Below are 116,575 nucleotides of genomic sequence, written 5' to 3'. Positions count from 1 at the left end.
AGTATAAAAAACAAGCTTTTTAATTATTAAAAATGCAAGTCTTAATATGGCAAGATAACAAGCTGTTTGATAGATATTTAGATTCAATAAACATGGTAAACTCATAACTTTTATACAGACATATAATGGCTAAAAAACTATAACAGATAAAGGCTATATAGTGACGCAAAATACACAAAAATAATATATCACAAGTTTTTAATTAAAACGGTAAATACTTTTAAATAGATAAAAAAAAAATAATTTAAGTTCTTCAACAAAGTTGTCAGGTAGAAAAAAAATGCAACAAAAAAGGAATGTTGAAGTGTTCAATGTAACTTATAAATTAACTGTTTTTGAAAAGGGCAATTTTTATATTTAATATCAACAAGCATAAATTTGAACTAATTTTTGAACTGAGTATAAGTAAATGATTTTGGTTAATCATAACTATGAAACAAAGAGACTGAAGAAGGAAATACTGAATTAAAAGACAGTGAGTTGAATAATAAGTTGTAATTTTTCATATTCTATATCTATATTAGGTTTGACACATTTAAGTTATACAAAATATATTTTGAACATCAAAAAAGAGAATTTATTAAATGTATTCTCTAATAAAACTAAAAATGTACAAAGAATATGGCACAACTAAAGATACTACAGAAAAGAATAGCTAGTGGGTGAAAATAAATTTTTTGTTGTTTCTATGTTTTTCATAAATGCTAAAGTATATCGACAGGGTTAGTAAATTGCAAAAAATATTTATGTGAAAAAAAACCTGAAAAATACTTCAAGATTACTTCATACAATCAAATGAAGATAAATTAATTTTGTTATTACAGATATGTGTAATTTGTTTCCATACCAGCTGTTATTTTAGTTTCATATGTAAAATATTTAAAAAGAATCATAAGTTTGTAGCTTTGGAGTAATCGATTTGATTGTAAGAGTGCTTTTAGAAAACTTGTAAATAATTGCTATACCTTTTTTGAGAGATCTAGGACAAATTATTGAAAACAAAAAGTATACCTACTTAAAAAATTTTAAGTATTTAAAAACTGGCAAAAAATATTTAGCAAGAATTCAATCATAAATTGATCCCTATGTTAGGTATTATAGTAATTTTGATATATTAACTAAGATGAAATGAATATTTTAAGTTTTGACAATTATGTTTTGTTAAAAAGTTTTTTTTAAATTAATAACATAATATAGTAAAAATATCCAATATCTTTTTACTTTAAATATTTTTAGTAATACCTCTTATTGTTAAAATTTAATTATGTATATAAATAGATTTCAAACTTAAGTACCCAATAAATCCATTTGAAGGATAAATTCTTTGATTCTATAACAAAAGATAAACTATTTTAATTGCAATCTATACTTTTTTCCTTAAATTTAATATTTTTATGTTAACTTATTTATGAATGCCTTTAATTACATTTTAAATTAATTTTAAGAATTTGTACACACATATTTCACTTAGTATTCATTTCATTTTGCTGTTTGTGGTATATCCATAAAAATATAAATTAATTGATCGTTTAACATAAACAAAACAATTTGTTTGCTGAATAAAATGACATGTAAAAAATAGTTTGTTGATCCCTTAAAACATACAAATACAGATTAACAAGTTTTCACCAAAAAAGTAAAAATCAATGTATTTTGTTTTAAATTTTGATCATTTTATGCACACATGCTGTAGCATTGCAACCAGAAATATTTATCCAACTTATGTATCAATAATAAAACAATTATTTTTATGCATTAATAAAATAAAATTTGGGTTTTATGTCCCAAGAATTGTATGTCACATAAGGGCAAAAATGGCAAAAGGGATTTATGAAGATGGACATAATTTTTTATCTTGGTAACTAGATCCTTCTGGTATCATAGCAACATCTAATAATTTATAACGATATTGTCCTTCTTTTGCTAGAGCTTCAGGTCCACGTAATGCTCGAGCCTAGAAATAAATTAATTATCATTTTTCAATCAAATAAATTTCTTCTGAACACAAAATCAACTAAGGCAAATTAATTTCACTTTATATAAAATCTGTCAATTGGCAAAACAATTAAAACAAAATTTGATTTTATTCTATACCAGCGGTTCCACTGTGCCCGAGGTTTCTTTAGAAAGATTACAGAAGTTCTGAAAGTTAGGACTTTACTTAATTAATTATGATTTTTAAAACCTGTATTATATTTGTATTTCATCAATAAACCATTATTTCTTAAAATTCATATAAATAACTAAACTATTAAAGTAAAATTCCATTAACATTTCTTTTTGGTTTTTATTTCAATGCAAACCATAATTCAGACTGCATACTCATACACCAAAAATAAAATCTGAACTAGACTAAATGCAGATTCAGACATGTGAATTAAACTGCTTGATGAATTAAACTGCCAGCATTAACAAACAATGAAAAAAAATTGATTCTTGAATGCAACTTTTTAAATCGAAAATTAAACAAAATTCAACGATAAAGGAACACATTTCTCTAATAACCATTTCCGACTTTTATAACAGTTCTTTTTAGTTTTCATTTCAATGCAAACCATAATTCAACTTGCATACTCATACACCAAAAACAAAGTCTGAACTAGACTAAATGCAGGACTGGACCTGTGAATGAAACTGCTTGATAATTATTTAACTGATTAAAGAATTAAACTACCAGCATTAACAAACAATGCAAATATTTGATATTCCTCACACTTTAAAAATAATTAGTCTTTTTTTTTGTGGTCAATATGTTCACAATAGCTAATAAACTCAATTGATAAAAATGCAGGTCGATCATTTAGGGTCCCATGACTGAAAAAAATTAGGAAAACTGCTGCTCTAGACACTAAATAAATCTAGTGAAATTAAAGACACAAATTCGGTTTCCAGAAAAATACATTACATACATCAATTATATTCTAGGCAAACAAATTTTAATTTAATAGCATCTCGATCACTCTTAATCATAAATTTAATTCATTGAAAAAAATGTGTAGAAACTAATGAAGTTAAAAGTGCCCTCTGGGTTAAAAAAAAAAAGTAACTGGATTAATTTGAGACACAGAAGAGACAGGAGATCATTGTGTATAAATTGTAAATAAAATGTTCAGTATTGTTCTATGGAATACTTATGAATTTGTGAAGAGTATTCCCTGAATTTTATTATCATGGAGGTAAGATTACAAATATACTTCTGTAGAACTTTATTTAATGAATCAAAATATTTTCAGGGTGGATATAGGTTTAAGGACATATGAATCAAACATAAACAGCATACATTACATGCTCTAGCTAAGTTGATTTCACTGTGCTCTAAACTAAGTTTGATTTTTAAAAAAACTTGATGACTAATAACAGAGGACTAGTCTTAAAAGATAAAATTTTTTAGTTTTCGAGTCTTTTTCTTTCCTACTAAGGGTATTTGTCCAATTAAAATTTATTTTTAAAAATTTAATGACAAATAATTTTTATATAAAAAAAATTTTTGAATACTTTTTAGGTTTACATTGAAACAAAAATTATCCTTTTAAAAGAATTCATAGATTTAAATACATTACTGAAGAAAAGAAAAAAAGTACTAAGATTTTTCTAAAAATCTAGAATCTTTAAGATCAGAAGAAAAAACTTGATGCTAAGTTACATTCTGTTTAATTACAGTTATGGTTATAATCAATTGAAAATTTAAAGTAAATAAAGCAATTATATTAATTTTAATGAGATTGAGATATTAAGTTAATTTTAATGAAATGCTATCTTTGATGCATTCATTACCAAAATTTTGGGAACATATAACATTTTAAAGAACTAATTTTAACTAAAAGAACTACATGATTATGCTTTAAAAATGTAGCCTAAATGTAAAAATTTATAGTATAATCAAATAAAAATAAACAAAATATTCAAATTTTAGTTTTGATAAAATAAATTTTTAAAAAGATTGAAAATTACACATTTTTAAGACAATCAAATAATTTATGTGATAACACATATCAGTCAATATTGAAAGACTAACACATTTAAATTCCACCCAAATTTATTACTTTTATCGCACAAATACAAAAAAAATGTACCCAGTTATTTAAGAATAAAACAATTAAATGTTTAAAAAATAGTTACTATCTTTTACCTTAATAAATGATTTGACAACATCTTCTTCAACATGGTTCATTAGTAGCTTACACCCCCAAGTAACAAGTGCCAAAGGCTGAAAATAAATAAAACAGTTCTTTACACTTAAAGCAAAATGTTATTTAATAAATCAGAGTTCAGCAGAGTAAACAAAATTATACAAAATTCAATTCAACTTAAGAGCTTTCTTACTTTATCAGCAGAGAGATACATGTATGGTGTAATAACGTGTCTACGCAAGCAGCCTTTCACTATTTTTCTTAACCTTTCCACCTCCAGGGGCTCAGCACAAGGATGATATAACATTACAACAGCTCCATGCTATATAAGTAAACCACAATACGTGTATATTTTGACCTTTTTTTATAATAACACTTTTTAGATTCTTAAATAATACAAATTCTAATTTTCAATAGATGTGACACATTCATGATTTGAGGCCATTTGTTGGAAGCCATTCTAATATTACGAAAGCCTGCTTTTTGGTAATTTTCTCCCAAAATCTCCATTTTTAGCGAAAATAAGTAAATCACAACACTTAAGTGAGAAATTTGTATCACTTTCCCATTGCATCGCCCATTTGTTTTTGGTTTGACTTTAGCAGCAGTAATCTATAATAATTTTGTAATTTTAAAATTAAATTAAAATAAACTATGTTATTTTGCAAAAAGCAGAATTTATGTTTCAATTAATTTCAGAAGTTTTTTTATTAGAATAATCTTTAGGAATATTTTGTGTTTTCTTTTTGTGGTTAATATTCTAGACCTTAAAAACACCTAGAAGAAGTTTTTATAAAATTTTCTTTTCCCAAATTTAGCTTTTACTTCAAATTTGAAGATTTTTCATTTCAAACCTGAAGTTTTTTAAAGTGCAACTTGATTAAATTAGATTTTAGTGTCGAATGTGAGAATCACTCTTACCTCTCCTTCCTGCCCTATTAGGCGCTTCTTTAATATTTAAACGGCCCTTTTTTATCTTGACCCCCCCATTTTTCTTGAAGGTGTAAGAAAAATTACATGATTTTTCTTTATAACATGAGCATTAATAGACACTTTTATGTATAAGAAATATAAAATTATAAGATGTTATTTAAGAAAAAAAATATATTTTAATAAAATAAGTTGAAAGAGAATTTTGCTGCCGAAAATATGAAACGTTTTTCCCAGAATTACTTATCAAAAATGAAAAAATTCTAGTTTGTCACATTTTATAATTATATAAAATACTATATACAGTCAAACCCCGCTATAGTGAACCTTCAAGGGACCGAGATTTCGGTTCACTATAACCGGGAGTTCACTATATCCGTTACGCAGGTTTAACTAATGGTTCTGTAAATCCTCCCTTTTATTACACATTATTCAAATAAATGACTGAAAAATATTATGTAGTAGCAAAAAATTTGTTATTTTTTTATTACTCCTCGTCTTGCGTACAAAAAAAATTAGTAATCTCTAGCTGATGAGCAATCCTCATCATAAGATATGGAAACACTTCCCGACTATCAGATAATTTTTCCTGAGTTTCTGTTATTCCGCTTTTTAAACCTGTCTAACCTGCCATTTTAGCGCATAAAATTAGTCTCGCTTTGCAAATTCATTGACATTTGTTTAGATATTGGGAGATTGCGGCTTCTTCTAATGCCGAACCACTTCAGTAATGCTTCTTCTACATCCATGTGATCTGCTTTTCTCAAATTTTTTTCTAGCATCTAAATTTTTTTCATGAGCAGAAATTATTAACTGCCTATTTTTTCATATGTTACAAACAGTAGATTTGAATAGTTTATATTCTCTGCAAATATCAGCTTGATTGCATCCTTTTTCAATTCATTACTGATTATGCTCATTTTATTATCAATGAAGAACGTTTCACGTTTACTGCTCACCATAGTTAAATTTAAGAAACTTGTTTGCAGGCTTTTTTGAACTGAACTGAAAAAGGAATTGAAATGAGGACCTTATCAACACATATTAGTGTCCAACCCTTTGACCAATAATGAATAAATACTCATTATCTCTGACAGAAAATGCATATGCATTTATCACCTTACAATGTACATCATCTGCCTGGGTTGGAAACATCTGCTTGGTTTGTTTAGGGATGGGAAAGTGAGATTAAAAAAACAAACAAGAAAATTCCCCTCTATAGATGGTTTTAAAAATCTGTATATGTATTTATTTTGAAGTAGAAATTTCAAAATTATTACAAAAAAATGAGGAAAAAAATCAGTCCAAGATAGAAAAAAGTTCCCTATATCCAACTTCCTCACTTTTTTGGTCCACTATATCCACAAAAAATAACATTATGCGTGTATAGCAAGGCACGGGACCGAATATTTCGTTCACTATATCCGGGAGTTCACTATAAACCGTGTTCACTATAGCGGGGTTTGACTGTATTATATCCCAAAAAAGTTATAAAAGCAATTAACTAAGTGTCGCTGTCTGGAAAATGATGTCAAGTCTGTTACCATACATATATTTACATTTTTTAATCAACACAATAGGAATTTATGAATGGTTATAGTTCTCTTTGGTAACAGACATGACAAGCTTATTAAGCGTTTAAAAAAATGACATTATTGATAAGGTTTTCTTCATAATAATTTGAAGGGAAAACATTAAAATAATATAGAAAAATTATATATGTTGAATTATTCATCAAATTAATATATTCTCAAGTAGCAATCTTTTTTTCTTCTTTCATCAATTTCCAACTGACACTAAATTATGAAAATAAACGAACTACGACATGCTCAGAGAAAGCGCGTGTCAAATGACACCTTGAAAAAAATCAGTTTCCCAGATTTTAAAATGTAGTATGATAAGGAAACATTCATTTATTACCTCAAGTTTCAAAAATAAAGAGGATTAAAATATTTTATAAACAGCTTTCTCAAGTTTCTATACATTTTTAAAATGTCTTAAAGTTAAAAAAAAAAAACCTCATTTAACACATTTTTTAAACTATCCAAGATATGGATGACCAGTGTCTCCATTCTGGCCGGCAACAATTTATTTGGCTTATGTTTTTTCAGTGTAAATCTAACACAATTAATTATTTCAGAAGAAAAATCACGACTGATATACATAATAAAATTGAAAAATTTAATAGTGTGAAATAATTTATATGAAATTCATTCTAAGAACTAATAGTAAGTGACACTTTCATGCCATAGATATCTTACTTGCTATAAATTTCTATATATTAGTATTACTTACTAAAATACAAGTCTAATAAATAATTTCTGGCATCTCTTACATCTTTTTAATGTTAGTAGAAATAAAATTATCTTTTGTCATCTAAATATTTTTGTAAAAAAACAATTAAACGAAATTTACGATAATAAATCAGACTTTAATAATTTGTGGTAGCCAGTGGAATGACTTTTAGATTTTAGAATTAAATGAAATTTTAAAAAATTTAGCGTTAAAAAAAACTGGGATAGACAGTTATTTATGAGTGCATACTTGGAGTGATCTATAAGTAGGAATATACTCAACTGCCCCATTCTGTCTAATGTCAAAAATAAAAAATAGGTCAAATGTTGAGAAGGAAAGCATCCTTTTTGCTTCAGTTGAACTAATCTATTGAACTAATCTAATGAATATCTATTCTTTAAAAATTTTATAAAAATAAACAAAAGAAAAATTTCTTTGAGTGTGTGATTTCTCTTCAGTACAATATAAATAAGTTATTACGAACAAATTACTTTGTCTAAAAATAAAATATACCTCTAAATTATGCAACCATCGCTGAAGAGGAACATATATGTATTCACCATAGACTGGCCACAGGGGTCTATGATTTCCACTATAAATCAGAACACAATTTAAAAACACTTTTAATGAGAAATTTTCAGTAACTTTAGAAAAATTAAAACGATCAAATGTACTTAAATATTCATTTTATTCAACTGCATTCGCTCATCTTCTATATTTTTATAAAAAAATTATGATTAGAATGATAAAAATATAACAGTGAATATAAAGAAGGATTAACAATTAAATAAAGGCAAAAACATCAATTAAAAAGTAAAATAATCTGAAGAGCCATAAAAATAGAACATTTCAAAATCAGCTCCATTCTGTCTGTTCTATTTTACTCATTTCTTGTGGTTTTGTTGATTAATATATTATATCATCCTGTTAAATGTGTAATTATTGTTCTGCACAATAAAGTTGCAGAGATTAAAATAGTTGTTTTGATTTTAATTTGACAAATAAGGTGTTCAGATTAAATATTTGCTTAACATAGCAAAATTATGGTGAATCTGGAAAGAAAAACAAAAGTAATTGTTTAGAATTTAGAACAAGATATTTTTTCTTAAGGTCACTAATCACATTAAAATTAATCAAATATTTTCTTAAATAATAGGAAATTAATAGTATGAGTAAAAAAAAGTGTGAAGTTAATATTTCATTTCTAACAAAAACACCTTAAAAGTTTATTACTTGGAAGCTATTACATTGATTTAGTTTTTAATAACCCTGAATCATAACTACAATCAAACAAGCATAAAAGTAAAGTTCTGTTACTTGCAATTGAACACATAAAACAATCTACCTACAAACTGTATGACAAAAACATAGTCAAAAGCTATTCCTAATGGAGAAACAGATTAATTGGGATTTTATGACTTTAACAGAGTTTTATTTGCTCAATGATCTTACTGAGCAAATATTTGCTGATGAAATTATAACCAGAAAAGAATCAGAGTAAGAAAATAGTCTATATAGGCACTGTTAAATTTTTATAAAACCTTACAACTAATAAAAAAGTTGCTTTCTTGCAAGAAAATAAAATTACTTAATCCATTTGTATTTTTTTTAATAATATTTTAATTAAAATGTTTCACTATTTTTGAATTCAACTAAACATTAAAAATTAATAAGCTTATTTCCATCATATAAATTAGATCTAATTTACTGATAAAATAGTATATAAATAAGTACATGGTCATGTTAATAAAATTTCATAATAAAGAAAATTTCCAATTTTTAATTACTTAATATTATTTAAAATTAATAAAAATTCAGAAACAACACAGTGAGTAGAATAGATTTTGAATCACTTTTGCACTATTTAGGGTTAGTCCCCCAGTTCAACAAATCAAGTTTTTGAAACTTTAGATTTCCCAAGTTCATGATAGACCACTTTTCTGTGGAAAAAAGCAAAATTTTGCAGAAAAGCGTCATACTTTGATTCTTCCTCTTCTTGGGTCATTGCTTAAGCATAATGACCTTTTCCTGTAAAAGGTAGAATATCTCAGTTTCTATCAAGGAGTGGAAAAAATTTTCTTTTGATGTAGAGCAATATGAAGAGGAAAATATTTATGCATTGATTATAAGGTCAGTTAACTTTGAAAGAAAAAAATCTTATGATCTCATAAGCTTAAATAACAAAATTAACATCCAAAATGATAACAATGGGTTTTTTTCTGTATCCCAGAGTCAAAGGGGCAAATATGTAAAATAGTGTAAATAAAAAATAAATAAATAAAAATATGTATATGAGAAAATTTATAATTACGAAGTTCTAAACTTACTAAGTAGGAATAGACACACCATATTCAATCTTTTCATTCATACAGACATGTTTTGACTGAAAAATTAAATTGATATCAATTTTGTAAAATAAAATTATAACACTGATAAAATAAATAAAAGATACAAATTCTTCAGATAAATTTTAAAACATTTAAAAACAAATGATTACATATAAATTCTAATTGAAAATATCTACGTCATACAAAATTTATTTTGTTATCATATACGTACAAAAAATTATAGTTAACTAGTAACGAGTTAACTATAGTAACTAATTATAGTAAGTAAAAATTTATAGTAACTAGTTTTATTTTATAAGTAACTGATTGATATTTAAAAGTAACAGAAAGGGATTGTTATAAATTTTGGGTTAAAATACACCACATTAAAAAACCATTTATATGTGTTTTTAAATGAATTCAAATATATTTTCCCATTTAAGCTTCATAACTAATAAAGAGGAAAAAATACAATCAAAGTTTTTAAAAGTGCTAATAAATAAGCAGTAAGACTGTGTAAAAAAGTGAAATGTAAGACTATGTATTAAAGTGAAATGAGATTCTAAATACTCAAAATAAAATACATATTTTAAATCCTAATTCAGAAGATCTGAATGTTATTGGCAGATTGAGACAGACTGTTGCAGATGCGTTTGTAGCTCTTTAGACGGAGGCTGAAAAAAAATGGGCCTAAGCATCAACGAACTGAACACAAAATTACAAAATTTATGATTGTGACTGATCAAGAGTCTGATAGTGCACCACTGGAGGTGAATTGTCACAACTTTGAGAAAGTCACCAATTTGAATTCCTTAGAACAAGTGCGACTAACAAAAATGAATAGAATGTTGAAACTGATCACAGATGGTACAAACAGATGATACTCCTGTTTAAGAAACGAACTAAAATAAGTATGTATAAACCACTAATCCCACCGGTAGTCCTTTATATGGCAGCAGAAACTAAACATTGAGTAAACATATCCAACATATATTTTAATGAAATATGTTAATTAAATTTTTTAATTAATAAATTTGATTAATTTAATTTTAATTAATTAATTAAATTTAATAAATTTAATTTTAATCAAGATTGATAAAATTCACTGTTACATGACCACCCTGAAAACACTTTTAATGCTTGTTTAACAGCATAAGAGCTAAATGCAGATATAATGTGACAAACACAAATGATATTTTATGTTGAAGAATTAAAATTAGCATTCCAGGTAACAAAATCAAATTATGTTACAATTGAAACTGAAATAAAATAGAAAAATAAAATTAGCACAATAAAAGACAAATGTTACAAGGGTGCCTTGAAGTCAAGAAACCTGAAGGAAAGTGAGCAACATTTTTTTTTTTTAATACAATACAAATAGAATTTGCCTGATTAATTTATTAACTAGACAAAAAGTAGCACATTTCAAATATAATATTCCATCATGTAAATATAAATCTGTTTTTAAACTAAATTAGGTATATCTCTTTATTTAAAATAAAACAAAAAAGAATCATATCTTTAAAGACACTATAATGGCATTAGATTACTTTATTGATTTTAGTAGTTTAGTTAATTAAAAGTTTACTAAAATCAATAAAGTAAATTTATCATGATTAATTTGTTATAAAAGGGTTAGTAAAGGCATAAAATGATTCAATTGCTTCATATCTATCTTCAAATGTCTAGAGAGTACAACATAATAATTTAATTAAGGTATAGACTTTTATTTTATAACAATGATTTAAGTACCCAAAACAAACAACCCTAACTTGATAAAAAAAAAAAATTTCTAATCGAATCGTTAAAAATATATATGAAGTTTAACTAATTTATTTATATTTATTTTTTTGGAAAAGAATTTTTGCCAATTTTCTTTTTAACTTTAAATATTATCCTAAATCTAAAAGGAGCCTAAAACATGAACTGATATTATTAAATTAAATAATCATGTAGAAAAGTAAAAAAATACTGAAAATATGTAGTTCCTCTTACTTCTAAAAATCAGAAAGTGAATAACAAATTCTATAAAAATATTTATAAAAGTTATAGAAAATAAAAACATATTTAAAAATTTTTTTTGAAACTTAACAAACATACTCTACCTTAAGAATCATTACCTAAAATTATAAATTTTTTGAACAAAGTATATAAAAACAGCAATACATTTCAATAATAACAGATTATTATTACAGATTATCATATGTCATTGCATTATTATTAATTAGAAAGTAATAACATTATCTGAATACTAGCAAACAGTTTAATACACAAATATATAATTAACATTTATGCTAGTAGTCACAGTTTTAATCAAACTATTAAATTTTTGCTTGCCTTGCAACAGATAATAAACTATCAATTAGTCATTTTTTTTAAATAAAATGCCAGTACATTCAAAGTTTTAAGATATTTGAGTTGATGTAAGTCAATTCAATTATATACTTACAATATATTTAGATGGAATGTTGCATTCTTCAATTGGTTTCATTCCCTAAAAGTAATTAAACACAATCAAAATCATAATATGAAAAGAGTTTTTGTCCAAATGATAAATAGTTTAGAATCAAAATAAAATGTATATAAAAAATCAATTTAGAATAAAACTTACAATATTTGCTATATGTACAATGGAGTAGAAATATGATAAAAATATTATGCAATGTTAAAGTCGGTGCATGTAACCAGAATTTTAAAATAACCTTGAGTAATAGAAGAATTTAGGTGTTGTAGATATTTGTGTTTCAGTATTTTGACTCCATATATTAAAATTAAAAAAATACAAGAAGAATCAGAATGTAAGCTGTAGGAATTAACTTAAATAAAACGTATAACAATCATTTATAAAAAGATTAGTTACGGCTTGCATTAAAAGTTCTAAAATACAGCTAAGATAAAATTGAAAATTATAAAAAGATTTAAAATTAGGTCCAAAGTAACAGTTATTCAATGAATTTATATAAAAATTAAAATATGAAAAGTATACACCATTATAAATTATTTTCAAACAATAAGACTCAGTTTACAAAATTATCTTCAACAAATTTAAGCGACAATTTTATTAATAATTCAACTTACCTTAACGACAGGGAGACGATTTTTAGGGTGATAGCAAGTGTAATTTAATGGGGATCCATCCCAGTCTACAGAAAGGTTATCCTACAAATAAATATAGAGAGAGATATATACGAACTACATTTATTAATTTAATATTATTTTTAAAAAAAATTGACATAAACTTATTGTTTAGCTAAGTAAATATGCAGTATTAAATGATTAAAATAATAATTAAAATGACCAACTTAGTATCAATAGAGTGAATAAAAAATAATTTTTACAATTTCCAAAGTTTTGATTAAAATGTGTTATGTTTTCAACTAAATGTGCAACAGTAGTTTTTGTAATAGGTACTACACAAAGATTAATTATAGCCAAAAAGAAATTGGCAAAGCTACAAGATTTTAATGATAAATTATAAGTGAAAGTGGTTATTATGCACAAAGTGTTCAAATTAAATAAAAATCATAAAATACCAAAAGATTTCAGAAATACCTAATAGATTTCAGAAACTTTTAAACTCATATACAGTTTTGGGTCAAATCTTTCAAAATAACAATGAACAAAAGTATTTATTTAGTTTACATTTATAATCTCAAATAAAAACTTTAGATAAATGGATAAATCTCACAAAGGTACAGCTCATACACAATTGGGAATAAAATTAATTAAAAATTAATTTAATCAGTAATTCTAAAAGTTTACATACAGGCATAACTAAATTTGGAATATATGTGCTTAAAACAAATTATGGCCTAGCATTTGCTATTTGATAATGAAACTTAAAATTTATACCCATTACATGAGAAAGAAAAATTAAGCATTTCTAGACATAAAGAAAACAATAAGATGAAAACGTACCTTAGCATTATCACAAACATCGGATGAAATGCCCATCTTAACTCCATGCATTGAATCATGTAGACGTGACATTTGTGAGGAATCTCCAAATATTGAAACAGCTCTCTTCATAAAACCTTCTCCATCACTAAAATAAATATGCATAGTTAAATAAATTTAATAAATATATTACACGATGAAATAAATACATAAATGTTAAAAAAGACCACAACAAACTAGAAAGTTACTATTCGAAATATGTTTCGAAAAATTCATTTTTCTGTAATAATGCTAGAACTAAGAAAAATCTAAACAGCTCATTTATAAGAATTAAATTTATATAAGATTATTATTAAAAGACTGTTACCTGATTTCAATAACTGGAGAATCTTCTGATATTATTCCAATGCTGTAACTTGTAATAAAGGAGAAGAAACTAGATGTAATAATTAGTAGAATAATCATTTTTGAAAGAGATGGAGCCTACCTAAAAATATGAAATTGGATTAAAGACGCCAGTTTACAAAAAGAAGAAAAAATTGAATGTATCTTTAACAGTAATAAACATTAAGAACAACAATTAACTAGAATACCCCATATGGGGAAAAAGACAGGTTATATTTCTTATCCTCCTTTTTCTTTGCTCAGATGTATGGGAATGTGTTATGATGTTTCTCCTTATCATAATATTTTTGCATTTAGATAGTCAAAATTATATTTTAATATTTCCATGATCCTTACTTTAAGCACTAAGTTTGATGCAGTTTTGAGTTCAATATTGTTTCTCAATTTAATCAGTTTGAAAATCGAGGCAGAAACTAAACATACTTCCAGCTTCTATGACTATCTACATGCTATTGGAGAAAGCATACCTAGTGTTGCTTTGCTGGAGGTAAAAAATTTTGTTACAGGGCGCGTAGCCAGATTTTTCAACAAAAGCACCTTTTAAGCACTTAAAAATATTTTTAATCACTTTCCCCCCAAAAAAATCTTAGTTAGGATCTGTGCAGTAATTTTTTTCTTTTATTCTTTAAAGTTCTTAATTTATGAACAAATAACCAATAAAATTCAAAAACATTTTCACAAACTTCACATAATCATGATAAAAATAGATAGTTTCTGATAAATATTGCAGAAAAAATTGCAAAAATCGTGCCTTTATCGTAATTTAGTAAGACAATCGACACGGCAAAGAAAAAACCTCTTTCTAAATGATAGAAAATTAAGCACTTTTTACAACCCCCCCCCCAAAAAAAAGCACTTTTAAGGGCTTTTTAAAAATGCTAGACACCCTTAGTTATGTTCCATCTGTAGCCCATTTCAATGGCCAATAATGTCGAATATAACATTTTATGCGAAAAGCAACATCTTAGTTAACAAAAACTTTCAAACTTACTGATACACCTAAATTAAAACAGTTCATTTAATAATTTCAAAAATTTAGAATTAGGGAAACTTAACAATTTCAGAAATTTAGAGGAGATTTGTAAAATTGTGATAGTAAGTAAATAAAAATATTTAAAATCAGTTGATAATTATTTTTATTTCGTTGGTACTATTAAATATTTTGATAAAAATAACTGCATATTTAATTATTGTTATGCTCAGAAATGTCATTAAAACACATAGTTAAATTTAAAAAAATAAAATTTGAATTATGATTATAAAACACATATTTTGGTTTTGAATTACTGCATATGTTTATACAATTTAGCATGACATTAAACAAGAAGAGGGGTGTAGTCTGTGTATTGAAATGAGACACTTTGTGAAAATGAGAAGCACTGCTTCAAAAATATTGAAAAAAATTTGCCATATCAAGTATGGACAGCTGCTAATGTATATTTTTAAGTGAAATTTAATTATTTAAATTTTTAAAAATTAACAAATACATTAATAATAAGTTTTAACAAAGTAAATGATACTCAGCATGCCTGTATTTTTTAAAAATTATTAATAAAATTCAGCTTAAATCGAAATATATATTACAGTAAACTTGTAGAATTACAACATAATTTAACAGCAAAATATTTCAACATATTTATATAGCTAAATATTTCAAAATTACAACATATTAAAACAGCAAATTTATAAAAAATTAGTTTGTTAATAGTTAACTTGCTATTTATCTTCTTAGTGAATTTACTTATGTAAGTATAACAAATTAAAATATTCTTGTATTAAGTATTTGGGCTCAGGATTTATTGAATATTGGGTTACTATTTGGTTATCAATAGTGAATATTTCTCAAAACACAATTAAATAAACTTGAAAAAAATTGAACAAGATGAGAGTGGTGCATTTATTGCAATGTCTTTTTCAATTAACAATGGTGACAATTAAATTAGTTGTAATCAAAGTTACAGTTCGATAATAAAATTCAATAACATAGCTATAATAAGATAATCTTAAAAATTCTTTAATTTTCTAGTTCTTATTTGCATAACTCATCTTTGAGTTATTTATATTTAATCATTATATTATTATATTAGTTATTTATTTTATAATAATATTAAAAGAATTAATTATATTTATTTATATAATTAATTCTTTTTTTTTTTAATTTTTAGCTAGCAGAATAATTGAATGTATTAACTTTAATTTGGAAATTTATTATTTTTTAAATATCCTTTTAATATTAAACAAATTTAAATATTGCAGTTTATAAATTTAGTTTTGTAAAATAAGCTGATTCTGTTATTTTAAATGTTGTTCAACAAAATTATATAATTTGTAGAAACAGAACTTGTTTTTTATCATAAATTTTTAAAACTGGACCTGGATTGACCCAGTTCTTACTCGATTTTATTGTCACAATTACATAACATACATTAAAAACATATGTTTAGTTTAAAATAACTTTCCTGTAAATTAATGTAAATAATCAACACACAGCTTTTAAGCATAAATGTGAAAAAAGTTATTTAAAACTTTTAAACACACTAATAAAATACTGACAAACGAACAACTGAAAGTACTGGCGATTTCAATGACAGCAACTTTTAAGCCCTATAGTGTAAACACAAGTGTTACCATTAAATAAATATTTTTTACCAAAATTCAACTAAGCAATACACCTAGAATAATCGCTCTATTAAATAAAAACCTCATCCAACTTGGTAGTTTGTTGCATTAGTTGAAAAGAAAACAAAATTATCTACAACATATGTCTCTAATTTTATGTAACTTTAATGAATATCAATGCATTTAAATCGTCATTTTTACAAATATCTTAGGTAAAAATTTGATAAAGATTATTTATTAATTTTAATTACATACAAAATAATAAAAAATGTACAAATAAATTAAAGATAGATACTACGGACAAATCTAATGGTCATACCTTTTCAGATCTTTAATGTAAAGGAATGATCATAATTCACGTGAACAATTATCGTGCCTTAAAAATAAATTCAGCTGAGCATTACACAATAGAAATATAATTCAAATTTCACAAAGGTGTAACGATAACAATTTATCTAAAGAAGTGACAGTTCTTTAGCCTAACAACACACCGACTTCGAGTTGACAACGATTTGTTTTGATGCAGAAAAATTAGAAATGTATAAGCCTTGGTTATTGTTTACCAAGGTATGAGCAGTATCACCTACACTAGCGCCAAAGCAAGGTGTATATTTTCAATCTTATTTGTAGCTAAAACATATCAAATCTTTCCACCGATTTCTATCCATTAATCTCAGACAATTTATATATTTTCATAACTTTACGAATTACAACTGGTTGAGAATTTTGAGTACTTTTCATATATCTTCCGAGAAAATGTTCTCCAATATTGGCGACTTTTATTTTTCCTGATAGGTAAAACCTGCCAAGCTCAGTAACAGCCAATCCTAGTCATTTATGTTGGTGCAGATCGGTCAGGAACATTTGATTGGCTAATATTCAGAGATAATTGCTCGTTTGTAGTTGCAAATTTAGTAGTTTCATTTTCTTTATCCCGTTTCTTTCGTTTTTCAATTTTTATTCAAAATACATTTGTACTTACAGAAAACAATAAAGGTAACAGAAATATTTGTAGGAGTGAGACCTTAAATCAATTAATCAACTAATTCCAATGTATATATAAAATTGATATTTCTCATTCATTTTATTTCAAATTTAACATTTTATTTTTTTAAATTATGTATTTTAAGAGGAGCTAATGTTTTTTTTTATTTTTATAATATTTTAAAATGATAAATTAATAAACGAAAAAAAAAACTCTTGATTTTTTTTAATTTTTTATTAAACTTTCCATTTTTTTATTATTTTTTTTTTTTTGTTATGGCACTTTTCATATATTATTGCAAGCAAGGGAGCAGCGAGACCGGAATCGATCAGAGGTCACACTTTATTTTGAAGCTGGAACGCCGTTCCGGGACTTTCAATTCGAATATTACATGCTTTTATTTTATATATTTTGTTTTCTAAACTGTAAGTTGCGTAATATGTAAAAAAAAAAAAAAATATTGTCGCATATTTTTTCCTTCCTTTTTTTCATTCATATTTCTTTCTTTTTTCTTCCTTTCTTTTTTTTCTTTCTTTTTCGCAAACATCAGCATTTTTTTAAATCCCATTCACAAAGTATTTTAATTTTTTGCTTTCCATGCATAGTTCGAACTACACTAATGGTTGTAATAGCTTGACATTCTATCGTATGATTAGAAAAGCAATAACAGGAATAACTAAAAATTACATATGAATAGAAATATTTCTCAAAAACTTTATTTAAGCGAAGAATAATATTAAAATATAGATACACAGGATGTTCCGTAACTTGCCATTACTATATACTTTTTGAATCCTTCCCCAAAATGAAGAAAAGAAATCGTATACACATTAAGGGATACAATTAATATTTAAAAACGCTAAAGAAAAACTACGAACGCTATTGAAATTTATTGAATCAACAGTTCAGAAGGCAGTACTGAAAATATCAGAATCCGTTTGATTGTTTGAGAAACATGGAGGAGTTTATAATAAAGACAGTTCAGCTCCTCTCAGTTTACCAGGTCAATCAAACAGGTTTTGATGTTTTCTGTCCCTTTTCGTCTGTTGCGATTCGTTAAGATTCCGATACCGTTAATGTTCTTTTCATTGCTTGAATATTGATTTAGCATCTAATGTTGTAGGGTAAAAGGAGGAAATTTTGCTACTGGTCAATGGCCAGTTATAGTTTTATTCTTTTAACAGTGTCAAATTTTCAATAAATTGGAAATTTTTAACGATTAAAAAATCTGTTGATATTGATAATGTTGATATTTCTTTAAAAGCATTTCTCAATATATATTTGATAATCATTATAATTTTCATTTCTAAAATGAAGAAATCTTGTTAAAAACTTTCGCGAAATTAAATAATTTGCAGAAGATTACAAAATATTCATTATAACTTCATAACTGAAAAAAAAGTAATAATAAAATGCGCATGGAGTACATTTTCCATGAAAATAGTGGAAATCAGGTGGCGATTGACAAATAATGTTTTCATCAACATTTGTTTTATTAAGTCTCTCTTGGCCGGTGTTAACCGTTAACTTTGCCCTATAATTAACAGATATACTTTTTCGAATTTTTTTAGAAGGATTCTAAAAGTATATTTTAAGGTTGGTCAGCATGGTACACCCTGTATGTTTAATTACGTGAAAGAATTATATTACATCTATAGAATTTAATTTATCTCTAATGTTCTTCCTACTACTATACAGATGGGAGAGAACAGAATATAAACGTTTATTTCTCCTTCCTTTCCCACTGAAGGAAAAATGCGGTCTGGGTAAAAATATTTTAGCCCTACAACACTTATTGCAATATAAAAGAAGAAAAATCTATTACGCATAAAATGAAAATAATTTCTGAAAATTAATTATTTTTGTTGATATTAAATATCAGTTTTGTAATGCAGTATTGCTTAGCTTTAATTATTTCATAATGTCATGCCTCTTTTCAAAATCAAATAGTGTGTAATTTTTTTCTTTCACTGCTTAGTGAATTTTCTTTTTTTAAACCATCCATCAATAACATATCATTCGTTAAAATCCACAATCCAGGGTCACCAAAAGAAAAAAAAAAGTTTAAAATAGGTACAAAAAATAGGCGTATGGCTATTACTGGTTGTACTCTAAAGATCACCTTAAATGCTTTTTTTTTTAGATTATTTGTCAAAAATAAAGGCAAATATACAAACACATTTAAAAGCCGCTAATTATTATTTAAGAAAAGGGGAAAAAACAGCTATCAAAATCTGGCAAAATACATGAATGGAATGTGGGGATGAAAACCCTGAAATCTGTCTGATTGCGGAAGAATATAGAGAGAAGTGAAAGAGGAATATCAGAAAAATCGTCAAGCTTCAGTCAGCAATCAAGCAAGTTTTCGTGTTCTGTGTCACCTGTCCATAACAATATTTTGTATCATTCAGTAGCATTTTTGTGGCTTTCATTTTCTTATTTATTTTTCGATTAAATATTAATTTGTGATCTTAAGTGTGTATATTTTTTACTAGGATCCCTTAAATACAAGAATAAATACCACCCTTAAATACAAGATTAAGGGTGGTTTTTACTGCACACCCTGCATTACACATATGCACATTCTTTGTACTTCTTCTAATTATTAATAAGCTTTTTGTAACTATGGAATGTAGTTTCTAAAGATTGAGGTCTGTTGTTTACTATTTTAAGTGTATGGTTTAAATATATGTTTTAAATATCTATTTTAAACAACACCCTGACGTGCAATATGCTTAAAATATTCTTATTGTGCAATATGTCGTAGATGAATTTTTATTCTGGACGCAGCTCAAAATTACGCGCTTAAGAAAGTGGACATGGCATTTAATTCCGTTTTTCAAACTTCCCTTACAAAAATTGTTCTTTTTCTTCTTTTTTTTTAAGAATAAAATAATCAAGGCATATAAATTCATAATGTTTGCCGAATCGCTTAGAGACATTTTTCTTAAATAAAACTTTTTTGAGTAGCCATTAAAACTAAATTTTTTTTTTTTTTACTGGGTTGTCACAGGTCCTAAAAATTTATAATAGCAGTATTAAATTGACGCTGTATGAATTTTATTTTATTTCATAACCGTAGTTTAACAACCGCGCCAATTTTAAGTTTACGACTACCGATGTTCAACTCCGTAGCCTTCAAATTTTGAACCCAATTTAGAAGGCAAGGGAACTCCCGATTCAAGCATTGGGATCAAATTTGCTTTCGTGGAGAATTTTTTTGGTGTAACTAATCTGCAGTTGAGTTACACGAAGAGGAAAACCACAAAATCTCCCACGGTTAGCTTGATGGCAAGGGGACTCTAAGCCATTATCCGTCTATCACTGAGCATATTTTACGTCAGCTCTATGGTCAATGCGAACCGGGTGCGGAATTCGTATCGACCAGCATTCACTGGAACTTGAACCCCGGTAACTTCACCAGGAGGTGAGCACTCTGTTCCCTGAGCCACTACAGCTTACATTAACAATTTTTAAAGCCACTTTATTCTTTAATATTCTGAACACAAAAAGGTGCCTGAGAATTTGCATCTGTAATATTCCTAACCACCCCTACCACGAAGTCTGGGCCCCGTAATGATAACTTTGCCTCATAATGATAATGGTTAGCGTTCAAAAAAAGTAAGGAAAACTAAGTATAGTCTGTTTACGGAAAGAACTCCCCTCCTCAAACGTCTGGAGCAGTGGCTGTGACTATGGTTGCGAGGTTTGACTAGTTCAAGTAAGGTGTTGGGTCAATATTTGAGTGAAGTTTTCGCTCGGGGTGGCGAAAAAAAAGGGAATCAGGGGAGGTAAAAGCTACCCTTTAAGATTCCTTATTTCCATGGCAGCAGAGAGCCTTAGACTTTGTGGCGTGGGAAGTTCTTTGTATAGATAATAAAATATACGAGATTCCATGCTTGGTTGTTAAATTTGAGTTGAACATTGAAAGGGAGGGAGCGTTTTGAGCTAATTCCATTTTCTTAAAAGCGCATTTCGATTTTTGACCAGAATTAAAAGTTCACCGAAAATTTTAACATATTCTTTATGTGTACTGTACTAAAAATCTTTCCAGTTTAAACCAGAATTATTAGTTTAGTTATATATTGAGTTTTTTTTAAATTTTTATTTCATCTGCAAAATTTGTTAATACGCACTTCAAAAAATAATATATTTTGCGATTTCATAGTTTCAATGTAGATTGTTAGTTTTAAAAATTTTATGAGTTTTGTCTGAATTTTCATACTTTTAAGATTGAACTTGAGTTAATTTTTAACGAATTAAAAATTGCAACAGTGTTTGCTCTTAGTGAGTTATCTTAAATATTTAATAAAATATTTTTGGACTATTTCGTTTTAAATTTAATTTAAATAGTGAATAAGATTGAAATTTTACTTTTTACAAGTTGTTCTTAATAATTTATTATATGGTAAAAACAAATTTTCAGTTTGAAACCCTAACAAAGAAAATTCTAGTCCAGTAAAAAACAGATAAGTACCTTCTTCGTAAGAATTGGTAAAATGTTTGGCTGGATGGGGATTGTATATATGGGAAGTGGAGAGATGTAAATAATGCTGTCTAGACAAATATAGCATTTTTTCAGGTGAATTTCCTTCATGCCGAATCAAATAAGGACAAGTTCCAAACGATAGAACCAACAGATAAGATGTTATAAATGTTTTATGTACAAAAATCAAAGTGTTTGACTTGTACCTATTTGCGTTTATGACTTTATCTTGACAAATGAAGTATTGTTTTCATTTATTTTCCCCTCTGAATCGAATAAAACCATACAGTGTAACTAATCATTCCGAAAATGAAAAAAGTTTTTATGTTTAAAAAAATACCATTTTAGAACTTATCCAGATTTTTACATTAATAGAGGATTAACTATATTCGCAGAAGTAAAATATTAAGAAAAGCACTTTTTCCAGCGAAGAAAATTAAATTTTGGGGGCATTAAATGGAAATGAAAAATTAATTTGAGAGCACTGTCCAAACCAGGATAAAATGTTGCTAATTACGTAATTAAAAATAAAAAAGTTTGAATTAGAACAATTCTATAATTCGAACTTTAATAATTTGATTTCTTATTGATTATCCAAAGATTATCCAATTTGATTATCCAAAGAGTAGTCCCAATTGAGTTTAAAGTCGTTTTCGCCCCAGAAAAAAAACTAAATTTCCCCAAGCTTAAAAATCCTATTGCCGATATTAATAGCTAGGGTATATAACAAATCTCTTGTGAGCCTGATCTTGCGTACATTAGCCGAGCTAAACGTACCCTTAAAATGTCGACTCGAACATAAAAAACAAAATGAGGATATTAAACTATTGTATATCACCCTACATAGTTAGAATTTTAATTATAGGTTTGAGTTTACTTCTTCTAAATTCATTCAACTCTGCTCTTAATCTACCGACCTTGATTTCCGGGAAACATTCCATATATTGTGGAACTTTAATAATTAAGTTAATGATCTTTCGAGTACCCCAACTTTCCCTAATATTTGGAAGTCCATTCTTATTAAACCCTTGAAAGACCTAGTATTCCGGGGTGTCCCGGGCTACTTAACGACCATTTGGGGATATTGAAAGGTGCATTTTTGATTGCAAAGGGATGAGCTGCTTGAGAGAAATGTATAGGAACTCATTAAAAATCAAAAGAAGGTTTACTATTTTCGCGCTTTATTTAGAAACATGTCTTATAAAAATTCAAAATTCTTATTTGCCCCAGATTTGTGGTTGAATCCAGTTTTCTCTGTGGTTGATCTCTGTTTGTGGTCTTACAGCATGCTTTTATTTCTTCTTCTTTTTTTCCTTATGGTGTGATCGCGTATATGTGATCACGGTAAAAAAAAGATAAATGTACAATCTTAAAAGAAAAAAAAATCTGTTGAATCATAATACCTTTTACAGTATCCTTGCTTTGATCTAAATTTGCTGCTGCTTTAAAGCTCTTAAATTGAAAAATGTTTCCTTCCAAGTTGTACTATAGTATCGTGTTTTCAAGTTTAAGAAGTACTTTTTTACTTAGCTGCAGCAAATGTGAAAGATATTTAATGGTTTAACCCATTTGTGCCCGCGTCCTTTTAAAATGACGTTTCCTTTTTCTCTTTTCTTAAAAAAAAAAATTAATAAATAAAATAAATAAATGGCAACACGAGTGTTGTATAAAGATTTAGTTCACGGGAACATATTAGTTCTGTTTACCAGAGCATATTAGCGTTATAAATATTTATCTTTGAATTTGAATTCAAAGAAGAGTGCTTTCTTAAAACTATAGTGGTGAGTAAAAGAAGGAAATGTTCCCTTATTTAACTGTTACAAATAAATTGATGGTTGGTATTTACTCAATACGGCAGTATCTTTCAAAACATGTAAAATACAAAGTTGTCACCCAATCAGAATTTGAGTCACAAGGTGTGCGGTATTATGGGTTTTTATTTATTTTTTCTGAGAAAAAATATACAGTTCTATATGAATACAGTTCTGCAATAAGCATTTTTTGAATGGTAGTTTAGTGTTATACGTTTGTCTGTTTTTATATTTTTTATGTCTTTTTTAACAAAACTAACGGTAAAAAATTATTTAGCTTTAACATCTACCAAACCGGGTTTTACTTGTTCGAACTGAAAGAAAATTAAATTTCAAAATATTTAAAAACAGATAAATGTGTTTGAAATCACTTATTCAAAGTCACAAGTCGCATAATTATATTTTTTGTCTGAATTTTTGCATTTTTGGAGGAAAAAAATATATAGAAGTTCTTAAAATAAGCACTATTTCTCCTAATCTAACAAAACTACCCTTTTATTTTTTTAAACCGTTTCCTAAAAGTATAGTGCTATTGTTGTTGAATCACACTAAATCATCAAAAGCTAGTTAAGTACACAAAAAAAAAAAAAACCTCAAATCAGAAATTTAGCCATAAATCTAAGAGGGAGATGCCTTTTAATAGGATGGCATGCTGCAGGATTTCTAAGTATATCGTCGATGAGCTTTCTATTCTGGATACACTCGAAATGCGTGTTTATAAGAAAATAGACATAGCTCGAAATGCGTGTTTAAGAAAATGGACACAGTTCGAAATACGTGTTTATAAGAAAGCGAACATAGCTCGAAATACATGTTTAAGAAAATAGCAACAGCTGGAAATGTATCTTTTCAATGTTCGGCCCAAATTTGAGAACTAAACAAGAAGAGTCATATTTTTTTTTTTTTTTTTTTTTGAACGCTAAGCATAATTATTATGGGGCAAGGTCCTGGACTTCGGGGTCGAGATAGCTAAATATTACAGGTGTAACTTTTCAAACAACTCTTCGTATTCTGTACATTAAACAAAAGAGTGGTTTTAAAGCATCTAAATGCATACGATGTCGATTTTATACCACTGTTATAAATGTATAGAACCCGTGACAATTTGAAAATAAAACTGCTGACTTTTAATATACTTTAAAAGGAGACTAATGAAAAAGAAAATGTGCTAAGTGATTTAGGAAAATGGACGGCATTACATTGCAAATTTATTTGAAATCATTACTTTACTTAAAAAAAAAGAAAAAAAAAACTTTTTCATAAGTGAAGTTTGAAAAACGAATGGTATGCTATGTGCCTTTTCTTAAATAGCTATGTTTATTTCCTAAACATGCATTTTGAGTTGTGTCCATTTTCTTAAACGCACATTTTAAGCTTTGTCTAAAATATAAAAAGCTTACCAATGACATAATGTACTTTCTATTATTAAAAAATAATTATGCAAATATAACTTACAGTCCTTTTCTTCAGGAGTATAGAGGCAGCGTATATGACTGCATCATTTAATAACCATAACCGTAAAGACTGCTACTGGAATCGACTGCTACTATGCGAATATAATTATGAATTCTTTTTATTTGAGGATGAGCTGCTAATCCCTTTGCCTGAACATTGAACAAATATTCGAACGCTTTATAAATAATCTGCTAATAGAACAGCTGAATCGCTCGAAATTGAATTCGTGAGCTAAATTATAATGAGATTTTTTTCATTAAAATTTTTTTTTATACTTTGTTTATTGTTATTTAGGGAACGTGTAATTTTTGTAGATATGCTATGTTATTTGCAGATGTACTTTTTCTTTCATAAATATACATAAAAGTTCTATACGAATGTGTTAGAAAAAAGTAAAAACTTTTGAAACGTTCGGTTCATACACTAATGGTATACTTCCCACACGTATCATTAAGTTTGATTTTTTTTTTTTTTAAATTTAGCATTTTTAATGGAACGTCGTTATTTTTGAAAATTTAAGTTCTTTCTTTAGTGTTTTGAAATTTTATACTTTATATTCTGTACTTTATATTTTGGAATTTAATATTCTTAAGCGTACCTTATCGTTTTAGAGCTTCAGAATTTATTTTTTTAAAGTTTAAACTTCATATTTATTGTAATTCTATACTTGTAATTGTAACTTATACTTGTAATTCTAAATTTAATACTTCAGTGTTGTTTGTTTACTACGTTGTTTTTTTTTTAATGAATTTTAGTATTTTTTATTTTGTATCATGACTTTTAAAATTTAAAACTCTTACTTGTTCATCAATTTTATTTTATTCTAAAACTTTTCTTCTTTTATTTGTTCTTAGTAACTTGGAATTTAGTTCTTTTCTCGTAGGGTTTTTAGCTTGTGATGCTCCTACATTAAGATATTTGTCTCTTGGAAAAGTACTTATTTTATAAGAGTGCTTTTATTTGCTATATTTGTAAATATTAAACATTATAGGCATTATTTTTAATTTTAATTAGGGTCTTATTCAATGGACGATATCACATCAAAAATTAGCATCAGAAAAGCAAAAATTAGTTCCTAAAAATTGTATTTATAATCAAATAGGTAATATGACTTTTGGAGAATGTGGTTTTTATTATCCACTATTCTTGCTGCAACAAATGCTAAAGGAAAATGCTTATTACACGTTCATGTTTGCTGAGCGAAATTCTGCTGTCTTGATGATCTCTCATTGACGTTGCTTTCAATATGGTCGGGGAGCATATACATTTTTATATACAAGTATTAGGCTTAGATTTAGAACTTCTGTTCTTTTTTTGTTACGCGTCTGCATAATGTATTTTAGCACTAGAATAAGTTAGCATTAATTTAGTACATTTTCTTAATTCGTTGCAATAAATGCAAAAATTAAATAGTCTTAACCCTTTGACGGTTATGAACATGTTCAGCTCGCAATCGAATTGTGCCTCATAATGCGAGCAAACGAGTTCCGCTCGGGAGCAAGATTTTGACCGTAATGGTTAGCAACGAGCACTACTCGCGTAGTGAAATTTTTCCCCAATGCGCGCTGAGCTCGTTTGCCATTATTGTTATGCATTGACTATGTTAAAAACGAAAAGTACGTAAAAACTGTTATTTATGTACTACGAATACTTTAAGAAATTTTTAAGGCGTGAGGCGAGCTATCTACCGCATCCAGAGATGCCAACTTGCTCCGCTTTGTAAAATAGTATTTCCTACTGATAGCGAAAGTAAAGTTACTTTCAGTTTAGTATTTTTCCTTTTAAGTAATTTTTTCACCACTAAATATCAAAAACTATTAGTAAAATATAAAATGCAACGTTAAGGCAACAATCTACTGGTTACTCTATTAAAAAGTAGGCGTAACTGTCCTTCTCCAACGAAATTTACTACATAATTTGCTACCACTTTATTATAACAATTCCAGAAGACGGAGTAGTTGGCATCGCCAGAGAAGGGTGACATTTTCGGAAGAACGGCGGTGGAAAACAGCTGCCACTTTCGACTACTGTTTGCACATAATACTGCGCGAATTAATGAAACGAAAACCTGCTCATTTCCCTGACCGTCAAAGGGTTAATTTATAGTTAAAAATCCTAAAGGAAAAAGTGTAGTACATGCTCCTGTTTCCTCCATTCATCGAGATTCTACTGCCTGATGTGAAGTTGCACTCAGTATGATCGGGGCATATAAGCTAATGGTTTGTCTATACTGGGAGCATTTTTATATAGGTGTATTAAGATTAAATCAAGGACTTCTATTCTTTTTGTAATACATCTGCATAACGTATTTTCTTAATTTAGTGTATTTTCTTCATGTTGTTACAATAAATGCAAAAATAAATAAATTTTACTAAGGGTTTAAAGTATCTTACACACTGTCAATAAAAATTTTCCTAAATTTCCCCAAATACACAAAGGAAGTAATTCAGGAACAGGGTGTTCATAATGGTGGCTCTTAATATTAATTTTTAGAATCCTCTTTAGAAATCAAATAAAAAAATATACACAATATGAATCTCGAATAAGTTTTTAACGAGTGGGAAAAACGAAAAATTTATTGAAATTTAAGAAATTACAAGTAAGGAAGCCAGGACTGTAAACATTAAAATCTGACCGATTGTCGGAGGAAACAAAGGAATTGAAAATAGATTGTTAGAAACAATTCCAAATTTCATTAGGCAATCAAAATGTTTCTATTTTATTTAGTCCCTCCTTTCTCATTAATGATTCGATAGTTTTTGTTTCCTTCTCACGTAAATATTAACTTGCTTCATGTATGCTTTTTCATATTATTTTTTGATAAGGATTCTAAAAATATATATAAGAGGTGGTTAGTTTGCCACACCCTGCATAATTGTAAGGTTTTCTTTTGTTTGTTATGGAAGTGATTGGTTTATGTATGTAATTTTATTTTCCATTACAGTTTTGATTGTATTGTGTTTTTTCTGCTTCCATGTAAATACGAAATAAAATGGTGATAAAGAATGTGGTTTATATGTGCAGGGGTTTCCCAAAAAGTTATGTCAATGATTTTATTGGAAGTGAATACATATTGTAGCATGCTCGGTCAACACCTCCTAAAAGAAAGAAGGCCTCAGCACGGATCAATTTAGTGGACCGAAGTAGCGAACATAAACTGTGCAGTGGATGAAAAATAAGAAGGATGTCACTACGTTTGGACTACTAAGCTGCACAGTGGTGGGTAATACGAAAGATGTTGTTGCGTTTGAACTACTGAAGGACTTTCTTGTTTATGGTAACACGTGCTGAGGCCTTTTCTTTTCTAGGAGGTATTGGATCGGGCCGGTTTAGATTGGTGAAGCGGTGTGAACAAACTACTTAAATATTTCAAAAGTTATAAAAGAATTTTAAAAAATCGCCAACTTGGCGACATTTTTCCATTTAGATGAAAATGATCGAAATAACTGCCTTATTCTCAGTTTTTGAAATTTTTTATGAGTCTAAGTAATGCAGCACTGGAGTAAGTTTTTTAACTATTAAAAATTACATCTCAAAGGCTTTTCATTTTCATAAAACTATGGCTTTTCTCCACATAGACGTTTTGCGCCATTTTCCAAATATGCGAAGACAGCGCTAGCTTTAGATATGCTAAACTTGACCCAACAGTTATGAGTAACAGTTGCAAATTCACAGCATTTATTTGCAAAAAAGCATAATTTCATATTACGACGGAGGCTTCGAAAAACAGTCTTAAGCACGAGTGGTTTCCAAGTCGTCTCAGAAGATTATTCGTAGAGTAAGAACGATCATTTTAAGAACAATCATTAATCGATGGAGAACAATTACCTTCACGTTAAATGCGAAACTCTGCAAATGTGCAGTGAAAACTTTTCCCTTGAAGGCTGTATCTGGTGACGATTGTTTATCGGAACACCAAATCTACCGGTGGCACAAAATATTAATAAAGGAAAACGGTTAAGAATGCGTCTATCAACGATCCCTTCATTAACGAAAATGTGACTCGCTTGGCTACTCATGAAAGCAGAACATAGTTTGATTATGCTATTTTCCTGGCCGATTCAAAGATGTCAACTATGCCCCAGCCTCTTTACAGTTTAGCTGATGTGCTTTCTTCAAGCTTCTTATTAATATACTTAAAATCTCTTATGCGAGAATATCATTTTGGGACAGTTGACAAAGCCAAAACGGCTTGCATCAAAATTTTATAGAACACGCCATAACAAGCCTTTCGTTGAAGCCTTCATTATTTTTTCGAAATTTGTGTAGAAACAATGTATCGATGCAGAGGGAACGTGTTTTTTTTAAACCACTTTTATAAATTTAATGTGATTTGATCAGTAAATAAGAAATGAATAACACAACTGAATTTGAGCTGAAAGATTTACTTGAAATTTAAGCATTTCTTTTGCGTCATAAACCATTAAAAGGTTTAAAACGTTGACATATTACGAGTGCTCTAAAATATCTCAAGCATCAAAAATTTGATAGATCATTTATTACTGTGCATTGTTGGACCTTTGGGCATAAATTTAATCTCGATAACTTCAAAACTCCTTCCACTCCTTTCATATAAGTTCATCTTATTCAGGAATCTTATTTCATGCATGTGAATGCCGATCATCTGGTGAACGACACGAATACCTCACTCTCCTTAATTTCTCGTGAAAACGCACCCTGCCCTGAATTGTCTATCTGACACTATGATTTTTGTAGTTTTGTTTTTTGATTTCCTTCTTTGTAAACTCTATTTTATTTTAATCATTCAGGTCTGGTGAGTCTTCAGAATGGGCGGTTATTTTTGAGTGCTCGGAACATGTGCACTTTTTCCTCCTTCATAACTTATAAAAAGAACAAAGTCTTTTCACTTCAAGTCATTAAGTGTTTTTAATAAACTTACTGACATTTTGTTTTGGAAACAACTTGTATAATATCAATGTTTTTTGTTATGGACGAGGGCAGAATTACTTTGATATAAGTTCCCCACTATAACCCCAATTATAATGCGTTTTCGTTGATTCTATGGAATATCGGACAATTCTCATTGGCGGTGATTCAGGTACATCTGGTCACCGTCGAGAGAAAATGAAAACCTGATAAATGAAATATATTCTGTTGCAAAAAATCCATCAATCAGGTTCTCCATTTCTATCGACGACTATCGGAGATGCGTTGTTACGCATGCAGCGGCAACGGTCCCTAAAGAAATGCATAGAATAATGACAAAATAGATGGTTCATATATATAATTTTAATTTTTGTCTCTACTGTACAGGGATTAATATACAAAATTTGATCACGGGCTTGAACGATTGCCACAGGAATAGGACATTGTGCAAGTAGGAGGATGAACACTTTTCAGGCTCTTGAATCCACGTCGCTACACATATCGTCCCTTTGGATCAGCAGGAGAAGAAGAGATAACGTCCTCTGGATCAGCAAGTGGATGCCCTCGAAGCTCAATTTCATTGCCAGTAAGGAACAGTAAATGTTCTTTTGAATATTCCACAAATAAAATTTCTTTCAAAAGATTTTAGTCTTAAGAAACCCCCTCAAACTCCTATGTTCAGCTCTAATAACATAATCCTATGCATAAAGCTTTATTTCGTTGTTAATAGTTGGCGCGCGAGTCATTCAGAAAAAAAATCCCTGGTGGTAAAATATACGTATTTCGTTTTTTTTTTTCATTCATAAAAAAGAATCCACCTAAAACGAGGGATTTCTTTAAAATTAAAATCTTAAAGCCCAAAATTGATCTAACACTTTCAATGGCCCTTTTTAATTTAACACTGATGAGCAAAAACAGAAAACGAAATAAATTAATGAAAATGACTTCTGGCTTACACACTGTTTAATATATATATATAATTACACATTCAAACAAAAAAAAATTAAAAACACGCGTTTTCGTTTATTTTACAGACAAATATAGTTTTTTTTACATAGAAACTAAACTAAATCTAAATGCCAAGGATTAAATTATTACTATCAACATTCTTAAGAACATCACAGAATGATATAATTTTTTTTAAAAAAAATTACGCAACCCTGAAATTCTAGCTAAATATGTCCTAGAAGGGGATAACACTCAAATTTGAGAGAATTAGGCACCTCTCCTCGCAATTTTCTTTGTTTGACCAGATAATACTCAAAAGAAGAAAAAAAAAATCGAAATTCTAATATTTTTTTTTATTTTTACATAAAAAAAAAAAGAAAATATTCCGATGTTTCGAAAGTTGGCGAGGCACGTTCCAGCCGTTTTCTGGTATCACAATCCGTATAAAAGTCCAGGACGACAAGGCTCCAGAGTTCGGCTATCTCAGAACGGGGCATCGACAATTTCCAATTTACAAAGATTTTAATTCAAGGCAACAGGAAGAGACACTTAGGTTTACCCTTCAGTGACGAGGATGTCGATAGATGGCGTTGCAGTAGATTACCACAAACAGAGAAAATTTATGCTGTTGAAGATTCTTCAGGTGGTTCGTTTTTGTTTCTTATAGGGTTAGTCAAAGACTTGTCATTGATTAGGATAGCACATAGACACAACACATAATTTTTTTTTCGAATATTTTTCTTTTTCCTCTCATAGTTATTATACAAGGACATCAATGGAGAAACTAGAAAATGAATTGTACTGGAACACCTGTAGAGTATTTTTTTTAATTCTTCCTGTCCTTGAAAGGACTAACTGTAAAATGAAAGGAGAAAAAAAATCGCGTCAGAATATGGAACACAAAAATGTCATTTTTGAGGTTGTGCCCAGAGAGATTTGAAGTGAAGTGAAGTAGAAGGTTTCTCGTGGAAAAGGTTTTGAAAAGAGCATTAGAAAAAGGAAGAACTTTAGGAATAAAGGGGGGAGACAATTTTTTAAACAGAAATTTTGTTTTTAGGAATATTTTAAAAATGTTTGTGAGATATCAGGAGGCTTTTGTTCAGATTTATCTTCAACAGATGTTTATAGTACGAAAAATTTAAAATTTTATTCTTGGGGATATTTTGAAAGCTATAAGCACTGTATAGTAATTTTAAACTTATATAAACTGACATTTTAAAAAATACATAAATCAATGTTTTAGAGATAAGTTTATTAGTGTTTCTTTAATTTTACTTCTGGCCAAAAAAGAAGCACCAATTTAGTTACTGATTAAAGCTTCATTTCAATATTTTAACTAAAGCAATTCGAAACATTCTAACAAATAAGGACTAGGAAGTGTCAGACGAACACAAAGTTGTTAGTTACCAAAGGCAAGAAAGTTAAGTGAGTAAAAAATAGAAAAGAAAAAAGAAAGTATTTAAAAGCAAAGACAAAACTAGTGGGCACAACTAAATAATAATAATAATTTACCATTTGCAAACTAACAGCGTTAGACCTGAGTTCAATAAAACTTCGTTTGAAAGTTCAATAAAAAGTTTTCTTTTTATTGAAAGGCTTATGAGTTTCATAAACTTATAAAGTCTTTCAAAAGCAATAACAAAATCGTTACTCTAGGGAAAAAAAATTCTCTTGGTTTTTCTCAAGATGCCGTTTATGTATTAATTGATTGATCTCAAATTGGTTATAGTTTTATACTTTAGATAATTAGTTAAGTCATATAATATAGCTAACGTGATGCAAATAAATAAAATTGTTATTTCCTATTTTCAATTAATAAAAACCATAGTTACGAAGTTTTATTAATCCCAAGAAAAAGCAACTGCTTAAAAATTTTACTAAGAATAAATAAATGTTATAACACATTGAAAACAATAACAAAATACGCAACTAATTATTAAAAAAAAATATTATACCTTTGAGAATATCACATGCAAACTTGTCATCAACCTAGGATGTTTCTGTGAAGGAAAAAAAGGGAGAAACATGCAGTTATTATGGGGAATTAGTAGGGGAAACTTTAATTGTTATCACAAACTGTATCATTCAATAAGCATTTTATTCCCTAAAAATGTAAAAAGGATTTTAGGTATGGCGTGAGGGAATAAAATTTAATTTAATTTTTAGATAAGGGAAAAAGGGAAAAACCCATCACCGGTTTAGTACAACTTCATAGAAAGTAGGGATTAAATATGGAGAATATTTTTAATAAAGTAGGGGAAAATCATTTCATTCTTGAATAGATGCCAGAATAAGGTAAAATTCATAGGGTTGTCAAGGTATCAAAAGGAATATCTTTGAAAAAAGATCAACAAACGTGTGCAGAAATAAGTTTAAAAAAAAGTTGAAGAATCTTGAACCACTTTCGTATCTAAGATATTTCAGCTTAATACACCTTTTTCTTATCTGTGATTTTCCATAATTCGTAATTCTAAATGGGTTCTGCAATTCGATAGATATTATAGATGATACGATAGATCGAGAATAAATATTTGCTGATCAATAAAAATATTAGATTAAAATTGCTAAGTCAATTTTTCATATTGAAATATTCTAGAAAAAAAATATTTTAAATAAATATAAATATCTTTGAGCAATTTTTCATTTTAAATACTTTGTTTTTCTGAAAACAAAAAAACTAATTTTCTAGTTAGCTTTTTAACTTGCAAAATATTGATTTCATTAGATGTATCTTTATGCACTGTCTACATACGTATTATTTTTTATCTGAGAAAAATATTCTTTAAAAATATATTTTGATGCCAAAAGATGAATCTATGTATTTCGGCCAGAAAAGAAAGAAAGAAAGAAAAAACAATATTTAAAAATGATATGTTCAACAATAACTTTTGGCGTTGTTGAAAAATTCCTAATACTTTTCTCTTTTTTAAGTACTTAAGTGTGGTCAAGTTCTTATTGGTTAGAAAAGACAAGATGATTAAATCTGAATAGGATAAAAAATCAGTCAAAAAAACCACTTCTTGCACGTTTCCTGTAGGGTAAAATACAATTAACCTCAGCATTCATCACACGTTAGAAAAGTTTCAGAGGTTCTTTTGGTTTTCGTTCATTATCGTGCACTCTTTAAACACCAAAATACCACATATATGCGAAATAAATAACCCAGGCAATAATAACAGATTGGCCGGAATTAGATTCTTTTGTACCATCAATGTATTTCCTTGCGACGAACTTCAGCACTTCGTCCAGTAACACTACCGGTATAGACATTTTCATCACAGCAAACCATTCCTCGCCATTCAAAGGTGTGACAGAGAACACAGACTGAAAAAGGAAAGAAACAAGTAAGAATATATATAGTACATATATATTGGCTCACAATAAGACCACATCTTTTTAAAATGGTCTTGCAACTCGAGGTGCGTTCTAAGGTTCGTATCCACCTTAATTAGTTGTGTCTAGATATTGGAAGCCAGTTATGAGCTTTCAGATAACATCGCCTACAGAGACATCTGGTGTAAAACTGTGAATTTACAGTTCTTATTTTAAAAATAGCGTGAGCTTGGGCGAAAAAGTGAAATATCTTTGATTAAGTACTGACAGACACCTTGGGAGCATTAATTTCAAGAATAGAACGCTTACAACGCAGACTTTTTAGCTTGTGATTCATGACCGAACGACACAAGATACCTTTATTTTCGATATACAAGTCTCAATAAGTGCTTGAATATAAAAAATAAAGGTACCTTGTTGAATTGTGAAAAGTAATAGTTTTTTTTTTCTGAAATCATTTCCTCACGTCGCAACATGAAATCACGAATAAAAAAAAGTCGCTTTTTATCTAAATTTAATACAAGAATTCAAGTAGCCGTGGCCACTACGAAGGTTCCTAACTCACTCTGGTCAGGACAAAACTCCTTCCATGGTGGCCAGAGCATTCTATGTCCACTGATTTCCCTGGACAAGGTTTAATTTTTTGTACACGAAGCAACAGCTTTTTGGTTTTTATGAGCATTCAAAAGGAACTTCGTTTCTCCAATAACTTGTAATTATAAGTTTCGTAGCATCTTTGCATAATTTGTTTTCAATCTCCGTAGAGTCTTATAAAATAGTTATATAACTGTTCAAAATAAGCTAGTTTCACATTTGTAGCAATACATTTTTAACACTTTAACCGATTCACTGTTGTATCCTCCTCACCGAATGAGGTTGCCGCAACTTCAAACGCCATCGAAGATATATGAGAACTTAATTGGTGAGTTTTTCAAGGGAAAATATATTTCACTAATCAGGCTCTCATATTTCCTTCAGGGTGACCGGAAGTGAGACAACTGCCTTCGGTGAGAAAGCTCATTTGCACCTAACAAGAAGGTCCGATCATGGCACTTTTTGCACCTCTTAAATAAAATTGACTTTTATGGCTTGAATTTGAAGACAACACTACCAAGCACAAGAAAAATTCCTCACCAAACAAAGAACGTTTTAAAATTGTTGTAATTTTACCAAATGCCCAGTAGAGAGAAACATTTTATAAAGTCAATATAGACATAAAATCTTACATCAATAATACCAAATAAACTCCAAGTCAATAAATTCGATGAAATTTACTTGTTAGAAATTATTTACGTTCTGCATGGTGGAAAAATTGCCACCAGACTTTTGTTTATGATTATTTATTATATGTTTAAGAAAATAGGCTTAAAAGAGTGTTACTTACAGACAAGATGTCGACGTACAAGATGACGAAATGAAGAGTCATGGATAGAGCCATGGCAGCCAACAGCCAAGGATTGATCCATGGGGGCATAACCATCAGAGACTGATTCTCAGATAAGCTGAAACGAAATTGTGATTAAGACAACAAATCGCATTATACACAATTTTTTTAGAGTTTAAATAAAACGTAATGTAATCTTAATATTAGAAATTTTTTTGACTGAAAATTAATTCAAGTCTTTATGAGAGTAGAATTAACAGTACCTGTTCATGGCGTTCAACATCTCAATTGTGACCAATACAGACAAGGCCATGGTCATTGGATGAGGATCCTTGAAGACTGAGCAGTCATGTCCAGAGAATTTTTCTGGATCAGTGAAGCATGTAAGATGGTGAGTGAGCTGCCAGTATGTGAGATGAGGACCTTCGGGTGAAATCATGAACCACCAGGCGGCAGCACCAACAGTTGCAGCGCCGACGTAACCTATAGAAAATATGGCTATTGATTAGTTTTTGAAAAAATTAGGTAAACTAATTTACGAATTCACTCTATGAAGACTGATAAAAACTTATACGTTACGTTTAAGACTATGGTTACTAGCACCTAAACACACAAGGCAGCATCCTACTGTTAAATTGTACTTGTTTATAACAGAACGCCCTGTAGCTTAAAGGTAACTGATAATGGTAGTTTAAATGCATAGTTAAATCTCACAACAGTCGAATACGAATATGTTGGGTTAAACTAGCGAATTCAAGCTAACAAAATGAAATGATTCTAGAAGAATGTACTATGTCTGATTTAAAAAATAAAAGTAGGAAGAGAGAAAAGGAAGGACGTTCACCTAAACACTTTTAAGACTCTCCTATTCTGTTAAGAAATACTTCTTAGTGTTTGATACTAATCCTATTTGTAGGCAATCATACCTCAAAATAGGACGAATGCTCACTCTAGAACTCTTATGTGTCTAGGAGATATACTGAGTAATTTTCCAAAACCGTAGGCGTGAAAGGCTGAATTAGATCAGTTAAATGAGTTAAGTTGTATCCTCTGATGGATCCAACTTATAAATGCACCCTCTTATTCTATACTAAAACCATCTATTTTCTTTTATTTCAACCAGAGGTCTACAAAAGTTAAAAATTTCTTGGAGTTAGGATCAATATTTAGAAACGAATTGCTTGAAAATATTCAGATTTTTAAGGTTTAGGAAATTAAACAAGCTACTTTTTAATGAAAAATGAAATATTGAGAACCTGTTGTAATTATTTAGGCAGACACTACTTTATCGGACTTTGTCCGACCCTTGATTAAAACTACCAACATAAATTCAATTACTCACCTCCAATAGCCATGTATCGGAAGAACAACCATCCAGTAATGAGGCCTTCATCAGCTTTCCTTGGTGGCCTGTCCATGATGTCCAAATCGGGAGGGTTGAAGCCCAAGGCAGTGGCGGGAAGACCATCAGTGACCAAGTTGACCCACAACAGTTGGACAGGAATGAGAGCTTCTGGAAGACCGAGAGCAGCAGTGAGGAAAATAGAGACGACTTCACCGACGTTGGATGAGATGAGGTATCGGATGAATTGTTTCATGTTGTTGTAGATGGCTCGACCTTCCTCTACGGCAGCGACGATGGTGGAGAAGTTGTCGTCAGCCAACACCATCTCAGATGCAGATTTAGCGACAGCAGTTCCAGATCCCATGGCAATACCAATTTCAGCCTTCTTGAGGGCAGGGGCGTCATTCACACCATCTCCAGTCTGTGAAGAAATCAAACGAAACGCATTACATTTTGTAAATTAGACAATGCTGACAGCTAGAACACATGATTATGAAGTTCATTACAAATATTCAGTATTAAAGATTTACCATAAAAATCATATCTAATTGTTGTTAAAAACTGATACACTATATTTCGTCGCTGAAAAACTACTATGAAATTTCAAAAATTTAGATAGAGCAAAAAGTATTGGAAAGATTAGGTAATTACTGAGAATGTGACAGTTTTATCTTAGAAGATTCAGAATTAGTCAAGTGTTTAAGAGTAATTGAATTCATACTAACCATGGCAGAGATTTCACCATCAGCTTGCAAGAACTCAACAATTTTGCTCTTGTGTGAAGGTTCTACTCGGGAGAATAATCTAGATCTTTGGACAGCCCTTCTTTGTTCGCTTACTGGCAAATCATCGAATTCTCGGCCGGAATAGGACATTCCTATGTTTTAAAAACACTTATTTTAATGTACTTTTCATTAATAATTTCACACACGATAGAAAAATTTTAAATCATTCTTTTCAGAATTATATTTAGTTTTCTTGTTGAATAGGAAAACATTGCTTGATATTATTTTTATTTAAGTTGGGGTTTCTTTTTTAAATTTTTTTATAAACCTAGCGTTTTACCCTTAGTGCCCCATTCACTGATAACCTTTGGCCATCGCTGACAATGTGTTGACCCTTCATCATCGCCAAGACAGCCCTTCCATTTTTCGTCTTCGTACTAAGTAGGCGCTAACGCTCACTTTGAGAAAAGACGGGGTTAAGTTACGGCAATAACTTGCGTCTCTTTTAATAGTATTTTATTCCTTTACTTATTATTGTTTTTGTATCCCGTTTTATATTTATTCCTGCCATGCAGTTGGAAATTTAAAAAATCTATCTGTGACCCCGTGGTCCTTAATGCTCACCTTAGAGTTTTGTTAACTATTTAGCCAACGCTCTCATCCCACCTCGTGCTGTATTTTTTCGTTTTTCGAAGACATGCTCCAATGCGGAAAGAATGGTTGATCTCAGGTCTTAAGTAAAAAATGATGGCACTCCAGTTTTGGCAAACTCTGAGTTTAGAGGATATCCTTCATGATCAGGTAAGGAACTAGATGGTATAAGGATAATTCTTGTTTTACATATACCTCTGTTGTGTTTTAATAATTCCGGGGAGAATTTTACAAAGTTATTTTAGTGACTATGCTAGTAACTGCTTGTTTACACTGCATTCTTGTGCGGGTTTATGTTGAAAAGAAAATAAATAAAATTGTTCGGGTTTTAAGGCTTTTGTCATATTTCATCCATACTATACGTTTAATCTAAGTTATTGCGAATGTTTTGCTTCCCTCAATTATAATCTTTACTGCAGACCAATTGTTTCTTTAGAAATAGAAATAAAAAACCCACAACAAAATATTTAACCAAACATTTCGAAATTTGAAACAAAATGTAATTACCAGTGGTGTCTTCATTCTCTTCGAATACTCCGATTCTTCGGCAAATAGCTTCAGCTGTAGACTGTAATATAAATAAGACAATTAAAAACATAGAAAGTGATAGGAAAAATTATTATATCTCAAAAAAATACATAGCGCACGAGCTTAGGTTATTTAGTTTCTAAATTCTTCAATAACATATCCATAGATTTTATCTCCAAAAACATTTCCATCGATCTTTTAGCTCCATTTTTTCTCTCTATGTTTACACTTCCTTCGAATCTCGAAGAGATAAAAGAGACTGCAGATTTTTGCATATATTGGACGACGCTCTGTTAGTCACAAGTACTTTGTTGCCTGCATTGTATTTTGTCTATTCAGTTTTATGTTTTGTCTTTTTAGTTTTTTTAACAGTTTCCAATACCAGTGCTACTAACCATCTACTGAACCATTAGGTTCAGGAGATCCAAGGTAATCGTATATATATATATATATATATATATATATATATATATATATATATATATATATATATATATATATATATATATATATATATATATATATATATATATATATATATATATATATAGCGAGAGTATAATCTCGTCATCAGCTCACACAGTTATATCCGCGAAAAAGAGTGCTTTTTTTTAATACTGTATTAGTAAAGCCAAAGAAAAATAAATCATTACATTAACGTGAGAAGTATCAAAAAAATTGAAGCAAAAAAAGAACATATTAAGCAAAAAATACAAAATAAAACATATTTAAAAAAAAATGGAAAATAAAAATTTAAGAAAAATACAGAATAAAGCCCAAAATGTTGCATATAAAGCGAGCAGCGAATTCAAATGAGCTTCTACTTATCGGCACCTTTCAAAAATGATTTAAAACATTTTCGTTATAAATTTGCCAGATTGTAAGATATGAAATTAAAAGCGAAAATAGAGGATAACAGGTTGTATTTTATGGCGCGTTCTTACTGAAGTACAAAAACTCGTTGGATTTGGGGGTTTTATGGGTTCTATGTAATTGCTGCTTATGCGCATTAAATTAAACTTATTATTTTTCTTAGCTGTCTTCATTAATTTTTCTCTATTCTATTATTCTTTCTTGTCTTTTTATTGTATATATATACACAGAGAGATAGAGAAATAATTCTAGTTCAATATTCAAATGAAAGAATGTTTTATTAAAATTCTCCTTACTTTGTTATCACCAGTGATGACAATGACTCGGATACCAGCAGCTCGGCAACGTTTGATGGAATCCATGACTTCCTTCCTTGGGGGATCCAACATGCCAACTACACCAACGAATGTCATGTTGACCTACAAAAAAATCCATAGAATTCATAAATTCCCCAAAAAAATTTGATATTTTTATATAATGTTTAAATGTATATTACTGCTTAAACGATGGATCAGATTGAGGGGGGAAAAACTAACAAATCTACATTTACCACTAAATAATTAACTTCAGATATTCTCAGCACCTTTGTAAGATTTGAAAATGTGTTTAGTTTAATTACGAAAAAGTACATTTCCGAGGTAACGCCAGTCCTTAAGAATTTTATTTTCCAGTCTAGGGATTATCGATTCCATTCCCTGTGTTATGTGCTGTATTTTATCAAGTTATTTTTTTTTGTATATGCAATTCCTTTAAATAATCTACTCCATTCGATCATAAATACGTATATTTCTCTCAGAATTATATACTTCATTTTTTAAAAAATCAAAATTACATGTATTTTTCGATCCCCAGAGAGCATTAATCCTTATTTTTAAAATTATTTCACCATTTACTCAGGATTATCTATTCGATTTTCAATTTTCTTTACTTCATTATTCAGATTTATCTGCTTCATTAAATAAGAATTTGTTCATTCATTTTATAGAAGCATCCATATAATTTCATCTAAAAGAATTTTTATGACTATGCCATTTGGGAATCGACTTAGGGACATACTCAAATTCATGTGGTTCGATTCTGTAGATAAAGACTCTTTCGCACTGAACTGAAAAAACTGAAGAACCGTTGCTGAGAACAGATCAGATTGGAAGCGAATTCTCGAGAAAGGCAAAGGCCCAAAGTGGGCTGTCGTGCCAATGATGATGATGATCTACATTGTTTAACAATATAGCGAAATGGCACAGATCAAAAATTTCGCGATAGAAAAAAAAAGAAAATTTTGCATAAAAGTGAATGAGTGACTCTTATTATCAGAGTCAGTTAAAAAGGAAAAAAATTATTAATTTTTTTAACCAACAGGAAGGCTAAAAATGCATCCCTCATAAATAACATTTTTTTATTTTTTGTCAAAAATGATACATAAAAATATTATTTTTCAACTCTTAAATAATAGAGGGAATCAAAAATGTTTCCCAGAAAGTTGCCCAAAAGGTAAATACAGGAGTAAGTTACTTGGTAACTTATTTTTTGATATATAACACCAGAAACATGTTTTTTTTTTTGGACAAAATAACTGTTACCGCTTGTCTTGAAACATATATTCCTTTGAAATATGTGCTTCACTTATTTTAAAAACCATTTAATTTAGGTCACTTATTTTAAAAATCATTATAATAGGAACAATAAAGGGCAAAAACACTGCTTTTTATGATTCAAATGCGATTCTTACTTCATAGTTAATGAATTTGGTGGCATCTACCAAGTCCATCTCTTCTGGTTTAGGTGGATTGTCCAGTGTTGCGAGAGCCAAGCATCTGAGAGTGTCGCGTCCAGTACCATAGACCTTGGTGGTTTCAATGATCTTGTTCATCATGGCGGATGTCATGGGTACTTTAGTGTTACCGATACGAACGTGTGTGCATCTGTCCAAAACACCTTCTGGTGCACCCTGGCATAAGGAAAAAGCAGCAAGTTAATTTAAGTTGCAAAGACTTAAAATTTATAAACTTGTATTAAAATTTATAGACTGTAAAATAAATTTAAAATCACAATTCAAGCAATTTGTTCCGAAAGTAACGTACTATTACGCTAAAATAAATCAGTAGAAAAATAATACTTTTCATAGCTATTTCCTTATAATTTTTCACAAATTTAACGCTGTAGTTGATGTATCAGAATACTAACTAACTATGCTTAAAATATATTTATTATTACAGCTAATGAAGAAATTATTTGAAAAGACTTGGTTTCTAAAATATCCATTCTGTTTCTTATGGTTTTTAGTTGTTGTTGTAGTTTCTATTGCCACTTACCAATGCCGACAAGTCTGTTTGGTAAACCAAGGGAATTTAAGTCAGGGGGTGCAATTCTTGTTTCTGAGTGGTACCATCTATGACCAAGAACATGACTTCAACCACACATACCTCACAGCCCGTTTTACAGGATTGAACCTTTCATATATTCATTCATCCACAGATCGCAACTTTGGCCTGAACCAAGAACGATCAATCTCCAATTCAGTACTCCCAGAAGTATTTTATTTCATTTTGTAACCATTGTTGAAGAGCCGACCTAATTCTTTGGGTTTACGACAACTAATGTTCAACTCCGTAGCTTTATGATTTTGAATCCAATTCAGAAGACAAGAGAACTCCTGGATCAAGTATTGGGAGAAATTTGCCTTCGTGGAGGACTTTTTGATGGAACTAACTTGCATTTGCGTTACACGGTAAGTAAAACCATTAGAACTTTTAACTGTTAGCCTAACGGCAAAGGGACTCTAACCCATGATCCGTCAACCACTGATGATATTTTTACGTCGGCACTGTAGTCGGTGCGAGCTGGGTGTGGAAATCGTATCGAACAGGCATTGCTGGGATTCGAACCCGGTTCACCTCATTGGAAGTCGCAAGCTCGGAGTCACCTTGACTCCCCCAAAGGGAAATCGGATTATGGGCACTTGGAGGCTTGTTATAGTAACTTTAAGGACTTTGACCTGGATAGATTTAACGTGCATCAGTGACCATTTAATACCGAATGATTTCTTCGGCCAGCGGAATTCGAACTCCCATTCTCATGAACAAGTCGTGAACAAGTCGTCAACAATGAACAAGCTTGTGCGTCGAACGTCCTACCAACCAAACTATATCCCGGTCCTCATGGTTTATGGTAAAAATAGTGATTAAGTTAAATTAGTACGCGAACGTACTTATTATAGAATATTAGTAACTAAATTAAAAAAGATCTTATTTTATCAGAACTAAAAAAAAATTTTAAAAAATACTCATAAATTAATCTATGTTTAGTTCAGTCAAATATGTATCTGATAATCTTAAACTAAGTAGCAGAACATTTTTGGTCAAAGAATTTTGCATAAAATAAAATTTCAAAACAAATATTCATATATTTTTGAATTTTGGAAGCTAAAATTTCGTTAGAGCACTTTAGGGCGAAAGTAAATGAAACAAGGCACGAGTATTTAGAAAAAGTTCAATGCGAACTTAAATTATGTTCTAGATTGTACATTTTTGGTTCATAAGATAATCTTTGGTTAGGAATCAACGAATCAAAATAGTGTGCTGCATGTGTTCTGATAGCCAAAATTTAAAGATTGCTTAAGTAGTTGAAGACAAAATTACAGAAACGGATTCAGGAATTTTAATTATACCTTGCAGAACATTTTTGGTCCAGATCCCAATCGAGACACTTTGGTTGGGATGCAGTAGCTGCTCATGGATTTACGATCTCTTGAAAATTCAAAGGTGAATTCCTTCTTCCACATGCTTTGGATTCCTTGGTTGACAACGATGGCAGCATCACGTCGAGACTTGCCAGTTTTGTCGAAGTTCCATGGGTTCAGTTTCTCAGCAAGGACGGTGAGAGCGGTTTCAGTGGCCTCTCCGACTTTCTCAAAACATTGTTTGTACTGCACACGCAAAATATATGTATTAATACATACTCATAATTGATGAGACTTTGATAAACTCATAATTTATAAAAATTCAATCGGAGACTTACTTCATTGAAGTCAATGCTGGAGTCATTGCACATGGCGCAGATGGTTGCCATTTCATACAGAGCTTCATAGTCAGATGTCTTTGCTTTGGCTCCATTGATGAAACTAATAAAAAAAAAAGAATTCTAAAAAAAATATCAAACAGCAGCTGTCGCCATAGCAACGCATGCAATGACGACGCATGCGCACTGTTCACTATTACTCTTGAACACAGTTGAAAAGTGTGATGACGTCCAAATAAGATGCGCACACAAACCCAAAGCAAGACCCATTTTCCAAAAGGGTAATAATGTATTGATTTAAGCGTTGATTATGTAAGAGGTAATAGGAGAGGAATGAAATATAGATATTTTTACTCACACTTCTCCAATTGGTTCGTATGTTGATCCGGTAGCTTCAAACTCAAAGAATTTGGGATCATCTGCTTTCTCAACGATGAAGAACTGCAAAGAATTAAGGATTATTAGATTCTGAATTTCAAGTATTCAAAGTCGAACAATTCGGTGGAATTTTCTAAATGATTCAATATCTTAACTGATTGAGTAGTAAAAATTTAGATCTGGGAGATACTCACCCTGCTGACGGACATCTGATTGGTGGTGAGAGTTCCAGTTTTGTCAGAGCAGATGACGGATGTGCAACCCAAAGTTTCAACAGATGGAAGAGACCTCACAATGGCGTTCTTCTTGGCCATACGTCTTGTACCTAAAGAAAAAATAATGATCTTCAGTGTTGTAGTACTAAATATTTTTATACTGGAACGCAAAATTTCCATAACCATGCTGATTTTATGTTATTACTGTTCAATTAGGTCGATTACCTTTGAAAATATGTACAATTCAAAATAATATTTTACAAATTGTGTTTAAGTGTAATTGCGATTTTCTGTTATAAAATATATTTTTTTTCATACCATTTTTTCCTTATCATGTTTATATAGTTCAACAAAAATGAGTGCCGACTACTGTCAACTTCATACGACCGTCTATAAACTTTATACGTCCGCGGAGAATTAATCGTTAATTTAAATTCTAAAACTCCAAGAGATCTGATATTCAAACGTAAAATTCCACGTATATGAAATTTTTAAAGAAATCAATTATTTAACCCTTTGCTTACGGCGCTTAGTATGATGAAGCCCGCCATTCTGGTTCACCTGTTATACCAGTCGTACGCAAAAGGTTAAACCTTAAATATTCCCGATATTCAAAAGTAAAGTTTCAGTTTAATAAATTTTTTTGACAAATCTATCTCCATTTAAACGTTAAATTGCATCTAGATTTTATTAATTATTGTTTTAATGTCATTATTGATATAATAACTAAATGAATTATTAATTACTGATATAATAACTAAATGAATTAGTAATTATTGATATAATTACTAAATGAAATTAAAACTCAAAGCTATTCAAACGAAAATGTTTCAACGAATTTATTGACACTTAAACGTCACATTTTATTTTAAGGAGTTTTGTAACTGAATCTATTGAATATTAAACATTAAAATTAGATACTACATTAGAATAGGTATTTAAATATTAAACTTTAACTAGACATTTAAATATTAAACTTTAACTAGATATTTAAATATTAAACTTAACTCTAAAAGTTTGAATGTAATTTAAAATTAGATTCCTTTACACAATTTTTCGAATGATAAAGTGTAGATTTTGAATGTAACGAATTTTTCAACGAAAAATATTGACATTGTATTGTCAATTTACGTTTAAATTTGAATTCAATAAAAGTATGTGACTCAAAGTATTGATATTTAAGCGCAACAATACATTTTTATTAAAGAATGTAAAAATAATACACTTACCCAAAGCTAAGCAAGTGGTGATGACAGCTGGTAAACCTTCTGGAATGGCAGCTACGGCTAAGGCAACGGCAATCTTGAAGTAATAGACTGCACCCTGTGACAGGAAGAAAGATTTGTTTAAATAAAAAGTGATATAGTATCAAAGATCAATTTAAAATTTCTGTAAAAAGTCGTATTTTTTTTTGAAATTTTATAAATTCTAATCATGGCTTTGTAAATTTGACAAACCATGATATTGTTTTCGGGATTTTGTAAGAGACACAAAAACAAGTGTCAAAATATCTCTAATTTTTTTTTATCCGATGATAAATTCCACGAGCCAAGAATATAGGAAAATGATAAGTTATTATGAATTAACAGAATAGGCTTGCAACTTAAACTTTTTCAAATCGAGAACATTGCATTCAGTTAGCTTTACGAATACAATAGTGTTTGCTTTAAAACTACAAACTTAAATTCGGACACAGCATGTGACCTAAACATAATTTTTTTCAGCTTTGAATATCTTCCAGACATAAGTTACGACAGAAACCTTGAATGAATGGTAGAACAACCTTTATAAATTTAACAATGCAATTACAGAAACTTGAAGGTGTTTTGCGCTATAGAGAAAACTCTACGGTCACACACACTGACGATTAAATACGACAAATCGCAATTAAAAAATGTCTATCACCACTTTTTTTCAATTTCCTTTAGATAAACAAAGTTTTTAAATAAAATTTTTATTAAAAATGAAATTCGTAATGTTGGCCATCTTTTGAGAAATGCTTAAAAAGAAATGTCTTTGTTCTTTTAAAGCATTTTTTCTTTGTTTAAAGAAACATGTTTCAAGAAGTTAGCCACTTTAAAAACTGCTACAGATGGCCATTGGTCTGCAGCAAAAATTTCAAATTTCACCCTATATTTTGCATTGGGAAATGTAATTAATTACCTTAATCCATGATCCACCGTGAGCTGGATCGTTGAAGTGACCGATGTTGATGGCCCAGACAGCGACACAGATGATGGAGATGACTTTGGACAGTTGTTCACCAAATTCATCGAGTTTCTGTTGGAGGGGGGTTTTCACTTCTTCTGTTTCTGTCATCTCAGTTCGGATTTTACCTGAAGACAGAAGATGTACATTTTTATATCGGAGAAAAATGATGCAATATTGCTCGTTTTAAATTATATCCAATTTTATATAAGAGAATAAAATTCTGATGTAATATTAAGATGATAACTGATGTAGTATTTGATATTAAACTTACCAATAGCGGTATCTAAGCCAGTTCCAATAACGATACCTCGAGCTTTTCCAGCGGCAATATTTGTACCCTAAAAAGGAAGGAAAAATATTGAAATGGAACAAAAATAAAAATGTATATGTTTAAATTGATTTCCGTTCACTAAAGAAAACGTTTTAGTCTCAAGAAAAATTTAATTTTTTGCATGCTATATCAATGAGTAAAGTTTCATAACTTGCTTTTTTTATGAAGAAGAAATAAAATTACTACTAAGAAATACTAAGAAATTAATTAAATTTAAAAAAAAAATACAAAAAAATTAAGTTGAACAAGATTGAACAGTATAGCGACATTTTCTCAAGACGAAAGTTTTATCTTTTTCCAATATTGATTTTATAAATATTTTCCTTATATTCTATTCTAGTATAAGAATAAGGCTTAGATAAATATTACATTCATATAAGAAGTAACTTAAATAAAGTTATTTAACAGTCAAGCAAAAGCTTTGATGCAACATATTCTTAACCATTATTTTTAACGTTATATGACCACTTTTCAAGACGTAATTCGAAAACAATAACGGAAAATGTGAATTTAAGAATAAATTGTCGAATTTTTGTTTTCTTTTTCCCCTAGTTAATTCTAAAAGGAAAGTAATTCAATAAAAAAGACAAATCTTACATTTGTATTTACATTATTTAGATTCTCCTTCAAATAATCTTAGTTTATTCAAAAACAAAATTTTAAAATTGGAAAAAAGATTTTAAAACGATTTAAACGATTTTAAAAATCTCTCTATTTAAGAATCATTTCCCAACTTTGAATAAATAAGACAAAATATTATATACAAGACTATGTTATGTTTTACAAATGTTTGTAGAACATAATTGTTTAAGTGTATTATAAAATTCGAAAAAAAAATTTGCTTATATTTTTAATTAAAATGTGACTAGTGTTCTATATTATATTTTAACCTTAATCGACATTTTGGAATGTTTGTGAATATTACGTCCTGCTTTTGATACTTTTAATTTGCATTTCAGTTGAAATTTTGCCTCATGTTTTTTAGCATAAAAATGTTTAGATGAAATTTGCAAACTTCATTTCGCACTATGTTTCTTAGCATAAAAATGTAAACATCGAATCCGCGAACTTCCTCTTATAAATATAAAGAGAACTCTTACTGAGAAAAGAATATTCTTTTTGTCTTGGTTGACAGCCCTAGGATCTGGAATGGCATCTGTGTGTTTGATGACGGAAACGGATTCACCTGGAAAAAAAGAAATTCAACTTTGATTTTATTTGAACTCCAAATGCAGAATGAAATAAAATTCCTTCACAAGAATGTTCACTTCGGATTTAATTAATAAGCAAGCAGAAATTCTTCCAACTTACCGGTCAAGATAGACTGGTCAACCCTTAGTGTTGTGGAATAAATTTTCAATAATCTAGTATCAGCTGGAACTTTGTCACCCACTGAAAAACAAGAGATAAGCAATAATTATTTAAATATTATTTTTGATATTTTTTAAATTTATCACAATAAGTAGTACTAAATCAGTATATAAAAAATTTAAATCGAATTGTGGGAAAAAGGTTATGATTATGCTTTTTAAAATTGAAAAACAGAATGAACCTTTTAATTTGCAATGGCAGCTAAGGCAGAAATCTATATATTTCGTGGTTAAGTATTTTAGATGTTCACGTATTTTGAGAAAAGACACCGAAACTTTTTAGCTAAAGAATGGAGCTAACTCGCCAATTCCCTATCGAGGTGAATTCGATAATTAATTCGATTATTCGATTTTAATAAAAAATGCATTATACAGGAAAGGTTAAGTTAGACCAGTGTTTCCCAAAGTGTGGTACGCGTACCCCCAGGGGTACAGAGACAGTTAAGAGGGGGTACTCGTTCTTATGCGAAATATCTTGCAACAAACAAATTGTATTTAAAAACAAAGCTAGCCAAGAAAATTTACGATTACGTATTTTTCTATTGGCTGTTTTTTGCAGAATTAACAGTTAATAATTAATAATTAATTGTGTCAACAGCCAGTTGTGATTTTTAACTTTCGTTTTATCACAGCAAAAACAATATCATCCTTCTCACCGTTGCAAATAAACCTACTAGCAAAACTTTGTACCAAAAAAGAAAAATAAACATATTTTTTAAAAAAAAAATACATTCATTTTTTTATTAGTGGTACACAGCGCAACGAAAAATTTAGAAAGGGTACACCAAAGTCATAAGTTTGGGAAACACTGAGTTAGGCTAATGAGAATTCTATAATGTGCAGCATTTTAATAAATACAAATTTTGTTGTGAATATACTTTAATAGTCTTAATACTTGAATGATCGAAATCAAGAGAATGTCGACTTTGAACGGTGAATGTCAACAATCACATTGTCGCTTTGATGAATGTCCAATACGTTTGTTATTATCCGATTTGATATTAATTAATTAGTTATTATTATATTTATTCGATATTTTAATATCTGCTGAGGATAGATTAGGAGAAATATCAGTGTTCAGAGTACCGGTTAAATACACGCTGGCCAGCGGCACTTGAACTTAAAAGAAACATTAATGTAGGGCATACCGGGCAGTGGTACTTAACTAAACCTAGTATATATTTCGGCCTGCCAACATACAAGGGTGGAAGTCAATTTTGGTCATTCACAGTTGCATATTTATATTGTAGAGAGCAATGAAGTAATGACATTAGGAAATATAGACATTTTACTAAAATTTTATACGATATAGAATTTTTTTAAAAAGTACTTTCGCTTCAAGCAATCCCGAGTGTGTTTAAAATAATATTTTTCAGGTTTTCTGTTTTTCCCCACAATCTAATGTGTCTTGTAATTTTGAAAAGAGTCTTTCTCTAATGTGATAGCTCGAATTTCAGAAGCGTTTTTTTTTCCTCTCGCTGTTAAGTATTACCCCTAATGTGTATTCTTTTTAGTAATATTTTTAGTTATTGTATATTTTTTTTCTTGGTTTCATTTCGATTAGGATTAAAAAAAACACGCTTTAAAGATGGCCTCTTCAGAACACTCTTTATAGCGCGATAAGTAATAAAGTTCTAATAGTACTGATGTAAATGTAATAAGTAATAAAGTTCTAATAGTACTGATGTAAATGTAATAAGTAATAAAGTTCCAATAGTACTGATGTAAATGTAATAAGTAATAAAGTTCCAATAGTACTGATGTAAATGTAATAAGTAATAAAAAATTTAAATGATAACATGTAGTATTTTCTGTAACTATCGCTTTTAGTATATTTTTTTCGAATCATTGTAAAAACTGAATTTAGGCAATATTTGTTTTAGAGGTCGCGTAAATTATGTAAATGGGAAAAAGAAAAAAACGTTTATAAACTGGAAATTAATATCTAAGTCAATAAGAGCATGGAATGTGTTAGTCTTTTCTTAGAAACTATGATACATACAAAATTATTATTAAAAATTTAAAAACTTTAAACTCTTAACACTTTTCTTTCTATATTCGGTTTCGTTATTGATTGACGCTTAAAATACATTTTTCTTTTTTTTCTTTTCTTTTTACAAAGATACTAAAATATATTTCTCGAAATATAGTAATTTTTTTTTATAAAACTTTCTTCTAAAACTATTTTAGGGATTCTAAAAACATATTTCTCATTTTAGAAAGATGTGTGAAAGATATGAAAGACTGTTGTAATAAGCAATAAAGATGAGTCACTTACCGGACACCTCAACGATATCACCGGGCACAATTTCTCGGGCTTTGATTTTTTGTACACCGGTTTTGTCTTGCCTCACAACCTTACCCATTTCTGGTTCATATTCCTTTAGAGCTTCAATGGCGCTTTCTGCGTTCCTTTCCTATAACAACACAAATAATTTCATATAAATTTTGTTTTCGGAAAAAAAAGAGCAACATTCAAGATATGGAATGAATAATTTCAAGAAACTGAAGACATAATAGATAATCTAAAAACTATAAACGTGGAAAAAGTTGACACGTTTCGAGAGCTTAAGAATGTGCGCCCGTTCTCAAGTCTCAACAGATGTGATTGAAAAGAAAAAACAAGTCAGATCTGAAAAAGAAATCGGAAAATGAAAAAAAAAAAAGAAACTTAGACTTTTATTTCTTTTTCCGCTGTCATCTTTGCAATTAAAATTCCTCATTCGTTTATTTGAGAGTGGGCACCTATTTTCAAGCACTCGAAACATGCTTACTTTTTTTTATAATCTTTTGTAGCAAATTAAGTTTTTATACTATCAAACATTCAAAATATTTTTAAATTACGAAAACTACTTAAACATTTTAAAAGAGATAAACTAACTTAAATCTACTAACCACAGTATGAATATATTAATAGTATTCTGTAGATCTAAAAATACAGTTAATAAAAGAAAACTGTTTACACATTTAATTAACAATCAATTTATGTCGGACTGGTTGTTGTTGTAGCTCATTTACGTCGCACTAGACTTGAACAATGGGCTATTGGCGACGGTCTGGGACCCATCCCTGAGGAATTTTCGAAGACATGCCATCATAATTTTGATCCTCTGCAGAGGGGATGACACCCCCGCTTCGGTAGCCCGATGACCTGCACGCGAAGTCGAGCACTTTACGGTAGAACAGTTTAACAAGGACAAGTACCGCATACCCTCGGTCCCTACGCAGACTAATCCAAGTGTTCACCCACCCGCACACTGACCGCAGCCAATGATGCTTGACTTCGGTGATCTGCTGGAAACCGTGTCTTAATGGTCAGTCCACTGTGGAACTCATGTCGGACTGGTGTAAGGGTCAGTTCCGTAACCTTGTCCTTTTTCACCCACCCGCCAAGATAAAAGAACTTTTGGGCCGCTCGTTGACACACAGAACCCCCTTTTGAGAGAAAATTTTTGAGTGAATATAACCCATGTTTGTCTTACATGGAAAATCTCTAATGATCAATCAAGGGGACTTAAACCCATGATTTCTCCACAATTGGGTAATAAGTAATCGCTATGATCAATGCGAGTTAGCAGTAATATTTTTAAACATGAACTAGCATTTGTACCTGTACTTTTATTAGAAGCAAGTGCTGAGAAGTCACCCTGACTTCATTTATATAATTTGCACTCTTGGAATCGAAAAGACCAATTATCTAAAGCATCTAAAACTCTAAACAACCTTATGAGCATTAATTTAATATAATTTATTAAGTTGTATAAATTTATTTCAAAACATAATAAACTAAATATATGCACTTAATTGTTTGATTTGTTCCAGAAGTTATAAAAATTGGCTTTTTTTTAAAAGTACATCTATGGCGCTGCATTATTTTTTTTCTTCATTATGCTCCTATTTATAAAACAATAGAATGATGATTGAAAGATTCCAACTTGAACAACCAATACTTATTCAAGTAATAAACGAATCATTCAGAAAACTCCCAAGTAGCATTCTTACTAAATAGAATCAAAATTATTTTTCACTTTTTCAATTTTTTTTACAACTAATCGTAAAAAATAACTAAATAAATAAAAAATACTGCGTCAGAATAAAGCCCTGACAGAGGATTTCTAATTAAAGCTGACAGCTTTTTTAGCTAATTTATTAAATTTTCTCCTTTAAATTAAGTCTTTATTTATTTAGTTCAAATAGATTCTTTTAACAATGGCCTATTTAAAGAAAACGTAAAAGGTAATGAAGAGTTATTGTTTTATGGTATCTTTATTGCGATAAAGACATTGAAGATTTTTTTTTTTTACAAATGAGCCGTCTTGTTCTCTTTTTGATGTTTATAAATGTCTATAAATTGAAAAATAAATGAGGGCTTTAAAAGCTACGAATTTAAAATTATTTAGTATGCAGTAAATCTTTTAAAAGGAAGATATAAGCTTAATTATTTAAGAATTCAAACGGTAAGGTAAAGAATTAAAGTCTTATTTAAACATATTATTTAAAAAATTTGCCATTTACTAATTAAATTAAAATTATTTAACATAAAAGAGGTTACTAACATTGTTAAACATAAAAGAGGGTAAAAAAATATGTAAATTATGGCAAGTAAGGTTTAAAAGAAGTGGTTTAAGGTAATATAATATGAATTCCAAATTTTTTGTCGTAAAAACATTATACGTTTTTTTTTTAAATAAAATTCCTTTTTACCTATCCATGCATAATCGTTTTTCTTACATAAACTGAATTTGTGACTCATCATTTTATAACCTAATATGCAATCATTTTTTTTCTATCAAACATATGTGGGTTAGAAATGTTTCATTTCGCTTATTTTTATATTCAAATAAATAAAAATATTTTTAAGCCCATCAATGATGTAAACCTCCCCTTAATTAGTTATAAATTCAAAAACCAAACTGCTCCAAGCACGTCTGCGAATTTTCTTCGAAGTTACATTTAATTATCCGAAAGGTGGGAACCAAAATAAAGATTATCTTTTGGCGTTGAAAGAAATATGCCAAATGAATAATGGTAAGCCTAACAATCTACAAACAACTCCATCAACTGCTTTGTTTCAAAGAAGAAACATGGTCTATCATCAAGTGTGTGTTTTTTTTCTCCCTCTTTTCTTATTCCCAATGAAAAGAAAAAGTTGCAATTCTGCAGGAAAGAAGAACTAAAGGATTCCAGAAGTTTTCTGGCAAGGGGACAAGGAGCGATTCAAGGACATAAGATGGGAAGATTCTTATATACAAACATCTTCCCACAGTCAATCTAAAAGAGAAGACATGGGTCTTGAGAAAAAAGAAGAAGGGGGGTTTCGAAGTGTATAAATAGATGGCAGCAAAGCTTTTTAATTGTAGTTCTTGGATCAAGACGAATGTAATATTTTGCACATTCGCCAAAGGCTTCCTGGCAAGTAGGTACTGACCTATATATGGTCATGAAGGTAAAGAATCCGTCGAAACCCGAGCATCGAAGAATGAGTTCCGTTAAACGATTCTGGAAAAGCCTTTTTTCATTTACCATTCATTTGCAGAAGGTCGCCCTACTTCAAGAAGAATGGGTGACGCCGAAGACAATCCTTTAGGATGGTATTCCATCGAAAAATGTGACAGAAGATATTTGTCATGAATGAAAATCATGCCCTAACAACAGAGAAAACATAGCACGTTCTATTGAATGAATCTTTTCGAAAATTTTAATTAGAAATTTCCTTTTCAATCAGAACTTTTGACTGAAGAAACTTGTCATAAATGATGATCAGAAGAAGAAAAATTAGAATGATGATTGAGCGAATGGTAACATCGGAATCAAGTGCCCCAAGTAGCACAATTCACAAAAACGATATCGTAGAAACTTAGCTTTGAACATTGTACAATATCTTAGCGAAACATTGTACTATATAAAAATGGACCCCTTTTATAACGTATATTCAATATCGCGAAACAATATTGTTCGATATTGATGATAGATATATTCGTCGATCGATATCTCTCAGCATTTCGGATATCTCTAAATTTATACTTTAAATTTATTTTTTGGAATTATAACAATTTGACGTCATTTTTTGCCTTTTAAATGATTAATTTTGATTTAAGAACACAATAAAGTTTAAAATGGAAAGTTTTACAAGCAGACTTTTAATGTGAAATCGACGGGAATCGTACAATATCGTATACACAATGTCGATTTTCGCCAATATTGACAATGTCGGTCAATGTAGACTAAAGCTGTTACAATATCCCTGTGCTACTTGGGAGCATGAATGAATTTTAATATTCATTGCATGAGAGTATAATTAATCTTGGAATGTAATTAATTAAGCAAACTTTGAATACCGACCTAACCGAACAAAAGTTTTAACATAGTAATGAAATCTTTTCAGAATTATATTCGATTTGAAAATTTCATTTAGAAATGTGTCATTTGATCGGGAAATTTGACTAGAGAAATTTGTCATAAACGAAGATCATACCACAACAGAGGAACGATAGCATCTATTCTATAGAATGAATCTTTTTAGATGCGCATGAAAATTTGAATGAAAATTTTTAAAGAGGTGACCTTCATAGTATCGATTATTTATATGAGTGCTGATAATATATTTAGACCAATTCAATATGGATAGAATAAGTAATTATTAAAACCTCATACCGAATAAATGGCTAAACGAATTATTCTAATATTGATCAAATGAATGAGCATTCAACTCTAATGCCGCTCAAAAGAATGTAATTGAACTCTAGAGACGAACTCTCAGTGAGGAAGAGGGCTCATCTCGTGATTGCTAGATAGTATATTTTTATGAAAACTCTGCGGGTTTGGTTGTGCTTGCTGTAACTGCGCAAGCTGTAAATGTAGAAACTGAATACTTAAATAAATGGTAGCTTACCTGCCATACACCGACAATGGCGTTGGCGATAAGAATGAGAAGAATGACAAAAGGTTCAACGAAAGCTGTGACTTGTGAACTTTCATCTTCGTGTTCCTCAAATAAAGCTAAAACCTGCACATAAAAATAACAAGGTCAATAATCCGTTATGAGAAAATATACGTTTAAAGTTAAAACAAATATAAATTATAAAAGCATATATATACACATAAAATTTTTAGAGAACTACTATGGAAACAAAAAATTTATGCACTTCTAATTGTTTGTTTCTATAGTACACAATAATGAGTCCTTACTTTTTAGGATTTTTTTTTACTAATGTATGGGGGTTGCATGTTCTTTTTTTGCAGTTAAAAAGACTTAAAAGTGCATACAATTAGGAAAACAGCTATTTCGCCAATTCCGTTTAACTAGTAAAAATGTGAAATGTCTACAAGCATCCGTAATTTTGCATATTTATTACGAAGATTAGGAAAAGCTCGCATTGAAATTTTAGTTATTTACTGCAAGTTTAAGTGAGAGCAGTTCTCAGTTCAAGTAGAGCCCGAATGCGTAAATAACCGAACTGCACATAAAATTGCTTTTAAGCGTTATATTAAACAAATTGGTGAATAAATCAGGGAATGATTAAATAAATGAATCAGTAATTCGATAAATGAGTGAGTCAAAATAGCGAGTCAATGAGCGAATAAATAATTCGTAAATCAATGAATGAGCTAATAATGAATCGGTAAATCTATGGAGGAATTAATTTGTAATTAATTTATTCCAAAATAATTTGATTCGCTCAATTATAGTTTTAGTGAAATGTTGATCTACTAATTTTTTGTTCCGCTGGCTCATAAATTTAGCTTTTCAGTAATAAATCGATTCACTGATTCGTTAGTTCATTAGTTTTTTTAATATGACCATTCCTCACCTGTTTTGTTGTTCAATTAATTCGCTCATTCACTAAAATGCTGATTTATTGATTCGCTGACTAATAGAGCAACATATTTTTTCATTTATTGATTCGCCATTTCAGTAGTTTTCTCACTTATCAGTTACTGTTATTCGCTCAATAGCAATTTTTTAACTGAAATTTTCCGTAAATAACCCAAATAAAATTTTAATTGTGTCTTTTTTAACTTCCGTAGTAAGAACGTGATATAACAGATTCGCTCAAACAATTCATTTTTACTAGTTACATTTTTACAAGCACTTTTCAGTACGTCTTTAAGCCTGCATACGCCCCCTTTCTGTATACGGCAAATTCATATTCACAAAGAAATTAAATAAAAATACAATTAAACTAGTTTCCTAATGCGTTTTAATAGTTTATGTATAATTGCAAAACTTATATTTTCCACACTTGTTCCTTCTCAATTATTGTTTAAAGATTAAAGCGATTGTAATATGTTAATAATGTTTATAAGCATAGGAAATACAGATTGTGTATTTTGAAAACGGAATAAAACTTTATTTGATTTGGAAACTTTCATTTATTTTTATGTAGATCACATTTTGTCGACAGATTTCTCAACCTTTAGTGTTTCAATAGTATAATGCCCTTATAAAATTACGAATTGGTATTTTAAGGACGAAAAAGAATTAAAATTTCCTCCAAAAATTCAAATCAATAAATAAAATTAAAAATTTATAATTGGGTATCTATTTAAAATGGCGGAAGGAAAAATTTTAAAACCAGTTTGATTCCTGGAAAAACTTGAACACTTTCAAATCATCTTTGTTTTCCCCGACAATCAATCAGGTTTTGATGTTTTCATTTAATCGTTACTTTGTTGAATTTCTATAACTTGTTTTTCCTAGCTTAAATTTAAATCATCATTAGTAAAATAATTCAAACCTTAATAAAAAAAGACTTTTTCATTCCTTTTTCATAAGCTAAAATAGATTTTAAGGTTAAAAATAGATTTTAATGCTGTTATTACTCAACAAAACATCCTGTTTTTCTATATGCTGAAATATTGTTTTCTCATTTATGTTTTTTAAAACTATTATGTTAACTAAAACCATTTAATATAAAACGAGTAGCATAATTTTGATAATAAAACATTATTAGCATTATTTTATTGTCTAGTCATTATTATACAAAACATATAGGAAATACACGGTTCCTTTATATGCAGGCTTTGTTAAAAAATATTTCTAAAACTAAACCAGATTGGATTTCAAAATCCGAGTAAAGAAAAAGTTCTTTTAAATTTTCCATTTTCTAAAATCTGGCATGTGCCTTTTTGCAATATAATCCTGTAAATATATTCCGAGCGCCATACTGAAACAATTTAAAAGCACTTCTTTCTGTTTTAAAAATCCGTACTCGGATCTTCTATAAATTGATACGAAGTACCCAACATTTTATGTTATTATGTTAAAGTTTAGATAAAATATTCCTTCGATTTCGATTAAACAAATATTTCAACAGCTTTCTTTAATATATGAAGGCCTTTTGTGAAACAGTAGAAAGTCAAACAAAATTTCCAGCTGAATTGGGAAATTTATTTTAACAATTATGGTGTAAGAAGGGAGATATTAAAAACGGGCTATTTTATTAGAAGTTTTGATTTTTCAAAAATAAATCTTTTAGAATTTTGCATATTCAATTTCATAAATTAATTTTTTACATATATATATATATATATATATATATATATATATATATATATATATATATATATATATATATATATATATATATATATATATATATATATATATATATATATATATATATATATATATATATATATATATGGGTCATTCTCACAAAAACAGTCATTTTCATGTCCCCAGTATATTTTGTGTTTGTTTTACAACTTACGAAAAAACAAATTTCAGGGAAAGTGTCCTTCAGAATGCAAGCTAACAAAATAATGAAAATAAAATTATCAATTTTTATTTTTTATTAATTTTAGGTAATAAAAATATACCAATATGTCATTCCCTCACTTGTCCCCACTGCTGATTTAAAAGAAGAAAAAAATTGTTTCTGAAATAAAAAATTTTTTTTTACAAATTTGTGTTTTTTATTTGAGAATATTGAAATATAGAATTCAGAAAATAAATTTTAAATTTAATTTCTGATAAAAATATTAACACAGCACTATTTTCAACTTTGTCCCCAGTGTTTCGCGTCATTCCCTCACAACAATGTTCTTATCACCTGCAATCATCTTAGAATAAAAATATTTTAATAAAAACTTCAGAAGTTAACAACTGGCATCATAGAACAAAATTGCAGTATGTTTCCATCTTTAACTTAAAGAAGCTTTGCTGTGGAATAAATTTGAATGAATCAAACCAGGTAAAATTTTTTACATTTGTCATTCCCTCATGTCGTTTTTTAGAGTAAAATAAAATACAACTTCATCGAGAAAGTGGATAATTATATGTTGCTTTCTTGTATGAATATAATTGTATGTGATTGACTTCAGAAAATAATAAAGCCTAACTGCTATTTTTAAATTTTATTGAATTCGTCATTCCCTCACTAGTGTATAAAGTGAGGGAATGATTCAAGATGAGTATATTATTAAATTTTTTTTTGTTCAATCTTGCCAGCCAATTTTATTTCCCAAACCTGTAAAAACTATTAAATATATAAGACTAAATTATAATAAATATTAGATATACTTAGTATGTTATCATTTACAAACTTTAGGTAGATGTAACTTAGATAAAAACATGTATTAAAATAAAATATCATTCCCTCACTATTAGTGTCAGTCCCTCACTTTTTAAATAGTGAAAATAATTAATTTACTTATTAATTAATTTGAAAAACAAATTAATAAATTGATTTATTAAACAAATTAATTTATTTATTAAATTAATTAATTAATTATTAATTATTATAAATTAATAATTATAAATTAATTATTTAAAAAATTAATTAATTTAAATATTAAGTATAATTTATAGGATATATACTTTCTTTATAATGCCATTACATATTTCTATTAATATAGAAAGTTTCAGAGCTTTTTATTCACTTTACTTTTTTGGGATTTTATGAACTGAAAAATGACAGTTTTCGTGAGAATGACCCATATATATATATATATATATATATATATATATATATATATATATATATATATATATATATATATATATATATATATATATATATATATATATATATATATATATATATATATATATATATATATATATATATATATATATATATATATTACTATGGATGACCGAAATAGGTGGTTGTTGACTTCCACTGGTGAATGTTGACAATATAATCGTCACTTTGCTATATATCCGAAGTATATATTAGGTCTAGTTAAGTGCCATTGCCCGGTATACATTTGCTTTTCAAAATCTATCATCAGCAGATCTTAAAATATCGAATAAATATAATAATATTAACGAATAAATTAATATCAAATCGGATATAACAAATATTTTGGACATTCACCAAAGCGACTATGTGATTGTTGACATTCACCGGTGAAAGTCGACATTCTCCTGATTTCGGTCATTCACGGTAACATCACGGAGTTTTAAACAAAACCCAGAAGACAATGAAACTTCTGAACCGTGGTAGGTGCAATTTGAGACTTTTTCAATGAAAGTATTCAGAGTTTGTTTCAGATTAAGAGGAAAACTGCGAAAGGCGAGAGGAGCAGAGGTATTAAATTCGACCGGTCGTTTGGCTGGAAACCTGCTAGTCTCAGAGAAGAGAAAGCTGCGTCCCTTGGGCAGTTACGACAAAAAATAAAACTACTGCAAAAAAACAGGATTGTTTACAGTTTTTTCTTAAAATTTTATTTAAAAAAAAAAAAGGATTCTAATAACATTTTGAAAACAACAAATTGTAAGGAAAAAGATTTTAAAAAAAATTCTTACAAATGATATGATGGCTGCTAAAAGTAAAATTTTGACTAAGAGATCGTCGAATTGCTCGATAATGAGCTGTAATAAAGTTTTTCCTGAAAAATACAAAAAGAAACATTGATTAGACAATTATAACACTTGAAAAACTAAAATAAAATGCATATAATTAGAACACTTCAAAACCAAATTAAGAATCATTTAATTTCACAAAACTAAACAAGAAAAAATATATATACATTCATGCCAGTAATAGAGATTCGCAGTAATAATATTCAGTGTCCAAAACTATGTGATATGTTTACATTTTTGCACAGTTGTTATCATAGCACAAAATGGAATCCGAAGTAATTCCGAAAATTATGTTACACTGAAGATCTATTACAACCAACTGTTAATAATTAGCCAGCTATTGGGATGGTTGATTTGGCTGACACTATATAATCCGCGTTCCAATTCGCCTCATAGGAGTTCTGTGAGATTTAGATCGAGGCTTTAAGAGTGCCAGTCTAATTTTTAATGATCCATTTTGTCAAACCATGGCTGCCAAGTCATGACAAAGCTGGGAGAGCAGTGGGCTTTCCCTGAGCCCGAGAATGGGGCAAACAGATTATTGCCCTAGATGTGGGCTAACGGAATATTGGCCTCAGAGGTGAAAAGTCCAGGTTTTTTTGCATTAAACTCAGAGTTCATTTTTCCTCCACAAGAACTATGAGACCAAGACCAAAGCATGTAAAACAACCCCACATTTTGACGCTTCTTCTACCTTTTTAGCTGACTAGACTTTTAGACGGATAGTGTAGCATATATGCGTGGTGTTCTACAAGAGTCACTCTTAGTATACATTTTTTAAAAAGTACTTTGCAAATCAAATATGAAAATACTTTGCCCATTAGGGAAGGAAAATTAATATTTAAGTGGGAAAGAAAGTGTTTTTAAACTCTGATTATTTACTATTAAGTCAACAAAAACAAAGGATGAATCAAATCATATGAAAAAAGCATGTTTTAGGATGAAGCTTAGTCCCTGACCTATATAATTAGTTACAGTTATGAATTCTTTTTCACTTAAATATTAATTTGCCTTTATGTGCATTAGTTTTCACCTTCGTTTTTTTTTTTTTGTTTAAAGATTTCAAAAATATATAAAGGGTATTCTATACTACTTGTATACCTCGATTAGTTTTATCTGAACTGCTAAAAATCCACGTATATTATTATTTTTTTCTAAATTGAAGTACGTAGTTTCGTCATTTTGAAATATTAGACTTTTGATAAGAAATAATTTATCCAACATTTAAAAAAAGAAAATTTTCTTGCAAATGAAAAATTCAAATATTTGAAAAAATGTGCTCAATGCACTCAAACTTTTAAAACTGTATTTTAAATAAAATTTGTAAAAAAAATCGTAATATCAAAAAATAGGTCTCAAGTATCTAAATATTAACATTATCATATTTACTTTCATTATAGAGAGTATTCAGCAAAGACCACTGTTAATGAGTGTTTTATAATTTTAATTAAAATTTGAATTCAAAAAATTTCCACATTGTGGGGGGGGGGGTCGCAAATTTATATTTACGCGAGAAAAAAAACAAAAACGCTATCGAAATCTGACAAATTACTGTAGAGGAATGCGAACAAAATAAATATCAAAACAGATTTAATTGGAAATTGAAAGCTTCTTATCTTTTCGAATAATCAACTTTATTACTCAAGCATTCCTGAACTGTGATTTGTGAGATTAGGTTAGAGTTTTTGTTATTTCCTCGACAAAATAACAATTTGCGAACCCTAAGCGTATACTTTGTCTTCATTTTTTTAAACATAAGGATTAAAAAAATACACATAAAGAATGGCCTTTACGGACAATCTTGTATTTTAATTATTTATTTGAAACTATAAAAAAATGCATTTATTTTGTTTCAGTTGTATCAACTTATCTCCAAGAATCTTCTTCCTGTTTATTATTTTAATTGGATTTGAAAGTATTTTCAATGAAGTAAGAAAACTACGTTCAGAAAATTATCCTATTATATATTTTGGATTGTAGATTTATAGTCATGGACTTCAAGTAAGTGTAATAAATTTAAAATATTGTTAACAACTCTTTGTAAGTAACAATATATGTAACAAACTTTTATTTATTTTTTGAAACAAGTTACTAACGATAAGCGTGTATTTAGACGATGCAAGTCAAAAAGGATTCGAGGACTTCCAGATAAATATTTACGAACTGCAAGTTAGTTGTCGTAATAACTTACGAACTGTAAATTCTATAACTCTATAAGTAACAAAATAATCATCATGAATTACAGAAAATAAACAAATTATAGTTTTTTGGCAGTTTTATGCATCAAATTTTATTTAAGCTTTTGAATCTTTTCTGTGCGTGAAGTAAACTGTTTAAAGTTGAGTAGTTCCTTGGCAATGTATAAAAAAAAGCAGACGATAATCACTTTAGGCAACTTAGAGAAATATATAAAAATGCTTTTGAAGAATTTTCCGTAGAAAAATCGAGAGTTCAGAAGGATTTATCAAACCTTTTAAATCAAATTTGACAGGGATTAAAAGAAGAGTGGAAGGAAAAAAAATCATTAAATCGATTTCATGCAAGATTTCTTATGGCATGTAACTTTTTGCAAATTTTTAGGAAAGAAAATATTGTAAAAACACTCACCCTCTTCAGCAGGAAGTTCTGAAAAAGAAAAAAAAAATAGAGTTAGACCCACAGTTAGAAGAAATATTATTAGATTAAGAGCATTACTAAAAGTAAATCTTTTAAATTGAATTAAGGTACTTTTTTCGGCGCAAAAATTTTATAGTTTGGACAATCTTTTTATGACTTTTTAGCAGTGCTTTTTATTTAGAACAGGGATGTTATAGGGAATAAAAATCTGTTTACGGGAAATTATACCAAAAAAATTCCCTTTTTTTATCATTAATGTTCTTTGCTATTTTTCCATTTCTTAATTTTAAAATAAATGTTTGGCCGTTTACTCAAAATAAATCTGTAGTTTTTCATTAAAACAAAAGGTTTAAAAAAAGCTAGAAGAATAATTTGTTTTTTTAGAGACAAAGTACTGAATGCTCTGACATTTTTTTAAGACATCGAATGCTAAAGGACTTAATTGTAATTGTATACATATTTTATTAAGTTGGCTTAAAAAGTATTATCATAAAACTGTTACGCATTTTAATTGACATCATAGTTATTGAGTTTAACAGTATTTTCTTGATGTTTTTTTTTATCAAAAAGTTTTCTATTCCATAAATTTCAATAATTTTAAATAATTTTAAGATGCGCAATTAAAAATGATAGAATACAAAATCAAAATGAAATCATTTAAAGAATTTGAGTTACAAAATTTCCTAAAAGTCATAATTGAATAAATTCATTTTTCAAAAATTATTCTTTTCATTTTGTACAAATTTTGAATTTTATCAATTTTATAATTACCTAGTTTAAAAGATATTGCCAGCACAATTTATTAGCTAATTTAAGTTCAGAACGTCTGACTTTACATATTGTATATTTATTATGTGAAAATCCGATCACTTGAGCAAAAGTTATTAGCCTCTAGAGATCCGATCTTCGAATTATAGCAAAAACTGCGCTTTTTACTTAATAATATGTGGAAAGTAAACACATGAATGTGATAAATATCTTAATGAAATCATTTTAATTTGATTTCTTAGTTATTTTTAATTATGACATAAAGGCATTTCAGGCATTTTTAACTTATTGAAGGATATTTTTACATAGTATTTCGTCATATTTTTCTCATAATAATAATAAAAAACGTTTATATGCTATAAAAGCCTTCCTCAGGTTTCCTAAACTGTAAACTGTTATCTAGTTATCTTTAATTCTTTATCGTTAGCTTTTTGTTGTAATTATAAAATTCAGACCAGAGAGGTTCAATCCAATTATATTTTTATATAAAACAATCGCTTTGTAAAGACAAACAAACAGAAAAATAAATTTTAAATTATTATTTTTTAAAGAGAGAAAATTGTAAAAAATGTCATCTAATATGGGCCTTAAAGGATGTTAAGGCGTTCCTTTTTTTTGTACACGATGCAATTCATTACGTGTTTTCTTTGTTTCTAAATAATTCTTTTACCTTTTGTAAAAATTTGGAGTTTATTTAAAAAGTCATAAGAATTTTCAAACACTCTTAAGCATATCCCCCCCCCAAAAAAAATTCAAACATCATGATATTATGAGTATAATTAAATGCTATTAATCTGCCAATTTAAAAGTACTAGCATATTTTAAAAATACTTCCTACATTCCTAAGATTTATGTTATCATCGTCGTATTATGTCATGATACTATGCATCATAGGCTGGTATAAAATAAGTTTTTTTCACTGCCAAGATATGAAGTGCGGCAACTAATCATTGGGCTGTTTGAATATTATCAAGCGTGATGACTGTAATTATTTTAAAATTTTAAAGCTAATCATTGATTCTTGATAACGCGTTTAAAATCACTTGATTAGCTGCAACACTTCGTTTTTAAACTCAGGAATAGAAAATTCAGTTTTTAAAAAGATATTCATTAGTTAATTTATTTGAAAACATTTTTTACGCTTAATTAAATCCGTGATTAATTAAAAGTTCATTATTTAGTGTCAAAATGTAAAAAGTAAATGAATTATAGTAATTTGATTTTGTTTTCGATGTCCTGATTCCAATATTTACATAAAACAATCGTTTGGTATTTTTGAGAACTTGGGAGCAATAGTATTATTCTTCTCCGAATTCTAAATGGAATCTTTTTTTAAAGATACATAAAAAATTATTTATTATCTAAGCTTAACAAAAATTTAGATTTTTCGATTGCAATTACAATTACTTAAATGGAATTTTACTAATATTAAACCATAATTAAGAGTAATTATGATTGTATCATACATTGATTGAAAGGAATTAAATTAATAGAATTGCATCTCATTTTGATTACACATATTTGTGATTAATTTCATCTCGTCTTGAATGAAATTATTTATAATTACATTTCGTCTTGATTAAGAGTTACAATTACACTCATCTTGATTATAAATAATTCTAATTTTGTCTTATCTCGATTGCAAGTAATTATAATTACATCTTATCTCGCTTTGCAAATAATTATATTGAAATCTCTTTATTGTAAGTAGTTATACTTGCATTTCATCTTGGGTACAGGGTTGAAGTAAATGCGATTACAGTGATTTTAATTACAAGTAACTATGATAACACAAACTTTGAGTACGATAAGTAATTATAATTACATTTATAATAATTACTAGTAATTATAATTGAACCTAATTTTATAATTACGAATATTTACGATGAAAACTTCATCTTGATCGTAAGTAATTATGACTAACCTCATCCTGATTGCATTTGATTATGATTAGACTGTTCTAGATTACAATTATGATTGTATTTATAATAATAAGTAGCTATGTTTAAACTTAATTTTGATTGTAAGCAACTTTTCTCATTTTGAATAACCGACAAGTAAATTTACAACTTACCGTTAGGGCCATATTTTTCTTGGTTCCTTTTCACCTGATCGAGGGTTAGACCTCTTTCTGGATCAGTGCTGAAATGGTCTAGGGTTTCTTTATATGTTTTGGCATGAGCTAACTCCATGTTTGACTGGAGTTATAGTCTCTACTGGAAAGATCAGCAAAAGCGACTTCAACAAAATGAAGTCAGTTCTGGAAAACAAAAGAGAACCACTTTAGTACACCAAATTTAATTAAACAGAGCTTATTTTCAAACATAAACAATGAGCAAGTTTTACATTAAAGAGACGGTTGACAGAAGTGTGACGTAATATTAATGCAAGGTATGAATGCGGAAGTGATTACAGTAGTTCTTAATAAACAAATGAAGCCTATTAATAATTGGTACGGATCGGAAAAAGGTTCTAAATAGTAAAGTGCATAGAGGAGTTTTTCTATTCCGTTAATTGGAGGAAAAATTTAATGCGAACCATTCGTGTTTCATACCACAACTAAGAATACCCCAGAAATAAAATATTCCATGTTCGAGGGGAATCACACTTCCGCTAAAGATAAGAGGTGTTGAGGTAGCAGGTTCGAATTCTGCCATAACTTGAATGTGTCGTCGAACTGTTCTCTGGTTTGCGCTAACTGATTTTCCGTTTAACAAAGACTTGTAAGCCGTTTGTACTTAAAAAAACTTGCAAAAGTGTGTGAATATCTAAATAATAATAATAAAACGAGTTGCGATTTTAAAATCATTTTTAAGTTGAAAAATTGGAGGGTCCTTCGTGGAAAATTGGTATTGTTCTTCCACTACACGCCCTGAAGCATGGAGGTAGCGGGTTCTATACCCATCTTAATGTTCGTGTACTTTCGCGAAGAGTTCTTCTCTAATTTGTGTCCCGCAGTGGACTGATCGTTAAGACACGGTTCCCAGCAGATCACCGAAGTCAAGCATCACTGGCTGCGGTCAGTGTGCGGGTGGGTGACCACTTGGATCAGTCTGCGTAGGGACCGAGGGTGTGCGGTATTGGTCCTCGTTAAACTGTGCTACCGTAAAGTGCTCGACTTCGCGCGCAGGTCGTCGGGCTACCGAAGCGGGGGTGCCATCCCCTCCGCAGAGGATCAAAATTGTGATGGCATGTCTTCGGATCATCCTCCGGGTTGTTTCCCAGACCGTCGCCAATAGCCCATTGTGCAGCTCTAGTGCGACGTAAATTAACAACAACAACAACAGCAACAACAACAACAACTTCTCTAATTTGTGCTATTTGTTCCTCAAAATTAACTAGGGCTCATAAGAGGTTAGAGCTCGTAAATCTGCAGATTTATTTATGAATGAATAATAAATTAGACAAGGAATTTACAGTAAGACTATAGTTTTCACTAAAATGACTCGGAACAGAACGTAGAAGTTCTGCACTGTAGCGACACGACAAAGAATGTAGCAATTTTTGCACTATAGCGACGTGACATAAAACGTAGCCGGTTTGCGCCTTGAACTTAATGAAAAATCTTGTCGTGTCTATTACATGCATAAATTTGCAGTCATGGATTCATAAATTATTCTTACGGAAAAATGTATAAATTTTTATCTTAAAGACGTATGTCACAAACAATAGAAGCAGATTGCGAAGAGCTTTATACCTGAACATGCGGCATGTTCCTTTCAAAGCTAACACGGTAGGACTAGGATCGGCAGACTCTACACTTCGAAATGTTCGGTGGTAGAACAATTAACGAGAGACGATTTATTTTACTCTATTAAAAATATTTTATTACTTATTTATTTTATTTCAGCGCAAAGATTAAATATAAAAAAATTTCTCCACCCTACAAAATTTTAGTTTCTGCTGTCATAATTGAGCCTTGTCATATACAAACACTCCATTGTAAAACTAGACAATCCTTCAGAAATCAAAACAAAGTTATTAAAATTTAATAGCGTGTAAAGAAAGAAATTTCTTTCCTAACAAATCACGTATCGTATTTCATTCACTAAGTATCAGTTTTTCGATCAGAGTCAATTGTATATTCTGATAATATGCCGATCCTAACTAATCTTTGGTTTGTTTGTTTATCATTAATTTCCAGACTTTTTAACACTTATTTTCATATAAAAAAAATATTTTTATTCATGTCGTAAGCAAATGAAACCGACAGGAAATAAACCTCCGTTTAGTGCAAGCTTAATCTGCAAAGACAGGATGTTTACAAACGAAAGAGAATACACAATTACACCAAGACCTTAATGAAGTGTGTGCATGTTTGAAAACGCAATAAAAAGAGTAATTTAATATAGAAAACTGTTTCTTATAGGAAAAGAACTCGAACATTTCTTAATTTCATTTCATCTCGTCCGACATAATTGAAAATTATTTTTCGCACTTTCTATGAGAACAGCATACTTAATTCTGTTTATTCTTTTTCATAAAGAAGATTGAAAACAGTTACAGCTTTATTAAAAAAATTCTGCACTTTACGCTGTTAAGAAATAGAAAATCTTTTCAATCATATTAATTATTTTTTTCTGGGAACTAATGAAAGTTAAAGGAACATTGACAAAAGTATATTTGAAAAGTAGAAAACGATTCTCATAATGCAGCACTTACTAAGCCATTTGTTCTAAAATAAATCTTCCTCTCTGATTCTTATTCTGCTTTTAAAGCATTTTTAATCTACGTATATGATTTGCATTTTTTTTGTTTCCAATTGTGTTAATTAAAATTAACACATTTGAAGAGCATTTTGCAACACAATAGAAAAAAAAAGATCTGACATGTTACATTCAAAATCCGAATTGGGTATTTGAAATTCAAGAAGTGAAGTGATTATGCATAACTATGCTATTTAAATTAAATTTAATTGGATATCTGTAAAAGATGTCACTTGTGTGTGTTTCGAACATGATTGGCTTTTGAATCGACAAATTCCACGATTTACCTACGATGACGTCACTTGCTGGCATCCAATTGAAATTTATAAAAAGATATTTCGAATTTCCACCACTTATAGTATTTTTTAAGAAAAAACGGTATTCTTTTTAAAATTGCAATCTTAATATATTTTCAATGAAAGTTAAGCTATTTTTGCACTTTAAATTGAGGAAAAGAGAACTTTGGGAGTTTAAGTTTGAAAGCTTAGAAAATGATTCTAGAAGAACACCATTAACGAAATCGTTTGCTCCAAAAATAATAATAATTTGTTATCGTTTTCATCACATTTAATTAAACTACTGTACATTTCATTATATACTTTATTTAGAAGCTAAAATATCTCTATCTAAATAGTTTGGTGTTTATATAAAATTTTAAAAGTATTTTAACTGCTATTATATAATTGGCAAACATAAATTTATCTTTGGAGAATGGATTGTAATAAAAAAAAAGTTTGTCAGAAATAACAGACAAAACAGCTCACATTAGAGAACAATTTATCAGACTTGGAAAAATAGGACATAATTGCCTCTCCAAACACAAACGCAAAGGGATGCTGGTCTAAAAAAAGACAGCATCACCCGCATTTAGAAGTCTCTCTCTGTGTCTAAACGCGTCATCTTACTGCCTCTACAATACACGTGACACGTTAACAAAAATGATTGTTTCAGTAATACATAAATCTTGTCTTTATCTTTGGAAAGAATATGAAATTCATGTGGCCATTAGCATTTTATTTATTGTTTAATTGCGAAATAAATCGCTTTCATTCAGAAAATCAATCTCTAATTATTATTCTTGATCTTAGATTAAAAATTATCTCGATTTTAACGTCATAAAGTAATTAATAGCCAGGTTTTTAGTAAAAGTAATTATTACTTTAAAAAAATGTAGTGCGCTCAAATTTTAATTGCTTGTGAGATATTATTTGATTTAAAATCAGCCTTAATGGTTTAAAAACAACATCTTTAAAAAAAAAGAATAAGTAAGTAAAAATAAGCAGGGTTTCATATATATATTTTTTTATTTTTGCCGGTTTTCTGATACAAAGAACATTGCTTAGTAAGTTTCAATAATTAATTCAGTTGTACTTAAAATTAGTCTAAAATTGTTTTTATGGAACTTTGAGTCTGTATTTAATAAACAATGATAACTTAATGATACAAGAACTTTAAAGCGTCATTAAAATAGATAATTAATTCTCATTAACTCTTATCAGTATATAATTTTCATTTTACTAATTAGAGTTAATTCATTTTATTAATTAGAAGTAATTTATGTAAAACGTGCAAAAGATTGCCCAAATACTTTACTATCACAGACTTTTTACTTTCTTTATCAGTTTTTTTTATAATTGCAAAAGGTTCAACATTTTTAAATGAAATTGAAACATTGCCGTTGTGACCCTAGCACTAAACAAATTGAGAACTCTTTGCGAGGTTACATTAAAGATTTGCAATTATTGATTATGCGTTATTTTTTTGTGAAGGAGCATTATTTGCACAATGTTAACTAAAATAATATCATTCGTTAAATAGTTACTCTAATAATGTAATAAATATTACGAATCATTTATCAGCTAATAATGATTAAAACCACAGAAAATGTTACGAAAATTGGTAATTATTCGAGAGAAAAAAATCTGAAATGGTTCTTGAATTAAGGATTCTGAATGAAAATGTGAAATGAATGATAAAAAGATAAATAGCATTTTTTTTTCAAAGGAAGATGAATCCCAAACGTCTTTATTTATTTGTGAAAAACTTAAATTACTGACAAAATGAAAGGTTTAATAAAATTAAATCATAATTATACTGAAAACAATAAATAAAAAAGTCCTTAATATTAATAAAAATAAAATTTGAAATGAAAATAAAATTTATGTAATAAAATAAGAAACGACATTTGAAATGAAAGAAAATATGTTCGAACTAAATTTTAAGCGATTAATAATAATGAAAATTTTATTTGTAGAACAAAACTCTCTATAAGCATTTTTATTCGAAATATCCTAGACTGAAAAATGAGAAATTAAGATAATCTATCTCATTTGTTAACAATACGTTTTTAAAATAATTTTCTTTTAAAATTTTGCAAGAAAAAAAAAGATGCATGCACTGTATCTTAAAAATATGTCGAAATATATTTATTACAAGTTTCTCCGTTCTGGACATTTTAAGATGCAACTTTTATTCTTTCTAATAGGACAAAAATGGCTGTTAAAACTTTTTTAAGCATGGGGATGTTATCTCTGTTGCCATAGAGATAACATAGTGCTGAGTATTGTAGCACACTTAATTAATGCCAGGCATTCTTTTAACAAAAACAGAAAGTCATAATTTTAAATAAAGCTTATAACGATGTTAAAGATGCTTCATCGACACGCGTTTAATTTTTAGTGCTGAAACAGAAGGGGAAAAAAACATTTTCACTCTTTCTTATCTTTCAACTGAAGATGCCTGGGATTTATGCTCTTTAACAGGTAGATCTGAAAGGTTGCAATAAGTTTGATTGAGTTTAAATATCGCCAAATGGCTTTTTTTAAATGTCGCCAAGACAGCTTTTGACAGATGCCGCTTTTTTTTTTATACCGATTCTCCTGTTGTAAATAAAAACCTTATTCTAAAGTTGATTTAGTGCAGGGCTATATAATAAAAATCAAACGCGTTTGTTTTTAGAAAATAAATTTTACTCAGAATAGAGTCATTGTAAATTTTCAGTGCTAAAACTGAGAGACGGGCGACAGTCGAACAATACTTAAGACATTCTATTCTTTTTTAGGAAACATCCACAGATATAAACGTGATATATGTCATCTAACTTTTTTATTTATTTGTTTATTTTTACGACGTAAATCTCATTAAAATTTTTTTGTCAGTTTCGCTTTTTTACAATTACAATACCTTGTTTCATTTTATGATATTATTTCAAATGTTCTTTTTGTTCTGTAAACAGTATTATAATTTTTTCTGCAAAAGAAAAAAATTATTTGGAAATAAAAACAATTGTAAGTTAATTTACTCAAAATGTTTGCTTCATTGCTTATGAATATTTTTGTAAAAGGCACTTAATCAACATCCTTAATAAATAATTTTTAAATTTTTGTCAAAAACAAACTTTGTTTTGTTGCTGTTATTGAGAGCTCTCACCTCCTTTCAGTTTCCCCAAGCAATCAAACTGGTTTTAGCATTTTTATTCTTGCATTAATTCCACTAGCTAGTTATTCATGAGATTTTGATTAAGTTTTTTTTCTCTAAAATAATAATTAGCAATAATGATAATGTTATATTTTATTACAGGAAAAGATTTCGAAAATGCATATGTCGTTCCGTAGGCGGCCTCTAATATATATTTTTAGAATCTTTTTTAGAAATGAAGTAAAATAGTATGCATTTCAGAAGTCCCAAATTGATATTTAAACATAAAATAAACAAAGCTGATAGATAATTTTTATTTAACTTTATAACCAGTGGTATAGAACTGACATATTTTTGTTTTTGCGACTATTAATATTCAACGCCGTAACCTTGCACTTTTGAACACTATTCAGAAGACAACGGAATACCTTGATCAAGCATTGAGAGAAGCTAGCTTCGTGAAAGACTTTTGGAGGGAACTAACTCTTATTTGAGATACATGGAAAAGAAAACTACGAAAACCCCCGAGGTTAGCTCTTTGTCAAATTGATTTTAACCCTTTATCCATCTACCAATGGGCATATTTTACGTCATCTCTGTGTTTGAGCGAGCCTGGAGCAGAATTCGAATCGACAAGCCACCACTGGGATTCGATCCTGGGTCGCCAAATTCAGAGGCATGTTCTCTGTCCCCTGAGTATCGCGGATTGTCAGAAGACTAGTGTCAGAAACCGGATGAAAACATCAAGATCAGATTGATTTCTTGATGAAACTTAAAGGCTTTTCTAAAGATCATCTTTTAACTCCTCTCTGTTTTTATTGGCAATAAAACAAGTTTCGATGTTCCTTATCCCACTTCCCTTACTAGTGATTCGTGAGATTTCGACAAAATTTTTTCCCAGCTTAAACATCAATTCGCGAACATTAACTTGCGTACTTTTTCTTTTGCTTTATTTTGCCGACAGTCCTGTTTAGGGGTCAGGGAACTGGTAGAAAGGTTCTGGTTCGAATCCCGGACAGGCATGTATGTTCTTTCATTCTCTGTGCTATTAGACCTTACTGTGGGAGCACAGTTTGCTCAACTAATATGGTGCCCCTGAGAGAGTGGCCAACAAATTTGCCTTAAAATGCCTGAATTGACGAAATGTCAACTCAGGAGGGCATTGGAAAAAAATTTTTTTTTTGCTAAAACTTCTATAAATGAATACGAGGGCGAATTTAACAGAATACTTAGTCTGCGCACGTTACACACACGTTTTGCTAACTTGCTCAAAGGTTTTTCTAAACAAATATTTTGTTGCTATTTTTCAAGCAGTTAAATATCTTAAATGTTTACTTACCGCGTTTGACCATAAGTTTGTTTACAGTTTTGCACGTTGTTTTACAGTTTGGGAATGAATAAATATTTAATATTTAACAAAATATACTAAGCAAATTTAATATTTTTATTCAAAAGCATCAAGCAAACGATATCGGATAATCGGACGTGGTTAATTTTATGAATTACTAGGAGAACGAAAATTTTTACCCAGCAAAACACTCAATTTACTTTACCCTTATATGTCTCTGCAAGAATATCTAATCACAATTAAAAAAAAAGCAGGTACACATATTATTTTTATGAAGAAGGGGATAAAAGAACATTGAAGTTCATCGGTAGTTCTCATCAACACACGAAATCGTGCATCAAATTCATAAAAATGAAGACGTGACTTCTGGTAGAGCAATTTTTATGGTTCTCAGAAAAGAATGTGTCGTCTAAATGTCAAATCGTCGAAAGGAACAAGAATTGATTGAAAGTTTATTCAGTTTTTCCCGAGAAATGTTCGTGTTCATGCAATTATATTGCCTGTGAGTAAACTAACTGGACTCAAACCGAAGATTACGACCAAAACTGTCACACCAGTTTATGAATTTATACCATTTCATCGTTGGTTTAACCTTAAAGAAAAGAAAGCCGGGATAAAACATGCAAAGTTAATTTTGAATCAGATCCAGTTATTGCTAATTTATTTATTTTGTTCAGTAATCAGCTTATACCTTTTAAAATACATGTTTTTATTCTGTTATTTTATTATTTTTTATTAGTGTCTGCACTACATTTGTAAATATCAAATCATCGATTTATACCAGTTACTCTTGCGAATCTTTTTCAATGCATGTTTTGACACAATGAAGTACGCATGCTCAAATTTTCATGGGGACCATCCTATAAATGTGTTTTGGTGCAAACTGCGAAATTTTTCTGCAGAGGGTAAAATATTTCTGTATATTTAACTGTCCTCAAATGAAAAGACCGGAAACTTGTAAAGTACCTACTGGAAAACAACGCTCAGGAATAGTTTGATGTATAAGTTTCCCCCTTGGCAGAAGCCGGGCTTATCATTTCAAGTCTTCCATATCAAGTTTGCATAAAATTTTAAATTTCCAGTTTTTATTTAACATTTTGGAGTTAGGGATAAAAAAAAAACATTACTAATTTAATCTTTAGTTTATGTATAATTTTCCTGATTACATTTAATATTTTAAAGTTTAAGAATAATAATAAGGAAGAGAAACTAAAGTTCATAATAAAAAAATTTAAAATTTAACAGTACTAAACAAGTTAAGTTAATATGTATTTAAAAATATATATCTACAAAATTATTTAAGTAAAAATTCTAATTTCACTCATACGTTCTCTTATTTCTGAGTTATAGAGAAAATAGAAAAATTAAAAAAATTATTTTATAACAAATACAAATAAAAATAATTTTTTTAAAAATAAGTTTTCTTGAGCGCAGGATGTGCATTTTAGAATATTTATTGTGCATGTGTAATATTTTTGTTCTTTAATCGAATTTACGATTGTAATAATGGACATAATCGCTTGGCCAAATTACGAAATTTCTATGTTTACATATTTTTGGAATTATTTCCGGGAGCTCAATAGCCAAATGTTGGCATTCCAAAATGCTTAATCCTTGTAGAGAAACATAAACTATATCCCGGTCTTCGATAGAGAAAGAGAGAGCTCCGGAGCTCTGACGTCACTGTGATGCACATCCGGTTGGAATTTGCAAAAGCACTTGTGTCACCAGGAAAAATAAAAAGGTATCGCTTTCTTAAACAAGAAAAAAAAAAAGAACACGCTGTTGTCCATTGTTTATATCATTTTATGTGAAAAGACGAGGATAAAATCGAATGCAAAGTAGGAAATAAGTCTTTTTTTTCTTCTTTGCACTAACACTGGTTGATTCTGAATTAATTCTACTTCTTTAAAATAAGTAATGAAAAAAGATAATTATAATGATTACTACATGCGTTTTTTTAAGAATTGCGTGATGATAAACAAAAACGTATACTCGTAAATTTCCTCAATGTTTCTTAATTTAAAAAAAATAAAAGAATTTCAGTTGCAAAACATAGCGATTCTTAATACAAAAATAACTGTTGTTTAAGTAATAAAGAAGCATAAATAACACAAAATAGATTATTGGCAAAATTTGTGCATCCGTTTTAGTTTTATAATATGAGTAATCACCAAGTGACAAGACATAGACAAATAGTGAAAAATATATATCTACATAAATATGAAAGTTCAACGATGAATAAGAGCTTTTGAAATTTCAGCATCACTTGTAGGCAAAATAATGCAATTTAGCCATATTTAATTGAGGTAAACGAATAGTTTTTCCTTCAGTTAAAAAAAAATGATGTTTTTTTATTTATTTTAAATAATAAAACAAAACCTAAAAAGTTAACACTTTTGTATTTCAAATTCTCTTGAAAAATTTCATTTCCATTTTTCAAATTAAGGTATAAAGTTACTTTCAAACTTTAGTTTGACTATATCATTAATTTTATGTTATTCGAATCTAAATTTATAGAACTTTACTTACTTTAAAATAAATGTAGTATGAATGTAGGAATGTGTGATGAATATGAAGTTAAGTAGCTTTCATGCATTGAAATAGCCTCATACATATTTTATATACTTTACAGTAATTAAAAAATAGCTTTACTTAAACGTTATAAAAGCTGAACTTCAATTTATCATTTAATCTCTCTCACAAGATTTCTGAATCAACAATATTTCAACTAAATATCAAAACAAAAACAAATTACCGAGCAAAAGTGCCAAATTTGATAAGAATGAAAACATTACGTAAAATGAAACGGCAAAAAAATCTTATAAATAAATCATCTTGTTGATCACGTTTTTCTTTTGTTTTCATCCTTGTAACAGGCATTTTGAAAACAGGCAAAAAAAAAAAAATGCATCTTTTCCCTCTTTTTTTTCTTTTCTTTCTCAGCCGTGAATTAATAGTTCACTGTCACATCTATCATTTCTAGCTCACCTCAATGAAGAGGTCGGTTTTCCTCGAATTAAATAACTCCTCGAATCTTTTGTAACGGGTTTTGAGGTTAGCTATGAGAAATTATGATTTTACTGGCAGATAAACAATGCAGCCGCAGTGACGTATATTCATTTGACATCACAGAAATACCGGTGATTTTATTTGGTCAGCTTTTAAATCTAAAATCAGTTCATTTTTCTTAGTTCGTTTCGATAGTGCGTGCAAAGGAAGGATGCTCATTCACGATTAACTTCATTCAGAATATGGTTCTTATAAGAATATTAAAGTAATCTTGTTATTAATTTACTGGAATACTCTGTTTTACTATTTTCTATATAAAACGCGTTAAAATGAGCTATACAATGTATTGTTGCAAGATAATTTGAAATCCTAAACTGTCTCATTTTGTTTCAAAAACAAAAATTTAAAATTAAAGTAAAAAAAAACAGTTGTAAAAATCTCAATTTACAGATTTTTTTTCCTTCTTTTGCACTTAAGCTATAATAAATAATTTACTGCAATGGATAAAGCTAAGCGAATTTAAAAACAATTTTTATCACAAACTCTAATCATAAAATTTACTTTTTATGTTTCGACATTACACTAAATTACAGAAAATTTTCCTCTCACGTCCATTAAAAACAAGTTAAAATTAACCTTCTTCTTGTAAGCCAAGAAGTATTTTGATGTATCTCCCATTATTTTGAACCAAGTTCAAATATATTTTTTTTAAATGATTCTAAAATTAAGGCAATATTTGAATCATTTGGCCAAAGTAAGTTGTAATTAAAATTTAAAATTCAGAAAGCGATTAAGAATATGCTCAAAATAAGTTATAATTGAAATTTAGTAAGCAATCATGAATACGCAACAACAATTTAAAATTCCGATTTTATATAACGGAACAATTTCGAATTGCAAGCATTGCAAAAACTGACGGCCTTAGTTCGAGAAATATTATATTTTCGATTGAATTTGTATAGTTTCATTGCAAAATTATATGCTTATATATTTTTTTAAATTCCAGTATTCTTTTACTTGTTATAATCAATTTTTAAAGCCATAAGTTTCTTATAGAATTTAAAAGAGGAACCTATTAAGAAATATTCTAAGTGTGAAATAAATTTTACCAAAAGAATAATAAAAGGAGTAAATAAGTACAGTATTAGATAAGTTGAAGTTAATTACACGATAAAAGTACTATTTATCTGATAATTTAAAAGTTTTCCTATTAGCAATAAACGATAAGGAATGACACTAAATCTCACTTATTTTTATTATGTCTGCTTATAATACTGTCTTAGTTGAGTATATATATCTATCTATATATATCTATCTATATATATATATATATATATATATATATATATATATATATATATATATATATATATATATATATATATATATATATATATATATATATATATATATATATATATATATATATCGCTATTATTACATGAAACGTATTGAAAGCCTTGTCAGATAAAGCTGTTGTGTAAAGAAAAATCAGAAATGCTGTATGAATAAAAGATAAAGGCATTTTGATTCGACATAATAATATTTGTATGAAGGTATTTTTAGTTAAGGATACATAAATAGTTATTGTATATAACTTATAAAAAACACAACAAGTTACAATATGCTTAGTGCACGATGCATAAAATTTGGATTTACTAAACTCATTTTTCTGTTACAACAACTATTATATACAAATTAAAAAGTTGAACATCAAGTAATAGAAGGTTTATAAGCCTATTTTGAGCACACAAGCCTGAAAATTTATGTAATTGCAATAACCAATAACATCAAGTAATATGATTAAATTAGTTATATTTAGCCTACACAGACAAATATTTTTATCTGTCTGAATAACGTTTGTTAAATACAACAATTAAAACAAAATCAAGGTAAAAACAAAATGTAAAAGTAAGTAAAATAAAATTGATCTTAACACACGCGCATATTTGATGTAACAAATGAGTATGAATCAATAATTTATGCGCATTAGGAACAGTATAGTAAAGAACATGAAAAGACGAAGCGTTAAATGGCTATAAGAAATTAAAACATAAACCGGCGTTCGACGTGGTTGAACTATCATTTCTAAAGTATACCATCCGGTGTCCACCACAGTAAGACTGGCATTTCTAAAGTATGTGATGGTGTCCACCACAGTAAGATTGTCATATCTAAAGTATAGCATGGTGTCCACCATGATAAGACTCTAATTTCTAAAGTATACGACGGTGTCCACCATGGTAAGACAGTCATTTCTAAAGTATAGCACGATGTCCAACATGGTAAGACTCTCATTTCTAAAGTATACGACGGTGTATACCATGATAAGACTCTCATTTCTAAAGTATACGATGGTGTCCACCATGGTAAGTATCATTTCTAAAATATAGCAGGAATCCACCATGGTAAGATTCTCATTTCTAAAGTATACGATGGTGTTCACCATGGTAAGTATCATTTCTAAAGTATTCAATCGTTCCCACCGTGATAAGACTGTTAGGTCTAAAATATATACCGGTGATGGCTGTCGTAAGACTATCCTTTTAAAAATATACACCGGTATTCATCATGATAAGATTGTGAATACTAAAGTAAACAGTTGTCGTAAAAATATCATTTCTAATGTATAAACCGGTGTCCACCATGGTAAGACAGATAACATCGATGACAGATAACATCTAAAGTATACATCGATGACCACTGTCGTAAGACCGTCGTTTCTAAATCATACCGTAGTGTCCGCCGTGTTATATAACGTGCTATTTAAATTGTAGCGTTATATAAAGTGCGAAACGATAATAGCAACACGAGAGCTTAAATATTGATTCAAATGCATACATTTAAGAAACAAATGAAATATGTCTATCACAACAATTAATTAGTTTATATAGGTATTTAAAAAGACTGTCCGTCAAAAAAAAATCCGATAAAAAGGTATTTAAAATGCCATATAACAAATATACTTAAAATTAATTTATTGCATATTTAAGACTTACTCTTTACGCCAAATGAATGAATGATTGTTCTAAAAGGGAGAATTATCAGCTGCCGCCAGACTTTCAATGATATCAATTTGTGGCAGTAAATAATTCGACACAAAAGCATTCTTATCAATCGAACGTCTTTATCGCTCTCTGTGACAATGTTAAATAGTTCTCTTACTTCTTAACGCACTTTGCTCTTCGAGTGGGATTGTCAACAATCGTTTGACGTCAAAACCATGTTCTATAAAGAATGAACGCAAAAAAGAAAAAGAAAAAAACACACACCTCTATCTACGCGAAAATTTCATTTCTTGAAATACTAATTGATAAACTTGGCGATAAGATTCGCTCTGAAATTATTCTACTGAAGCCAATCGAATGAATCCTTTCTTTTTCAGTTTTTAGCGTCTCGTTGAAATTTTAATTAGAAAGTGTAAGAAGTGATTTAATATTTCAGAAAAATGTATAATTACCAAATTTAAATTGAAATTTAGAAAGTATAAGAATTTATTTGAAATTTGAAATTGAAAATATAAGTTTCGAGTGAATGAGTTACAAGCTGTACTAATGAATTAGAAATGTGAGTAAATTTCAAATTAGTGCTTCAAAGCACTCTAAATTATTCATTTTATTAAGTAAATACCCACGGAAATCAATGCACCTTGCACCTTGACTGCCGGTACTTTTTACCGAAATTTGATCCAGAATTTTTTACAGTGAATTTTTAGAGAGGAATTTTAACGCAATGACTAAATTATAAAACACATATTTTATGCAAAAAATAATAACATATGCCTGTTACATATTGGGTTAAATTTTTAATGCGATAAATTCAAACACAGTTATTAAGTTATGAAATACACATTGTAAGTAGAATAAATAGTTTTAGATGGGAATTTTTAGCGTGAAAAATGCAAACACGGTAACTAAGTTTTAAATATATGTTTAATATAGAATAAATAATGTATGCATAGTTGCTGGAGGGAAATGTGGTCAATTTTTTTATGGAAGTAATGTATTCAAGTATTCATTGTAAGTAAAATAAATAACATATGCATAGTTTAAGGTGTGAATTTTTAATGCGATAAATTCAAACAATGTAACTGAATTTTAAATAATATGTTTTATGTAGAATAAATAATATATGCATAATTTTTGGGGAGATATGCGGTCATAATTGTTTTTTTTTGTTAGTAATGTTTTCAATTATGCATTGTAATTCGAATGAATAACAAATGCAAAGTTTTAGATATGAATTTTTAAGGCAAAAAACTCTAACACGGTAGCTAAGTTTAATGTAGAATAAATAATATGGGCATAGTTTTCGGAGGGAAAGGCAGTCAATATTGTTTTTATAGGACTAAAGTTTTCAATTATTCATTGTAAAAAGAATAAATAACATATGCATAGTTTTAGATGGGAAATTTTAATATGATTAATTCAAATAATGTAACTAAGTTTAAAATATGTTTTTCAAAGAATAAATAATGTATGCATAGTTTTTGAATGGATATGTGGTCGAAAATTTTTTATGTTAGTAATGTTTTCAACTATGTATTGTAATTAGAATAAATAACATATGCATTGTTTTAGATGCGAACTTCTAATGTGATAAATTCAAACAATGGAAACTAAGTTCTAAATAATATATTTTTAGCAGAATAAATAATATATGCATAGTTTTTGAAGGAAATGCGGTCAAAATTGCTTTTATGTTAGTAATGCTTTTCATTTATGACGCTATCACATGATCCAGCTGCTGGGAGAAAGCAATATTATTTTTGATGGAGTTCTCAAAATGAAGCGACCTTTAACATTTTTAATCGCATAAAGGCACCTATTCAAGCAGAAACTAGCCTTCTTCCTCTTCTCACTTCTTCCTATGTAAGGAATCAATTTTCTTCTCGCTTCAACAGGGAAAGTCATCAAGAATTTTAAAGAAGAAGAAAAAAATTCCTCAGATTTTACTAACTAGTTATACGATCCAATAATTTTTTTTCGTACTGCGTGTTCGATTATCTTCTCATCTCTTTTAGGAAATTTAACTGAATGGAACGAATAATGGATAAAAAGAGTCGAATTAAAATTTTTATTTTGATGCTAATACCTTAATACCTAAGGGGTTCTGCATCTGCTTGCTTCGCTCGTCAACCCCCCAAAATAATGCACTCATTATTTTTTCTTAACAAAAAACGGATTGCAAAATATAAATTAAAAAATATTCAATAGAAAGTATTTTTATTGTATTGGTATAGATTTAAATTCACAAATTTGCTGGAATAAAATTTAAACCTTATAATTTTTGCTCAATTACTACTCAATAGCTACCTCATCAATAATCTTGATTTTTTTATATTCCTATTGGTTATTTTGTTGCTATAAAAATATTTCTCACCAAAGATATTATTTAGTAATAGTGCAAAAAAAATAATTATTAATAATGTTTTGCAATTTTGTATTCGTTATTTAAATTGCACATGTTCACTGGGCACAATTTTACACGAAGCTATTAAATTTCATGATGATGACAACCACAGGAATTTGGATCTTCCTGAGTGAAAACTGAATCATACCATGTGATTTATCTACCCAATGAGAATGCATGGGCTGGTCATAATATTCATCTGATATTTAACTGCATAAATTAGAAAAAAATTACATTTTTGTTACATCTTAGCGTAAAGTTCGCATTCAAAATCTGCTTTAAAATAAGTTAGGTTTCGAATTTTACACTATACATTCAGAGACGATGAAGAATTATTTGCGATTTTCCTCCAAAAACTGAATAGATCTAAAATATATTATCAACAAGGTGAAAGCATTACAAAAAAGATGATTAATAAATTGTACTTTAATGTGAGTCTGGGACAAAAAGTCATCAAAAGTTTGAAATAAGAATAGCCCATTGTGCAGCTCTAGTGCGACGTAAAGTAACAACAACAACAACAATTGAAATAAGAAAAAAATTGAAATTATAAGTGTTGATTTCTTAGGGTAAGCACAAATAGGTGACTGAGTTTTAAATATTTATATTTTCGAAACTGTTACACGCAGTACAATAAATTTTACGCGAATTAATCCACACACAAAAAAAAAATATTCAAACTGTTAATAAAGTTCTTTTTCCTCACTTCATAACATTGAACTGTCAATAGTTCTTAATGTTGCACAAATGTATTCTTAAAATTCTTGCAGTATTTTTGGCATCAATGGTTCAGAAATAGAGTTTCGGGTTTGATGGCGGCAAGTGATTTATCCTTAATCACATGGCCATCAAGATCCCCAGACGTAACGTCAAGTGATTTCTTTTTATGTGGTTGCTGTGGTGTTAAAATAAATGCTTATGATCCAAAAATACCAAAAATGCAGGTAGAATTTAAAGAAAACGCTTGCGTCAATAAGAACAATTGACAGCGTCAAACTACAAAATGTGTGAAACGGACTTGATAACAGTTACGAAAATTTGTCATGAAATAAATGTCGAAATTTGTCATGGTCTACACTGCATTTTAAATGGGAAAATTTGTTTTTATATTAATTAAAACGTGACACAATGCTTGACTGCATTTCTTTCCTTCAAATGATGCTTAAATTTCGAATTCTGCTTTCTCCATTTTGACAACTTTTTTAACTGTCCCTTTCCAACCACAGTTTACTTTCAAAAAATAAAAAAAACTACATTTAAAAAAAAAAATTTTTTTTGATAATTAAAAAATAAATGTCAAAAGTTATTTTTTTAATTCTCAGTCATAAGAGTACGTGACTACAAAAAATTGTAATTAAACGGCATAAATATTTTTGTTTTTAAAAAGTAACTAAATATGTTTTAGAATCTGATAAATGCATTGAAAAAAAAAATTTTTTAAATTTGGAAATTTAGATTAAGAAATTATTATTTTTTTAAAAAACCCAATAGCAAACAATGCTGATATTAAATTGAAGTATGAATGTTAATCAAAATAACTTAAAAATTGTTCACTTTAAAACATAGTATAGTTATTTTAGAAACATCAAAAATTAGAAACGTCATTTTTAAATCTGTCTTGAAAAGTTGTAACAATTCGAAACAGAAAATAATAAATTTAAAATTTTCTCACCCGTTGTTTATTAAATCAGTGTTGGCAAGTGTTCTTCAACTGCTCTTATCGTACTAAGCTCCCATTTTCTTAAGTAGCTATTGAAAATATCTTTCTGCGAAAACGGTTGAAGATATAGTGAGAGATCTTGAAGTGCTGTCTTTAAATTTATTGGCGCACAATTGAAAAAGGGTGCTTGCTAACAAAAGGAAACGGAAGTTTTCTTAAATTTAATTTAGAATAACTTTGACTTACAATTGTTTTAATTTTATGGAAATAATCGATGAAAAGAAATAACTGTCCAAACGTTTTTAAGGGTTTTCTTAGTTTGATTTTCGAATTTCTGTAAGAAATATTTTAAAAATAAATTTTCACTTTTTCGCGACTTCCAATATTTTACAATAAATTTATCAAACACCAGGCACACACACGCTGTGCACGTTAAATATATCATAGATGCAAAATAATTTTTTTCTTATTTTGTTAATTAACTTTTTTCTGATTTTTTTTTTTTTTTTTTTTTTGTATTCCCAGATTTGTAGATTTGAATATAAAGCCACAATGCGATTTATTGTTATGATACTTATGATATAGGTTTTTTAATCTATTTATAATTTGCGCAATACAAATAAATACAACGATAAATACTAATTTAAAAAAATAATATTTTGTATTATTTATTTTGACTACTAAGTTCAGAGTGAAAAATGAATAAGGAAAAAAAATTCAAAACTTTTGAATATTATGATTCATTTATAACTAGTTTTTCTAATGGTGTAGTTTATTTTTAAAAGATGCATGTTTTTTTTATGAGGTGGGGAATATGTTTACTTAAGAAATAGTTTTTAAAGTAGAATATACAGAGAAAAGAATTTTTAATTTGTTTTTCTTTTGGATTTCTTTCCGTACTCTCTTTTGACGTAAAATAATCCACCTGCTCCCAACTTCTTCTAAGGTAAGGCGGCAGCACATTTGGCAGCGGAGCCAAAATCTGAAATCTCTGGGACGCATCTTCTAAAGAAGCTCTCTTCCTTCTCAAGTTTGATCTCCTTCAAATAACCCACGGTACGGAAAAAACGAGTTGAACCAGTTACTTTAGTTTTTTTTCTAAAGTTATCTTTCTTTAATATTGAGGTATATAAAAATTATTCGATTTGTATTTTCTGTCACATAATTTCTCAATTTGTAACTGCGATTCAAACTACTTCCAAAACTCAAGCTAGAGCTTCCATATGTAGTATTTACACAAAAATAAAATATTAAAATAATACGTGTAAAAAAGTTCCAAATGAGCATCTTATGCAAACTGATAACCTAATCAACGAGCAAACTGATTACTTAAATCATTTTCATTTTCCTACTTTTATTATTTTCATTAAATCTAACATGCAAAAATTTGCTTTTAAGTATAAAATGTGATGTTCAATATGAGATTTTTAGAACATGATAGTATCTTTTCAATTATCTTCCTTCCTTTTTTAGAAACTTTTTATTCACGCTAATATTAAGTGATCTAAGAATAAACTATGCTAACATTGTAAGATATTTTTCATGAAAATCAGAATTGTAAAACTTTAGATGGCTTTTACCATAGTTTTAAAGTCTTTAAAAATTCCGATTTAAGCCGATGGCTTTACAAATTTTCAGACAATTTCAAATTTTTTATACAATTTTAATTTGTTGAGGTTTTTATTTCATTTCAGTTTCTTTATTAAAAAATACGCAACACCAGAATTCTTAGCCCTATCACGCGATTTATTTTTTTAAAAAAATGTAGCCATTGCACAAAAAATGAATTTTTGCATAATTACAAAAATTCTTCTGTTAGTTTAAAGTATAAAATTAATTCTTGAAATATTCTTGAAAAATATAAAATTAATTCTTGTTTTTGAAATTTTGAAGCAAAATTACTGTAACATGGCCACTATTTCATTTCATTTGATTTTTTTGAGTATAATGCTATATACTCTAAATATTAATGTTAGTGAATAAAAAAATACACGTGACTTATTAAAAAAGAATTTTGAAGCATTGGTTCCTAATTCTTCAAAAATTCATCCTTTAAGTTCTTGCCTCGCCTGTAGAAGCAATAATTTATGAAATGTGTTTTTGAAGTTATCCCATAAAAAATCATATGGTATAAGGTCCGGGGATCTTGGTGGCCATGTATTTAAAAATAAGTTGCTTGTAAACCACATCACCAAGATATTGTTTATGAACTATTGACATTGAGTTCAACAAGAACTTAGAGAACGAGTTTCTGTTGCATTAGAAACCATTGGAAGTAAGAAATAACAAAGCTTTTGTAACAAACGTGATTAAAGATAAGATTTTTGCCGTGTAACAACAGGATCACACATTTAATACTTGTAACTGAAAAAAATGATTTGGAATTTCTTTCTTTAAATTTCTGTATCACTTATTGTAATATATGTAATAGAATCAAAATAATAAATATTTAAAATCCAGATTTATTAGCGTTAATTCTGAAAATAGCAGCAGGTAAGTCTAGAGCCTATCCACATGCTTCTCTTCAAAAGCTTTTTGTCAAACATGGAGCTAAAAAATGTGGTTGGATGGATTCTAAAATTATTCGTTTCGAATCTTTTTTTAAATTCCTTAGTCATTACTTTATCCGTTTATTTTCACGCTATAAAATTAAAACTTAATTTTGTGAAAAAGTATTCTAAGTATATAAGCTTTCAAAACACCAATACAACCAATATAGATACTGCCATCAAAGAAATCATTCTTTAACGTCATTATTTAATAAAGCAAAACGTCAGAAGGAGAAGAAAAAGCCTTTTTTGAAAGTGATAATGACATTATTAGATACACATTCCAACCTGTTGCTAAAATAGGATAAATGAGAGTAACTATGGCAACGATTCGGAATGAACCGAGCCTTGATGATGATGCTTTAACATTTTTGAGTGCATTTAAAACAAAGAAGCGAATATTATTATTCTTGCAACAGATAAACGACGCCTATCGATAATTGTTTTCAGACACATTTAACAGCAAAAAAGAAAAGCACCTAATAGAAATGCAATTGAGGTATTTTAGAACGTTTTTGAAATTTAACAGTTGATTGGAAATAAATTTTAAGTTCTCAAATGCATAAAAATTAATTATATTATTGACTCACAGATGATTTTTTTGTGTGGCAATAATCAAATTTTTTGCAAGACTGTACTTATAGGCCCGGTAGAATAATTTGTAATGTAAATTTGCAGCATTTCATAAATCCAAATTTGTGTACTATCCTCAACTAAGTTTAGCATAAATTATTATTGTAAAAATTGAGCTTAATCTAATATATATGTTGCAAAAGTTTCAACCATTAGGTCTTTATACATAAATTTTATGTTGCTTAAATTTAAGTTGAATTTTCTCAATGATATTAAGGAAAATAAAATACATTTTAATGCAGTTAAGCCAGTAATCAAGTAAAAGAAAGAAATATTTTTGTTTTTTGGGGTATTTTCTCAATTATGCCTCTTTTTTTTAATTTTTCGTTGCTTATTTATTCTTATTGGTTTCTAGAGATGTTTAAAAAAGGATTCTGAGCAATTTCCATCCATTTGTTTCTTTGCTTTTTATAATTAAAAGAAATTAAAATGAAAAATGATACAGATGCTGTTAGCTCCTACTGCTATGTTGGATGGTTTTTTTTCCGATATGGCTTATACGTAAACACACAATTTTGACCCTACGAAATTCTGTTACACATTTATTTTTTTCCAATACAAAAAAAGTTAAAAATTCATGCACTTCTTTTAATGAAACAAAGAAACTGCGATAATGAGGTAATCAAAAAAACATAATGAGGTAATAAAAAAAATATATAGTGCTAGATAAAGGGTAACAAATGAATAATATAACAATGTTACTCACAATTCGATCTTCAAGATACTTATTTCATACGCATCGTATCAGCAGAAACAAAATGGTTTTTCTACCCGTTCTAGAAACCAGGAATGTATTTTGAGAGCGATATCTAAGTTCTTTTATTTTATTTTTCCAGGGGCATGCTTTCGTATCTATTTATTCCATCTCCAGGGGTACATCATTAGCATCGAATTTATTTGGCTAGGAAATTGAATGAGCAATAGAACACTCTCCGAGAGAATCCATTGTGATCCGGAGATCCCAAATTTGGATCTGACCTTGAAGGGAAGCAGCCCTTCACTCTGTGCCAAGAAGGGTTAACCCAATTCCTACCAAAGAATTTCACCTCGCCGGTACTTATAATAAGGACAGATGAAAGAGCTTCATACAAACTAAATATATGCTCTAATTTCATACAATTATTTAGTAAAAAAAAATAGTTTGATACATGAGAGAGTACAACAAAATGATTGCTCAAATGAAAAAAAAAAAAAAACACTGATTAAAAGAACGCAGGCAGAACATCAAAACGATTTGAAGTTGTAAAATGATTATTTTTACATTAAAATACATTAAAAAGAATTTTTTAATCATATTTTCTGTAAGAGATATTTGAAAATAATTTTAAAATTAGTAAACGCATATTCAATTAAAAAAATGAATTAATTACTGAAAGGATATAGGAAAACAAAATGGCATATGCCTTATAGTACTAGTTTTTTAAAGGAAAAATATTAAAACTATAATGAACCATTTGAATAATGGAATAAAACAATTACTTTTGCTTATTACTAAAGTATTAAAGCATGTCAAAAAGAACTCATTTACCATGCTTTTAATTACTGGAAATGTGTTAAAATTAGTTTTTGAATTAGTGAATATATATTCTAACAAGAAAGAGAACTAATTACTAGAAGAATATAGAAATGCAAAATGGCAAAAGATTTTAACTAGTTATTTTTGCAAATTATTAATGTTTTATTAAAAACAACTTTATTCTTTTTTTTCTTCTTTTTTTTGTAGGAAATGAGTTAAAATAAGTTTTAAAATTAGCAAATGTATATTTCAATAAAAAAAGAAACCCTCACTAAAAGAACTTGATAATACAAAATAGTAACCGATTTATAATGGTAAATTGGCTATTTTTGCATATAATTAAAGTTTACGAAAAGGAATTTTATAGTGTTATTTTCTGTAAGGAACGAGTAGTAATTAGGTGTTTCATATTACGCAACCTTCAAACAAATACTGTAAGACAATGTGCTGCAAAAAATGTCTTTTTTTTAAAAAAAAAAGAAGAAGAAGAATTTATAATGTTTTAAAGACAGAAAACAATATGATTTTTTTTTTTTTTAAAAATTCGATAAAAATGGTGTTTTTTTAGGATTGTCTTCAATTATTAATTTTAATTTATATTGTTGGAAGAAATATGATATACCAAGTTTAGAGGTTATAAATCGTTACTTGTTTTACACAATATGTGTACGTGCCATAAAGTTTGAAAATTAAAAATACTTTTCAATAAAATTTAAAATAAGAATTTTTCATAGCTTTATATTTATTATTTTCCGTTACACCACATTGTTGCTGTCCATTCATCAATCCTCAAAGCCTAAATTGGACAAAATTTGGAGTATTATAGCTAAAAATTATTTATTAAGAAATATATTAAATTTTAAATATTTGAAATGATACTGTTTTTTTCTTCAATAAAGGAACAATATTAAACCATTAAAACTATAATGTAATTAAATATTATAAAATGCTTGGATAAAGAAAGACTATAGACATAGAATTTACTACCCTTTTTTGTTGTTATACGGAATTTCTTTCAAAGTACAGTACCCTTCCATATTATTAGGGACACTTAAAATTTCTAAAAAATTGTCCTTTTTCAAAGTGTCATAACTTTTTCAAAAATGAATCAATTTTTATAAAAATTTCAGGATATCATGTTCAGGTCTTCTACTTGCACCTAAAAATTAGTAATTTTAATTTATCTCAATTGTTTGCATAAATTTGCCCATTTGAACAAAGCAAGTTTTTTTTGAAAAAAAATGTCATGTTAGACAAGGTGCTACTTTGTGACAAAATTGTTTACATAAAAATCATTATTTACACATTAAAGTACAAGTCGTTACCTTTAAAACGCGCTAAAGTAAATGACTTTACGATTTTTTTTGCCCGAGATATGAGATTTTGAATTCGAATTCACAACATTAAATAGTGAAAATTTTGACGTTTATAAATAAAACCAATTATTTATACTTTCGAGTATAAATATAAAAATTTTATTATATATGTAATTTATTATATAATTTGAATAAACAATTCAAATTTATTATAAAATTTTGATATCGATTTCATTCAATTCAATTGAAATCTAATTTTCACAAAAAATACTGCCACAACTCACTTTTCATTATAAATGACAAGAAAGTTTCAACATCTCATATCTCAGTCAAAAAAAATCTTAAAATCATTTACATTAGCGGGTTTTAAAGGCAACGACTTGTACTTTAATGTGTAAGTAATGATTTTCATTAAAAAAATTTTGTCACAAAGTAGCAACTTGTCAGACTTGACATTTTTTTAAAAAAAAAACTTGCTTTGTTCAAATGGGCAAATTTTTTACAAACAATTGAGATAAATTAAATTAGTAATTTTTAGGTGAAAGTAGAAGACCTGAACATGATATCCTGAAATTTTTATAAAAATTGATCCATTTTTGAAAAAGTTATGACACTTTGAAAAATGACAATTTTGTAGAAATTTTAAGTGTCCCTAATAATATGGAAGGGTACTGTATGTTACAAAGAGTTAACATCAATGCAACTTTTCTTTTTGTTTTCTTATGCAAAAGTTTTATCAATTAGAGTAAATAAACACATAAAATATTTCTAATATATAATGATATATAATATGATTTTATTTAGCATATACTTTTTAGATTTATGAAATACTCCATATAGTTCAGGATATTAGAATATAATTATGCTTTCATTTTGATTTATTCGTGGTATAAAACCCTTTGTCTGCTTGCTGCTGGAATTCTAAGTGGACCAGAATGACCAAGGTAAGCGTCGTAAGCAATAGGTCAAATAATGCTACATTATATTACAAGATTAGCACTAATGAATGGACGAATTTTTAAAATTTAAATTATCGAAACTATTACAAATATTGCAAAACAAATTTTTTCGTTTTTCTCACTTGTTTAGTTACAAATATCTGATATGAGACCCTTTTGTTACTCATAAATATTTAATTTCTAATCAAGTCCGTTCCAAACACTTTGTAGTTTCACTTTGTCCATGGTTTCAGCTGACGAATGCCTTAAGTTCTTGTAGTATTTTCAGCATTGGAGGTTCCTAAACAGTGTGTAGGGCATGAGGAGACAAGTGATTCCCCCTTAATAATGTGGCTACTAAGATCCCTGGACCTTAAGCTATGAGATATCTTTTTATGGTGTTATGTCAGAGGCATTGTTTATGAATCTCTAATACCAAAAATCACTGCAAGAACTTGAATGTATTTATGTTGAACTAAGAACTATTGACAGCGTAAAACGAGCTTGATTACAATCTAAAAGCTTGTCATGTAACAAAATTACTACATATAACTGAAAAAAATTGATATATTTTCCTTTAATTCCGTGTTTAATTTAGTATAATAAGTGGAACAGTTTAAAAAAAAAGTTTTAATTTCAGGAATTAAGGGTTTCCTTTAGATAGAAGAAAGATTTCACTTTCTTCATGTTAACCTACGGAGAATTATGTGTCTGGAATTTCCTTATTTATACATTATAATTAGTTAATATTTATCCAAAATATTAACTAATTAATATTTTGGATTACTTTTTGTTTACTTTAAAAATTTAAATGTTTGCTATTGATCTCAGTTAACGGACTTTAAATTTCAAAGTGGTAAGCATTTTTGAATTTTAAAAAATTTTAAATTGTGAAAAAGTTTTAAAACTACTTACAACATTAAAATTTAGTTACTAAGTTCAACTGAACATATTTCAATGAATGAAATGAAATAAAAATTATTCAAAAAAATCAATTAGTTACTGATTAAATAAGGACATATAATTTTCCATAGATTAACATGGAGAAAGCAAAACCCTTTTTATACCCGAAAGGGTATCTTAATTTGTGCTAACTCTGTATAATGAGGTTTTCATAAATTTCTTCAACATATGCATCTTTTGTTTAAAATGATCAATTTACCATATAATTCCCCATAGGTTAACATGAAAAAAGTAAAATGCTATTTCTGTTCGAAGGTGTACCTTAATTTGAGCTAACGCTGTATAAAATGAGATTTTTATTAAGTTCCTCTGCATATACATCTCTTGCTCAAAATTATCAATTTAATATATAATTCTCCATAGGTCAACAGGGAGAAAGTAAAATCCTTTTTATGTTCGAAGGGATACCTTAATTTGTGCTAACGCTGTATAATTAGGTTTTTATAAAGTTCTTCAACATATATATTTTTTTTTTTCAAAACTATCATACCGGTTTGGAAGAAGAGTTTTGACAACGCGTCGTAAAAAATTTCAAAATCCAGGAGGAATTGGACGCGAATTGCACAACAAACAAATAAATCTATTCCAACGTTACATGAAGACACGGAAATGACAAGTGTTCTATCCACTTCAAGATACTGCTTTTATTCTATGATATGGAACGTGAGAGCTACTCGCAATAAAATAAAAATAAAAACGGGTAAAATTCTTATTTTTAGAAACTTTTGCCAGCACATTTGTTTTGAAATGCAAGACAATAAACGGACAATAGAATAACCTTTTTTTTTATCTTCTGGATTTTTTGCGTGAGACGTAACGTCAGTTTGATAAGATTTGCGATTGAAAGTTAAAACAATGTTCAGCTGTAAGTGGAAGTGCTTCAAGAGCGCGTCAAGATAGCAATAATACTTATGCTCGAGTTAAAGAAATACTCAGGACGAGATTGTCAATTCCATTATCACAATCGAAAGACCTTCGTTTATTGTAATTGAATATAAGAGCGATAAATTGAAAGAAAAGTCGGCGATAATGGAATGAGTTAGAACAATATTTGATGCATAGGAAATGGAAAGTTATTTTAGGAATCGTGAACAATTTAAAAGAGGATGGTATTTTTTAAATTTGATCACTTAACTATTTTATACTTCGAGTCAGCTTAACTCTTTATGTCACTGTGCTGCATATCTGCAACTAACACAAAAAGCATATGTCTTTTCAATGGAGAGCGTTTTGAAGGACAAATTTTGGCAATTATTGCAATCCTTTAACATTACTCTCCGGTGATTTTTCGGATTGAAGTTCAATTTGTACAAAATTGCATACGTTTAGTTTAGGAATATTACTCAGACGAATTGAAATTTTTTAATTTAATTGAGGGAAATGAATGCTTGAATCAGGGCTCGAAAAAACTCAGAAATTTTACCCGTCCCCGAGGACGGCTTGTCCAACAATGCACCCGTCCTCCGTTGAAACTAACCCGTCGCTTTTAAATAAATAAAAATATAATTTTCTCCTATTTATTACAAGCATTTATATAAATTGCACAATGAATTAGTCGTTACTAGGATTACATTATACAGTAATAAAAGAAATACTAGGTTACTAATAGTAACCTAGTATTTCTCTCATGAAATAATTTAAATGACAAGGGTCAAGTTATCTGGAATGTCAAGCTATCCGAGGGTACTGCGTTTTTTAAATGAATCAAATATGACGTTTGCCAGTTTCACAATCAAGCCAATGATTTACAGAGGTTTCTGAACAGAAATCTGAAAGGGGTTTTCCATTTAGGTAGATGTTCATAATTGCTTTTAAAGCTTCTTGTTTAAGACCAGTACATATTGTGTTTTTTTGTAAGTTTAGTGCTGCAAAGCCCCTTTCAACCGCTGCAGTACTCCCAGACAGAGAAAACATCAATATATGCGCAGTATGTTGCTGTATTGTGGGTCATTTTGCTACCTTGTAACTTACAAGACTCTTGTAAGATAACAAAAATTGAAAGTGTATCACGAACATTAACGGGAAAATGGCTGTCCACGCGGACGTCGGATTCGAGAAATTCGTTGTCCGCGGAGAATTTTTGACCGTCGAGGACGGGCGGACGGGCGGACGGGCTGTTTTTCGAGACCTGGTTTGAATATTTGAATCTTTATGTCATTTTTCAAAATGCGGCAGAAATGCAAGAATCAATTTTGTCATTTTGCATTATGTGGTAAATATGCAAAAAACCATATTTTTTTAAATAAATTTTTAATTTTATAAAACAAATTTTTTCATTATTTTTGTGAACTTAAAATGATATATTCTAATTTATTATAAATTTTTTTTTAAGTCGAAGCTGAGAAATTAAGTATAAACTTAATGGTTAGTTTTGTGATACACCTGGCGAATGTAAATCAGTTTTTTAAAGACTTTGGCGGAACAGAAACACGTTGTTTTTATTGCGCTTAAATTAGAATAATACGCAAAAGCGAAAATAAACCCCCAGAAACAACATAAAGAAGCTGCAATGATTTATGACATGAGCATCAATATTTATAATCGATATAAAATTCCCTTTCACTTAAAGATAAATACGTAAATCATTTTCAGTTCAGATTATTTTACTTCACCTTTGCATAAACGCTGAGTATGACAGCTTATGCTTTAATCAAAGAGATATTCATTTTCTTCAATAAGCATTATTATATTAAGAAATTCTGATAGAAAACTAAAGTGTGATATTAAAAAATAGCTATAATTCCTGCATAAAATAAAAAATCAAATAGATGTAGCTATATTATTATGATCAAACCTAACATATTATTTTAGATTCAGACAATTAAACAGTTTTAAACATTTTCTCGTCTATTTTAAAATTTAATATGCAGTACTCTATATTGTGGGATAAATCCTTCTTGGCAAATTTTATTTTACTCACATATGTAATTTAAAGTTTAAGGAAAAGTGAGTTTATTAGAACCTAAAATATAGCATGAAATTTCGAAGGCTGAACATTTTTTCCTTCAAATTATCAAAATGCGAACAAATTATGGCGAGATTATTTAGTATTACGCAGTGAGGAAATTATCCAGCCACAATTTGTTTGCATTTTAATATTTTACAGAAGAGGGTGAAACAGAATTTGTCATGAAAAGTTTCTCCCGAGGTATAGGGTCCCTTCCGAGGTATAGGGTCCTATGAATTGTAACAATCGTATGCGTGTACAAAATATAATAGCGAGATTACTTTATCCTTAGGTATTCCAAGATTTTTAAGTAGTTAAATAAAAACAGCGCAGTTTAGGATATAATCTGTTCAAAAAATAACTACAAAAGAAAAATTTATAGTTCAAGGAAATGTCTAGTCGATTCCATAAATGGTGATTTTTTAGATTATTTTCCAATTTTCAGTTTTATTTATAGTATATGTCATTTATATATATAAATGAATTCAAATTGTTATTATGCTTAGCGTTTAAAAGTATGGTGTTAGTTATAATTTGTTATGAATAACACTTTTCAAACAATAATTATGTACAAGTCAATAAATTAATAAAATTCAAGCGCGTTCTCATTTCTGTTAAATACAGATTCATTAAATATAGTCATGGAATCTTTATCATTTATATAGATTTCATTACTTTATAAACTGGCTTCACGAATATGAAGAATTAATAGCAGCAAGTCTAGCATTAAGTGCTAATGTATGCTTTCATGCATTTTCGTAAAGGTTTTTCATGCATTGCATTTGAATAAAAGTGAAAATATCCAAGTTATTTCCGTAATTTCTGCTACTTTGTGATTTTAATTTATTTTTAAGCGCGTTTAAAATTGGCGCGTTTTAGAATAAAGAAGTTCCGCCTTATTTTCCACTTCCTTCTTGCTGGCATTTAAGAAAGGATATTTGATAGCAATTTCAATGTTGAAAAAACGAATCGCACGAGAGACGAAACTCAACATTTGAGAAAGGATTGAAGAAAACAGCTCGCGAATAAGGAAATTCAGTAAATGCATAAAATACTCGCATATAACTTAAAGTTGAAAGGTCATTGTAATTCCAGAAATAAAATCGTATTTTCAACTTTGTCTAATTTATTCGAACTATAGTCATGAAATCTTTAAAATCCATTTCTATATATATTATAACTGAGTGTTTTTACCATATAGTTTTAGATCAATTGCAGCGAGTGTACTTTTCAGTAAAAAAAAATTTTTTTTTGAATATTTACTGATGAAATCAGGATAATATTTCTTTTGTCAAGTTGTTGCATTCGTTTGTAAAGTGGTTTTATAAATGAATGTGTAGTTAAAACGTAAAGTTTATAATGAGGAGCTTATTTTCAACTTTAAATACAAAAATTTTAAACATTTAGTTGTGCTAATTTCAATCTTCTGAGAATCAATTGCACCCTTTTGCAAACAGTTCCTTTTGTCACAAAAATTATTTTAAACTTTTTTAGATTCTCATTTTCATCGTCATAAACTTATAAACCATTGTTATTAACCATAATCGTTCAAATTTGCTGCAATCTAGATAAGTCGAAAAATTGAGCCACATTATGGAACAAGTTAATCATTTTTTGAACTTTATTACAGGATAGAATAGTTCATTTTAAAACCTTATTAAGAGTGCACTAAGTTAAAACGACAGTATAATTATATGTAACGATTTCAACGATTAATCAATTTTTCCAATAATATAAATTAGTATACAAAATCTCAAAATAATAAATTTCAAAATTAATAACTTACAATCTATTTAAAATTTGTTTGCAAAAAAGACTAAAACTAATTTTCAGAAGATTTCAATTGATTTGCAGAAAAAATAATGGTATAGTAGTAAAGTACAAAAGAGTGCGTGAGGAACTCTTATAAATGAATTCTATTTATGTGTTACTATACGTTTCTAATAATAAATTAAGGAAATTAACTATGCATGAGCTTGTTTATTGTAAATCGATCAAATTTTCTAATTCGAAAACTTTGTTTTTAAGAAGAAGAAAAAAACTGTTAGCCAGAAGTAAGCTCAATTTAGATCACTCTGAACTGAGAGCTATCTTTTAGTCAAGTAAGGTGTGTGAGTTGGCTTTACTGCAAATCTCAAAGCTAAAATTTATTTTTGTTCAAGGAGGACACCCCCTGTTCTGCCTACTGGATTTTGGTCCGAATTTAGACTCATTTAATTTTAACTCTTAAAACGTGGGCGAGGGTCACACATAGAACGGACAAAGAAAAATCTGAAAACGATAAAATGATATAAATGGATGAGTATGGATAAAATTTCTGTAACTGCATTCTTTTTTAACAGTTTTCATAATTTGTCAGTTTTTCTACTTTATGTATTTGGTTGCAGTGCATGTTTGGGAAACATACTTTCTATAACTGTTTATTTTACAACGAATTTTTTGTTCACCAAAAAAATAAAGTAACAAAAATCGACTATTAAAAGTTATTAGATCAGCAGAATAAAATAATTACTATTTTAAAGAAAAAATTCTTTCCAGTTTAACTTTTATATTCAGCGTTCCGGTACTCAATTTTGTATTCAAACTGTAAGAAAATCATTTTCTTCTTTTAATATTTTTTCTTCTTCTTTCTGTTGAAATTACACTTACGATATAGTTGTAGGTAAATGTTTATTAGACGAATTATAACAAATAATAATCAGTATAAACTGATTAGTATAAATAAATATGCTGAATGTTTGTAAAAAAAATTTGTATTTTCCACCGTGTTCAATCACTTAAAAAATTAATGATGCAACTAAGCTTTAAGTTTTAAACACACAATATCCTTTTCCTATTTTACGAGATTTTTAAATAGAATAATCAATTTGAAGAATATATTCAGATATTTTAAAACCAATAATTACGAATCAGACTTGTATATTACCTGTTTGATCGATAAGAGTTAGTATAGAATTTGATTGTTATAATTTTTTCCTAAGATATTATATTGAAGATCGTCTTTAAAATGAAATCGAAGGCAAGCCATGTTTATTAATTTCACTATTGTAGATATGTTTAAAAAATTTTAATAGACAGACATCAGTTGTTTAATAAAATGCAAAATTTTTTAAATAATTTACTTAAGAAATATGTTTCATATAGTAGCAGTCTTGTACTCCGTTATATTTAAAAGAGTATAAATATAAAGTTGCGCATCAGTAAAAATATATAAATTTTATGAAATATAAGATGAGATTGTAAAGAAATGCTGCTTTATTAGTTCATGAATTTTTTTTTTTCGTATTCAGCTGTTGCAAAAAACTTCTCTTAACATATTAAAGTTTTTGTTAAGCTATAACTATAAAATTGCATACTAAAAAAAATTTTATTTTGTAGCAATTACTTTTTTGAACTTTTTTTAATCATTATATTTATTATTTGTGTTGCAGATTATTAGTTTCAGGTAACCACTCAAGCAAGAGTTGCATTTAATTTTTTTTCCCATTGCAATTTAGAGATAGTTAGTCAACTGTATAGAATAAATTCTCCTAACAATTTTTTATCAGTTGGATTGTTTTATAATTATTAACAATTATTTTCTTTAAGTACTTTTATTTATTCTTTGAGTTGTCTTTATTTGAGTTGCAGGTTTGTTTCATAGCTCAGATGACTACTGCAATTAAACCTGCTCTCAAATTCAATTGCTTTTTAGTGCAATGAATAAATTTCTCAATTCGTTGTTCCAAATAAATCCTCATTTAAATTTCTGAATTTAATTAATAGTTAAAAATCATTAACTTACCTTGCTATTTGGTCCCGGCAAAATCCTATGCAGCACAGCAGAAGAAAAAAAAATGAATAAAAACAGAAGAAAAAAAATAATTTAAAAAAATAATCGAAATAAAAGTTTTTTCGTTATCGGCGAGTTTTATATTTCTTTATTATTAATCAACGCCGAACCATAACGACGTACAAAGCACACGAAACACACAAAACACAGAAATCGCAGCGCCCGTTCCTCCGGTTGCTCACTGCGAGGTCTGGAACCAAAGGGAACACACGAGGCTGCTATATCGAGCGAACGTCCCGCCCTCTATCGGGATTCGTAACAAACAGCAGAGTTTTGATTGTGCCTTAATTTCTTTTCTTCACTCAAGGACTTATTCTCATCCCAAAACGGAAAGGCATCGGGGATAGAACTCATTAGTAGCGAGTGTGACGTAGGAAGGCGAGGGCACGATTTAAAAATACAAAAAGTTTTGCTGACCAAAATTTTAAATAGAATTCTTCGTGACAATGGTAATGTCGACAGGGAGCGTCGTTAGGGCAGGATTTGTGTCCCTGGTAGAAGACACCCCTTCATTCCTGATAGATACTACAAGTTCTGAAATAGAAAATTTTTTTTCTTTCTTTTTTTTTCCCCTATCCCTTTTAACAATAAGAGTGAGGCCCAATTTTTGCCTGTAAGAATGTCTTTTTAAATTAGTGGCAGATTCTATTGTCAAAACGAGTTGGAAGTTACTTTAACACTCAGGCAGATGCATTCAAACTAATAGAGGCTACATAGATCTTAATAAAATACTACATTAGTAGAGAATAATGTATAACACAGGCATAAGCATATCAGGTATCTAGATTTTGAGGGGGACTAAATTAAAATATAATGTTTGACCAGTTCTATAAATTTTCAGACATAAAGAAGAAAAAAAAACTCTTCCATCTGTTAAATAATTGCTAAAAGATTTTTATTTTCTTTAAATTCTCAATTCTTTCTTCTTTTGCTTTTAGTCTAACATAATTTTAATCGATGAAGATTCATGAAATTTTTTTTCATTTGTCAGAAATATTGAGGGGACTTTTAGAGATTTTTAATTATTGAGAGGAACATACACACGCCAACAATGCGCATAACAGGTCTGCTACTTATTCGAAAAAGGAAAGAAAAAAAAACTGACTGTCAGTGGTTATCAATATTTATTTAAAAATATGATGTGCACAAAAAATTCAAGTAAGTATTTATTACACAATAATTAAGAAAAGAATAGGTAGCCACTAAGAGTTACTTCCTATTAAAATTCTTACTATAATTCCTACTTAAATTCCTCGTATTTTTTTAAAGCAGCTCTGATATCAATTACTCAATCTGTTATACAGCTGTTATTACTCTTAAACAAGCAAGGAGTATATGGGTCATTCTCACAAAAAAGTGATTTTTTAAGTCCCTGAGTAATAAATATTAGGAAATACAGCAGATTTCTTAATATTTTTCTTTATCATTTTTCGTGAAGTTCTTCACTAACAAATCATATGCATTTCCGCTAAATGTATTTAATATTTCATTCTTATTTTTTAATAAACATGACTTCAAAATCCCCTCCGTGGACGTCCCTACGTCTGTGGCACAAAATAATTTTTAATGCCTGGGTAACAATTTAAATGTTATTTTAATGATTTTTGTAGTTTTACCTAGTTAAATGCTTTTCATTTAATATTTTTTTAAAAAAAATTTATTTTTGTAAAATAAATGACTAGTAAACTTTGTCCATCAAAAATGATGTCTCCCTCCGTGGACAATTAATATAGTTCTGTAAATATGCAATAAAGGGCAGCATATGCGAAATCCCTATAAGACAGCTGCTGGGAGGGGTAACCATTCCATTTTCTAATGTTAAATATCAGTTGTTTTTGTTCTCTTTGGTGTCAGTTTTGGATTGTTGTGTTCAACTGGGGTTTGGTAAAGTTCTCACCGTATACTCCGTGGACATCATAAAGAAGGTAAGAGAAAATTAATTTATTTTTGATAGATGAATTTCAGATTGCAAAAATAGTATATTTAACAAAAAGAACTGCCCCATTTTTCTAACTTTAAAATTAAAAATCAGAAAAATTCAAGAACTAGTTTTTGTCTCCTCCGTGGACGTCCCCTCCGTGGACATAACAAGTCCACGGAGGAGAAAACACAGTCAATGTAAGAGACAATGTGTTAAATAACCATAATACAATTTTAATAATTTAAAAACTATTTTCTTTTAATTGATATTTTTTAAAATGGAACAAATGTGTTAATTTGTTTCTATTTTTAAAGAAAATCAATTAAGTTTAACTTTTTCTTTTTGGAGAAGTAAATATTGGCAATTTTTCTAAATAATTTCTGTGATGTTTAACATTTTTTTTCTCTTCAAATTTTAGGAAAAAAATTGCAAAACCAAAATTTAAGAAAAGAAAGTAATCAAATGTTCAAATGCAAAACAGAAGGGAACAGAAAAAACTTAGTATGAGACAAGCTAGACAGAAATTAAAAGAAAACCCTATATTGTTTGAAGAAAGTAAAAAAAAAAAAAAAAAGAAAAGAGCAAGAAACTTTAAAATTTGTATCAGAAAAAGATTTAACAGAAAAATCGTGATTAAATGTACTTAAATTTCTAGAAATTGATAGAGCTAGTCGTTTGTGCCCAGGGAAAAAAGAAACAATAACAAGAAGAAAAGAGAAAAAACGAAAACGTTATTTGGATGACAGTATGTTTAACTTGCATAAAATGGTCACAAAAGAGTACCCTCAACACTCAACTTTCATGTGGAGTCTGAATTTTTACTTCAATAGTCTTTACATTTTAATTTATTAATATTCAGTAAGAGTTACTTAAGAAATCGTACACCTAGGTTAAAAATGGATGTTTCCTTTCATAGCAGCATGATTAATCGGAAGTAGCTCTATCTCTAATAATGAAATATTTTATTATTTACTTATTAATGTTAAACTCACATCAGTTGTGCCCAGTAATTAATGAATTAGTCTTCATTGACATTTTATATTTTATAACATAAAATGTCTCCTCCGTTGACTATTACATCTCCTCCGTGGACATGGCAGAATTTAAAATATTTTAAATCTTGTAAAAAATAAAATAGAAAACTTGACCATTATTATAAGGACATATAACAAAAATAAATAAAGGCATTTATGTAAATTTTATCACTTTTTTAATTACTTTAATTTAAGAAATTTTTTTAGTCTATTTATACCTTTTCAGTGAGAATGACCCATATGCAGAATAATGGAAAAATCACAAAAATAAGCAGTGGGGGAAAAAATTAATAAGTGTGGCTTCACATCAGCAGCGAGTACAAATTTACTTCGAAACTTTTATAGAGGAAACTTGTTCTTTTGTGGCAAAATTTTGCTGAGACAACAGATTTATTTGTGTTGGAAAAACGCGTTCTGTTATAGTAAAAACCAAGCCTGATTACTGATTTTCTTCACAATTTTTACTGAAAAAGTTGTTTTTGTATGGTAAAAACAGTTGAGACTGCGGATTGACTTCGTAAATTTTAAGATTACGCCGCTGTGGCTCAGGGGATAGAGTGTTCACTTCCTAAGGAGATCACCCATGTTCGAATCCCAGCGGTGGCTGGTTAATACGAATTGCGCACCCGGATCGCATACAACGCAGTGCTGTCCTAAATATCCTCAGTGGTAAACGGATCATGAGTCAGAATCTTGCCGTCGGGCTAAACGTAGGAGTTTTTTGTGGTTTTCCTCTAAGTATAACGCAAATGCGGGTTAGTTCCATCAAAAGGTCCTCCACGAAGGCTAGCTTGTCCCAATACTTTATCCAGTTTCCTTGTGTTCTGCGTTGGTTTCAAAATTACTAGGCTACGGAGTTGATAATTGGTAGTCGTAAACTCAGAATTCGGTCAGCTGTTCAATGCCGGTTGCAAAACATGAAATTATAAAATTAAAAAAAGCAATCTATGATACTATTCTAATCATATGTATCAAAGCATATCAAATTACGAATCTAACACTGATTCTAGCCTTGGAGAAAACTTTTGTAATTTTTTTAACAAATCATGAGGCAATTTTATTAATTGGAAGAGTAATCAGCAAAAAGATTTTAACAAAGTTATATAATTCTTACAAAAAAATGGTTTTTATTGATGTTGTAGGGTTCTTGTGGAGGCATAATAAAAATCTAAACTTAAAGCTCTCACAACAATTAAGTTTAAATTTAATTCACAGTATAATTTTTTTAGTATCGACAAGTTAGCAAGCGTATGTAAGAGTATTGCGTTTATCAATAATACTCTTATGTTTGTTGGCGGTCAAAATAAGTAATAAATAAGTAAGTAAGGTTACTTTATATAGGCTGCAATTGATAAAAAAAAAATGGCTGCTTAACAAATGGCTGCAATTGATAGTTTATATTTTACTGTGTGAAAGATTTTTATAAGTAGAAATTCAATGTTTTAATACAAGTCCAAAAGAGTATTGCTTTAACCCTCTGACGCAGAATTTTTATTAAAACTATTTTTCATACTTTTTTCATCATTTAGTATTAATGTAGGTCAAAATAAATAAAAAATATTATATTTTGTATTTTAATAATTTATGGTTATTAAATACAGCATGAAAGTCCGGTGTTTTTTTTCTGCGTTAAAGGATGAATCTTCCTAACATGGCTCACTTCAAAATGTTTTCAAATTTACAATTATTTAGATCTAAAAGAAATAGTTATTCATTGTTGAAATTTCTCTAATTTGCAAAATCAATTATTGATAATCTTTTGAATATGAATTGGAGTGTTTCAAACTACTTTTTTTTTTGGATTTTATATTTCAGTTCAAATATAATTCCGATGATCCAACAAGTTATTTTAGTAACTATAAGACTGCATTGTATAATTAAAAAATACCGAAATATATTTTTGCTTGTAATCAGAGCGTCAGGAAAAAAATATATGAAAAGAACACCAGTGTCCCATCTGCGTCAAATGGCTTACAGAAAATCAAAGTAAGTACTTTAAACTTATTTATCCATACTGAAGATAATTTTAAGTATTTAAGAATTTTCTTATGTTTTTATGAAATAAACCTTGTATTAAAATACCATTTTCTTAAGTGTGAAATGTAAAATTGTCAAAATCATGCAACCGAACGCAACACCGATAGTTTTTCTTAAACATCTATTTTTTTTAACCCGTTCAAGACATTTAATTTTTGTTTTCTGTCACATGAAATATTTTAATGGATCTTAGATATTTTGACGCCACTGATTTCAAATCTGCAATTGCTTTCTCTCTCCAAACTACAGTAACAATTTTAGCCTATTTTCTTGTCGAATTGCGCAAGTTTAAAAATGTTGTACTAAACGGGAGGAAGCGTAATTGTTGTAACAAACTTCTAGCGGAGGTAGGACACACAATCAGCATTAAAATCACACAGGGACCCACGCCGAGAATGTCGTCATACGCCGCTAGGGGTGTTTCCAAGTTATGAACTGTTTCTTCTGACGCTATTGAGCAGGTCATAATAGGACAGCACCGTTAGCCGCGTACGACTACACTGCCGGACAACGGTTCAAACGCAATTTTAATGCTGATGATGTGCCCTAACTTCCCCAGAAGTTCGTCACACAATTGCGTGACCCCTTGCTTTATATGAAGTTTTCAAACTTGCACATTTAGACAAAAAAATGTTAATTAAAAAAATCCGTAGCTTTTAGAGGAAAACTAATTCCAGATTTGAAATTCTCTCTCCCGAATTAGGCAAGATCAAGTATTTGTATAAATACAAGCAATTTGTTACCCAGCTTAATATTTAGGATAAAAACGAAGTCTCAGAAAATGTTGAGTTATCTACATTTCATTAAATAAGAAATAAATGAAAAATATTATAAAAAAATTTTATATCGTGAATAGCTTTTAAGCTAATGTTTGGATTTTCACTGACTAACTAGGACCAAATTTTACCTAAAAGTTTGTTGTCACGCAAAACATTATCTCGAGGATTATTTGAATATTTTCTTTTATGTTGTTGAGGATAAGATTTAAATCTGCCGTTTGTTTTTTGAGATCATTGAAATGATTTCTAACTTGTTCAATAATAAAAAAATACATATAGAAAAATACGACAGAAATGTTAAGATTGTAGCAATCATGTTGTCGTGCAGGCTTTTGAGAGAACAAAAGTATCTTTTACTGAAAAATTTACCGGTTCAAAATTCAAACACTGTAGTTGACATAATTTTTTGAATATATGTATATGATATATATATGTTGCTTAAATTACTTGGGTTTAATGGTGGATGGTGTCCGTTCGGAGTTCGATTCTCAGTGGCGGCTTGAAGCCCACCCAGCTTCAAATCGTAGGGTACCAACTTGGCACACAGACAAAAAGGCGGTCTGTGCGCAATGTTTTAAATTATTTTATAACCGTCGTTGAACAGCCGACCCAATTTTATGGGTTTACGACTACCAATGTTCAACTCCGTAGCCTTGTCATTTTGAACCCTATCCAGAAGACAAGGGAACTCCTGGATCGGGTATTGGGAGAAATTTGCCCTCGTGGAGGACTTTTTGATGGAGCTAACCCGCATCGGCGTTACATGGAGAGGAAGACAACGAGAACCTCCCACGGTTAGCCTGACGGCAAGGGAACTCTAATCCATGATCCTGTCTACCACTGAGGATATTTCACGTCAGCACTGTGGTTGGAGCAAGTCGGATGCGGAATTCGTATCGACTGGGATTCAAACCCGGTTTGCCTCGTCGGAAGACGAACACTGTATCCCCTGAGCCATCACGGCACTGTGCGCAATGTTGGCCACATTGTCACACTTTTGTCAATGGCCACGAAATTGTTCAGTTTTAACCTCCATGTCTTTCCTGGCCCACAACGGGCTCTAGCGGGAATGGGTTTTTTTTTGTAGCGGACGAAATTCTTTTAATTCTAATTTATTAAAACACAAATACATTAACCTTGCTACCACTAGAAGAAATGTTTCCTGAAACTACGGAAAACCCGTAATAGTTAATTTTATGGGTTAATTTTATGGGTAATTTTATGGGTTAACAGATTGTCAATTTTTTCATTCTTCATTATATCTCTGCAGGTTTTATATTTTTCTGAGGATTCATATGTGTTCCTAATTTCATTATTAATATTTTTATTAAATTTATATAATGCAGTGAATTCAGGTCAAAACGTGATTGAATATATAATGAAGGAAGAGAGGAATCTGCCTCTAATTTTGTCCACTTGTTACGAAGTCCGGGTGTATTCAATAAACAGTTTCTCCTTAACAAAAGTTTTTGTTGACATTTCCGACATTTTCTCTTCTGCAGAACAGCTGAAGAAAATCTAGGGAGATCGCAGGTTTTGACAGCTTTTTTTCTCTCTCGCTCTCTTCCAAAGTTAGGATTACGAATTCCCGAATCGACAAGGCGAAGGTCTTATTTTTCTCCATACCTCTTACTTTCAGTATTATTTTTATTATAATTCTGACAAGGCAGTTCCTTTTAGATAAATATTCCAAAAATAATAGATGAGGCTGGTATTTTCTTTGAGGAACATAAAACAGCTACTGGAGTGGAAATATTTGCTAACTTGCGTTTGGATGAGCCGTTTTGTTTCCAAAATAAACTCTCGTTTTAGTTAGGACAAAATTGGCAAGAAAATGTGATGAAAGAATTTTACTGTAATGAAAATTTACTTAAATTTTACTGATTAGTAATTTCGAGCTCTGCCTTTTCTCAAGAATTTTAAAAAATGTCGGGGGGGGGGGGTCAGGAAATAGAGCGCTCACCTCCCAATGATGTGTCCCGTGTTCGAATTAAAGTGATGACTGTTCTGTATGAATTCCTCACCCGAATAGCGCAAAAAACACTGTTGACTTAAAATATCCTCAGTGGTAGACGGATCGTGGGTTAGAATCCCTTTGCTCTTAGGCTAACCGTGAGAGGTTCTCACAGTTTTCTTCTACACGCAACACAAATGCGGCTTAGTTCCTTCAAAAAGTCTTCCACGTAGACAACTTTGTCCCAATGATTGATCCAGGAGTTCCCTTGTCTTCTGTATTGGGTACAACATTACAAGGCTACGGAGTTGAACATTGGTAGTCGTTTACTTAGAATTGTGTCGGCAGTTCAAAGTCTGTTATAAAATATAAAATAAAATCACTGTCAAAGACAAGTTAAGAAAATACAATCTAATAAGAATAGAATACAACCTAACGATATTAAATACATAATTTATTTTTTGGTCACTCTTAACCAGGGGTTCCGGACTCCCAACATTTTTTATAACAAATACTCAGCCCAAAAAAACCATATTCAGTCAGCAAAAATCAGAAAATTAGCGAGTCCTTGAACTGATACCGAGAAAGTTGCTCATTTACAAAGTGTCTGAAAAACATGGTCAAACAACTGATATATGTACGCATAGGATAAGAAATCTAAAAATGTAGGCATGAAATATTTTCAAACGATCTTTTCATGGATACCAAATGTAAACCTCAATTTGGGGATAGAGTTGGAAGGCAACTTCATGTAGGAGCCCCTCATTTTTTATTTCAGATCCGAAATCACCAGAAAAAAGTACCCGAATTAGACCTTACAGGTTTTTAGCATTTTGGTTTACAGATGCGACGCGTTAATCAGAAAAATGAGATTGGAGTACAAATCGATTACAATGGAGAAATATTGGGAAACGTACATCAGATATTTAAAAAAATAAATTCTATTCATTTGATATTTCGAGATAACCAACCTAATGGTATCAAATGATGCCAAAACTTGACCCCAGCCCCTGGTACTGGGTATCTGTTTAATTTAGTTGAAAAAGGGTACACTTGAATTTAATGTTACTGAGCGGATTGAAAGTATCTTTAGCTAGATTTTTAATGCCATAATGCTATCCACAGGGCCTTAAGGGATCATACAGCTACGTCACGGACCCTGAGTCAACAAATTGGGTATTTGCAAGGCAACAAGTGTCTGCAAGACAACAGCAGGATGTACTGTCAGCACGGCGACCATGACTTCAGCTACCCTTGATGCTGCATCACTTGCAGGAGCTCCTCCAAAGGTGTGATCAACGACGAATCCGGACGCAGGAATGCTTGACTCCGTCTTTTCAGACGAATCCAGGTTCTGTATCATGATGGCCACATCCGTATTTGGCGACATCGTGGAGAACGCCCATTGGCAGCTTGCATTCGTCATCATCATACTGGCCCATCACCTGGAGTAATGGTATAGGTTGCCATGGGATACACGTCTCGATCACCTCTAGCTCGCATTGCAGCATCCCACTATGAACTGCAGCCGTTACATTTCTGATGCGTTAGGGCCAATTGCTCTACCTTATCTTCGAGGCCTCCATAACGCTACGTTTCAGCAGGACAATGCCCAGTCGCATGTGTCCGCACTGTCCTGACCTTCCTTGACACAGAACATGTTTTCCTGTTGCCCTGGCCAGCATGTTCTCCTGATCTCTCGCCAATTGAAAACGTCTGGTCATTGGTTGCCGAAGGATTGGCACGCCACCACACGTCAGTCACTACGGTCGATGAATTGTGGCATATTGTTGAAGCTGCATGGAAAGTTGTACCCGTCCATGCTATCCAAACTCTGTTCGATTCAGTGCCCAGGAGAATAACTGCTGTTATTGCTGCCAGGGGTGGCTGCTCTGTGGATGATTAATATATATATATATATATATATATATATATATATATATATATATATATATATATATATATATATATATATATATATATATATATATATATATATATATATATATATATATATATATATATATATATATATATATATATATATATATATATATATATATATATATATATATATATATATATATATATATATATATATATTAATCATCCACTTTTATCTTCTTAATGTGGTGTTTGTATTTCAAAATATTTCCATTTAAAAAAATTCATTCTTCATTTTAATTACATTCGTAATTACTGAGCCATATATGAACTAAAAGGCAAAAATTGAAATTGGGGATAGAGTTTGGAATCATTGAATTTATCTTTTAAGGATATTTGACGCCATGTACTTTTTTGAATTTTCATTTTTTGACTATTCGGACACCCTGAAAGTTGAAGTCTTGCATTATGCATATCTGCGAACCAGAATGTCCCAGCATCCCAGCATATTTAAAGCAGTGGCCAAATAATTTAAGTTAAACTTCATTTGCTTAATTTTGTCACATTTTAAAACTTCTTTAACCAATTAATAGGTTTTTATTGTTAAAGTTGTCTGTATGTAGTGATAGAAAAAAATAAATTTAATTTATTATATCAATAAAAAGTTCTTAAATTGGAAAATTTACTACCACTTTAAAAATTCAAATAAAGATATTTTGATAGATCGGGATTAGTTAGTAAGTATGATTAGGTCTTAAGTTTCCGAGTACTTACTCTTGTTTCATTATGTGTTTAAAGTACCTCGATTATCTGTTATTTGTTTAAAGTAGCTTGGTTAACAATTGTTGTGTTACAGTTTTTAGCTTTTTTAAAACAAGATAACAAGTGCACTCAAACGAAGATTACACTCAAATGGTGTAACAGACAGACTAGCGAACTTTTTAGGCTTTAGCTTATATGCTTAAGGAGGTAGCATATTATGATGATTTTATATGTAAATAAATATAATATTTACTACCACGCTATTTAAATAATTTATATGAAAGACGTTATATGTAAGTATTATAGATTTTAAACGCTATCGAAATTGTAAAAATATTTGTTTATTAAATTGCTACTTAACTATCACACTTAATATTATATAGAGACAGAACTTCTGGGTTGATAGGTCTGAAAACGAATCAAAATTGGAAATTGTACGTAATTACGATATCGCAATAATTTCAAGAGCATATACATAAATGCAAAGAATGAGATATTCAAAACAAATTCTTTTGACTCCCAAGAAATCTAAAATATTTGTTAATATTCAGTTTTAATTTAATAGGTTTATTATAGAAGTCGAGTAATCTTGGGGCCTAGGAGAAATATTTTAAATTGAGAAAAACAGATTTAATGACAAATCTTTGAATCTTTGAACTTTTAACAAAAAAAAAAGTGAAGTTGCAGACGTTCCCAATTATGAAAATATGTGTGCTATTTTCTAATTTCAGTGAACAACAGTGAGTAGGTTTCAGTATTTTTGATATAATCTTAGACGTTTTTTGAGTAATACCTTATTCTGGAGTCAAATTACTCAAGATAACACAGATCAGAAAATGTTTTTTACTTTGTTAAGAAATACCGTCTAGACCCCTTATGGTTGTTTAGAGTTTATGAAGGCAAAGAGAATTTTATCTCAGATTAAAGTAAAAAGTAAAGTAAATTATAAATTGTTTAATATATTTCAATAATTTTTCTTTATTTTTCTTGGTCCTAAATTTATATTTATGTTGAATAAAATACATACCTAAATGATTGACATGAAACATGGATTTTTTTAAACTAATAAACGAGTAGATATGGGTATGTGTTACTGCTTACAGGTTTTTTTCTTCCTTTTCCTATTTATGGCATTATATGTAACTAAACACAGGGTAACACCATCACACTTGCAGATGCAAATGTAGCTGCCAGAAACTGACACTTACCTCACACCTTTAAGAAGCCATTTATCACTGACTTCAACTGCCCTAGAGCCTTGATAACGGTAATAGCAAGACTTAGAACCAATCATTTAAGAGGAATGAAAATTCTCCCGGACAAGACCAGGACATACGTTACCTGCAGAAACTGCCCGAATGTCATGTTGGCACCAAAACAAATTTTCGAGTGCCCCGTACTCGCCACACATGTTTTGAAATTGGGATGGGTACCAATTGTGGACAATCTAAGAGCTGTTCTCTACAGTCAAGAGGAGCCGAGACTGGCGGCAGCAATAGTCCAGACCTTTGATGTTATCTGAAGATCCATGGACACGAAAACAACAATATATGTAACTAAATGAAATAAACAGAAGTAAATAAAAATATGACAGGAACACTACTAAGATGGAACAGTAAGAATATCAAGCATATGATAAATCATTATTGCATAAATAACTTGGGCAGGGGCCATCTTTAGCATGATAATGATAAAATTCTTTCCACCCTTGTCAGATCAGCTCATTTTGATACCCCCGAATCCTGTTTCATTGGAATGAATACCGATTCCGTTGTTAAAACAAATGCATTTTGTCCTGATTTACCTTTCTAGGCTTTTGCGGTTTTCCTAGCTTCCGTTTTTAATCTTTATTTTTCATTCTCTGTTTCACTCTCGGATATCACTAACAATTTTTCTAGTTTTGTTTTTCATCTCTATTTTTCAGTTTTTTTGTTGGCAGCTTTACGTTTTCCGCTTCAAATCTCTTCAGTTCTCTCAATTCACGTCTTGCAAGTCTTGAAAAGGGGTGCCTATTTTTGAACCCTTGAAATGTATAAACTTTTATTACCACCATCTCCATATTTTTCGAGGCAATTGAAATATTCTATCATGAAAACAGAAACATCATTTACGAATCATAGGATAAAAGTCTAAGAACTTGGAATTGTTGTAAACTTCATGTCTCTACGCAAAGGAACTATCTAAAAAAACTTTTAAAACAATAACATAAATTAACACAATCCTATTGAGCTTCAGCAATTATTACTCTAATAAGCAAAAAAAACCTCAATGCAAGCTTTAAAATAATCTGATAAAATAAAACAAATATTTGCTAATTTAAATAAACTTTAGTACTATATTTATAGTATATTTAACCGAATCAGAAGCTTGTAGAGTTGTAGACCGGTGAGAGGGGGGACAAACATAAGCCGAAGTAGCAGAAGCCATTGGAGTTTCACAAAATGTGATTTCCAGGATTTGGAACCGTTTTGTGGAGACTGGAAAAGCAGGACGAAGATCAGGGAAAAGGCATAGACTTGCAACAACACCCAAAGTAGACCGTTATTTAACGCTAACGGGTCGAAGACACCGAAACATGAATGCCATTCCTTTTCAATAACACCATCGCTCGGCTACTTTCACCAAAGTTTCAACACAAACTGTCCAATGGTGTGTGTCACGTTAACAGCAAGGCACCATCTCGCTCACAGGGAGTGGACAACAGAGCATGTGAACTAGGGGGGGGGGATGAATGGCGCAATATTCTTTTCTAAGAAGAATCCCGTTTTTCTGTTCATCCTGATTACAGGCGATATCCTGATATCTCGAGGGAATGTGGCGCTTGAAACAATCCTGCGTTCGTGCACGAAAGTGTATGATTTGGCGAAGGGGTAATGGTGATCTATGCTGGCATCTCCATTGATGAGCGAACCGATATCCATATCATTTGAAATGGAGCTCTGACCGGTTGCCGATGTATGGATGAGATTCTGAAACCTATTGTAATCCCTTACGATGCAGCAGTTGGAGATGAATTCATGTGAACTGGAGACAATTGCAAGTAACATCGTGCTAACTTAGTGAGTGATTTCCTTTTGGAAGAAAAAATCCTACGAATGGATTCGCCAGTATGTTCTCCGGACATGAACCCAATCGAGCAAATTTGGGACATTCTAGGCCGACGAATTGATGGACGCCTATCACCCTCACAAAATCTCCAAGAACTGGAAAGAGATCTTTTGGAGGAGTGAGACAGAATACCCCAGATCCTCATTAATAACCTCATTGCCTCGATGCCTCAAAAGTGCTCGACGTTGCTAGCCCGACGTTGTTTTCTGCTAATTATTGTCAAAAACTACAGTCAATTAGGTACAGTAATAGCTGTTTTATCCTAATTTAATGATTTTGCGACTAACTGGACAAGTTCGCCTAATCATTAAATTGTGATAGAACAGCATTTCTAAACCTATTATAATGGAACTCTTGACAATAATTAATTCTAACATAGAGCCGTGATGGCACGGGGAATAGAGCATTTGCCTTCTAATGAGGTGAACCGGGTTCGAATCCCAGCGATGGCTAGTCAATGGAAATTCCGCATCTGTCTTACACCGACCATAGTGCTGACGTAAAATATCCTCAGTCAGGCTAACCGTGAGAGGTTTTCGTAATTTCCCTTTCCATGTAAAACAAATGCAGGTTAGTTCCATGAAAAAAATCCTTCACGGAGACAAATTTCTCCCAATGCTTGATCCAGGAGTTCTCTTGTCTTCTGGATCGGGTTTAAAATTTCAAGGCTGCGGAGTTAAAAATTAATAGTCTTAATCCCAAAATTAGGTCGGCTGTTCAACAATATATATATATATATATATATATATATATATATATATATATATATATATATATATATATATATATATATATATATATATATATATATATATATATATATATATATATATATATATATATATTGTATATGTTTTATTTATTGTTAACCTAACTGCCTAGAATATTTTCCAGATTCCATCCAGAACTCTAATTTTAATGCCATTTCTTCCTCTCTTTTTTTCTTCTTTTTAACCAAGAATGAGAGAGTCAGACAATTAAATCATTTGTCGAAACAGCTGTTTTTTTCTCTCGTCTTTATCTATCCGGAAACAGATGGATTTGGTGTGTTTCGTTCACGTATCGTAAATGCAGAAAAATTCCAAACGGAAGCCAAGTAAGCTGTTTACCGATTACCGGTGGAATGGAGAATATTGCCTCGTTTTTCTCCACAAATATTCAAATTCTATTTATAAATAAACAACGCAAGCTATTTTATATTTTACGTTTTTTTTTACCCTTTTTTATATATTCGCTGTATTTGTAATAGTGAGATTTTTATTTTATTTTATTATGTATCTTACTATTCTATAAGAAATTTTATGAGTAGCATATCCTACAATTCTATAGCGAAATAAATACAATTTAAATTTAGAGGGAAATTGAATTCGATGATTTGATTAATAAAAAAATTAGGACAAATCACCGGTAAACTTCTTATTTTAAACGCAGGTGCTTTTAAATAAATTTTAGAAGCTTTTGATTAAATGAACATAGCTTGAAATGCCTTTTTCAAATACTGAATATTGCTCAAAATGCAAGTTTAAAAAAAATGGAAATAAATTCGTGACTACTTTTAAAAAATTGCACACTAAATAAAAAGCTTAGTTGATGAAGCAGGTAAGTGACATTTTCAGGGGTATTTATTAGTCAGGGAAAATAACATTGGTCACAACAATACGGGTATTTTTAATGCAGCAGATTTGTTTTTGCTTTCACTTTAATTTTGACATACTTAATCCACGTACAAGTTTCGAAGCATGACTTTTACTTCAAATTAAGTCATATGGTAATAAAATAAATCAAAGAATTACTAGCCCCACCATCTAATAAATACATAACAAAAAAGTTCGAATACCATTTTTTTCTTCCTCTTACCCTGAACTTTAATCTCACAGTCCCTCTCTGAGAACGTTATTTACCTGGTCCATCCTTTCAGCTCATCCAGTAAGAAGAAAAAAGCCCGAGATTGAAAGCGTGTTCAAAAATGGACATTACTGTAGGTGCGGTATTAAAGAAAATGAACTTAATTTTGAATGCGCGTTTGAAACGGACGCAGCTTAATATGTGGATTTAAAAAAAAAATTGAATTAGCTTAACATACGCATTAGGCCGGGATAGCCTGGTTGGTAGGGCACTGGGCCCGTGTCTAAGATCTCGTGGGTTCGACCGAAGTAAATGGTGACTAATGCACGTTAAATCTGTGTAGTCGCAAAGTCCTCCATGTTCCTATAACAAATCAATACCTCTGGGGGTACTGATCCAGGAGTTTCCTTGTCTTCTGGATTGGTTCAAAATTACAAGGCTACGGAGTTGAACATTAGTAGTCGTAAATCTAAAAATGGGTTGGCTGTTCAACGACGGATAAAAAATAAAATAGAATTACATACATATTTAAAATAATAGGCATAGCTGAAAGGGCTTATTGAAGAAAATAGACCTAAGCTTGAAAGTGTATTTTAAAAAATGATTGTAATAAGAGATATGTGTTTAAGAAAACGAATGGGTATAATTTGAAACATGTTTGAAAAAATGGATAAATAAGCAACTTAGTCGATAAATAATGCAAAAGTGGATAAAAGTGCGTAATTAAAAATATAGACCTAAGCTTTAGAGCGTATTTAAAGAAAAATCCGGATAGATATGCGTGTTTACGAAAATGAATATAATACGAAGCGTGTTTAAAAAAACTGATACACCTCAAAATGTGGTTTTAAGAAAGTGGGTCTAATATGGATAGCTTAATATGCTCGTTGAAATAATAAACATAGCTCAAAGTGTGGATTAAAGAATATAGATCTAGGCTTGAAAGTGTATTAAATATGACCGTAACCTGAGATTTGTGTTTAAGAAAACGAATATAATTTGAAACGTATTGAAAAATATGGATACAGCTGGTGCATCGGAGTATAAAAGTTTAATATTCATGGTTTGCAAAATTTGGAGCAGTTGATATCTCCATAGCATCATTTCGAACTATAATTCCGTCAAACACTTTTTTCACAGTTTTTCACAATTTTTAAAAAATTTTTTATTTATCTATATCAAACGCACGTAACGGTATGTTCAATTTTTTAAACGCACTTCTCAAACCGCATCTTTTTTCAAAACACGCCTTTCATCTGTGTCGGAAGCTAAACTCGACGAAATTTTAATAAATATTCAAAGAAGTTATAAAAATTGTATATTTTAAAAATAACTGCTGAAATCTTCTGTAAAATAAAGTAATCAGTAGTTTATTGAAAATTTAATGGACTATGTTTTGATCACATAAGTCACTAGAGAAAAGTATTTTTTTTTTATTGTATTGCAATGAAAGAAAAGCACAATTTTGCAGAATATCTTTTTTCATAGTTATACTTTAGAAATTTTATGATTGATTAAACTTGCTTTAAATCAAACATTCGTGCCCTCCACCCTCCAGACTCTGAAGTAAATTTGAATTTTCTTTACTCATTTTATGTTTCTCTTAATGGTACAATGCGCTTTTAAAAAAAACGGACCTCCTGAATAACTTTTGATCTAGTGTTAGTATCTTCACGATTTGGGACTCAATCGAAACAGTTCGTGGGGGTGACTTCGGATATGCTAATTGATTAATGCAGACAATATTTTAAGTTACGAAATCAGACACAAAAACATACTTTCTTTGAGTAACTGTACACTGTAAAAAATAACTGTAAATTCTACAGATAAAAAAAACCCATTTTTTACAAGAAAAAAAAACCGTTAAAAGATGAACGGATTTTGTTCTGCTTTTAATCGTTATCCTTCACACTGTGAAAAATTGCCGTTTTTTTTACAGATTTCTTCTGTATATTTGACGGTTTAGAGCTATTTTTCACAAAACAGTTTTTCTCTGTTTTTCACTCTAATCATGAACGGGTTAAAACTGTCAATTCAAGTTCGAGTCTTTACCATGCAGTTTTGCTTACTGCAGAGATGCCAACTTGCTCCGGACAGCAAATAAATATTTTCGAGTGGTAGTTTATTAAGGTGCAATTAATAAATTCATTCAATTAGGTTTTTATCCGCCACTATTTCTAAATAATTGGAAGTCATATATAATTCGCCATTTTGTGAAAGTTAAGTCATGCAACACCATCTAAAAAAAGCAAAATTAGTCAAATATTTGCAAAGTTTAGTTTGTAGTTGTTTACCGTTTTTTAAATATTTATGGCGCGTCCGGAGCAGTTGGCATCTCTGTTACTGCATAAGAATACTTTTTCTTTTTTCAAATTTTTTACGATTATTTTCTATAGTCTCTCTTACTATTCAGCAATTATTATATGGTTTTGAACATCGTATGATAAAGTTGCGATTCGACTTTATTGTCAAATTGATACTCTACCTGGTTTGTTTATATATAATTTTTTTTGGTTAGTCAAATTGCCGAACATTTTTATAAGGATTGGCCCCTGTAGTTTTAAACGTTTTTACACTTAAATATGATTTTAATAAGTAAGACTTTTAAGATTAAGCATTTTGAAACTTCTTTCAACCAAACACATGAGCTGCCGTGGTTCCGAGGACAGACCACTTGCCTCCCAATAAGGTAAGTCTGTTCGAATCTCAGCGTTGACTGGTTATGCGAATTTTGCTCTCAGTTCGCACCGAGCGAGACGTAGTTATTTAGTTGAGTTTTTCGTTTTTAATTAAAATAACAGAACCGAAATGGAATTTGCCCGAAATGGATTTGCACATGGAAAAATCGGGCAAATCCGTGGCTAAAATTATCTACTAAAATTTTTTTCTTTGTTAATTTTTCCATGTGCAAATCCATTTCGGGCAAATCCGTGTTAAAATTATCTGTTAAAATTTTTTTTCTTTGATAATTTATATAATTTTTCCATGCGCTAATCCATTTCGTGCAAATCCGTGGCTAAAATTATTTGCGAAACAGGCAATTTATGTTTCTCTTTTCTATTTTATATTTTTTCTTAAATAAACATCTATTTTCTAAAACTATTAGTGGTCAATTTTTAAAATTATCCAGTATAATATTACCTTGCGCGCATCCATTTCGGGCCCATCCTTGGTAACTAACAAATCAATGCACAGAATAACAAATCACTTCAGCAGTGCAGTAAGAACGACACTTTAAAACCCTCCTGTTACACTCAATTGGGTATACTA

At 29.4% G+C, this 116,575-nt stretch overlaps 2 protein-coding genes and 1 long non-coding RNA gene across 8 annotated transcripts; 1 reads left to right on the top strand and 2 right to left on the bottom strand.

Annotated features, from left to right (window-relative positions):
- Positions 1-514: 514 nt before the first annotated feature.
- On the bottom strand, positions 515-25,467 carry LOC107437413 (uncharacterized). Of its 2 annotated transcripts, none has more exons than XM_087156957.1 (10): positions 25,341-25,467; positions 13,947-14,066; positions 13,601-13,727; positions 12,761-12,841; positions 12,132-12,176; positions 9,683-9,738; positions 7,869-7,947; positions 4,324-4,452; positions 4,130-4,207; positions 515-1,954 (listed from the first exon to the last, which is right to left on the bottom strand). In XM_087156957.1, exons 2-10 carry the CDS (start codon positions 14,042-14,044, stop codon positions 1,829-1,831), a joined length of 819 nt encoding a protein of 272 aa, XP_087013083.1. In that variant the 5' UTR covers positions 14,045-14,066; positions 25,341-25,467; the 3' UTR covers positions 515-1,828. The 2 variants fall into 2 exon arrangements, with proteins under 2 accessions (XP_087013083.1, XP_015904899.3); XM_016049413.5 differs by lacking the exon at positions 25,341-25,467 and adding an exon at positions 16,923-17,396.
- Positions 25,468-30,572: 5,105 nt separating this feature from the next.
- Positions 30,573-98,173, bottom strand: LOC107437411 (calcium-transporting ATPase sarcoplasmic/endoplasmic reticulum type). Of its 5 annotated transcripts, none has more exons than XM_043043151.3 (25): positions 97,934-98,173; positions 65,807-65,992; positions 62,956-62,973; positions 60,292-60,374; positions 55,429-55,542; positions 50,815-50,953; positions 48,478-48,558; positions 48,267-48,352; positions 47,107-47,173; positions 46,788-46,960; positions 45,854-45,947; positions 44,604-44,734; positions 44,390-44,472; positions 44,032-44,134; positions 43,682-43,939; positions 41,744-41,962; positions 40,311-40,433; positions 39,121-39,181; positions 37,963-38,114; positions 37,235-37,658; positions 36,156-36,375; positions 35,893-36,010; positions 34,382-34,499; positions 33,131-33,175; positions 30,573-32,030 (listed from the first exon to the last, which is right to left on the bottom strand). In XM_043043151.3, the coding sequence occupies exons 2-24, from the start codon at positions 65,922-65,924 to the stop codon at positions 33,165-33,167; spliced, it is 2,994 nt and encodes a 997-aa protein (XP_042899085.1). In that variant the 5' UTR covers positions 65,925-65,992; positions 97,934-98,173; the 3' UTR covers positions 30,573-32,030; positions 33,131-33,164. The 5 variants fall into 5 exon arrangements, with proteins under 5 accessions (XP_042899085.1, XP_071033326.1, XP_042899082.1 ...); XM_071177225.2 differs by lacking the exon at positions 97,934-98,173 and adding an exon at positions 79,215-79,418; XM_043043148.3 differs by lacking the exon at positions 33,131-33,175.
- On the top strand, positions 52,827-55,542 carry LOC147814599 (uncharacterized). The gene is made up of 2 exons (XR_015431289.1): positions 52,827-54,350; positions 54,797-55,542. It is a non-coding gene; the product is annotated as an uncharacterized LOC147814599 (long non-coding RNA).
- Positions 98,174-116,575: the final 18,402 nt, after the last annotated feature.

The sequence above is a fragment of the Parasteatoda tepidariorum genome, chromosome 2 (genome assembly GCF_982258835.1).
Source record: "Parasteatoda tepidariorum strain Cologne lab strain chromosome 2, Ptep-v5.0, whole genome shotgun sequence".
NCBI classification, from domain to species: domain Eukaryota; kingdom Metazoa; phylum Arthropoda; class Arachnida; order Araneae; family Theridiidae; genus Parasteatoda; species Parasteatoda tepidariorum.
Note: the sequence above shows the minus strand (reverse complement) of the source record. Positions and strands in the feature narration are given on the sequence as shown.

Coding starts and splice junctions, on each gene's coding strand:
- LOC107437413 (XM_087156957.1), bottom strand. CDS start 14,044: ATGATTATTCTACTAATTATTACATCTAGTTTCTTCTCCTTTATTACA. Junction 12,177..12,760: donor ATCGTCTCCCTGTCGTTAAG/GTAAGTTGAATT, acceptor AATTACTTTTAG/GGAATGAAACCAATTGAAGA. Junction 9,739..12,131: donor ACATTCCATCTAAATATATT/GTAAGTATATAA, acceptor TTAATTTTTCAG/TCAAAACATGTCTGTATGAA.
- LOC107437411 (XM_043043148.3), bottom strand. CDS start 65,924: ATGGAGTTAGCTCATGCCAAAACATATAAAGAAACCCTAGACCATTTC. Junction 50,954..55,428: donor CCATTGTCGGTGTATGGCAG/GTAAGCTACCAT, acceptor GTGTTGTTATAG/GAAAGGAACGCAGAAAGCGC. Junction 46,961..47,106: donor TGGCTTAGATACCGCTATTG/GTAAGTTTAATA, acceptor TTCTGTCTTCAG/GTAAAATCCGAACTGAGATG.